General features: G+C 34.6%; 6 protein-coding genes across 16 annotated transcripts; 3 read left to right on the plus strand and 3 right to left on the minus strand.

Annotated features, from left to right (window-relative positions):
- Nucleotides 1–15,215: 15,215 nt before the first annotated feature.
- On the plus strand, nucleotides 15,216–49,787 carry LOC123680372 (myelin transcription factor 1). Of its 6 annotated transcripts, none has more exons than XR_006747507.1 (15): nucleotides 15,216–15,427; nucleotides 18,693–19,816; nucleotides 27,730–27,802; nucleotides 27,890–27,930; nucleotides 31,161–32,028; nucleotides 33,164–33,341; nucleotides 36,933–37,078; nucleotides 39,111–39,361; nucleotides 41,227–41,476; nucleotides 42,225–42,419; nucleotides 42,581–42,643; nucleotides 43,490–43,761; nucleotides 45,592–45,743; nucleotides 47,787–48,790; nucleotides 49,035–49,787. XR_006747507.1 is itself a non-coding variant. In XM_045618242.1 (14 exons), exons 1-14 carry the CDS (start codon nucleotides 15,405–15,407, stop codon nucleotides 48,054–48,056), a joined length of 3,906 nt encoding a protein of 1,301 aa, XP_045474198.1. In that variant the 5' UTR covers nucleotides 15,216–15,404; the 3' UTR covers nucleotides 48,057–49,787. The 6 variants fall into 6 exon arrangements, 4 of the variants coding, with proteins under 4 accessions (XP_045474198.1, XP_045474200.1, XP_045474199.1 ...); XR_006747508.1 differs by having other exon boundaries at nucleotides 47,787–48,137; XM_045618242.1 differs by having other exon boundaries at nucleotides 47,787–49,787.
- Nucleotides 49,788–50,810: 1,023 nt separating this feature from the next.
- Nucleotides 50,811–60,109, minus strand: LOC123680203 (PR domain zinc finger protein 10-like). Its single transcript, XM_045617989.1, has 12 exons — nucleotides 59,748–60,109; nucleotides 59,295–59,697; nucleotides 58,930–59,232; nucleotides 58,606–58,701; nucleotides 58,386–58,550; nucleotides 58,188–58,318; nucleotides 57,631–57,977; nucleotides 56,373–56,640; nucleotides 53,977–54,571; nucleotides 53,279–53,754; nucleotides 51,946–52,117; nucleotides 50,811–51,892 (listed from the first exon to the last, which is right to left on the minus strand). Exons 1-12 carry the CDS (start codon nucleotides 59,877–59,879, stop codon nucleotides 51,873–51,875), a joined length of 3,108 nt encoding a protein of 1,035 aa, XP_045473945.1. The 5' UTR covers nucleotides 59,880–60,109; the 3' UTR covers nucleotides 50,811–51,872.
- Nucleotides 60,110–60,337: 228 nt separating this feature from the next.
- On the plus strand, nucleotides 60,338–68,162 carry LOC123680175 (U4/U6.U5 tri-snRNP-associated protein 1). 2 transcript variants are annotated; one of them, XM_045617950.1, is made up of 10 exons: nucleotides 60,338–60,443; nucleotides 60,504–60,667; nucleotides 60,726–61,159; nucleotides 63,461–63,706; nucleotides 63,826–64,225; nucleotides 64,399–64,605; nucleotides 64,686–64,940; nucleotides 67,387–67,630; nucleotides 67,708–67,789; nucleotides 67,849–68,162. In XM_045617950.1, the coding sequence occupies exons 3-10, from the start codon at nucleotides 60,761–60,763 to the stop codon at nucleotides 67,996–67,998; spliced, it is 1,983 nt and encodes a 660-aa protein (XP_045473906.1). In that variant the 5' UTR covers nucleotides 60,338–60,443; nucleotides 60,504–60,667; nucleotides 60,726–60,760; the 3' UTR covers nucleotides 67,999–68,162. The 2 variants fall into 2 exon arrangements, with proteins under 2 accessions (XP_045473906.1, XP_045473905.1); XM_045617949.1 differs by having other exon boundaries at nucleotides 60,360–60,667.
- A 4,566-nt stretch (nucleotides 68,163–72,728) lies between these two features.
- LOC123681377 (histone-lysine N-methyltransferase set-9-like) lies at nucleotides 72,729–93,745 on the minus strand. Of its 3 annotated transcripts, none has more exons than XM_045619769.1 (21): nucleotides 93,484–93,745; nucleotides 91,826–91,936; nucleotides 91,112–91,746; nucleotides 90,265–91,037; nucleotides 87,990–88,219; nucleotides 87,681–87,930; nucleotides 86,054–86,343; nucleotides 83,777–83,931; nucleotides 83,296–83,715; nucleotides 82,927–83,207; nucleotides 82,385–82,860; nucleotides 82,109–82,307; nucleotides 81,908–82,050; nucleotides 81,642–81,853; nucleotides 80,543–80,756; nucleotides 80,238–80,356; nucleotides 79,834–80,178; nucleotides 79,549–79,771; nucleotides 76,490–76,600; nucleotides 75,632–76,174; nucleotides 72,729–74,453 (listed from the first exon to the last, which is right to left on the minus strand). In XM_045619769.1, exons 2-21 carry the CDS (start codon nucleotides 91,839–91,841, stop codon nucleotides 74,377–74,379), a joined length of 5,712 nt encoding a protein of 1,903 aa, XP_045475725.1. In that variant the 5' UTR covers nucleotides 91,842–91,936; nucleotides 93,484–93,745; the 3' UTR covers nucleotides 72,729–74,376. The 3 variants fall into 3 exon arrangements, with proteins under 3 accessions (XP_045475725.1, XP_045475722.1, XP_045475723.1); XM_045619766.1 differs by having other exon boundaries at nucleotides 81,908–82,053; XM_045619767.1 differs by lacking the exon at nucleotides 93,484–93,745 and adding an exon at nucleotides 92,324–92,474 and having other exon boundaries at nucleotides 81,908–82,053.
- Nucleotides 93,746–94,099: 354 nt separating this feature from the next.
- Nucleotides 94,100–98,205, plus strand: LOC123680173 (coiled-coil domain-containing protein 191). Of its 2 annotated transcripts, XM_045617946.1 has the most exons (3): nucleotides 94,100–94,241; nucleotides 95,116–96,283; nucleotides 97,843–98,205. In XM_045617946.1, exons 2-3 carry the CDS (start codon nucleotides 95,264–95,266, stop codon nucleotides 98,137–98,139), a joined length of 1,317 nt encoding a protein of 438 aa, XP_045473902.1. In that variant the 5' UTR covers nucleotides 94,100–94,241; nucleotides 95,116–95,263; the 3' UTR covers nucleotides 98,140–98,205. The 2 variants fall into 2 exon arrangements, with proteins under 2 accessions (XP_045473902.1, XP_045473901.1); XM_045617945.1 differs by lacking the exon at nucleotides 94,100–94,241 and having other exon boundaries at nucleotides 94,826–96,283.
- Nucleotides 98,178–101,438, minus strand: LOC123680172 (guanine nucleotide-binding protein-like 3 homolog). Of its 2 annotated transcripts, none has more exons than XM_045617944.1 (8): nucleotides 101,286–101,438; nucleotides 100,157–100,443; nucleotides 99,842–100,097; nucleotides 99,354–99,681; nucleotides 99,058–99,274; nucleotides 98,905–99,005; nucleotides 98,522–98,741; nucleotides 98,178–98,464 (listed from the first exon to the last, which is right to left on the minus strand). In XM_045617944.1, exons 2-8 carry the CDS (start codon nucleotides 100,412–100,414, stop codon nucleotides 98,228–98,230), a joined length of 1,617 nt encoding a protein of 538 aa, XP_045473900.1. In that variant the 5' UTR covers nucleotides 100,415–100,443; nucleotides 101,286–101,438; the 3' UTR covers nucleotides 98,178–98,227. The 2 variants fall into 2 exon arrangements, with proteins under 2 accessions (XP_045473900.1, XP_045473899.1); XM_045617943.1 differs by lacking the exon at nucleotides 101,286–101,438 and adding an exon at nucleotides 100,568–100,726.
- Nucleotides 101,439–144,179: the final 42,741 nt, after the last annotated feature.

A 144,179-nucleotide genomic window follows, 5' to 3' on the forward strand; every position in this document is an offset into this window, starting at 1 on the left:
TTTCGAGACATTCTGAGGAAAATGTCTTGGCACCCCATTGTCACGTTATCGAGATTTGTGAGAAACAAATCACATATCATATGTAAATGACTTCAATAGTGATCCCAATTGTTATCCCTGAGGATATATGATTATGATTTTCCCATTTTCCCCCATTACAGCTCGCGATGCCTGGTTATGAACATTTCGGCTAAGATATTTGATATTATTGGACATCAGATATATGAGGATTCAGTTATTATGGTCTCTCTTAAAAAAATCTCACAATATGTCGTTTCTCGGTCATGTGAATTATTCTGGCGTCATCTTGTAGCATGAAAAGATGTATGGAAGATCTTGGATTTTGTATCTCATTTCATAGCCAATGTGGAGCAGTGTATAAAAAATTATCGATGACGGTGCCTAATATAACCAAGGATGATCATTTCTCAGTCGGGTTCTGGCCGCCGAACATCCAAATTCCATCAAAACCAGAAATGAGAGCTCCCCGATTGATGAGCAAAAACCCCGAAAATTGCAAAAAATCCATTTTCAAAGCTCTATATCTCGAAAACTGTCCATTTTTGAGCTTTGTGGCTAAGGACTTTTCTGATCAGTTCATCAAGTACTACAACATATCAAAAATTCAGCCAAATTCACGGAAAGCCATTTCCCATACTAAACGTGCGGGGTCCTTTGATGGAACTTCTGTTTTTGTTGAGAAAATCCTATCATTACATTTGAAATTTCGAAGTAAAATGAACAAAACAATGAACTTCTGACTTAGCGCCCCCTATCGAAAGCAGCAAAAACAAATTTATCATGAGTATATTTTGTCCTCAATCAACAAGATATTATCTCTCAGACGAGATCTAATTTGCTCAAAGATGTTGAGCCAAACTAAAGGTACAGGCATTTCAATGAGTCAGATTTCTCCCTTTCCCTTACCCTTATTTGATGTCGTAAAATCGAAAGTGACTATTCAAAAAGATAGTGAATTTTCCAAGGATTTTACAGTGATGATATTCTTTCTTCAACTTCATAAGAAACATTTTCGAGTAAAATTCATTTTTCTACTCGACGATAGCTATTACGCCCCCTAGCGGTAGATGTATGAACTTCAAAACAATTTCCAGTGTATTTTCGTGTACACTTTAGTAGAAAAAAATTTTTACCGCAAGTCTCTACGATGAGTGGATCCTGAGATATAGCCGCTTACCTCGCTTATTTGCCCACCCTGTACATTGAACATAGCTGGTAGAAATACATAATTGATAGATGGATATCTAACTTTACCGCTGAGTTGATAGATCAAGGACGTATATATAATTCATCGAAAAATCAAAATATGAAATCATACCCCTTCATAAAAAAGTTTCATTGAAAATAGTAAAATTATTTTTAAATAAAATAATTTGAAGCCGAATCAGTCAAACGAAAGTATTCAAATAATCATTTTCCACGAGAACACAATTGGAAAACTGCTGCGTGAAACCAGAGTGAAAAATGATGTTTAAACGGTCCTTAATTAGCGCTTAAGCTCCGTTCTTTTTAAAAAGATTAAATCGTGTGTTTGTGAAGCACCCTAATGCCGAATGACTGACATAACGTCGTTGCGGGTAAATGTGCCCCCTGGAATAAGGGTGAAATGAAAATGCAAACTTATTAACCCTATACGGATACCTTTTTACTGTGTCACGTACTCAAATTAAATCTCGTGGTTGGAAGTGTCGAGTTTTTCGGTTTAACGTTCTTCAATCTTTGGAAAAGGCATGAAAAGACCAATGTCAGAGAAAAAGACATGAAAAGACTCATTTCAGAATACGGTTTGGGTTTTTTCTGTAGTTCGGTTTCTTTTTCGGATTATACACAATATGTTTCAGCAGAAACCATCACTTTGCAGTCATTTTTCCGAATTTATTCCATGTATAGAAGAAATTCTATATCTCTTTATGGGAAAAAAATTAATAACATGAATTCATTTGATGATTTTCAACAACAGAATTCCAAATTCAGAGTTCAGTACTTGGATAATTTGGAATCAAAATGTGAATTGGTACAATTCGGTAGATGGTTCAGGATTTTGTTTTTTTTTACGATTGACAAAATTCAGAGATTTGAAAAAAAAATGAAATTTCGATATTTCAGAATCTATAAATGTCAGATATCACTACAATGTTGAGTGCGGGTATACAGGGCAGGGCCGGCGTTAGGGGTGAAACAGTGAACCCTTTCAGGCACCTCTATTCGAGAGGCGACAATTCGGCCCAGTTTGGTGGTCACTTTTTTATATTTCATCCTTGATTCTTAGAAACAACATAAGGTTGTTTCTAAAGTCCAAATTTGATAAAATTTTTGTGAGGGACGTGGTGGGACTGTAGACTAGAAACTCTTATTACCATATACAAGAGCTACATAAGATCTTTCATAGAATATGGTATACTGGCTTACTTACCTAGATCTAAAAAATTATTACGAAAATTAGAACAGTAGCAGATTCATTCTTTCCGAATATCAATGAGTTATCGAATGAGTTTAGAAGAATCTAAACTACCTCCCCTTCAAGTACGAACCAAATTTTTGTGCAACCCATTCCTAACAAGAGCACCCTGAATGAGTAGCACACCATCGAGTCAGAATATACATAATATTATGAAGAATCTATTATGAGGTTCCGAGAATCAAAATGTAGATTCGAAAAAACATAAATTGAATAATGCCCAAAAAATTTGTATGAGTTAACCACTAAAAAAATTGATATCAGAAGCAAATATAATCTATACATCGTAAATTCGAATATTTATTCACTAAAACTCCAATTTGCACTGAAATTGGTAAAATGGACAAAAATTGCAGCAACACCAACTCTGTCATGACTAATTTGATAGCAAGATAACTTCGTAAATATATTTTCTCTAATTCTGTGGTTATTCCGTTCATTCTTCCACATCTTGTAGAACAAAATCGTGCGAGAATATATCAGAAACGCACAGTTTTCATGGTTATATTTTATTATTCTATGTTGGCACTCCGAACTTTCCGCTACGGCTTTATCTGTCAATTCATCAAATTGCCTTAAAGAAATCAGTTCTGCCAACCAACATTTTTCAATGCAAAAATCACTAAATTATGTTTATGGAAATATTTCATTAATTTCAATGAAAATGCAATGAATTGGAGAAAATAATGTATAATACTCGTACAGAAGGCTCATTCTACCACTCGTTCATTCCAAAACTCGCCACTTCGTGGCTCGTTTTTGAATTTTAAACTCGTGGAAGAAGATCAATGCCTTCTGCACTTGTATTATAAATAACTATACTGACGGAAGCAAATATCCCAACTCCAGATCAGTTGGAAGTGCAGTAGTCTCCGAAGAGCTGAAAATAGATCTTTCCAATAGCTTGTCTAAAGAATCTGTTTATGAGGTAATCAAAATAACGCTATCCAACCCAAATAAGAACTACAGAATTTTCTCCGATTCCCTCAGCGTATTACAATGTTTGGCCGACATCAAGATAGATATAAAAATCAACCCATATATTCTATTCGCAAAAGAAAAATACTTACTGTTTCTAGAAAGTTCGAATAACACAAGAAAAATTGAGTTTTATTGGATACCGTCTCAAATCAATATAGAGGGTAACGAAAAAGTTGATAAATCTGCTAAAAACGCAGCTTGGGAAGAAAGCGAAAATAAAATAAAAATACCTAACACTGACTATAGACAACAATATAAACAGAAAATGTATATTGATACAGAAAGGAGATAATAAGTGATGGAATGTACGAAGGAAAACTATATTTTCATAATTTCATTTCAATCAAACCTTGGTTTTGGAAAGAAAATCTACCTAGAAAACATGTGGTTAGCATCAACCGCAGCAGAAGTAACCACTACAATTCAGCTTCGTCTTCAGCAAGGGTTGGAATTATAGAAGGCCCATCTTGTTCTTGTGGTTATGAAGAACAAAACCTAGATCACATATTATCGCAATGTCCATTGCAATCAAAGATCTGTACTTCACGAAAATTTAGCAAGGTACAAACAGTTCCCACCCATCATCTTCAATTCATTTTTATCAGAATTGAAAATTAGTCATATAACTTTGATTATTAAGTATTTCCAAGATTTTTAGACATACTTCAAAATTTTCAATTGATAAATCGAATCTGGAATTATCATTATTCAGCTGTAAAGTCCCATCGGGACTTTGGTAAGCTTAATTGAAAAACAATGAATAAGGTTGTTTATGAACATTTCCTGCAATAAAAATCTCCAAACCGTCTTTACTAAACCGAGTGACTAAAATAGTATATTGTGCAACAAGTGGGGAAAGTCCAACTTTTCTCGCGAGTGTGGAAGTTTGTGGCACGAGCCTGAAAGGCGAGTGCCGCAAACACACGAGAGAGAAAAGGACTTTCTCCACATGTTGCACACTATACTTTTCCTACAACTGCACAAATTTCAATAATTCAAGTAATGGTCTTGATTCAAATCAAAATGGCCTTCGTTGACAGTATGTGCTAATTTATTGCGTTTCTATAGAAACGACTCAAATGCCCAATTTCATTGGTCTACCAAGCGAGGTGTGGGCAAAGTGCCGTGGGGAATAATATTTCCCACAGTATGGGCAATACATGTAGGCTTGGTTAATCGATCGTCTAGAGGTATGATTCGATTACCTGGCCTTTCGTCTTTTTCTCCGTGACTTTGTTGGATTTGTAATAATTAAACTCTTTTGAATTATTTACATCTATTCACAAAGCCACGATTATACAGTACAAACTCAGTATTAAGAAGATCCTAATTACGTCTTAATTACAAGTTTCTCACTACGGTACTGAATTTCGTCTTTAACTCTAGTTTAATTACTCGAAACGTCTTTGTTTATCACGTCTTCGTCCTACTTCAAGTTTTCGATCGTCTCGTCTTTGATTTGTTCGCGACTCGTCTTAATCTAGTCCGCGAACCGTCTTTACGTCGTACGTCTTAAGTTGACCGACCGAACTTGTTCTGTCTCCCGTCTTAGACTTAAGTTGAACTGTCTGTACCCGTCTTCGGTTTAAGTTGAACTCTGCTCTCTGCCGATTGGAACTACCCTCTCTCGAATATAGACCTCTCTCGGTTTGACCTCACCCTTAGGGAAGGTACCATCCCCCTAGTCCAATAAGGGCTTTTGCCGTACCGCCCCCAAAGATCTTCGCGGATTCCTGGAAACCGAATATTCTAGAAGGACTAGAACCTGAGAAAACAGATGTAACCATCCGGCACGACCGTGTTGTCTTTGAACCTTATCAACCCCCCAATAAATATCTTCAAGATTTACAACTCTTGACATATCTTCGACACCTCGAAGAATAACACATCCTTTTTGCATTATGTACAATAACAATTCGTTCCCTGTAAATCAATTGAAACTGTCATGCCCTCGACACTAAAAGAAACTAATAGGTCTCTAAGCATCCGGTTGACCATCGCCATTATTTACAGGGAAACAATAACTAACTGGATCCTACATACATAGTTTTGGAATTGAGTAATCTGTGGAGAATACGCTACTTTTCATAGCAGTTGTAGGAAAAATAACTTATGTCAGCCTAACCAATATAAACTGAATCATGATGGTAATTGTATGTGATGTCACTTTGCAGGTTAATTGAGTAATTGTATTCTATTTCATCGTAATGAATTTCGTGAAATAATTAGATGAATACGAATTCAAACTCGCAATAACTCCACACTTCACTTTTTTTTTCGACGTTTGCTGACTGCATACTGAAATGATTTCCCTGTACAGCTTTCGCTCTAGTGCCGGTAGAAGTGTGGGTGAAAAATTAAAATTACGTCTGGAATCGAATCATTAAAAAGTTTTTCCTATTTACAACGGTCCCGTCCTGGTAGAGACCTACCTCACGCTCCTCTCCAAGACCTTCCTCCTACGGGAGAGAAAGAAAGCGCAGATAGAACATGGTCGGAGTTTGTTCCGCTGAAGTTTCTGACTGAGTTAACGGCAGTTTCGAATTGAATCGAAGTTTTCTTGGAGTAGCATGAATTTTGTACAATCAATACTGTTTACAATTGTGAGGAAAAGGCCATTGGATGACGATGTACGGTTCGATTCCAGATGGAATGGAATATTTTCATGATCAATGAAGGTATTTTGGTCAAATCAACGAAAAACTGCTTTCTAGAGTAAGTGTCTCTCTCCTCTGGACAATAATAATCGTTAATATTGTTTTATGGGTAAATAAAAAAAGGTACTGAAAGGGAATCTTCCTTTGTAAAGGGTTTCTACGGAGTTTCTGGATATACTTTGCTTTTACCCAGCTTCCAACAGTTCATCTCAAAAGCCACTATCTAAAATTGGGTCTTGTCGGAAATGATATATTTGTTCTGTGGGACCAAATCCGCCTAGTGGTTTCGGTTTTCAAATCATCTCAATAATCCTAGAAATATCAATTTCGTCGAACTCAATTTGTAGTTAGTTATGAACTACATAAAAGCTTATTCAAATTTTCGTGGTGCATCATAACACTGAATGTTGAAAAAATCCTTTCAAAAATCGAAGGTAAATTAACCAAATACCGGACTGGAAAACGTCTATTACAATAAATAACCAAAACAATAGTGACAAAAACCATTCAATACCCAAAATTGAAATCAATTATGGGTATTGAATGATATTTGTCCCAATTGTGTCAAAATTGAAATCAATTATGGTAGGTACTCCTTTCACAATTTATTCATGAAAAGCCGATTCACAGGGGAACAGCTGTTTTGGTGCCGACGTTTTTTTGAACTGATTTTATATTAATTTAATGTCCTGAATTCAGATATACAATTTTAGAGAAATATAAGTTACATCATTTCAACTCAAATCCGTAAGTGTAGTAAACAAGTAGATACCTACGAAATTTTTATTTCAGTTATATAAAATACAATATTATGTCGTACTTACAAACAAAAAAAAACATTGAAGAAATCAAATAGTCACTCAATACTTCGAAAACTTCATTTCCGCGACATTCTTGAATGTTTTTTGAAACAATCCCTTTTCAAACACCAGCAGTAATCTGCCATCATGTGCAGTTCCCATCTTCCTAGGTAGCGGTCCTCTATAACTTTAATATGTTGGTGAAATCTTTCACCTTGTTCCTCACTCATGTCTCCTAAATTTTCTGGAAAATGGTCTGAGTGTAAATAGTGTATTTTAATACTCATATTGCACCCTAAGGATTTGAAACTATTAAGCATCTTGTTAACCATTTCAACATAGTTTTTAGCTTCATGTTTGGCTAGAAAATTTTTTACAACTGCAACAAATGATGTCCAAGCTTCTCGTTCAACTTGATTCATTGAATTCATAAAAGCAGGATCCTTAATCAATTATCTCATTTGTGAGCCGTCGAATATCCCTGTTTTGAGTTTTCCTGATGCATTTTCACCCTTTTCTATGGAAAACATGACTTTTTTCATCAAGAGCCTTCACAAGTCGCTTCATTAAGCCCAAGTTTATATGTAACGGACAAAGTATGATATTTTCCCTTACTTACCAGTGTTAGGGGATCAAATGGGTCAGTTCAGGTACCTGATAGGCAATGGTTCCACTATTCATAGATTTACCTGGAATTTACTCAATTACAGACTGACAATAAAACCATTGGACCTACATTAATGAATATGGAATAATTTTAGAACTCTCATAAATGAATAAACTGAATGAAACCCACTGTGGTAGATAAGTCGAGGGATAAGTTGATGTATCTGAAAAAGTAGAGCTGATGGAGAAAAACGCATTGCATCTACTGATTAAGAGTCCCAAATATAGTTCAAATCAGCTCTAAAATCTAAGGCACCGAAAAAAAAATTTCTTAGCCTTCTATCATTATGCTTATTTCTCGGTGTTCTATCAACCCTTAAAATATTGCTCAACATCTCCGTCTCATTCCGTATATTTCGTTGATTAATTCAACTCGTTTGTGATCATATACATCTAACGAAAGTACCAGAAAGCAAGATCCAATCATACCCCAAACTGAAAAAAAAATTCTACGTGAATTCCAACGTCCAACCCTAACGATCTCCCCCACCCCCTCCGGAATATCGAAGGAATCCAGACGAGATATACTGGTCCGGGACGCGTCGTATTTTTAATGAAAATTTAATCAAAAGTATGAACTGTCAGTGCATGAAATTTGTGTGTGTGGGTGTGCGAAAGTATTCACGGTTTTCGCTGCCTCCGACAAGGGTTGCTGCTCAAGGGTGGCAACAAGAGAAATCATAACAGACTGGTCGCGTTGGCCGGCCGCAGACAGTTTAAAATTATTGTATGCTTCTTTTCCTGCGGATTTTTGCGCCGCTCTGACGAAAACAGACGTCTTTCATTCGGAGCGTTAAGGGGGTTGGTCGACTAATGGACGTCGGGGGTTGTTGGTGAGTAATATGTTATTCCGGTAAGCAAATGGAAAGAGATTTAGTTAGTTGAATTATGTACTAATTGTTCCCACTTCTGAGTTGGCTAGTGGAGTTTTGTATTGGATAATATCTTACATAAGTATGAAGGTCAAGGGAGTCTCCTGATATAAATATCAAAATTATGATATAATTGTGCCAAAACTTTCATCATCTGATATATCTTTTCGATATATATTTTTTCTTGTCAACAAATACAATTTCAACTGAAGAAATATCAAAACAAACCAAAATAAAAATAAATTATCCAACTGTAAAGAGTCTCCCAAATTCGATGCTCACTGAAATCATCTCGAGGTCTATTTATATGACTCAATAACTGTTTCAGAGACATATAGGCAAATTGATGCCTTTTAAATGGGTTCCCTATATTTTTTTATCCGCAGATTTGTCGAAAAACATCCCGTTACTGATTTTAAATCATTTAAAAAGCACCAACTCTCCTCTATATCCCGAAAAACGATAATTAATTTATATGATCTGTTTTAAGTATGACATCAACCATAAAAACTACTGAAAAAAAGCGTTTTAGAATTTTTCGGATATCTTGAACAGAAACCAAAATATTGCGAAATATTTGAAATAGTGATTTTTCAGAAACACGCTGTTACTCGAAAACGAATCATACCTAATATAAGCTTTCTGATATCCCATTATTTCAAAAAAAAAGATCGGAGGTCTTGAAGATATTTTTTCTGTGAGTTAAGACTTACAGAAAAAAAATCTAAAAAACTATAAGTAGTTCTCGTGATGCTAACAGTGAGCATTGAATTTGGGAAATCCTGTACAACTGAGTAAACTACTGATGAAATGAATAACTAAATAAACATAAAGACAGAAGTACATTTTGTAATTTTTGTATTTTTTATTACACTTTTTTGTCATCAGTGTCTTATACTTTATAAAACTTAATGAATTTTTGTGAATAAGTCTTTCCCGTTTTTTTTCAAATTTTGAGCCTTTATTGTGAAAAAATGGTTACAAATGAATTATTGAAAGTATTGGCCATCGCTAGCTACAACTTTTTCCCATCTTTCTGGCAACATACGAATCCCGTTGCGAAAAAATTCGACCGGTTTGGCCTCTATCCAGTCATCCACCCATTTTTTGGCTTCCTCGTAGGAATGGAAGTGCTGGTCAGCCAGGCCATGCGTCATCGATCTGAAGAGATGGTAATCAGACGGAGCAATGTCTGGACTATACGGCGGGTGGGGTAGGACTTCCCATTTGAGCGTTTCTAAGTATGTTTTCACCGGCTGTGCAACATGTGGGCGAGCATTGTCATGTTGCAAAATAACTTTGTCGTGCCTGTCGGAGTATTGTGGCCGTTTTTCTCGCAGTGCGCGGCTCAAACGCATCAATTGTCGTCGATAGACCTCGCCTGTGATCCTTTCATTCGGTTTCAGAAGCTCATAGTAAACCACACCTAGCTGGTCCCACCATATACAGAGCATGAGCTTGGCGCCATGAATATTTGGCTTGGCCGTCGATGATGATGCATGGCCGGGTAGTCCCCATGATTTTCTTCGCTTCGGATTATCGTAACGGATCCACTTTTCATCGCCAGTCACGATACGATGCAGAAAACCCTTTCTTTTATGTCGCTGAAGCAGCTGTTCGCAAGTGAAAAAACGCCGTTCGACGTCTCTCAGCTTCAGTTCGTACGGCACCCAATTTCCTTGCTTTTGGATCATTCCCATGGCTTTCAAACGCTTGGAAATGGTTGTTCGGTCAACTCCCAATGCTTCAGCAAGTTCTTCTTGCGTTTGACACGAATCTTCATCAAGCAAAGTCGCCAATTCTTGATCTTCAAAGATTTGCGGCCGCCCGGAACGCTCCTTGTCTTCCACGTCGAAATCGCCACTTTTGAAGCGTCGAAACCATCCGCGAACACTTGAATCATCGACACAACCTTCTCCATAAGCTTCCTGAAGCAACCGATGCGCCTCGGCAGCAGATTTCTTCAAATTGAACCAATGAAGTGAAACTTCCCGCAAATGACGTCGACTCGGCTCAAATTTCGACATTTTCACGATTTCAAAAATTTATGATGCGAAAAAATTTCAACTAATATGTTAGTGTGGAATTGTTGACAGATGAATAAGCTTTGATTATGACATATGTAACCATTAAATACTCGCACAGTATTGGTGGCGCCATCTCTTACAAAAAACGGGAAAGACTTTTTCACACACCTTATAACTTTTATATTCATTCCATTAACTTTCATTTGAGAAAATCGTAGGCTAACTGAAGGAAACTTCTTCTTCTCCCAATGCATATCCAGTAATGGATGTATGCGATAACATTTTCCATCGCTCCTCTATTTCTTGCGGTATATATTAAGAATTGTATATCATGTCCACTGTCTGATGTTCCGCAGCCAAGACATTTTCTTCCTTCCGATCCCTCTCTTGAAGAAAACTTACTCTGGTACTATCCATAGATGTAGTAATCTCAACTGGTAAAGACATAGATCTTCGTTCTTTTCTGTGTAATGGATATGCAAACAAACCATCATTCACAATTTAAATGGCAATATTCTAGATTTTAATTTCATCTTTTAATTGATGCGGACTCTTATAAATATATGATCACTTTAAATCAATAAAGATCAAGGAGACATAGATCTTCGTTCTTACTATTCTGTGAAATGAATATACAAATCACCATTTTCCATTCAAATAACAATATTCTAGATTTTTATCTTCAAATCGATGCGGACTCTGATAAATATGTAGGATCCGGCTATTGTTCCCTGTAAATAATTGAGATGGTCAACCGGATGCTTGGAGACCTATTAATTTCTTCAAGTGTCGAGGGCATGACAGTTCCAATGAATTTACAGGGAACGAATTGTTATTGTACATATAATGTAAAAAGGATGTGTTATTCTTCGAGGTGTCGAAGATATGTCATGGAGTTGTAAATCTTGAAGAGATTTACTGGGGGGTTGTGAAAATTCGAAGACAATACGGTCGTACCAGATGTGTCACATCTGTGTATCAGGTTCTAGTCCTTCGAGAATATTCGATTTCCAGGAATCCGCGAAGATCTTTGTGGGCGGTACGGCAAAATTCTTATTGGACTAGGGAATGGTACTTTCCCTAAGGGTGTGGTCAAGCCGAAAGAAGGGAGGTCGATATTCGAGACAGGGTAGTTCCAATCGCCAAAGAGACAGTTCAAATTAAGCCGAAGACGGGTACTGTTCAACTCAAGCCGAAAACGAGTCAAGTTCGGTCGGTCAACTTAAGACCTAAGACGAAAAGACGGTTCACGGACTAAATTAAGACGATTTAGAGACGAGACGACCGAAAATGTCACGGAGAAAAAGACGAAAGGCCAGGTGATCGAATCATACCTCTAGACGATCGATTAACCAAGCCTACAAATATATGATTACTTTAAATTTAAAAAGGTCAAAGGAGTCTATTTGATGAAGGCAAACTGATATAAATATCAAAATTTTGATCTCATTGTAACAAGACCTTCACTATCTGATATATCTTTTTGATATATACTATTTCCGACTAAAAGCAGACATAAATATTATTAGAGGTTCACAACCCTTAGACGAAGCCTAACGATAATCGATTTTTCAAAAATAACTTTCGATAGAAGTAACTGATTTGCATTCACTACTTTGAATCTTCCGATTCACTGATAGTTTTCAAGGGGTTAGTTGCCCTTTTCCGGTGATATTTCAGTCATCATCTTGAAAAATATATATTCAAATAATATTCTCTGCAGTTTTTCCTTGAAGAAATATACCCTTGTTGAATTATCAAAAAATAATTGTCTCCGTGTAATTTGAAAGTTATGGCATTCGTATTTTGGGACATGCATGCTATATATATTGTTCATATACTTTTCATAACGATAACGTTAATGGATTGATTTGAGTGTAAAATTGGGAAAAAGTAAAAAAAAAGTGCAGAAGAAAATATTTCTCTTTCATCAAGACAATGCTCCTTGTCATAAGTTGAGGAAATCATGAGCTTCCAACTACTTGACCACCAAGCTCATCTTCTAGGTCTGGCCCCCAGTAAATACTAGCTTTTTGCAGACCTCCAAGGAAAAAAATTTGCTCTAAAGAATAAGTGATTGCTGTGGTTGAAGCATATTTCGATAAGAAGAAAAAGATATTGAAAAGTTATAGGAGGGTTGGAGTATATGTATCACTTATGAAATTGAATTTGTTTACAAATAAAATGGAATTTCTGAGAAAAAATGTGTTTTCAGAGCTTATGCCCAATTCTTTAACGAAGTGTTATGAACAACCATCGTTACTTCGAAATTCTTAATGATATCGCTATGAAACAAAAACAACATTAAAGTGAAATTTTCCATAGAATTTGAGCGAAAGTTGTTGTATTGTAATACGAAATTTTTCTAATACTATTTTGTTTTCGGTGTCAAAATCGATATCAATCATTCGATGTCCGTGCCAAGTTCAATTATTTGACAACCAAGATCTTCACGGAAAAAAATATTAAAATCAATAAAATGAGATATTTAATTGTCCACAAAATCAAACGCCCTTTAAAAATGTCCAGCGATTAAGCAGGCGTCGACTAAAGTGTCGCCGCGTTTTTGTCTAGAAAGTTTTGTTTTCAGCTAAACAACTTCGGTAATTCGCTCAAAATTTTGGGAATCGCGAAAGTTCTGGATGAACTTCTCTCTATCTCTCTCACTCTGTCTCGCTTTGTTCGAAGTTCGAATAGTTAACTTTTCAAGGTTTATTACTTTCAAACCATGTCCCGAAATCGTTCCAGATAAAAACTCTCACCACTAGCACGAAAGGAAATTAACGAACATCGTATACAAATGAATAAATTATTGGCAAATTACACTTGATTCTTTTTCAAAGATGGATGTACGATCGTTCAATCATCTGAAATGGGAATAGAACAGTTCGATTCAATTTAAGTTTATTGTAAAATCGATAATGACGCAATATACTAACTTGACTTTTGCATCGCTAGTTTTACATGTCTCCAACATGGTTAGATTACGTTGCCGGATTGTGATATATTATATATAACATTATGAATGTATATTTTATTGAATGAAATATATTTATTTGAGTGATTCCCGATTAAATATGCAAATTTGAATATTTGGAATCCGATATTTTTCCTAATTGTCGAATTTATAATGAGCAGAATATTTATTTTTTTTTGTTTCTACCTGCTGAAATCCAAGGTTTTGGCAACTTTTGCTTTCCGAGTGTCATCGGTTGTTTCACTTCGTTTGGCGCGCTTGAAGTTTGTTTTTCGAATTTTTGATATATTTAGGTATTTATTTCAATATATTTTGAGTTAATATGCAACGTTGATTCACTATGGGACATAAGAAGTTCATTCTTTGTGGAGAAACTCGCGAATTGATTGAAATATCAAATATCTGATATGTTTTCATTTCCGCGCGATTCATGTCAAATTTGATACTTCATGTTAAATTTGATACTTCATGTTGGGGACAAAATTTGCTTACTGAAAATGACATATATATGTTTATTACTCTGAGGTCACATCCCATTTATTATTCTTGTTTTATGAACGAAACAGCTTATGAAATCTCAAGATTAAAACACAGTGTGTTTTAAAATTTGCAATGTACAAAAACAAGTCTGACGTTTCATTTCGAGTCAATTCCATTCGATTCAAAGCATTCACTTCCGATATTCTCTTCGATTTTCTGGTATCATTTTCTTTTCAATACTCTTGAATGAAGCAGAAGAAGATAAAAAATAAGTTGATTTTTCAATTTATTATTTGAATTTTTGATTTATTTCGATTTTATTCAATTTAGTTTTCCCGATATTAGTCAAATCACTGATTCGATCTTATCAAAATTTTGAATTTAGATGTAGACAAACAATTTCAAACTTCTTGCAAAATTTCAAATCGATTGCAAGAGAATAAGTGAAAAGAAGAATATCGAAAAAATAATACTTGACAAAATAATACTTCAACAAAACCGATCAAGTTGAGATGTTGCTTTCATATTCAAAAAAGCAATTTCAAACTTAAATTGCGTATTCATCGCATCACAGAACTAGAGATTCACGGTTTGACTTGTTATTCAAGCTTCTTGACTTGAAATCAACTCAAGTTAAGTCAAGTTATAGTTTTTCAATGTCAAGTCAAGCACTTGATAAATAAATACTTGACTTGACATTGAAAAACTTCTTCTTGACTTGAACTTGAGTTGATTTCAAGTCAAGCCCGAGTCAAGTAGCTTGAATATCAAATCAAGCCTTGAATCTCTAATCAGAACTATAAAAATTCAGGCAGAATATAAGAAAATCCTAATATTTCAGCGACACTACATCCGAACGAGTAGAAATTTTGTGTGTAGATTCACACTAATAAGATTCATGTTGATTGCGTCACTAGAACCATAGAAAATTCGAACAGGATACCCAAAATAAAAATGCCCAATATTGCCGTACTAACAATTTTTTGGAAAGAACCAACTCACAAAAAGCACATTTTCCACTCGTCCACCTTGTCAACTCTCTCAACCCCCAAAAACCGAACCATTTTCACCACAAAATAGCCTCGCTCGCGCCATCTATCCGCCGGCCCGGCACTACGCCGAAAAGGAAGGTGGTCCGAGCTTCCGAAACGTCCTCGAAAGACGAGTTTGCATTCTTGAAAAGTGCGCGCGCTCGCTCCGACGGCGGGCGTCTCGACGCGCCGATCCTCCGCGGCTTTTCGGTCAGCGGAGGCAGAAACTGCTCCTGCAGCGATCAGTTGCAGTTTCGTGCGTGTGCCGTTCACGCACCTTTTCGGGAACGGACAAGAGCGCGGTATGCGTGCAACATTGACGATGACGCGCCTGATGACGCTCACGAACTGACACGTTAACGTGATTGGGAACGATATCTCTTGTGACTTTTGGAAGTTTGTTCGCCCTTTTCGCAGTTGTGGTGCTTTTTGAAATGCTCGAGACAGTTGTCAATAGGTATGTGATCGAGAGGTTTGTTTGTGATTGTTGATGGTGGTGGGATTGAGGTTTGTTCGGAGAAGTCGATTTTATTATTTTTGGGTTTTTTTTGGTTGGTTCTGTTTTATTTTGAGTTTATTTGTGTTTTAGAAGATTTATGGAGGTTTAATTTTGCGCTAAGTGATATTCGAAAAATTTGTTGTAAATTTTGTGAATTTCGCCGATACAGAATTCCGAACTATTTCCTTCATTTTTTCGACTTTTATGACGTATGAATATTATAGTTCTGAAATTTTGTAGAGTATTTTATTACAATGTAAAACGAGGAACTATGATGAAAAAAATGAGAAATGTTACAAATTCTAGAAGGTGAAATATCACCTTCCAGAATTTGTAACTATCCAAGTTACGTTTATTAGGCAAATATTAATTCGAAATTGAAATTAACTTTCGTCATATCTCTGTTGATTGAATTTTTATATACATGAACATCAATCTTTTCAATTCATAAAAAATAACTTTGAAAACCGAAATGAATGCAATCATCAACAAAAATGTCATTATTAATTTTTTTGGAAGTTAATTTTGGGTATTTTTACTTGATTCTGGATAAATTCAGAATTTTGTTCGTGTTTTAGAGAATTTATGAAGGTATAATCGCGTGATTTTGTGATAAGAGATATTCATAAATTATTTTTATAGTTCCAAAATATATTTTACTAATGTGCTGACAATATTTAAAACTATTTTCCTTTATTATCTCGGCTTCCATCACGTAAAAATATTATAGCTCTGAAATACGTAATATATTTTATTAAAAAGGAATAGAATTCGAAGAACTATAATGAGAAAATTGAAAGTATTATTGGAGCTCGTAGAATTAGTGACTTTCCAAATTATATTTATTAAGCATATCTATATTAGTTGAAAATTCAACTTGGATTCATTTTTTTCAGTTGAACAAGGGTTGAACTTTTTGACAAGTGAACATTAATTTTCTCAATTTATTAAAAATAACGTTCGGAACTGAAATGAATATTTTCATCAACAAAAATATTATTATCATTAAAAATGAAATATCTCGCTGGCAATTTTTGAGATCAAGATCTAGATGTGGTACAATATTATTTTTTATAAATATAAAATTTAATGAGCTATCTGACTCAAATTTGTGAGATAACAACGAAAATATTGGAAACTTCTTCATATTATCGTCACACGGCAAAATGTTTTTTTTTTATTTCGAATTATAGGTTGAAATAAAAAGTAATATTTCCTTCAATCATAAATTTAACTTTAAATTTTTTTTCAATAAATTTTAGAATTCATGGTTGCATAATAATTCCATTATTATGAATATATCGGATTCTAAGTTTGAAGTTCATAATGTTTTTTTGTCCAGCAAAGTGAATCTTGGCTCAACTTTTTCAATACTCAATTATATATAATTTTCCTTTCCATTAGAAACAGCAATATCTTTTCATCATTACACCACCTAATTTCAATCCTAAATGAGTCTTCTTTCTGATCTCTTACTCCGGGATCATTAATTCATAAGTAGTCCCAAAAAACGAATATTTACCAAATTGGCAATCATTTTCACATAAGAATTATTTTAACGAAATTATATTCGGTTGGAATAAAACATAATGAAAAATTCATTCAAAATATCTGACAACAAATTCAATGAAACGAAAAAATCTTAATTCTAAATAGGCGGAAATGAAGTGTTTTACTTTTTAATCATATTCTAAGGAAAGACCTATAGTTTTATTGGAATCAATCAGGAAAATATATAGTGAATTGTAGAAAAAGTCCAGAGCAAGACTTTCAATGCCTATTCATCGGAATTTCTATAGTATAAATGATCCATTTCTCTAGGAAGTTGGTAATTTTTCATAAACAAACTAAATTTAATCTAGTCAGAAAGAAATTATAAATTTTTGAATAAAAAATGACAGAACAGAATAAGGGACAAACATATAGAAACCCGCACGAAAAAATTATCATAATTTTCAATTTTTATTTATTTATTGTTTTCAATCATTCAATTGATCATAAAACATTTTTTTTCATTCATTCTATCTTTTTGATATAATACCAATTCGCGACATGAAATCATAAAAAAACACAAAATATAACAATTGAAAGAGACTACAACCCAACCCTAACGAAATCTACCTGACCTTATCACCCAAATCTGAAACATTTCAACCAGAAATAAAGGAATCCTTCCCCTCTTTCGCGTAAGGATAAAAACGGGCACGCTCCTCTCGAGATATCAACTTTTCGATATCGAATCCCGCCAGATGAGGGTTGGTTTTAAAGTCTGAAGTATTTGATTTAGACAAGGATCAACCGGTTTATCCCTCTGGTGAACCGTCGAGGGGTACGTACTCCTGCTGGGCTCGCTATCTGCAAAATCCTAGTTGGATCGACTCGGAAATTAATCCGCCCACTGAAGATGGTCAATTCAATCGAGGGAGTTCGAGAAGACTATTTAATTGAATTCGAGATATCTCCCTCCGTCTTCGGCTTAATTGGTGGGTGAAAGCCGTCAAAAATCGGTTATGAAATGTTTTCGTACAAATTATCCTTCGAGGAGAAGTGGATTTTGTCAACAGATGTCTATCATTTCAATCTGATTCAACTCCATTTTTCGTATGAATTTTCGACATTGTGCAGTGTGGAATTATTTGGTCCTCATTTTATTATTTTACAATTCAAGTCTTGTGATTTGCTAGTGATTAAAATTAAATTTCACCTGTAATAACCGAATTACAGGAATCAAACTAATGATATCAAGGATAGATGTTTAAGATACGAAGAGGAGTTTGGCAAACTTCGAAAACTTGACAATCATTTTTGTCAAATTTACTGATTATCTGAAACCTACAGAATTGAACTCCATATTTCCCATTTGAATTGGGACTTGAATACCTTATGGCTTGAGCTGAATATATTCCTTTTTTCCGATCTTCGTTATTTCATTGCAATTTATACCTCTTGTGGTTTCAACTATTCCTTGACATACATTTGTCTTTGTGTTTCGGATATTATCTTTCAACAATTTTCCCCTGAAATACTAAATTTCAAGATCAGTTTACTTCTTCGGCGTTAAATTAGTAATCGATAGAAATAGGTTCATATATTTTATTGGAAACAAATAAGTAACCAAAGATAACCTTAACAGATAATCGCAATCATATAATATCAAAATTAAGTAATATAAAAACAAAACACTGAAATTTTCCACTTTTTCATTCAGGGTAATTTGTTTCAGGTCTAACCGCCAATATCCTTTAGCGCAAGTGAAAAAGAGGAAGGTCGAGCCAGGTAACCCCTTCAGCATGTCCACATCGATAAAATCGCCGCTCAAACAAGACCAAATCGAAGATAAACGTCGGAAAAAAATAGACGAAGAATGTTTGAAACCACTAATTCTTCCACAGAAGAAGAGAGCGTTGCCAAACTCCTCAATGAACAGTCCGGCGAAGAAAATCCAGAAGATCTCTTCACAAAATTCTTCAGCTGACGAGAGCGTAGCCGATGAGAATCTCATCCGTGAAACGGAAGCTGCACTAAAGAATTTATCTGGGAGTTGGCCTGGACCTAGAGGATCGTCGTACGTAAAGCAAGAAGAGCCAGCTTTCGAAAACCTCTTCGACGAGAACAAAGCCAAAGTGAAGATGTCGCCATCCTCATCTTCTAACAGCAGTTCCGAAAACACCTCTTCCCTAAAAGATGTGATAACGTTGAGGGATCAACATGAGGAAGAAGAAAAGTTCTCCGACAAGATTGGGAAGGTCAGACAAGATGATGGTTTCAAAAGGAGGAGTAAAAACGATGGTGACGTTTACAAGCCACCCGATTTCAACGAGCTGGTGGACGACTCCTCCAACGAGCTGGAGATAGACATGTCGGAGTCGGCTGCTGAGATGAACGAGACCAGGACGAAGCCTGATAAGACCGGTGAGGATTTGAAGAAGTTCGAAGGTATGGTCAAAAACACCCAGTCGTCTCCTTTCTCCTCCACGTCAGCGTTTCGACCTCCACACCCTTCCAAAGGTTCTACCCTGGTGAACCTAGGTCCTTTTCCTGCTGAAGCGACTTTTGTGGGTTATCCAGAAGCCATCCCCACGGAGGGTAAGCATCCAGTTCTCAAGCCGGCCGAGATAGGACCGGAGACTACGTCCAACAAGTCACCGGAGGGTGCGAACAAGCAGTATACGATCCTGCAGCCGGCCACGTTGGGATCCAGGACCGCCAGCACGTTGCAGGAATCGAAGGAAGGGGGTGCAAGGGCGAGTGCAGTCGGCGGATCTTCCGCGGGTGCTGCGAGCAACCCCGTAGGGAAAGCTGTGACAGTTGCAGGGGGAGCGTGGTCGCCGAACAGTATAGGAAGAGGTGAGCGTAATTTATTTTGAGGATGGGGGTTCGAATTAGCGGGGTTGTTTGGGGCGCATTCTGAATTCTCGGTCGGTAGGGGGAATAAGGGATGTTTTGCCTTGATGAATCGACTAAACAAAAAAGTTTGGACGGCTTTTTGACACAGTTTTATTAACGTCATCTCATTCGTAATGCTTGGCGGTTTCAAGACGATGTTTTGATTCCCATTGTGATATGCTTTTGAATTGCCAGTTCAGTTTGTTTCAGAAGCTATATTTCATATTAAATTTTTCTTGAGCAACATTCAAAGGAATCCATTGTTTTCGTGTTTTTGGTGGATTGCAATCGAAATTAGTATTTCTTGAAAACACATCACCACCTTACTGCTAAGGTCGTTTTCGATCATCGTTAGCGAGTGCAAGTGATCCGTTTCTTTTGGCAATTGTTTTAGTCTAGTTCAATTCTAAAGTTATGTTTAAGTCATGTCTGCAGTACGACATTTCTTAGATTTCAAAAACAGATGCAGCAATCCAAATTCTGCAAAATTCACACTCATGTTATCGCAAGGCGTATTTCAGACAAAAAATATTGGTAGGGGATTTGGACCTCAATTCTTCAAAGATTCATAACTACAAAAATATTAAACTTTGCAATACGGAATTCAGGACCAATTCTGGATATTTACCAATATTTCCAACAAATTTTATGTAAATAGCTTTCATAGTTTTTGAATAATCTCTTGACACAAAACTCGTGAAAAATTAAAAGAAATCTTGATTTTGATCTTATCAAAATAGTAAAAGACTTTTGCAATATGCAGATAAAAATTAAAAAATAATCAGCATTCAGTCAATAGTAAATTATTTTGTAATCAGTTTTTTGTATGTAAAAAATTAAGTAAATAATAAGAATTATCTTCATCGAGATGCAAAATTCACCATTATTTCAACATAGATATGCTTAACTGTTTGTAGATTATCAAATTCTTACATATTACTTTGGATTAATATTTTCAAAACCATCTATCTACATTCTCTGTTTGAATATAACAAACTGAAATACATTTTATTTGAGTTTTGATTGAGTATGTTATAAAATTTCTGGACCTCTAACTTTCAAAAAAATTTAGTGAATCTATAAAAATTTTGATTCAATATTTCATAAAGATACCAAATTAATATCGAAAGTGAAAAAGAATAACTGTCATTGGATTTCTATACCTTCCCCCCATCGCTTAAATTGCTCTGTCTTCCAATAGGTGATTAAGAGAGGTTTCAATTCGAATTTTCATGACCTCATTTCATTAGCCTCATAAATATTTTCAGAATAACGCTATTTTGTTCGTAAAATTTTTTTGGTCCTCCGAGTACGGATCTTCCCGAAACCCACGTCAAACCCTTAATTCAATACAACCTCAGATGGGGTGCCCAATAAATTATGAAACCGCAAGAACCATTGGTGCAATAAATTATGAAACACGTAGCTGTCACCTGTTTCGTCGTCACCGCAAGCATCGTCTTCAGCATTACGGCACGGCTTTATTTGTAACAAGTTATAAGCTGTTTTAACGATAACGTGACTTGGTTTCAAACTGCCATCTCAACGCTGCCCTTCGGCGTAGATGCCTGATTTTAAAGCTTCCCCTAGACGCAATGAGTCTCCTATCCTTGACTGCCTATTGGAATGACTTATCGGTAAAATGATGGAACGTGCGAGAAGAAACGATGCATGCAAGGAAATGGTTATCGAAGAAATTTAGTCAGAATAGTAAACACTCGAAAAGTAAAGCCCTAAAATTAATAAATCATAGGTCTGTCAGCTAGATGAATCTGTTGGCTATGTAGATTAACCGACTGTGAAAAACAAAGTAAAGCTGCTACCTCAACTAAATTAAAAAATACAAAAATAATCAATATCAAAACTATACTTATCACAAAAGAAAAATCAGAAATAAATTAAATGAAATGATACAAAACTGTAGAAACAAAGTATTATAAAATTTGGCAATAACAAAAAACAAATATGAAGTGATGTACGTTAATAATTACTCAAATCATATAAAACAACCGACAGTGTAAATCTACCAATAAAATGAAGCTGCTAGCTCAACTAGGGCTTATTCCAAATTGTAGATCAAAATTAAAAAATACCAGAAAATAATAGGTAACTATTACATACTTTACAACTACACTAATCATAAAAGAAAAATCAGAAATAAAAATAAGGAAATGAAATAATACCTAACTGTCGAATACAAGTAATATAAAATTTTGCAATAACAAAAAACAAATATGAAATAACGTAAATTAACATTTACTCAAATTATATAAAAACTTGCTAAACAACACTGAAAAACCAATTTTACTACACAATTTCTTACCAGAGAAACAATATTGATCTGAAGTGTCAACTTTTGTTGCCTGCCGCCAATACACCATAGGTAGATATTACTGAACTGGGGAACTTTGAACTTCGTGTGCAGCAAACTTTTCGAAAATAAGTGGGTTACCTCCATTCATAGTAGGGTGTCTACTATCGAAACAAACCAGACAAACTATTTGAGAAGTCTTAAAAGTTGTGCTGCAACTTGGTCATCGTGCTGTTGAAAAAAGTTACTCCTGGAAGTTCAACTTTTTAATGGGAGTTGTTGATAAAGTGGAGGGGGGCGGAGAAATTTCAGAATGTTGGAACTTGAACTTGATTTCGAAATTGGAATGAGTCCTCTGTCATAGTAAACATTCGATATCTTCGTCATCTAAAAGTTTTCTTGTTGGATGAATTTATAATTTCTTGGTTTTTATTTTTCATTCACCTTTGCTTCAACTCTTTTAATTAAACTTTTTCTCATTCATTATATAATATCAAAAATACATATATTACTGGTCTGAATTCCTTATTTTTTTGGTTAACTTCTCTAACCCATGAAAATTGAAATATTAAAATGTCAATATTTTTGATGAATTATAAAAAGGGGGATGCAAAAATACTACTTCTTCTTCGAAGGTTGACAATCAAATTAGATTCGGATTATATTGATCAGCACTCAATTCTGCATAATAATATTTTAGAGGAATGGTATCTAGAAAACATCACCATTATGGGTCGATTCTATTCGGGGTTAGATACTTAATAATATAAAAAGAATTGTAAACCTCTTCATTCAAAAGCAGTTGGTACAAGCCGTGAATATTTTTAAGTGCTCTAACAGATCTCTGTATCATTTTGTCACAATTTTTTTCATGTCTTCTGTGAACTAAGAAAGGTGGTCTGATGGTAATTTTGAATTTTAGGAAAAAGGTAAACTGAAGCCATATAAGAAAAATATGGTTGTCTGATAAGATCTGTTGGGATTTGAGCAATAAATTTTCCGCAAATTGTGTAACATTTTGAGCCTTTTGGCATATGAAATCATATATGCAATTTAAAATTTGATGAGATATTTTCAACCCTCAAAAAATCGAAAAACTCACTTGAGAGGCACTGGTCATCTGAGTATAAATGACAGCCAACTTATCAGCAAAAAGGATTTGACAAACTCTTTCAAGTTAACCAACCTGGTACATTTTAGTAGACAATATTGAATATTTCATGAGGATAAATGAAAAATTTTTCTGAAATAGGGCGAATATTCTCCGAGATAGTGAAATTATTTGAAAAAATATTCTCTGAAGAATAGGACATTGGTTAAATGAGTTATCCATGTATCCATGGAGCAAGTCTACATTGGAGTAGATAATTTTTTGATCAGTCAAAAGTTTATCTTATAGTTTTGTATAGTAGGCACTTTTTTTATGATTTGCTACCAAAATTTTAATATTTCATTGAAATTTTGGAAGGTTATCAATGCCACGTTAAACATTTCTTCAAGAGAATGGATCAAAATTGCTAATCAACAGATTTGTCCACAATTATTCTGTGAAAACATACAATCAATTTATTGTGTGAATTTTCATTCAAGAGCGAAATGAACGAATTCCTTTATTGCTGAGAATAACAAAATGATTGAATAACAAAAAAAATACTGAAAAGATGATAGAATAATGGGTTGGAATATCGAGACAGATGGGTTGTTGAAGCAAATTATTACATAACGTTAATCTTAACTATAAATATTATGAAAAAGATCCGAAATAACATAAATAATAAAAAATGAGAGAAGATGTTGAATAAGGAAATAGCGTTCCTCATAATATATTTATTGAAATTATATGTAACATCTATTTTAATATTTCAAACCTTGAATCTTTTCATTTCCTGATTTTATGGATCTCACTTTCTATAGTATTGAATTTTTGATTGTATGTTTTGAAATCGAAAAATTGTTTCAACTTTTTTTTTTTATTTTAGTCTGTAACTCTCTATCCTTCAAAGTCATCTTCTTAACTATGCAATAATATTTCCGAGAGGGTCTACATTCTGTATCTACAATTCTTTTGAATATTACGTAAGAATCAAAAATTTTGAATTTTGATTGATCATTTAATGAATTTTCTGGATCTTTTACTTTCAATAAAATTCAATGAAATAATGAATATAATGAAATATTAAGGTGCTAGTAGATACGATTATTAACAAACGTGCAGAACCTCCCAAATTCGTCGCTCGCGCTTTCCACATCTTTCATGGTCCTTCATCCCGGATAGAAAAAATCGTCCAATTGAATCCCGCCCGTTCTGCAACATAAATCCCGTTGTAAAACCGGTATGGCCGTGTGGAAAAGGGCGTATAATTTCGAAAATCCCGTAGGTCGCGACGCCCACCTCTCTCTCTTTCCTCTAGGATGACCGATCGGCGTCGATACGTGGGTTTTTTCCCGGCGCATCGCGACGACGGCGGCGTCCGGCACGTCGGAGCAACCGCCTCCGCAGCGGGCCGGGAGTGGGTGGCCTCCGAAGCCGGCGCCTACTCCGCAGGTGCGGTGACCGCTGGCGCGCACCCGCAGCTCCCTCCACTCACAGATGCGGTTTCTTTTTTGGAAAAAAAATATTTTTCTCCCGAGTCTCCACCCGTTATTGCAGGATAGGCTAATCGACCTGTGCGGGGCGGGGTTTTACGCCGTCGTCGACGTCGGAACTCTCTGGAAAGTTGGCGCGCATCAGCCGGCAACTTTATTTTATCCTTTCGTCTGTCCTTTCTCTGACGAACGACCGGGCGACGTTCGGAAAACGTGAGCTGGAATTCGTCGTCGGACATTTTGGATGTTGGAGGGAAAAAATTTGAGGGGGGTAGCGTATAGGTGTGCCTTCGGAGGACTCTTTGATCACCCGGTGATCCTATTTGCTGTTTTTACAGCCCCCCTCTCCTCCCGAGAATGAAAAAGCTAAACACGTAATTCGAAAAGTTCGAAATAGTTTTTTTTATGGATTTCGATGTGAGGTATTAATATATCAATTTGTTGATGTTTTCATAACCTTCTGTCGCATCGGAATTTTTTTCATTCATTATTGGGTGCATATTTTTATTATTTTTTTTTACTGAGTCAGAAAATTGGTAGAACCGTAGAACTGAATCTCGCCTATTTTGCCATTGACTATTTGACTTTACGATGGATAATAATAATAATATGAGAGTTTATTGGTCAGTTTATCACAAGTATTTAACAACTCTACAACTCTAATCTAAAATCATCATTAATTCAAAAAATATTTCGACAATTTCGATTACAGTTAATCATAAACTTACTAAAAAATTCTCTATTCGGTGACATTCGGAAATTTTCGTCTTCATCAAGGAACGTCAACATCAGGTAGCAATTTGGTTTTTCGTATTTCGGTGGGTGTCATATTCGTTATGGATGTTGACATAAAGAATTTAAATGTTTTTGATTTGGGGTAATATCATATTTTACTCTTTCTCTACTTTACTTCAGATTCAATTTTATAATTAAACTCACTTCAACAGAGTAATACAATAAATTCAGACAAATCAGAATTCCTTTTGGTATACTCTATTGTTTGTCTCCTCATTCCTTCCCGAAAAATATTAGGTTTATGATCTGGAATTCGTCGTTCGACATTTTGGATGTAAGATTAGTAAAAATTCGAAAAGTTCGAAATAGTTTTTTTTATCGATGTCGATGTGAGGTATTAATATATCAATTTGTTGATGTTTTCATAGCTTTCTGTCGCATTTTCGGACTATTCTTTTCTTTTTTTTTAATGAGTCAGACAATTGGTAGAATTGTCTACTGTCAAATCTGCTGAATCTATAAGCGCATAGTGCCATTGAATATTTGATTTTACGATGGATGTTGAAATAAGGAACTTGACATTCATCGATTTGGAGTAATATCATTTTCTACTCTTTCTCTACTTTATTCCAGCTTCAATGTTATATTTAAACTCACCTCAACAGAGTAGGTAATTCAATAAATTCATACAAATGAATATTTTTTTTTGATATATTGGTAGGAATATGATCTGAAAACGTGCACTGGAATTCGTCGTCGGACATTTTGGATGTTGGAGGGAAAAAAATTTGAAGGGGGTAGCATATAGGTGTGCCTTTGGAGGACTCTTTGATCACCCGGTGATCCTATTTGCTGTTTTTACGGCCTCCCCCCTCTTTCGGAGAATATTTTGCTTTCGGAATGAAAAATCTAAACACGTAATTGGAAAAGTTCGAAATAGTTTTTTTTATCAATGTCGATGTGAAGTATTAATATATCAATTTGTTGAAGTTTTCGTAGCCTTCTGTCGCATTGGATTTTTTTTTTCATTATTGGGTGCATATTCTTATTTTTCTTCAGTAAGTCAGAAAATTGACTGTCAAATCTGCCGAATCTCGCCTATTTTATCATTGATTATTTCACTTTACGATGGATGTTGAAATAAAGAACTTATAACGATAATTGATTTGTAGTAATATCATACTCAACTCTTTCTCCACATTTTTACAGCATCAATTTTATAATTAATCTTACTTCAACAGAGCAATTCAATAAATTCAGACAAATGAATATTTCTTTTCGTATATTACATTTTTTTTTCTCCTCATTCCTTCCTTCCTGAAAAATGGTAGGATTATGGTCTGAAAATGTGCACTGGAATTCGTCGTAGGACATTTTGGAAGTTTTGGAAAAAAAAATGGGAGAGGTAGCATATAGGTGTGCCTTTAGAAGACTCTTTGTTCACCCGGTGATCCAATTTGATGTTTTTCTAGTCCCCCTTCCTTCCGAGAATATTTTGCTTTCGGAATGAAGAAGCTAAAATCATTCATTCAAAATAGTTTTTTTATCGATGTCGAAGTGAGGTATTAATAAATCAATTTGTTAAAATTTTTATAGCCTTTATCACTTTGGGATTTTAAATGATATCAGATATAGCTATTCCTCAAATTTATTCCAGCTTTAATGTTACAATTGAATATAGGTACTTCAATCGATTTCTCCTTCCCTTATAATGAATACGTAATTTAAAAAGTTCATAATAGCTTTTTTATGAGTGTCGAGACTTTTCATCAATTGATAGTTGAAGGCTCTTGTTCTTGGATATCTACTCTTAATTTGAATATCTTTGTTTTTCTTCATTATTTCAGCTCTGATTCTTCAGTATTATAGAGTTTATTATTGTAATATTCTGAATAAACTCTCTTATTTTCTTATTATTATTATTATCTATTATCTACACCGTATGTATTGAATTGAACTTTTAACTTTTCCATCATGAGATTCAAACGTCAAGTTACAGAGAAATTCGGAGTATCGAAGATCATTTTAAACGAAATATCTCAAGTTCGCAATTAACAAGGGCACCCTTTATTAATATATCTGTTATAAATTGAAATGACTTTTGTGACACAAATAAAGTTCAGTGGATTAAACTGTTGGTTCCTTCAATATCCTGAACTTACAATCAATTCGGCAAAGATAATTCAGCGTTTTTATATGAAAAAAGATTAAATTATTTCAATTCCTTTATTTTCATTTACAGAAGGAGCAAAATGTCCAACGCCAGGCTGTACAGGACAGGGACACGTAACAGGACTTTACTCCCATCACCGAAGGTAAATATATGCCCAAAATCTTGAAATAACTAATATATTCTTTCTAACTTCATCATGTGCAAGAACTAAAAAATAAAAATTTAACAGTCTTTCCGGATGCCCTAGAAAGGATAAAGTAACCCCAGAAAGTAAGTCTAATTGTAAAATATGTGGAACATGTGAAGCACAATAATAATTTTAAGTTGTGATACATACTAGGTACGACTCATTGTGATTTCGTCATTTTCCAATGACACTGGAGAATATATCATAAAAGTACCACGTCACTCAATAAGTCCCAAGCATCGCTGCCTGTGCCATATCATTTTTTTCTCGTTAGTACCAAGCTTCACAAGATGCGAGTCGAAATTTCAGAATAAAGAGTTGAATTTGGATAAATAACATCCAAAGCAACCAAAATCTCAATCATTAGCTGACAAGGTCATGGCATATGTATTTTGAGTCTTGCTTGGTATACCGGGTCTCCCGAGTTATTGTATACAGGCAATATCTAGCTTATTTGACGGGATAATAAAAAAATTGCTTTGTATAACACCTTCCCACCTTCCCAATGATGAATAAAAAGTTTCGTTAATTTGCCGGCCCTGTGGTAGCTACCCTTCACTTTTCATTTTCAAATGGCACCCCCTGTATATTGTCATAAGTGAAGTTTGTACAAAATGGGTGGAGTCATTTCATTTTTATAAGGATAAATGAATAACGTAAAAGAAGACACAAAATATTAATGTTTTTGTTGTTATTACTGAAAAAATACCAATTATGATGTTATCGTTGTTTTCCAAATAGAATGACGCGCAATTTTCACTGACAATATACAGAGGGTGCCATTTGAAAATAAAAAGTGAGGGGTAGCTACCACAGGGTAGTCGAATGTAATAACCATTTTCATACATCATTGGAAAGGTACTTTAATGTTATTGAAAGCAGTTTTTTATTTTTTTATTAGCTTGTGAAATAAGATAGAAATTGCCTGTTGACTTGGCAAATTTAATCCAACAACAGTGAATATAATATATTCGATCAATTGAGTGCAGAAATTAAGAAAAAAATGCTTGATTACCAAGCTTATTCTCCAGATCTGTCCATCAGTTGGCTTTGTGAAGATCTCAAAAAATGCCGAAGGGAAAGAATTAGGCCTTAACGAAGAAGTGATTCTGCAAGTAAAAACGAATATGTCTAAACGAAATCCATTGAGAAGTTAGTTGCAAGTATCACTCTTGAAGATGACGAATAAAGTCGAATTTTTAAGAAGCAATGTATTTTTATTGGTTAAGTCTAGGACTCATTGAGTGACTGGTTATCATCACGTGAGAAGTACTGTGTATGTAATTCATTTTCCACAATTCGATTTTTTTTAGATCATTGATCATTCATCTTATATATGCCAAGTTCTGCTTTTTATTTTTGCTTTTCACGGGGTAGAGAGCATTAGTTTTTATTTGCTTTGAAATGGCTTGAATTAATCACCAACGCTTATATCACCATAAATTCGTCATACGTAGTTATATTTACGAATCACCTCCACAGTGTAAGTCAGATTGAGTATAATATCCGTTCAAAACACATTCGAACATATTTTTCATACTCTCTACCCTAGGTATTTCCTTAAAGTAAAAAAAACAAAATTTTAAAATAAAAAAATAAACAATTTTAAAATTAAAAATAATTAAAACATACTCAATGTGATGTTCTGTTGATGTGATTCAGTACTGGCAATGCATGAAACGATCCTCAAATGCCCCACACCGGGATGCAATGGCAGGGGTCACGTGAGCACGAACCGGAACACGCACCGGAGCCTTTCCGGTTGCCCGATAGCGGCTGCCCATAAACAAGCAGCTCGTGAGCAAAAATATCAATCCAATTTGTCGGGCAGTTCGAAATCTCCACCGCATTTTGGTGAGTATCTCTAATTGTTTCGAAGTCCCACGTTAATTTGTTTTCTGTTGTCGGTGATGTATTGGTCCCTCGAGCCGGATGAGCCTGAAACCGATACGGGCTTTCGAGAGGACGTCTTGACCTCTCATGGTGTGAGATTGTCTCTCTCGAATGACTCGGATGTTGTTTGTCGGAAACGAAGCGAGATTGAATCGATGAATTCATATAGCTAGCTCGAAAAAAAAGTAATTTTATTATTTTCCTTCATGTTAATTCATTTGTTGTTCAAATTCAATTCTAAATTACGAAATAACAAGATTCCGAATCATAACTTCTAATTTTTTTCCTTATGCAAAGCAACTTTTTTATTGCGATTATAATCCCTTCCTGCTTTGCTATTAGCATCATTAATCTGTAAAACAGACGTCAAACTACATTCTGCCTGCTGACATCGAGAATTTTTAACGCTAGAAGCCCGGGTAGCAAATTTTTTTTCATTCTAACATTAATAAAAGAAAATGTTAGTAATCAATTGGTATGTCCTCCTTCTTCTCTACTTGTGATGGTTTAAAAACTTTTTTACATATGTTCTTTTATTTTCTTATCACCATCAAAATCAACTGTTTGTAAGTATTGGTACAACATATATTTTCTCATACATATTCCCAATTCAATTTTAAAATTCAACCTTCTAATCCAATCCATTCTGATTACTCTCAAGATTATAAATAGAAATTCACGGCTTGGCTTGATATTTGAGCTACTTGGCTTGAGCTTTACTTGAAATTAGCTTAAGTTCAAGTCAAGTAGTAGTCTTTCAATGTCAAGTCTAGTATTGATTTAATAAGTACTCGACTTAACATTGGAAAACTACTACTTGAGTTGATTTCAAGTCAAGTTCAAGATCCTTGGCTTGAGCTTGAGCCAAATACCTTGAATATAATGCCAAACTGGAATCCCTCATTTTAAATACTTTTCTAAATCTTTCTTTATAATGGAATAAACAAAAACAACTTAGACTCTCCGATGGGAGGTTGACAACAGCTTTTGCTGAGTAATAGTGACTGATGGTTCCGATACAAAGAATCTTCTCCGTAGAACTGAAATATTCCAGTGTCAACTATCTAGAAAATCAAGTATTTCGGTTACCCCACTATTTTTTTTTAATCCGAATTAATCGAAACATGGTGATCACAACACAACTCCAGTGTAAATCTTTCCGTAAGATGAATATAATCAAATCCTACACTTGTGATTGAGGAAATATTAATTTGGAACTAGCTTAATTGTCACTCGTTGCTGCCATTTTATAAAAAACGGAATTCAAGTAGATTTACAATCCGTATCGTTTAGCTTAGATATGCTGACAGTTTCCTTCATTTTTTCTGCATTTTGCTATTCATTTCCATTTCTTCAGTCTCAGAATGTCCTGAAACGCCCCTGTTGAAAATTATTGATTCGAAAATCATCCACTTTGCAGACGACTTCTCCTCCACATCCTTCGAACCAAAAAAGAACCAAATGGTAAACAGCGAAGACATCAAACCAGGTTACACAGTTGGATACAATTCAAGCAGCCAAGATTCATCGTCTACAAAACAAACCTACGACCAGTATTACAATTCCGAACTCAACCAGCTCAAACCCGAATTAAAAGTGCCGAAAAGCGAGGTCAATACCAGCAGTTGCTGCGGTATGCAGGGTCAGCCAGAATTGCTGGTTCCAAAGACGGAAAACCCAAGCAGTTGCTGCTCCCCATCTTCGGGTCTACGGATGGGCTACGAACCTTACGTCAATCAAGACTCCAACTCGTCTTCCATATCCAGTATGGAGGCTTCGAACTCCAGGAATAACCCGCACCAATTATCGCACCCTGTGGGTCCCCATCACAACCAGCAGTCGCCGTACAGCATGGATAACCATATGCCTCAGAGGTCGCCGTACCATCATCCTTCTTCGGAAGAGATTTACCATAGAGACAGGGTTTATGCGGACATGAGCGACTCTATGTCGAGCTCAACAGTGGCGAGGCCCATTGTCACATACTCCAACGATATCATGAGACCGTATGACTCTGGGATCATGAATTCAACCAGTCATAGACCTTACGACCCCGGCACTGGAACCCCAACAGCTTTCGAAAGGTACGAACCTAATCAGTGTGTACAGCAACCTTTGCCCCAGAGAATCGCCTCCTCCCAAAATTTGTACAGCTATGGGGGAATGGCGGAGCAGCAGGAACAAAGGTATCAGCAGGAATCTTCGTTGACGCAACAACACATGGCGGCAGTGTCGCAGAGTATGATCAAAACTGAGGCGCAAGAACCTACAGTGCCGATATATCCTAGGTAAGACATTCACTCTTCTTGTACTGATGAATTTTTATCGGTAAATTCCTTCATTATTGCTTCAAATATAATAGTTATGTATTTGTTTCACTAGGCAGCAAAGTAGTAAATTGGCTGCCGCGGCTGACAGAAATTCAGCCAAGGCAGTCAATCTACTTTCTGCAGAGTCGAACATATAATTTTTTCTTCGATTATTATTATTGTTTATAATGATACATATAGGGTTATATATTTCCATATTATGAAAATTCCCACAATCTATTTATTTTCCTGTAGTCAGAAAATGTTGAATGTTTTATTCACATTGAGAATAATCACTTTGCTGCCTAAGCAGGATAGTAGTTACTTTGCTGCTTAGGCAGGAAAAGTAATAATTTGATGATTGATATGTGTCCGCAAAATCAATATTTGCTGTCTATCGGAGAAAAAATAGTTTGGCCAGTTTCACACTAATGTATAAACTTTTGTATTGATAAGATCAGATAGTTCATAAACTAATTCTTCTTAGTCTTATAAAATTTTTGCTCCAATAAAATATATTCGATCTCGCCGTTGAGGATAAGCTCACCTCAGGAAAAAATATAAAGCATTCATTCTTTTTATTCATCTCCTTATATTTCTTAAATAAAGAAGTAAAATTTGGACATCAGAATTCAAATTTATGATAATAACACACAAATAAATAATTAACAAAAAATAAATCGAAATCACTGAACGATTATTTATCGATTGAAATTATCAATTCTGAAGAGTTCAGATAAAGAAACGAAAAAAGAAAAACGAAAGAAAGAAACGAAAAAAAGGAAAATAGTTATATGAAGAGAAAAATAGTTTCCAAATATTTTCGTTTTACTTTTCCTCCTTATCCGTACTTTTATCGATTGAAATTATGATGTGTAAAGAGTTCAGATAACGAAACAAAAAAAAACTAGCGTTCAATATGATTCGATTTAGTTCTTCTCCACAAGTGTATTCATTATCAATTCAAATTTCATTTTGTGAATACATAGTTCAAATAACGTTAAAAATGTTTCGTGAAATCGTCTTCTTCACCAACCCGATGTAATTTTTCATTAGCACCTATGGCCTTTGGCCGAAGCTGAACGAAATGAAATTGAAAAAAATTAATTTGCAGACCGATGTACCAATACGAGCAGGCATCGGGGGGTCCACTTCCTGTGGGATTTTCTGCCATCAACCTTTCGGTGAAATGTGTGACAACCCAGGCACAAATGAAGGGTGCTGGACCCCACACGTCTCCAGGGGGTTCAGTTATCGATCTCTCCACATCGAGCGTAACCACGAGTCCTCAGGTGAGTTACTTTTATATTTCTGTATAGGTAAATATTAGATAATCATACAGTATAAGTTAATATGTAAGATAAAAAGTTTCGTTGTAAAAATGGAGTAGTTTTCAATTTGTTACGATTTTACTAAATGATTCAATATTCTTTCAAAATTTGTTCAGTTTGGTAACTAGTTTCGAATTTTTTTTTTTGGCATTTCGTTCAAATATAGCCTTTTTTTGTCCACGATCTGTTTACAAGACGTCAAGTCTTAGTTGATAAGTTAATCTATCGCACTTGTTTGTTGACGATCGTCATTTAGTCTATCGTTTATTGTGATGCTTTTCTATTAATTAAGAGACAATTATTGTCTCCGATCTTCAAAATATGCTTACTGGTCTTAATACTGAATATACTGCTGTAAAACCCCTTTTCGCCTCATTTCAGATCGATCAGGACCTTTTCGATCGTAACGTATGTCTCAAAAGGTTCTAAAAGAACTGTCATTCAATGATTCGTCATTTTAATGACAATGTATTAGGTGTACAACTTTGCTTCCACCGATTTGCAATAGATAGCTGTAGCGGAAAGTGGTAGTCGAAATGAATAGATCGTAGATGTCATACAATAAGCTTAGATATTTGTAGACATAACGCCATCGAAATATTAGTCGATTTGTGTCTGCATCATAAAGTTATTCTCGATCAAACATGTCAGCTTACGACCATTACTTGATCAAAACTCGTGTCAAACGCAACAAAAATTGGCAGGATCATTGGAAGTAACGCAACAGCACATTTCAAAACTCCTGGAAGTCATGGAAATAATTCGAAAACAAGTAAATTTGGTTCAATATTTGGTTGGGCCAGCTCTGCGTAGTGAATTATGAGTTGTTGAAACCGATTGAAACGATCACAGGTGATCGTTATTGAACGCAATTAATGCGTTTGAGCCGAGCATTGAAAGAAAAACTGCCGCAATACAACGAGAGACAAGATAATAGTTATTTATAATACAAGTGCAGAAGGCATTGATATTCTTCCACGAGTTCAAAATTCAAAAACGAGCCACGAAGTGGCGAGTTTTGGAATGAACGAGTGGTAGAATGAGCCTTCTGTACGAGTATTATACATTATTTTCTCTAATTCATTGCATTTTCATTGAAATTAATGAAATATTTCCATAAATATAATTTAGTGATTTTTGCATTGAAAAATGTTGGTTGGCAGAACTGATTTCTTTAAGGCAATTTGATGAATTGACAGATAAAGCCGTAGCGGAAAGTTCGGAGTGCCAACATAGAATAATAAAATATAACCATGAAAACTGTGCGTTTCTGATATATTCTCGCACGATTTTGTTCTACAAGATGTGGAAGAATGAACGGAATAACCACAGAATTAGAGAAAGTGATTTTATAACATGATAAGTCTTGGCCCCATGTTGCTAAAATGGTCAAGACATACTTGGAAACGTTAAAATGGAAATTCTTACCCCACCCTTCGTAATCTCCAGACGTTGCTCTCTCGGACTTTCACTTGTTTCGATCAGTAGCACATAGGCCTGGATGACAGTACTTCTGCTCTTATGAAAAAGTAAAAAATTGGATCTATTCGTGGATCGCTTCAAAAGATGACCAGTTTTTTCAACGCGGGATTCTTACGCTGCCCGAAAGATAAGAGAAAGTAGTGGCCAGCGATGGACAATACTTTGTATCATACATGTATAACAAGTTTTTTTTAGAATAGAGCCTCGAATATCGGAAAAAAACGACGGAATCAAAGTTGTACGCCTATGTAGTTTGCGAAATCGATTTTTATGGCCGCCTCACTTGTCATTAGTGTATTCACGCGTCACAAGACAAACAAACCATCAACTTTGAATAAAGTACAGGCCAAGTCATGACATCGATGAATACCAAATTAAAGATCCAGTTGAAGGTTTTTACTGAACATATAAAATAGCGCCAGAAGCATTTAAGGAACTTCATCAACTGAACACGAAGTACCCTAACAAAACTATGCCAGAAATGTCCAAGATGCCACCTCACGAATCCCATTACAAGGCTTTTAAGTTGAGTTTGAATGATCAAAAAAAAAAACAAAGTCAATTTTGTAGCCGACGATACTGGCTGAATCCCGCTTTAGAGCAGGGAAACTTGCTGGATAGTTTGCCATTCAAGAATGCTGTTATTATTATTATTTTGCCTTTAACGTTCCAATGAAAATAGCGAACTAATAAACGAAGAATAAGAATAAAACATTGTATGTGTGAAACAACTAAGCAATGGACTAGTTTCCTTTTTTTTGTTGAGGATTAATTCTAAAAATTTAAGTAAAATGAAACAAAAATGTGGAAGAATCATTGAAATATCTCTAGAAATGAAAAAGTTATGGGACTTTGAAGTTGCGCTTGGAAGAATAATTTCATAGTACATGTAAGTGGCGTGACGTCACACACTAGACGACTGGTATTCGCAGAGTGCTTACGAATTCATTGGTGTACAATCACTTGTGCCGTTCGTGTCGTGTTTTGTTCGTTACACGATGGCTGAAATAACTTACTATATACATACATATAAATTACTTTTTTCTCTTTTTACTTTTTACTCCTCACATAAATATGTGTTGCCATTGATAGACTTCAACAACCAGTACTCAACTACAAACTTTTTATGAAACGTTTTTTAAATAAATCATCGTTATAAGTTGAACCATGATGAAGCAAACTCAAAAGTAGATACTTTCTTGAAAAGTTTAACTCCCTTTATTTCAGCACTGACATATATGGATTTGAAGAAAAAAATTCCATCACTGTGAATATATCTATTTTAGGCAAATTGTCACTTTGTCCTTTCACGAAGCCTTCTTCCATTATGGTGACATAAAAACAAAACTCGAGTTAAACCTACACTGTACAACTACAAACGGCGCGAGAGCCTTGGCGCGGCTAAGTATTTAAACGTAATTTATGGTGTAGCGAACACAGGCAAGTGCTGTGACGTCACAGACCAAAGACGTTCCGCGCTAAAATACGTAAATTTAAATAATCTATTTCTCAGTCATTTATTGATGGATTTTCAAAATTTTTTCACTGATTTATCAGTTTTGTTCTATATTTTAATTCTATCGTGTCAAATATAGTATTGTCAACATCACTAAACTAGTCCATTAGTAATATAACCCATAAGTAAAATGTTAGCATAAATACCTTAGCGATGATAATACAGAATAGAACCAGCGTTGACCAGAGTCTTCTGATCGGCTTTTCCTATTGAAACTATGAAGGTCTACAAAAACAATACCGTTAAAAAATAACCGGTAACCATTCTTCGAACATTCAGGTGCCTGGTCCTTTGTGCCAAACCTTTTGAGACATACGTTTACGGTCAAGTACTCGATACCCCATCAAATAAAACTTTTCGAAGCTTAAAATCGAACCTCCGACCGCGCGTCAACCGCTGTTTGGGTTCCACTGAAACCCACCACAATTTTAACACCAAAACGCTATACCCTTTCGCAAACCCCGGGTTTATAACGCGTTAGTTAATACTCCATAACTAGGCCCATAAATAACGTTTGCAGCTCGTTCAGCACACATAATCATCTTTGTCGGCAGGTGGCATATAACTCACCTCATTACGGGGGCCAACGAGTCGGAGGAAGTCCGCAAGCTGCGGCCAGTCCCCATCTATCTGCCAGCCCGCAAGTTCCGAGTCCGCAGGGACAGACGCTGGACCTCAGCATCAGCCGACTGTCCCATAGGTGAGTTGACCCTTTCCTGTTATTTATTGTGGCGACGGTAGCGTTCTAAAGTTCATAACCGCATAAAACGGGAGGCCCGGTTCAATTTGTGTGTATACACTTTGACGGTAGTTTGATAGTTGGCGCACGTAAATATGTGTGTTCTCGGTATTTTGAAAGGGGTGGGAGGATGGGGGTGCAATTGGAGCTTACGAGGGAAGGGGTTGGGTTGGTTTGGGAGGATGAAAAATCGGGTGGTATGTTTTAGTTTCCAAGTTACATGCGTTTGTTCGGTATGGAGCAAGAGAAGTTTAATATCAGCCTTTAGAATAAAGTAGGAATCTCAGTCTAATTTAATATGTACCGTCAAATACTTACATCAATAACACAATCTATCAACTTTCAATAAATATCAAATTTTACAGCTAGCTCAAAGCTCAACCTAATAACCGTTTGTAACTTGTAAACTAATGCGTAACTCATAAAAATATTATGAAGAATGTACATTTCCTCAAAAAATCAATTGAAAAAACGCTCATTTGCAGCTCATCTGAAAAATAAATGAATAGAAAGAGCGAATGATTGAAAAATCCTAATTTGAAAAGAGTAATTCAAACGTTTAAGCGCAAAAATCATTTCCTATTCAATTTATCGAGAAACTTCACAAATGGTTGATGTATATAATAATACTGAAGAGGAGTAAAACAAGAATAAATCAATTTGAAATAGTATAATATGATATAATAATATAAAGCGCACCACACGAAATAAAGAATAACGCTCTAACGGAGAGCGTCGATAGCGACCTAAGGCAGATAAGAAAATAGCACTGGTAGAAATCTAGGTTAAGAGTTGATCACAGAAAAACGTGCTGTAAGTGAAGGTGAGTAGCGATAGACCGGTTCCGCTCTTTTTGAATATCATCAGTATCAGTATCAAAATTCGAAGCTTGTAAAAAGTCATGTTTATTTTTGATATTATATTTTGAACACTGTTTCTTTCTATTGGTTTTTTTTTATTGGTTTTTCAATATTATGTAAAATGGCTTGTCCGTATAAATAAATAAATAAATCACACAGCTCAACATCAATGACATCCAGATGGAAACAGAGGCTATTTTATTGAAAGTTAACAGTAGGATCAGCATATGTATGTTGTCGTTGAACTACCTAAGCTTCTCACCAATAGTTACTTAAAAACTATATATTCTTTTTCTCTTTGACGGTGTATCGCATCAATTCACGTCTAGTTTTAAATGCATCCTTATCAGTGGTTGATGGAAACGCTAGGATTCTGTATTCCCAAGAAATAGTAAAAATAATAAAGAATAACCCAGAGCGACCGTGGATATCCTGTGGTTAAGAGGGATTACCACCACGTGTCTTTCCGCGTATCAGTCAAGCATTAGGTACCTATTAATTTCCCCTCTGGTGCTCCTGCGTTGACCAAACTTAGTACGGTTTACGAAGTTGTACATTCACTATATCTTCTTTCTCTTTACGAAGTATATAATAAGAGGGCAAGCACTGTATATCAATTATTTTGCAAAAACGAAAAGTTAACAACATTTTATTTTTTTCATTGGCAAATTGAAAATATTGTCATTCTACAATTCAGATTATTCTCCAAAGAAACTATGTGAATGCCCATAGAAATCGGTGATTGTAAGAGGAAAAATCTGTAATTTCGTTTTCAACACGCAGTCACGTGATGGTATTCCCACTTAACTCTCAACCTAGATTTTTGCCAATCTGATGTTTTCATAACGAATAAAGGTCAACACCAAGATATCAAGTAGTGCCCCTGTGGTTAACCTTTAGCCAGATTAAAAGGTCGACATACACACCAATCGAAAAAATTGAACTCGACATGTAGATCATTCGAGACCTCTTTTTCTTACCAAAATCGCTTAGTATTAGTCTTGTCCTTGTCTTGTGGGAAATCCTTCTCGGGGGGAACTATAACTTTTTAAATACCATTGAGCCCGTTTCGTCCGCGTTTAGCGAAAAAGGTTTGGCGTCTAAATCAAACACGCAACTGTCCCGAATTGCAGCAACGCAAGTCCCCAGTACCAAACCAGAGAGGGCTCGATGCCGGTGCCCCCCGGCTTCATAGGTACCCCCCGTGATGAACAGACAGAACCGGTCGATTTCTCAACGGCAAACGAACCCGTTAATTTCAGTGGCGTCCGACCGGTGGCTTCGTTCGCTGGACCAATTCTGGCGCCCGGATCTGGATACAGCAGAGAGTCGTCGCCGGAGAGCGGAGGATCCCACTATATGGACGCCTACAGGGACTCTTCAGGTGAGATTTCGTTCCTTTTACTTACTCACTTTCATTTTTTTTTTCTTTTGGACATCTTCAACTTTTTTGTGATGAGACACACTCCTCCTAATTTAACTAAAAGTAAACCCCTTTCAGTCTCAAAAAATGAGGTTAACAGGTCCCAGCTATCTATAAGATGTAGTAAAAAGAAATCCATGATTTTTGCAATATAAACAAGGCTTCAATTACTATAGTTAGTATGATCCGATTTAGGTCAAATATGCACCGTTTTGTTCGATTACTTGTTGCTATTTTAAAGGTAATATCATTATGCCTATCCCATAAAAGCCATCGTCCCTATTGGCAAAAAATTGACACAGTCGATTTGCACAAGCCTCTGTCGAAGCGAATTTTTCACCAGCCAAATTGTTCACCATGGACAGGAACAGATGGTAATCACTTAGCGCCAAGTCCGGACTAAAAGGTGGATGCATAAAAACCTTCCAACCAAGTTCCCAGAGCTTTTGACGAGCCACTTTCGATGTGTGTGGCCTGGCGTTGTCCTGATGGAATACAATTCCTCGCCTATTGACAAGGATTGGGTGATTGCTTTGTTCAGACTGTCCAATTGTTAACAGTACAGTTCCGAGTTAACAGTCGTGCCGTAGTGGAGCAGCTCTTGGTAGATAACTCCCTGCCAATCATACCAAATACACAGCAAAACCTTCCTGGCCGTCAATCCTAGCTTTGCCATCATTTCCGCTGGCTCACCGGTCTTCTATTGGCTAAAGCTGGCCGCTTCTGGATGATTCAGTAGCGATTCGCAGATAGAAATTCAGTCCATGAGATTTTTTTTCGTTAACTCATGTAGTACCTATACATCGAGCTCCTTCTTGAGACCAGGCTTATGCAAATGGTTTTTGTTCAATCTTTAGTTCTTGGGCTATCGAAAAAGTGCTTATATCATGGTTGGACTTGACAATGTCCATGAGAAACCTTAGGTCCTGATCAAAGTCCATGGTTTTATCGACATTTTCGACAATGAGCCTTCCAGAGCGTGGTGCATCTTTGACATCGAAAATAGCGAAACGGAATCGACTGAACCAAAATTGTGTATGATTGGCTGTTACAGTATCTGGACCATAAGCACTATTAACATTTTCAGCAGCCTGGCTTGCATTCTCGCCTTCATCGAAGAAAAACTGTAAAATATAGCGTTCTTTTTTTGCTCGTGTCCATCTTTGACGCGCACTCAAACTATTACTGAGTCAACTTATCACAAAACTGTCAGAAAATTTTTTGTAGCACAAAACCTCATCTTTCTAACGCCTTCTAGTTAACCCGAGATACAGATAAATAAAGCCATCTATTGGAAAAGTAATGGATTTCTTTTTACTGTACCTAATATATACAGGCTGGTTTGCATAATACAACATAATACCACTCGAATGTTTTCAAGAGAGCCGAGACACAACGATTTTAATTTGAAAATTTTAAATTCCTGTTTATGCAATTACCCCCTCAAGCTCAAAGGACAGTAAAGATCGAGTGGAACATAACTTCTAAAGGTTTTGCAATTCTGTTTCGAAATAAGTTTGAGAATTTATGATCAGCTTTCGTTTCGGTATAAAAAACTCTTGAATGTAATAGGGGAAGAGCATACTTTTACCTCATTTAATTAAAAGCGGTTTTTTCGGATCGTTCAATGATTCTCGTCCACCAGATATCAAACAGTTTTTGAAACTGCAAGTAACTATGATGTTATTTGAGCTGCATCATTCGAAATCGATTTCCTATCTTGAAAAAATGTTCAATTGAAATACTTCTCCCTATACACCACCATTTTTTGACTATTCCACTACCCCATCCTCTTATAAATTGAGATTTCAATGGGTAATTTTCAGGATATACGCCTATGAGTCCACATCCAGGCTACGGGATGACCTCAGTGGCCAGCGACTACCCATCCAACCCCTACACAGCGCCCTATCCAGGTCCTGGAGGATACCCTTGTGGTACAGGAGGCTACCCAGGCTCAGTTACCAGCGCTTATCCCGTGCCTCCTGGAGGATATTCCCCCAACCCGTGTTATTCGATGCCACCTCCGCAACATTCTCTGTCCCAACACGAGAAATCGTCGAATAAAGATGGAAGGTAAGATACTAATAATCTCCTCTGAAAAAGTAGAATAAAACCATTTAACTGAACCAAATACTGACTCATCGACTATTGGTAAGAGTGGCAATCTCGGCGACGTGTTGATCGTGAATGATTTTCAGTTAATTCCTTGAGAAATATTGAAATGATAAAGTATATCCGAAGTCACTTGGAGGAAACCAGAATATTTCGATTTTACAAGGGATTTTTACAAGTTACCAGAAATTCCTTTGGGGCCAGTGAATTGATTACCTTACAATACTTTCAAATAAACCCCGGTATTTAGCGCATCGCAGTATCCACTTCAAAGGGACATCTGTCAAAGCCTTTGTATGAACTAGTTCAAGTGACCAGATTTTACCATGCATTTAAGTGAAGAAGTTAGTTATCAGAGAAACATATAACACCTAGAATTAAAAACGAAGCAATTTCTCCAGAGTAAAACATGATGACTTTTTAGTCAATCAAATAAACTGAGCAACACTTGTAACAAAAGGTACAATAAAACAACAAAAGGTAAAATAGGTATAACAATAACAGAGTAAAAAGAAATACAAATATTTTACAGTTCGTTAACTCAATTTTGAATTCATCCTTCAACAACTTGTGGATTGTTGAAATTTCATAGATAGGCTCTGTACATCGATGTTTACCACCTGATGATTAGGTTTCAGAGGTTTTCCTTGAAAATAAAAATTGATAAATAAGGTGTGTAGTGTTTTCAAGTGTGCATTTCTTTTTCCAGCATCGCCGGTTGTCCAAGAACCGACAGGACCCATATACAGGCTCATTCTCAAGAACTCAAATGTCCGACGCCAGGATGCGATGGTTCAGGTCACGTGACGGGAAATTATTCTTCGCACAGAAGTCTTTCTGGTTGTCCTAGAGCGAACAAGCCCAAAAGCAAGCCTAGGGACGGTCAAGATTCTGAGCCTTTAAGGTAAATATCAAATGATTAATATGAGTGTTGCCTTTTTAAATTGCTGGTCTAAGTTATTGAAGCTTTTTCAGTGTTCAATAATATATTTATATTTAACGAATTTAAATGTTAAAAATTTTGTAACTTCTCTTGATGATCTGTAATAATTTTCATGCTATCAGATGTCCTATACCAGGTTGTGATGGATCTGGTCATGCAACAGGAAAATTTTTGTCACATAGAAGGTAATAAAACTGTGTCATCATTGTAACGACAAATGTCATTAGTAAACCTAAAATCTTGATTCTTTTTATCCGAAAATTCGCAGATCGAAATTATTGATGATCTAAAAATATCCATGAAATGTATCTAGTATCAAAAAATATAATCTGAAATAGTCCCTTTAAAAATGAATGACACTCATACGTCGGCTTCTGTAAGTCTGATCAAAATGTTGTTTAACTAAAAAAAACTGTAAATTGGCAACTCTGCCAAATCAGTTTGAATTTTCGAAAAGTTAATCACTGTTCTGTGGAGAAATTGATTCGATTTTGCAGAATGGGTTCGACCTTTTATTGTTAGCGTTAACGATAGATTTAAAACTGGCTACATTATTTTGAAAAATAATTTCTCCCTTGAAATAAACAAAAGTTCTGAAGTAATGATACATCTATTTGGCATTATAACGCTTCAATTTCCATATCCAATACAAACACAGCTACTAACAGCTTTATATTAATTCAACCACCTATTAGTTGAAAGGTTTTGACATTTCTTTAATCTATGATCAAAGCATTAACTAACATTTTAAAAGCACAAAATTGTGTTTGACATACGATTCTATAGTTGGTTTTCCCATCTGTCAATTAAGTCAAACGTCAAATTAAATTGAATAACCACGCTTCAAGTTACTCAGTTGCTACTTGAAATCTGATTAGTTAATTATAGCTTAATCAGCTAGAGAGCAAGATTTGTAAAAAGTATTTCTCCAGATTCTGTACTTTCATATCGATCATCACAACGAAAACTTTGACTTAGTGTTCTTTCTCTCGGTATCGGACAAACCTACTAACACCAAATATTTTCTGCAGCGCTTCTGGTTGTCCGATAGCTAATAGGAACAAGATGAGGGTACTGGAAAGCGGTGGATCGGTGGACCAGCACAAAGCAGCAGTAGCGGCGGCCACAGTCATGAAATTCGAAGGTGTCAACTGTCCGACCCCCGGCTGCGACGGCACTGGACACATCAACGGTTCCTTCTTGACTCACAGGTCCCTGAGTGGATGTCCGGTGGCTGGCCAGGGTGTTAAAAAATCCAAATATCCAGACGATATGTCGTCGTTCTATTCGAAGAATTATTCAGGTAAGATAAAAAGGTGAATTTTAAGCTTGAAAATGAAACAAATTTAAAATGAATCAGTGAATCCCATTTTAATTCATTTCTAGAAAGGAAGGTTTGAACAAGGAATTATATGTTTCGAAATTTGAAAAAAATTTTGTACTCCAAAAAAAAAAGATTGGTCTACCAAAAAACCTCATCAACGTAGCAAATTATATGGATAAATTGTCTTGGGAGTGGAATAAGTTTAAAATGAGAAACCTTAGTAATACGACAGTGTTAGATTTAGTAGCAAATTATATTGGGTGTAGTAAAGAGAAATCCATTATTTTTCCAATAGATGGATCGGGTTTCACTGGATGGCGTTAGAAAGATGAGATTTCGTACTACAAAAACTTTTCTGACAGTTTTGTGATTAGTTCACGCAGTTTAGTTTGAGCGCGCGTCAAAAATGGAGATAGTCAAAGAGAAAATAATATCTCACAGTTTTCCTTCGATAAAGGCGAAAATCCAAGCCAGACGGATGAAAATATGAATAGTGTTTATGGTCCCGATACTGCAACAGCCAATCACGCGCATTTTTGGTTTCGTCGATTCCGTCAATAATTTTTATGTCAAAGATGCACCACGCACTAGACGGCCAATTGTCGAAAATATTGATAAAATCATCGAGTCCGACCGTCATGTAAGCACTATTTCGATTGCCCAAGATTGCACAAAAAACCATTTGGAACTATTTGCATGAGGCTAGTCTCAAGAAGAAGCTCGATGTATGAGTACCACACGAGTTAAGTCAAAAAATCTCATGGACCGAATTTCCATCTGCGAATCGCTGCTGAATCGCAACAAAATCAACCCATTTTTGAAGCGGTTGGTGAAGTAGATGACTCACGACAACGTCAAGCGAAAACGGTCGTGGTCGAAACGCGGTGAGTCGGCGGAAACTGTGGCCAAGCTAGGATTGACTGCCAGGAAGGTTGGGCTATGTGTTTGGTTGAACTATTAACTTGGAACTATACTGTTCACAATTGGACCGCCTGAAGGAAGCAATCGCCCAGAAACGGCCAGCTTTGCGCAATAGGGAGATTCCCGGTTCCTCAGTATTTCGCGTTATAATACTCTAATGTTAATGAAATTCATTATCGGTATTTAGGTCGAGTCATGAGTGATTCCAAATCAATTGCAGTTTTTTCGAATGAAATTATTTGGATCTTAATATCGTGCGTTCTTTTATTTCCATGATATTTTATATGGGTGTTTAGATTAGGACACAAATGATCCTATCAGAATTTTGGCTTATTCGAGTTCTGCCTGTCCAAATCAGATATTCTCTGGAGAAATCAATCAAACCCTAAATAATCATAATAATTCAATTCCTACCAATCTTCTATAAAGCAACCAAAAATCCCCAACTAAATTTAAGATGCAACGTTGAAAATTGTTGTGTCTTTTCACATTGCTCATATTTGTTTCATTTTCTCTCTTATAGCCGTACTGTTAAGATAATAAAAAAGTAGTCATTTTGATTAATTTGTAGAGGAAATGCTGATTGATGATAATTTTAACTACTTCTCAAGATATTATGGAGAGAAAACATATAATTTGACTAAGATGGAGATGATTTGAAGTTGCCCGTAGAAAGAAAAAGAAAATGCAGTTCCCAGTTTAAATTGAGACAAATTTCAATTCGAAATTACCTATGTGTTTTTAATTCTCCACTCTTCTTATTCTTATTGTGGCTGCTGACTTCAAAACGAAATCCGAATCATTTCCTCCGTAAAATAATCATTAACAAAAAAAAAACACCATAAAAGTTGAGAGTGCCTCGGAAACATATGCACATGGAATTTCCAGGCATGGAAAACAATGGGAATACCGAGGATCTCATGACCTTGGAGGCTGAAATATCCGAACTGCAGAGAGAAAATGCAAGGGTTGAATCTCAAATGATCAGGCTGAAATCAGATATTAATGCCATGGAAAGTCAGCTCAACCATGGTGAAAAGGTGAGTTCACGTCCTAACCTCATTTTGTCAACGGAAATACAATATTTTTCGAGATGCGAAGCTCAAAATTCAACTACTTATGGTTCTAAAAGTAGTGGAGATAGTTAAAATACCTACAATAGGAAAAGGTCGATCAGTTTCTGTTATATTTCTTTTTTGGCGATTTCAATCAAAAATTGATGAGCAGCATCAAGGCAGTTCATTTTGGTTACTTTATTTAATATAAACCCATACACCGAAAGGTAACAAATGGGATAAAGATTATATATATATATATATTTAATATAATCGTTCCCTTCCCGAGACTACCAAAGGTAGTGGAAGTATTGTTTTCACTATTAAAGTGGAAACATTTTTTGTCTGTTTTGGTATCTGTTTGACCTTTAAAATCTAAATTACTTTTGTGGGTATGCATTGTGTTTGCATTAAATATAACTTTTAAGCAGATAATACTGTTAAAAGATCAAAAACAACATACTGTAAAAGGCTAATTTTGTGAGTATAGTGTCACAATAATTGGTAGAGTATTTTTGCCTGAAAGCATCTAGCTAAGGTCGTCCAAATAATGTTCCATCTGTTGGGCTATTACCAACATCGTTATTATCAGTAGTAACACTGTTCCATTTGTAACAGTTTCCATCTGTTTTTTTTTTTCGAAATATTTCATCATCGACAATGTAACTTTCGCAAAAATTAAGAAGAGGAGAAGCTCCTGCACGCCCCCCAGCGACGCCTCTGATTTACAGGTATACATATGCCAAGAAGTATCGCTCAAAGATTGAGCATGTGTTTTTCAATGCATAACTAAATTCCTTACCCGATAAAAACTACAATGATTAACTACAGAATTTCATGTTATATTAATCTTGCACTCATTGATAAACCTTTTGAAGATTTGAAAAAGCAACCAACAGATGCCCAACATGTTGGGTACCATTTCAATCAATTTCAATAAAGCATTGAAAAAGTTATATTCCAACTTTCAGAAGTTTTCAAGAGTTATGGAAATTCTGACCTTTCTAAGCGTCGAAGAGACGAAATAAAAAACTTCAAACAATTCCTATGAAATCTGAAAAAAAATTACTTACTGAAAAACAACTAGTGCAACCATTATGAAAGTTGTCAAAAAAGAAAAATAACAGAAATCTTATCTCCATTACTTCTTCATTTGTCGTAATTTCAAAATAAATAATTTCACGGCCACCAAATTTCCGTATATGAATTATTTGATTTGTGAATAACAGAAAGGAAGAACGCAAGGTGTCGATTCAATTGGACATTTATTACAATTCATTTCTGTCGAGAAAAATAGAACATATTTCTTATTATTCAAATCCTATCCTGACGAATCCAAAATTCTAAACGCCACCTATAGACCAAAATGCCAACGTACTGAATGGGTTCTGCATCCAGCTGCGGATATTTTATCCTGATACTTTTATTATATATTCAATTCATATTTGAAAGATTTATTGGTATTGAAAAATAAAGAGTTGAGAATTTATTCAAATCAGTGTCAATCAGTAAAAACACGTATATACCTACGCTTTTCGGTAATACAAATTAAATATCGAAAAAAGTACTGCTTTTCCTCCATGTTTGTTTATACGTAGCAGCGCCCTCAACGATAGTTGGAATCATCAATATTTTCTAAATGAAAGAAGAATCCTGTAATATTATACAGCGGTCTGTTTTTGACACTTTTCCTCTGCTTGGTAGATGACACTGAATTTGCTATTCAAATGATATTTCACATTCATTGCATTTTCAACCTTGAAAACAGGATCCTTCTAGTCTATAAATTTTGAAAAACCAAAAATTTCCATTGAAATTTCAATATCACTCTTTGAGTATACACTCTCTTCCTATACTATTTTCGATAATTCGTTACTTCCCAATGAGAAATACGTTTTTTAAATCTTTGTTGAGGTCCTGCGAACACCTTGCGTCCTGTAGTCAGATCCGCCTAATTAGTTTTGGTATTTACCTCAGCGGTTTCGTAAAAAAAGCAATTGGCCTACATCACTTACCATTTCCCAATAGGAAACCCAGGCGATGGCCCAAAGGAACAACAACCTGAACGAATACTACGAGAGTCTCAGGAACAACGTCATCACCCTTCTCGAGCACGTTCGACTGCCTGGCGGAGGTCCAAACCCGGAGAAAATCGGCCAGGAGAATTTCGATTCTTACCTTACCAAGTTGCAAACCTTGTGTACCCCCGAATCCTACTGTAATGAAGACAGTCGGCCCCTCTATGAAACTGTTAAATGTGCATTACAAGATTTCACAGTGTTACCTACGCCGATTTAAGATGTGTCCTTTTGATTTTTTTTTCTTTTTTAAACATTTCGTTGAGATGTGGAAATTGCTTCAATGACATCAGGTTCGGAGGTAAGTATATCGGAAACCCAGAAATTCAACACAAAACCAATATTTAACAAAATGAATAATTTGGTGGATGCGCAATATTAATGATAAATATTATCAAAAGCGCATCCGCCATGTACTGCAATGTTTGGGCGCATCCGCCAAATATCACAAACCTAAAAATATAACCTACCTGTTCAAAATCAAGTTGAAAATTTGATGAAACGTAAGCTGATATTTCTTCTTCATCACGTTGATGAAATTTAACAATCCATGATCATCATTTTCTAATTAAATTCATCACACTCATAGGCTGATGAGTTTTCACTACTTGTCGTTAGATGTCGCTAAATGCGATTAACAAAATCAGAAGAATCGGCTTTTTTCCATAGACCTATAATAACCAAAGATTAATCTTTGATAATAACATTTTAGGTCTATGCTTTTTTCACTGGAATTTCCCATTTTTTTCACTAATAGTGGTTTATAATAGGTGCGAAAAAGTTTGAGCTATAATTTCTTGTCAAAAATGGATTTTTTTTTTTAATTATTTTTTCTCTAAAGCATTTATTTAAAAAAAAATTACAGAGGATCTAGGCTATTTTTCGACAAAGAATTATGGCTTCTATTTATTCACACCTGAATAGGTATATATAAGAGCATCCACCAATTATCAGGTACAAGAGAAATTCTAATTTCTCTTGTGCGATTATGTTAATTTTGGTCCACAAAGAAATAAAAGATTTCATTCATGAAATTTTCAATGGAAGATGAAATCAGGGCAAAAAATATTTCCTTTCATATCTGATTCTCATTGAAGCAAATTCTCCAATAGCCTTTGTTTGAGCATTAAGAGTAATCTGCAAATGATGATTCAATAAAAGATCTTATGCATTTGTATTTACCCTATATGTGTTTCAGTTAATTTCAACATGAACGTTTGGGTTATTATCTGGAAGCAATGTTCGATGTTAGATTATACTAATTGTTGCAAACGAAAAGTTTCAAAAACAATTTATTCGAATATTCAGTTAGCATATTCGTTAGAATAACTCTTTGTACGTACTCATAAAATGTGATCTTTTGTAAATAGGTATGTACTGAAAAAAGTGTAAAGAAAAATACCAATTCTGTTTTAGAATAATATTGTATATTTATATTGTAAATACTGTTTTTGTTCTGTTATCATTCATGTGTAAGTATTTGAATTGTTTTTATTCAAAACATATAAGATGTCTCTTTGTTGATCAATTTGTACAGAATATGCTGATTAACTCATATTAAATTGTTTAAATTATTCGATTAGTGCAATACAGTCTGTTCATTTTTATCTGCGATAATTATATTTTGCTAGTAACATCATGATTTCAACTAGCGTTTCTGTTTTTCCTCTCACAATTTCATGATGGAATGAACACAGTGTTTGATGACTTCGTGAAATCACTAGTAGTTTAAACCCTTGTGCAATATGACACGTCCGCCAAAATTAGATCTTAATATTTCGAAATTTATTGTTATTAAATTGAAATTTAAGTCCCCAAACTGTGTGTTATACTGAATGAAACTAACATTCGTGTAAATAATGAATGAGACCCATACATCATAATTATTTAAAATCGTTTCCACCAAAATATATGTTATATTAATGTGTTATTATAAATTCATTTAATAAAAGAAACGTGTTTTAATCAGATCCTACATTTTTATGAAACCAATAGGCCATTTTAAAGTATCAAAAACATTGCACAATTTATAGACATCCCCATAGAATACATTTCCACAAACAATATAAACTAATTTGCAAAAAAAAGCTCTAAAAACATGAATAAATCATAGCTTTCTAAGTGTGATTAGAGAAAAAATGGCATGAACGAACTCACAATGACGTCAATTTGATATAAACATTCATGCCATTTGCATTTTCAAATCTTTGTGTTGTGTTCAGTGTTTTGCTTTAAATTTCAAAATTTTCTTCGATAAATTATGCTAGTTATTTTGCAAGTTTGAACAAATTCATTTTCCCTATAGAAGTACAAAAATGTAATGAATCAAAGTAGTTTTTACGATGAAATATTATTAAATAATGAAATTAATTTCACGGCATCCAGACAAATTCTTCAATTCTGGAAAAAGTACCTCCTCGAGCGGAACTCGAACCCGCAACCTCCGAACAACTAGTCCGATGCTCAAACCACTGATCCACCGAGGAAGCTGCAGATTCTCCGCAACGAGGAACCACTAATCCCAGAATCGAATGTTAGCTTACCTTACAAACTATATATACAGATATAATTCGCAAGGGTTGTGAAATGTTGAATACCGTGAAATCAATTTCATATATTAACAACAGACGTTAAAACCATTATTCACGTATTATTGAACAATAATGGATTCATCACTTACATCAAAATGATCTTCACAAAAAAAAGGTTGAATGAAAACAAACGCCTTCCTACCTAGCATTTGCTTGTTTATACTTCCAAGTGACGTTCATTGCGTGAAACTACATTTTGGTTTTTTCTTAGGAAATTTGATATTATGTGAAAAATCAGTCAAATAACCTATTGGGTTCAAATTATGAAAATTAATATTTGGAAAAATGATGGTACAAAAAAATCTATTTCTGAAATTATTCCTTTATTGTATCACCTTTCATTAGGTAAAAGGAAATTCAGAAATCGGCTAATAAGCAACAAATTCATCCAGAATATTTTTATTCATTTTTACTAATCATTAAAAATTACAATCAAATAAATGGGAAATTTTCAAATTTGATTTCAATAAAACCGCCTTTGGCTCAAAATGAATCAATTCAATCATACTTATGATGCCACACTTCCAACATATTTATTTCAGTTGCTAAAGAAATAATTGTTCTTCCTTTCAAATTCACAAACAGTTTTCATTTCAAAGACGCATAAAAATTATCAAGTTGACATCAAGTATAAGAAATTTCAAAAAATAGCAAATTCAAATTCATTTTTTTAGTAAACAAATCAAATATTCATTTGGACAATTTGGAATTCTCATTTTCAAACAACAATAATCAAAAGAACACAATACTTAATTAAAACTTCTCATTTGTCTAATCATGAAAAAATACCATTATTTTTAATTCAGTTCAAATATAAAGACCATTGAATCTCATTTCGAATGGAGCTTGAATATTTTATAATAAATAAATCACTTACTTGGTTCATGAAACTCACAATTGTTGATATTATAAAAAATATCAAAATAGTCCAAGTATCGGAATTTAAAATAACCCAATAGACCAAAATGACCCAATATCGGTCTTAAAAATTCACGATAGCAGTTCTCTATCAATTAAAAAGGGCTACTTATCTGAATTATTACAAGATCAACAACAGGCATAACAAAATATTGCCATCTAATGTCTCTCAAAACTATTTTCGAAAACTATACTGGTATAATATTCTCTCATTCCCAAAAATTTGTAGTATAAGTACATTGACCTATTGATGATTTGAAAACCTTGACAAATCATCATTGCACTAGATATTTCAAGCATATTTAGCAAATTCATGAAGCAGTTCTTGATACTTCTGAGACACTGAATACACCCAGAAGATAGAATACCATGGACATATCTATGTAAGTAATATCCAGAGTGTGAACAATACCTGCCTACCGTTCTTTGGCAAAATATTTCCCAACCAATCCCTTGACTTTTGACAATTTTCACTTTCCTTCAATTAGTGATTGAAATAGTGTCTCATATCTTATTTCATAATTGCCTCAACGTGGTGGTACCATATCTGCATGGAAAATTTTTTTTATATTCATCTTACACTTTTGGCCAACAACTTACTATTTGCATTTGTGAGAAGTCGATATAAATGCGAATTCGGAAGACCAAATGTCTCATTCTGATTGAAAACTTCATTCTCACCAATATTTTCCAAATGTTCAAAATGAATATCCGGTTCTGGATCATCTACAAATTCCTCAGAAATGTTGGTATCGAAGACTTTATCTGTTACCTAGAAAAAAGGAAACTTGATTTAATTCAGAATCAGTACCTATTAGAAAAAACACTCTCTATTCTGCTTGAGTTTTCTATGGTGCTTATGATCTTATGATTGGCCAGCATGTTCTGTGGGTCCTTCTTGAAGGTTATGTTATGATGAGAGACAATTTTCTATTATGATATCGATTTTAATTTCCAAGTTGCTTTGGTATTATGTATTACTTTTTTATTTCTGCTGAACTCTCGCCTAATTTGGAAAGTGAAAATAGAGCAGTTATTCCAAGAAATGAAATATTTTTTATCAAATACAATTCTTCAATATATGGCAAATTTATTCAGAGTAACATTTCAGAATGTTAATAAACGTATACTTTTCAGTTTACATTATTGCTATATTGAAATTTAAATTTCACAACTGTCACTTGTCAGTTGCTCAACATGGTACCAAAAATTAGCATAAAATAAATTCGCTACCAAAGATGGCGACCGCTCTGTAGCGGAAACTGATAGAATGTGTTCAGCAGAAAATTCATAAAATATTGAAAACTGTTCCACAACTGTTGAGTCTGCGTCCATTGTATTTCATATAAACACCGGAAATCTCAAACCCGTTGGTTTTGTGGTCATGGAAATATTGATTATTTTTTTCGATATTCTTCTTGAATTGTCTACAGTTCTAGTTGAGCTATCAACACAAAATTTTCCACTATACTTAGAATAAGTATTCGAAATGTACTGGCAACATTTCATAAGGATTGGATCTGTAATCACGGAAATATTAGTATTTAGTTTTTTTTCCATTAAATTCCATCAATTGATGTTTTTGCTGATTTAAGTGATTAGTTTTTCATGTTTCTGAAAGAGCAAAAATACAATAGAGCAGCTGACATAATTTGGCAGCTCTAAAATAAGTTTTTATCTAATTCTGTGGTTAATCTGTGCATTCTGCCACATCCTGAAGTACAAAATCATGCGAGAATATCACAGATTCGCATAGATTTCATGGTTATATTTCATTATTATAAGTTGGTACTCAGAAATCACCTGTCACAGATTTACCCATTATCTGTCAAATTTGTGATACAGAGAACTGTTCTACCAACCCACATTTTTCAATGCAAAAATCACTAACCATAATCAATAGCTTCGTTACAGTAAAAAGATATTTCCTTACCACATAATCATTCTGCTTATAAATTGGAAATTCTTGTTCGTCATTTTCTCTGATCTCCTCCGAAGTATTGACATCTTTATTTGACTTATCGTCATTGTCCTCTTGCGACTGTTTTAAATTGCCCAAATGTTCTTTCCTCTGATGATGTAACAGTTTTGCCTTACTTGCATACTGCTTATGGCACCATTTACAACTTTGTGGAGATGTAGTTACGCTTCCTACTGTTTGAGAAAAAGACATGTTAGGTAGACCAGCAACTTCTTGATACACTCCTTGCTTTCTATTGCTTATCGGTAAAGCTGCTCCAGGGTGATTTTTTAGAATGTGTAACTTCCGCTTGGAACTGCTTTTGTAGACTTTATCACAATATTGACAATAATAATCTTTGGTAGCCCTCAGTATTGGCAAATTAAGTTCAGGAACTGAATCCAGACTGATGTCAGGATGGCGTTTCGCCAAATGATTGACAAGCATACCTTAAAAAAAAACCGATTTCAAAAATTAGGTTTCAATTTAATTCATTTATGGTTACACCTAAAATGAAGTACTTGATTTATCGATTGAAATTAAGAATTAAGGAGACTATGGAGGAAGTACAACGTTTTGCAGTTATTCTGACAATTCTAGGATTTTCTGCTGGGTCCATTAGTATGTAAAAAAAATTTAAATGGAAGGTAATAGAAAGATAATAAACTCACCTCTTCTCTTGAAACCAATTAAACATGGATGACATTTGTAAATGAATCTATGAAAATCAGTAGGTTCAACTTTAGGGATAAACTTCTTCGATTCATTTTTATCATTCGTTATTGCTTTGGGCTTATTGTTCTCCCTTTCTTCTGAATGTACTCTTTTACAGTGTTCGGTCAGTTTGTCCTTCCTTTTGAATTGTTTGCCGCAGTTCGAACATAAGAACTCCCTGTGGTCTGAGTACTTCAATAAATGTATCTTCAACTTATCCATAGTTGGAAATTCTTTGGAGCAATGTTGACAAATATGCTTCTGTTCACTATGAAAAGCTCGTATATGCTTGCGAATAATACTGTACGCTTTGAATTTTTTATTACACTGGGGGCATGTATACGTATTGTTTACACAATGTTTTTGGACATGTGCTTTCAATTTTGGCACATTATCGAAACGATCCTTGCATATTGGACATTCATAAATATTTTCTCCGGATATGTGAGTTTTCAAATGGCAAATTAATGCCGAATTAGTCATGAATCTTTTTTTGCACTGATGACATTGCAGAGGCTTTGATTCCTCAGGACCATGAATTAGCATATGTCTCTGCAAGAAATCAAAGAAAAGCGTTATCAAAGAGATTCATGTCATACAGTCCATTCAGGAATTATGGACATCCCGGCTGGCTCATTCAGTAACATTTTGAATTGCAGATTTCGGGTTGGCATTGGAAATGTCATTGACAGGAGGTTAGATTTCAGTTTGTGTTATTGGTTTTGATCGAAGAAATTTTGAAGCTTAAAAGTTGTATCAATTTCAAACACACATTGATTAGTTTATTTGAGTATTTCTCACAGTACTGTTTGAAAAGAGAAGAAGGCAAGTCATTACAACCTGGATTATTAGTGGAAGAAAACCTGTGTAATACGATTTCACCTTCAAAGAATCATTGAATGATTTGATTGTTACCAAAAGCAACCAATATATCAGTCTGGATAAAATTTGACCAAAAAGCATCTGGATTTTAATCAATCAACGTCAATATTACATAAACTTAATTGATAACAAATTCAAAACAGTTAATAAAAGGAAAATTCTTATTGATGAACAGAAAAGTTTTTCAAGTATATTCAAGGGTATAAGTGGAAGGATTACTATTTTGAATGCTGGATATTTGGATTTTTACCTGAATGTTTTGTTTTGACAGTAGTGATCATGAGGATTATATAAATCTATGAAGGGAGAATTATTTTATAATTCGGTTGCTAAACAAAGTTTTGGCATTGCATCTATAGTTTATTTATATTCTATATTGAAATTAAGTATTGTTATATCTGTGTTTTGTTCTTCAATGAGTAATCCAAAAATCTAATAAATTCCAATTGCTTTATAGAATTTTTACTGAGTATTTCAACTGAGAGTAACTTCAAGAATTTCTTCACCTCTTACCCACTTGAAGATAATAATAGAATGCGATAAAATTTTAAGATTCAAAATTTAAAAATAATTTCATGCAAAAATGCTTATAGTGAGTGAGTTAAAGCTGTTATGGACAAAATACTTTATGTAATTTAATAGTAACTAGCATTTCAATAAAAACATAAAACTTGAGTACAAATAGTACCTATATTTTTCATACAAGTTTAATCAATCATTCATGTCATGAACAGTTTCAATAAATAGTGACTTTAGAAAGTAATTTACACATCGGCTGATAAATTGGTTCCAATTTTGAAAGTTACAGTACAACTGTGATGTCAACATTTTTCATATACTAAATGGATTTTTTGAATTTTATTTCTGTCTTATTATGATATGGCTCTTCCATTCACTAAGCTACACTATTTAAATTTCTCAACCAGTTTTTTCTGTTTTCTTCACCAGTTTAGACACCACAGTTAAAATGATCCATAAGAGTTATTTGATAAGAATTTAAGTATCCATCAGTAATGCAACAATTTTTGAAGAGCCTTTGGTGGAAAGGAATATGCATATTTTAATAATCTTCAATAGGATCTTTCATGGGCGACTGTTAAATGAATAGATATCTCTTCATTGGATTTCCTTGAAATGAGATAGCATTTCACTATATTTTTACGTTATATAATCTGAATTTCAATTTATGAAATCATGACTGTATGCCTCCCTTCGTAATAATCGTAATTTCGAAAATTCAGGATCTTTCGGATACAAAAATGATGAAAATAATTTAAACTGGTTATTTCTATGATGAACCATAGCAATTTTTAGTGATATTTTTGTAACTGGAAATAATGCCGCGACTAGACGTTCACGGCCTGCTTCGATGTCAATAATTCCTGAATGGACTGTATATGAGAATTAAACTTTCTTTCAATGAATGTGATTTTTTTCAACTGGAAACAATAATATTATCGAAAATACTCACCTGAAGACGTTCCCTCAATGGATATGATGTATAACAAATTGGACATTGGAAGCGTTCGGGAATTATTTTATATTTCGGCAAAGAGTGAGATGATACATGCATAACCAATTGCTTCTTAGTAACAAATTTTCTGTTACATGCTGGACAAACATGACAAGTTTCATTGTCAAATTCGTCGTTGTTCAAATCCACACTGTGTTGAAGGTTATGCACTTTGAAAAGATTCTCAGATTGAAAGACAAGGTAACATTTCTCGCACTTGTAGTTTCTGAAAGGAAATACCATACCCTATGTCACTTAGATATAAAAACAATCAATTGTTGTCATATATGAAAGCAATTGTTTTCATTATTGTTTAACCAATTCATTTTGTGGTGATAATTTTAATGTTAATGTTTATTATTCATTTAAGTACAGTACAACTTCGATAGTTCGGACAGTCGCTAGCCCGGACACTCCAGTATTCCGGACACTGCTGGGATTCGGGCATTTTGAAATTTTTACCTCTGAAATCCGGGCGCGAAAATATTCATTATGCAAAACAATAGCATTTTCCTGTCTATACATGTAAAAAACGGTTTCATACCGGTTGGAAACAGCGCGGCGGCAGCATCTTTCATTCTGCACTTTGTTTTTGAGCGTGCCGGACGCAATGGCTCCAGTCAAATGATCACATAAAACACTTACACTCACAGAAAAGTCTAGCTCTCAGGTGGACTGAGAAGAATAATCTTACCCTTGAAGATTTTTAGCTTTTGAAAAGGCTTAAAGACAAGGCAATTGATATAGATGCATCCAAAAAGGTCCAAATTAAAATTGATATGTATTTTTGAAAAAAGTAGAAGATATTTCATTTTGCATACATACATAATATTTATATGTATACAATATTTTAAATACCTTCATGTACATATTTACATAACGTGTTACATGAACTTAGGAGTTTTGTTCAGTTTTGTTTTATTTTATGAGAAAATAATATTTTTTTTGTGACTTGATTAATAAACCTTATTTTGATAATTTATAAGTTGCTTTATTTCTTAAATTAAAATCACTCCAGTAATCCGGACGCCTCAATAACCCGGGCAGGTACCGGAACGATATCTGCCCGGACTACTGAAGTTATACTGTAATTGTATATTGTTCTTAAAAGTCTAATCTGCAAAAAATGTTCATACTCTCAAATAGCTCTTTGAAATATGCTAGTTTTTCACTTGAAGAGAATTTAAATATAAAACTGTCATGTTTAGTTACTCACCTTATCAATAAAAAGTTTTCTTCAACATTATCATTGCATTCATTATGTTTCTTCAATAAATGTTGTTTAAGCACACTATATTTAGGAGGGTTGAACACTTCCTCACAAATTTTACATTGCCATGCTTCTGTGATAGCAACTTTCAGCAGCTTTTTCTTGCTTTTCCAATTTTTTTTTCTGAATTTTACCGATTCTCCTCTTTCTTCATGAACTGACAAATGTTTTTGAAGATCTTCAGAAGTTGCAAAATATTCGGTACACTCGAAACAAAGCCACTGCTCCTCCACTATTTTTTTTTCCAAAGCAGGTAAGTTATGCTGATTAGCGTATATGAAGCTGTAACCAACCTTTAAAAAGAATAAATTGAATTGAATGAGACTTGAGGAGGGCTTTAGAGTTTGTATAAATCATAATAACATGAATAATAATGAATCACAATAACTTTTTTGATGAAATAAAAATAACTGTCGTTCATTAAAATAAAAACTTCATACTATATTTCTTACTCAAGAAAAAAGAAGGAAATCGTTAATTCCACAGAAAATAATAGCAGTTACCTTAAGTTCCTGTTTCGGCAATATGTTTCTAATTACAGTGAAATAAAGACTATTTTCTTGTTGGCTGACAACTAAATTTTGTTCTTCATATGATTCAGCCCTCCTTATGAAACACATCCAATTTGAATTTTCTGTGAAAAAAGGAACACATCAAACATCGAAAAATTAACTTATAAATTGATTTCCTCAAACACATACCTTCATCAGATATATCTAAACCTAAGGTTCTATCTTCATCATCTTTCAATAAAAGTTCCAACTTCTTATCACCAGACACAATATCTTCCCTGTTTTTCAATATGCCCTGAACTGGTCCAAACTGAGTCCTTTTTCTTATACATTTCTTAGCAAACACAGCCCATTCTGAAAATTATTCATTCAATCAATTAGAAGAACCAACTTATATTCATAAGTATACCTTCTCCCACTTTCATAATCTTCAAGTAAGTTTCAGGAAGCGTTGCTCTAGCTCGTGATGGAATTGGTTTATCGACAATATTAAAAACTCTTGACACTGCAAATTAATTGAATATTATTTTCTTCATTCTGTGAATATAAAATTGACCTATGATAGGTTTCATAAAAATTTGATTGACCGATCAACTCGATTGTGATTTTAAATTTATGGAAGTGTCAAAAATGAACTGAAATTGAGCACAGAAATGATTACATCACGCAAATCACCATGATAAAAGTTTTATGAAGCCCACCATTGAAATTCTGAAAGTAAATATCAACTCACTTAACTTATCCTCACATTCTAATTCATCTGGTACCGTCTTTTTTCTCAATTTATGAAATTCTTCTATGTTATTGTCAAATTTTTCTTTCTCAGCAGAAAAATCGGAGATGAAATTTGAGACGATATTATTATCTTCACCTGTACTAACATCTCCATTGATTAAATCTTGCGGCAAATTATTTTTTAAAGTGCTTTCATCTATCATCAATAATTCAGAATCTAACAAAGGGCCTGGGGATAATGCTTCCAAAAGTTGCTCCTGTTTCACTAATAACTCCTGACTGCAAACACTGTAAGAAATACCTATAACAAAATAGGTATATTTATTATTTTATATTATGATTTGACTTTTCTAATCAACTAACCTGTAGCTTGATCTGTTATAAGTATTTCGACTCCTGATTCTTTACTAGTTTCAGATGAATTTTGACCATTATGTAAACTTGTAGAATTTTCTACCTGTAAATACTGTTCACCGACATTGTCTATACCAGTATCATACAAAACTGTTGGTATAGTTTCAAGAGAAGAATTAGTATCTGGTGCGTTAACAAATGCACTACTTTCTTCAATGGCATCTGAAGAAACCAGGTGATGAATAACAACAGGATTATAATTATTAGGATCATTATAAACTGGACTGTACTCAGCAATCGAATTCATATTTGGATCAAAAGAACCGACATGTTCCTGCAAATTCATAAAGTTTTCACATGATGATATATTTGGATTTGAATCTCCCTTCAATTCATCTTTCACATATTCCACCTGAAAAAATATTTTCAAATTTGGTACTCACTAATGCAAAATCTACTTACCGCAATGTAAAGCAAGGTAGAATTGTTTGAGTTAGGAGAAACAATTTCATTGTGTGGCCAATCTGGCTCAACTCTATCATAGTTATGTGACAAAGTTTGTGGCTGTAAACCACATTTTTCTACGCTTTCCATTTTCAATTGGAAAATTATTATCTACGATGATGATATTATCGTACTAACAATTCATAAAAGTGAGTAGTTTCTACAATATCATTTTGACAAAACTGAAGTCATTATTACAAGTACCCATAAAAATCATGACAAGTATAGTATGATATTATTCATTATATATTTTTTCTGATAAAGATTTAATATTTTATTGTTAATTTCTGAAGCATTTGAGTTATGTGATTGACAAATGAACTTGTCAAAGATAACCACAGATGTTAGATGTCATGGACGAGTATGTTCGGAAGAAGAGCTTCAAACAGAATAATTTAATCAATCAATAATTTTCAATTTATTTATTTGTCATCCGCATACCAGTTATCCAGTTGACTACCAAAAAATTGGAAAGGATTTTACTATTTTGTGACATAACCCTGATAAGAAGAGCATAGGTCATAGAAAGAACAATAAAAAACCGCAGAGTATTCTGCGGTCGTAATCGTTAACTAAACGTTGAATTGACATTTGATATGACGTATCAAAAATAGAAATTATTTATTTACAACCTTTTTGTGAAAAGAATTATAGGTAATAAAATTAAACGCCCTGTGCTTAATTGTTTATTTTACTTAAAATGGGTTCAAGCAGTAAAAAACACAAAGATCGTGAGTCCAGAAAGAAAAGACCAGCTTCAGAATTAGATGAAGTTGATTCACCCCGTGAAAAAAGACATAAACATCATCACAAACATAAGCATCGTAGGGATAAAGAAAGGAAAAAAGAAAAAACGAAATCGAATTATTCTAGTGATGGTAAGGATAACGTTACATGTTGTTATAGAATATATAAAACTTCATGTTCATTTTTCAGATTCGGACGTTGTTGAAGTTCAAGTCGATCAAAATATGGCTAAATCACCACCTGAAAGAGCTGCTTCGAATAATATAGAAGAGAATAATAGTGGTTCGGTCGATAGTCTATCGATTGAAGCAACTAATGAACTAAGGGCTAAATTAGGTTTGAAGCCACTGCAGCAAACATCTGAACCAAGCAAATCTAATCAAAATAATAAGTATAAAGATGATTGGGGAGAATTTAATCATGTACCAGCAGAAAATTGGAAGGATAAAGCACAAACTGAAAAAATGCGTGATAAATTGTCTGTTCAAAAAGAAAAACGACGATTACAAAGTCGATATGCTAATATAAAATCACTAGGGCAAAGTGATAGTGAAGATGACACTAGTTCTTGGATAGATAAGAGTCGAAAGTTGGACCAAGCAAAGAAAGAAGCTGAACAGAGGGTAAGTATTGAATATTGATTTTAAATGTTTAATATTAAATAATGTCTGTGTTGGAATATTCTTGACCTGATCCAAGGAGACTAGTACAGTGCTGGTAAAGTAACATGTGTTCCAAGGCCATTTGCTGAAGGTATGTGAAAACTTGATTTTAAAACTGCTTTCCAAGAGTTTTCTCGAGGTTAATAACATTGAACTAGGTAAATATTTCTATAACAATTCCCTTTTTGATACTTTCAAAATCCTACACCCATTGGGTTGAAAAGGATTTGTTAATTTATGCAGGGTGATTCACCAGGATGGCCTATTAAACGTTTATGGAAAACTAATCATAGTTTTGAGCTGAAAATTCACATATACAACTTCAGGTTATGCCAGAAACAGACTACTACTTCCTTATTTCAAATGGAATATATTATTGCATCATTAGATAGCTTTTTTTGATGACAATTTCGGCAATATGCCATACCTTGGATAAAAACTCAACGGTTCTTGATAATGGGATTCTTATGAATCCCAATTTTTTTCAATATTTCGACAGAAAAAGTATTTTTTGAAAATTTTTTTGTTTTTGATTCTGCAAACATGTAGTATTATAAGACTATTTGCGGTTTGGACCAAAAATGTACAGGCTGTTCATAAGATGATCATGAACTTGGACAACTCAAATTCATGAAAACTCAAGATTTTCAAATTAGAACGTATATTTTTTAATATTTCAGTCGATTCTACATACAAAAATAGTGGGTGTTACTTAAGCAAACTGTATACCTACAATGAATACTTTAAGAGTTATCAAAGAAGAACTTTAAATGACAAAAAACCGCAATTCCTCAGTGTGGAGTAGTCTTTGACTTCCGGAAAAGACTAAAGAAGAAAGAAACTAAAATTCTATGTTTGGATAACTAAATTTGACACTTCATGAATTTTTTTTGGGGTTGTTGATAATTGCATAAACCAATACAATTCTCATTACAATTTGTCAAAATGTCAAATTTAGTTATGGAAACATTGAATTTTAGTTTCTTTCTGTGTTTTCCGGAAGTCAAGGACTACTCCACACTGAGGAATTGCGGTTTTTCCTCATTTAAAGTTCTTCCTCAATAACTCTTGAAGTATTCAATTTAGGTATATGCTTTGCCTAGGTAACCCCCACTATTTTTGTACCTAGAATCGACTAGAATAATAAAAAATATAGGTTCTATTTCCAAAATTTTTAGTTTTGATGAATTTGAGTTGTCCAAGTTCATGATCTTCTTATAAACACCCTATACATTTTTGGTTCGAACCGCAAACAGTCTTATAATACAACGCATTTGCAGAATCAAAAAAGGAAAATAAAATTTCGAAAAAAGCTTAACTTCCCCATTAACTCATGAACTGTTGAGTTTTTACCCAAGGTATGGCATATTGTAGAAATTGTCATCAAAAAAGCTATCTAATGATGCAATAATATACTGGGTGTATCATTTGAAATAAGGAAGTAGTACTCTGTTTCCGGTATAACTGATATAACCGGAAGTTGTAGAGATCTGAAAATATTTCAGGGAGAAAGATCATTGTCTCAAACCCCAATATGCAAATTTTCAGCTCAAAATTATGATTAGTTTTCCATAAACGTCTAATAGGCTATCCCGGTGAATCACTCTGTATATACATATTGGAAAAATTAGGGAAACAGACAAAATCTCAACAGAATTTGTAGTTCAGTTTCTTTTGAACCCTTCTACAGATTTTAGCAATTATTTTTTTGGCATTGTAACTTGGAAATATAACTGTTCAGATGCCGTCCTCTGTTACTTCATTTTTTGTTATACACATCAAAAGTAAGCTTTTATTCAGAACACTTTGCGGAGTTCATTGTTGACAGATGAAAATGTTTACGAACATTCAGATGTTCTTCTTGTTCTTGACATTCTCGTCCGTCAATGATTCACTCCACAGGGTGTTTCAATAAAAGCTATCTTTTCAATCTTTTTGTTGACCCCTGTATATGACTAAAAATTAATTAACTGAGGTCGGCATCTGAACATTTATGTTCCTGATGGATCAAGCTACAATTAAAAAAAATAGATGCTTAAATCGACCAAAGGGTTCAGAGGAAATGAACTACAAACTTGTTGAAATTATATCCACTCTCCTAATTTTGCCGGTGAGCATAGATACATATATAAACAATTGGACATTACTGCAAACTTTTTTCCACAGATACTTTATTCAAATAGTAAACATATCGAAATATAAGTATTAAAACACCTATATAATCCTAAATATTTAGTATACAACTAAGGTTTTTTGTTGAAGGCAAAAGCTCTGGAAGAATTAGATGCCCAATTTGGAATAGATGAAATTATTGAATCGGAGACAAGGAATAGGAGAAGAAACAAATACACAGCTCAAGATCTCAAAGGCCTAAAAGTAGATCATAATATTGATGATATTGAAGAAGAGAGAAATGTTATTCTAACCCTTAAAGATAAAGGTGTGTTGGAGGAGGAGGATGATGTTTTGGTAAATGTGAACATGCTAGATGATGAAAGACATAAAAAAGTAAGTATACTTATTTGGCAGATAATCATTTTTTTTTTATTGTGAACTTTTTTCATTATTTCTCATTTAAATTTATTACATTTAGAAACCAATAAAGTATTGTTGTAATTTATTTTCAGAATCTTGAGAACAGAAAGAACAAAGGCCTATTATACAATCGTTTTGAAGAAGAATTTGATCAGTTTGGAAATCCCATAGAAAAATCTGTTCTATCAAAATACGATGAGGAAATAGACGGTGAAAAGAAGGATACTTTTTTACTTGGCTCCAATATTTCATTTGAATCAAGAAAGCAACAGGCTTTGAGTGAAGCACAGAAAACGAATATGACAAAGAAAAAATTGGAATCTATTGCAGAAAAAGAATTGAAAGTTGCATCAGAATACTATGATGAGAATGAGATGGCGAAATTTAAGAAACCGAAGAAGAAGGTGAGGAAAATCAGGAAAAAAGGTGAACTATCCTCGTCTGATTCTACCGATGTAGATTCAAAACTATTGAAGATCGATGACGTGCCTGGTAAGTTGATAGCTGAAGGGTATAGAAATATTTTGAACCATAATTTGATCTCTTCTGAATGATGTTTTCTTTATGTGTGTTTGAAGAAAAAAATGAATATATTTTTGAACTATTTCACATTCAAATGTTGTTTATCGAAAGAAATATTCAAAATTCATCATAATTTATTTTAGAAACAAAAATCGAACCTGATTTTCACATAGATGAAAAAGATGATGAATTAGAACAAGCCATACATAGAGCTAGAAGGATAAAACAAAAAGAGAATGTAGTTGCAGAACTTCTCCAAAACACTATCATCAAAACTGAAGTTAAAGAGGAACCTATTGACAGTGGAAGCATCGTCTTGAATACTACCGCTGAGTTCTGTAGAACTTTAGGTAAAAAAAATTTCAATTTCTTCATTTCTTGCCACTTCGAAAATATATATTTAACAACACTAGAAATTTTATGTTTTCAGGTGATATTCCAACATACGGTAAAGCAGGTAATAGGGATGAAACTGAAGAGTTGGATATGGACTTTGAAACTAACACCAAAGTAGAAGACTCTGATGAAGATGTAGAAATAATCGAAACAACCGGTTGGAATAGCGTAGATCCGAATGAAGCAGTGAGAGTTACTGAAGATAAGCCTCAAGAGGTCCAAATACTGGACGAAGAGCCAGATGTCAGTAAAGGCATGGGAGCTGCTCTGAAAGTTGCTATGAGCAAAGGTTAGTTAAAGAATATCGAAAAGAACCTTACATATATCCTTAAGAATTCATGTCGGTGCTTTTCTATTTTTTTTCTATGCTAGGTAGGAGGTTGTGTTACCCAGCAAGGGGGTTGTGAAATGTTTCACATTAACACCTCATATCACAGCCAGCTTTGTTGAGCAATATGACATCTCATTATTCTGCAATCTTCATATTGGTTAGTTTAGATCTGACATTCCACAATGTTATGATCGGACTCTTCTCCACTATTGAGCAATTCATAACTTCTTGCGTTCATCATCTGGATGTGTAATGTTTATAATTCATATCACAGCCAGTTTGTTGAACACGAGAGTATATGAACAATTTTCGGATATAAGGAATCACATAGCTATTGTATACTGGGTGAGTTTTGAAATTGTATTTCGAATTTAACTATGTACAGGGTGGGCAAATTTCGATGTTTTAGCACTACAACTTTTGAACCAGAGGAGATAGACAAAATCTGATACCCACTTCTCGATCTCTTTTTCTGGGAAACTAACAAGGGTAGTATTCATTTTTGGCCACCTTCTTTTGTTTTCGAGTTATAAGCGAAAATTGGAAAAATGGCGATATCGAAAAACATTTATATCTCCGCTAATACTGAGGATAGAGCTCTGAAATTAAAACATTATAGAGGCACTTTTTTACGTAGAATCCAGTGGCGTGCTTGTATTTTCAAAAGGGTTTTTAATTACGAAGCTATGACCCAAAGTTATGTTTTTTCAAATGGGAACACTATATTTTTGTGCCTTTTTCTGAAAGCTTAATTTTTCCTGATTTCAAAAATATATAACATCGTATGATTCGTATCAAAATAAGTAACAGAAAATGGCGAAAAACCTTTTTTTACTCAAGAGTCTCAATATTTCTATGGTTTCAACTGTTGATGAGCCTTTCTATAACAAGAGCAGTGTCCTTCCGTCAATCTGATTATTTCTATGCTTTTCACTTATTTCTAAAAAATTCGAATCTATATTTCTTTTATACAAATAGTTTCGAAAAGATAAACGAACTTGGAAAAAGTTTCCTAGGTAGCTTGAACACAGTTTCAAATATTCATCTATTGAAATATCGAGAAGAGGTGTCGACTGTGCATTGTGCAATTGTTATCATTATTAGGTTAAACATTATTTCTTGTTTGTCCCTTCGTAATTAAAATGTTGAGTTCAATCATATATGCATTGTTTCATATGCTGTTTAAAATGGATTGGTACTTGTGCGTATTGATTCTGGAGACCTATTTAAATAATCTCCTGATACATGCATCTCAATACAACTCTTTCGATTTAAAAATTCGATCTTGTGGTTTCTCCGTTATTTCCAAATCAATTTTTAGATGAAAAATTTATAAAACATATCTAGATTCGAATTTTGTAGAAATAAGTGAAAAGCATAAAAATAATCAGATTGACGGAAAGACACTGCTCTTGTTATAGAAAGCTCAATTTTTCTGTGTTCATCAACAGTTGAAACCATAGAAATATTGAGACTCTTAGGTGAAAAAAGGTTTTTGGCCATTTTCTATTATTTCAATTGATCCGAATCATACGATGTTATATATTTTTGAAATCAGGAAAAATCAAGCTTTCAGAAAATGACACAAAAATCTAGTGTTCCCATTTAAAAAACATAACTTTGGGTCATAGCTTCGTAATTAAAAACCCTTTTGGAAATACGAGCACGCCACTGGATTCTACGTAAAAAAGTGCCTGTATGATGTTTTAATTTCAGAGCTCTATCATCAGTATTAGCGGAGATATAAATGTTTTTCGATATCGCCATTTTTCCAATTTTCGCATATAACTCGAAAACAAAAGAAGGTGGCCAAAAATGAATACTACCCTTGTTAGTTTCTCAGGAAAAGAGATCGAGAAGTGGGTATCAGATTTTGTCTATCTCCTCTGGTTCAAAAGTTGTAGTGCTAAAACATCGAAATTTGCCCACCCTGTACAGATTTCGCCCACAAAATAAAACTCTTTTTTCATTTTTACAGATTTGGCTCAGGTAAAAAGTTATAAGCATTTAATGGGCTGTTAGCCCATTAAATGCTTATAACTTATTACCACTTCTGTCCTTTCGATGTTTACGACACATTACTGTGAACATATTATTGATATTTTTTTTTTTTTGGATTAACGCTGCCAAATCTGGAAAATTAGGTTGAGTTGTGTTTTATTTTATAATAATAATAAGAACATTAAACATCAATAATTTACATGTATTTACTGGGTATTAGAGAAATCTATAATTAAATTCAATGTACAATTCGGCCTGAATATTATTTTATCTAGTGAGAAATACCTCCCTCAGAATGAAATCAATGGTACAGTAAAAAATAACCATAACAAGCAAAATTCTATACTATTAAATGGTGTGTATTGTTAGACTTATTATTTACCTTATTTTATCTTCATTTCAGGTTATCTGGAGAAGGAAATCAACAATCGTCCAAGTAATTCAAGGTTGGCCCATTTGCAGGCTCAACATTACTCAATTGAAGATAAAGTATACGGGGAAGATAATGAGAGGGGTGGAGGTAGAAGAGGGGATCGCTATGCTGGGCCAATCCAAGATTTCAAGGAAAAAGATGGATTTAAACCTAATGTTAAATTGGAGTATATTGATGATGATGGAAGAATTTTGAATTCTAAAGAAGCTTTTAGGTAGGAAAAATATTTTGAAAACTATTTTTTTTTATTCAGAGATTTAAGTGCAGTTATAATTTGAAAATATTTTCCAGATATTTGTCCCACAAGTTTCATGGAAAAGGACCTGGTAAAAATAAGGTAGAAAAGCGAATAAAAAAGAATGTTCAAGAACAGGTAAGATTATCTTGTCGTGTCAAATGACTCATTATTAAAATTGTGAATCAATTTTTCAGTTAATGAAGAAGATGAGCTCTACAGATACCCCATTAGGTACACTTCACATGCTACAAGCAAAGCAGAAGGAAAGTCAATCTGCCTTTGTGGTTCTTTCTGGAAATAAGCAGTCTCAAAGCACGATTATCTCTAAAGTTGCAAGGAATTGAGCTTCGAAAAAATATGTTATTATAGAAATAAAGTCTATGTTCATATTGGTTAATCTCCAATAGTTTGGCACACTCACCAAAATATTTCATCGAGACTATAATGTAATAATATTAATAATGATATATTTAATTGTGTAATTATAGAAATGAATTGTTTCTGTTGATTATTGTTTTATTTCAAAAATTTGGCAATTATACCAAAAAATAATGTTGCCTATATAATAAACCACAATATCTCTTAAATTAAAATACTAAATTAATGAATTGTTTTTTCTTTATAACACCATGATTTTATATACATGAATTAGTTACATACAATAAGTAAAGATAATGATATATTTGATTACCTGAATTTAAGGACAATGTACAATATAAAAAACAAGGCAACAGAAAAAAGGATAATATGCAATATGTTACAATTATGAGAACTACGCGATAACCGTAATACACTATTCATTGTTTTTCCAAGAAAACCTCCAGTGCGTTCCAAATCTCCATCAATGTCACTCATTAATTTATCCTGATATCTTACTTCATTACCAATATCTATTGACAAAGATTTCAAGACATTAACTTTTTCTCTCAATTCGTCAGTTAACTTATCATTTTCGTCCTCAATTTCATTGGACCTCTGAGGAAGAGGCTCATAACTATAACCAGCATGATTTCTTCTCATGGCAGGTTTGTATTGGGCCAGAGTGAATTATTTCAATCGACTGTTTCTCAAATACTTTATATTCACTTACGTGGACATAAACAATTGTGATATGACAAAATACTACAATTATAGGTTATTTTCAAGTTCGTCACTTGACAGTAGATCGAATCGACGTTTCCATCTCAACTACCATTAGTTCATATTTTCTATGATATTTTTTTATATCCTGAACTGACAAAAACGAGGTCACGAAGGCTCTGGAACATAATTGTTTAAACAGTGATTATCGTTTAACATAATTGAATATTTCCCTCCTCAGCTATTAAAACGTAAATAAAGTCAAGGACGTCAACTTTTAGCGGCTTGCCGTCTGCCGGCTTAATGCTTTACATTGTCATTGGTGATGAATAATTTAATTTTTATGAGCAGATTTAAACATCCGCACTTATTTTCTTTACATTTTTTAAATTAAATGTTATTTCTAAGGAAATGAATTCTAGTTTTCCATGAACTTTTTAATTACATACATTGTGTGGATAAATTAAGGAAGAAAATTCATAACTGCGTTATTGAAAGCAAAACTCTCAGACAGGTCAATTTTAGTTTTTAATTAATCACCTATAAACAATTTTTTTGAAAGACTACCTCAATTTTTCTTGCTTTTTATCATACGATCTTTAAATTGGAGAATATTTCCTACAATGTATTTTTCTACACTTTTTTGTAAAATCAATAGGTAGTTTTTTGGCGTATAGGAGATCCGTAAAGTATACTTCAATACGCGTTTTGCCTAAAAAACTGTGAAGGCCTAATTCACATGCAATGCCAAATTTCAAAATTTAGCGCAATTTTTTTTTCAATCCAGCCTTTCTGCATCCGTAGGTTTTTTGTCATTTATTGCGTGATATACAATATACCCATAATATAAATATAAAAAAGTAATTGTGTTCAATGAAAAATATCAGAAGAGTGAAGTGTACAACGACATTTCTATTCGATCACTATTTCAGTGTTGCAGAGGAGATCTTCGGGTCATGTTTTCTTTAATCTTCTGATGCTTGGACCTCCCATGTAGAGGTTCATCTGTATTTGGTCATTTGGATGATCCTGTATCCAGGTTGTAGTCCTTGATAGTTGGAGGATAAGGATTTTACGACGTCTGTTACATACGCTATTTAAAGATCTTCGTGTAGACGTTGGTTATGGTTTATAGTGAGATACCATAGTGCATTGGTAATCAATCGCAGAGTTTTTGATTGAAACCTTTGAATTGGTTTCCTTCTGGATGGTTTAGGGTTTAGCGCCACCTCACAGTTGTATATGCCATAGATCCATATGGGTTTGAGGACTGTCTTATAAACTAATAATTTATTTTGCATCGTCAGTTTTGATTTTCTTCCAATAAGCCAATGCATTTGTCGAATCTTTATGTCTAGTTATTTTTCTTTTGTAACGATATATGCTTCTGCCATGCAAGTCGCTGGTCCAGGTGTATGCCAAGGTATTATACGCTTGTCTCCGAGGGAATATTAGCGCTTCAGAATTACTTTGGTGCAGATGTTAAGGCGTGTGGTAAAAACAACTTGTATTGATTTACCCTGGTTCATAAGTTATCTTCCACTTTTTATACCAGTTGCTTAGTTGGTCCATGCGGTGTTTTTGAATTTTTCTAGAGGAAATATAACAGGATCATCATCGGAAGACAGTATTGACGAAGTCATCAGCAAATGCGGCAATTATTTTATCAGGCGCTTCAGGTAGATCAGCTGTGTAGAGTAATTAAAGAAAAGGACCTAACACACTTCCTTGTGGTACACCAGATGTTATGGGGAGGTATTCTGGTAGTTTCTCACTGAACTTAACTGAAAAATTGGAGTGTTTGTTCTGTGGGTTATCCTGTTATTCAACTCCCATTGCTGGACCGCTGCCTTATATTGTTTTTTTTTCCTAGCCCACCGAAAGGCTCAGGTCCAACTGGTGTTAAATTAGATTAGATTTAATTAAGGAGGTTTCGTTTCACTGCGACCTAATGGTCTATTGTGCCCCCATCAGAGCTATTCTCTCCATAAGGTGATCTACAGCTCGCCTTCCAGTTCCAGAGTTCTGATGAACTCCAATATCTGGGATGACTTCAAGGAAGCTAATTCCTCACTTCTACAAGTTTCGTGTCCAAAGCAGGTTTTGAGTTGGCTAGTGATGGCGAGGCATTCCGTCACCAGGTGATTCGGAGTTTCTTCCTCCTCCCCACAGAATCTGCACTCGTCATTTTCTGTTAGACACATTCTCATGAGGTGTTTCCTAAGGCGAAAATAATGCCCTGTGAGGAATCCAGTGAGGAGGTGCAGCATATTCTTACTAAGATCCAGATACTTGTTCGATCTTGTAGAGTCAAAGTTTCGAAAAAACTTTTTGGAGTGATCCAAATCAAGAAGATTCTGTCAGAGTTTTTCTCTTTCGGCTACCACCTTTTCTTGAAACTCTTTCTTGTAGGTACATTTGTCTACACCACAGAAAGGTTCCGGGCCGATGAAAGAAGTTTGTGCTCCTTTTCTGGCAAGTGTGTTGGCCTCTTCATTCCCTCTAATTCCCAAGTGGCCGGGAAACTAGATTAAAAAGACCTTGTTATTCTTACCTATTTCATTAAGTTTTCTTCGGCACTCTCTAATACTATCTTAGAATCGATGATATGTGAGCCTAGTGCTTTAATTGCAGCCTGACTATCGGAATGTATCGCTATGTCACATTTCCGATAGTTTCTTGCTATGTTAATTTCTACACATCTTTCTATTGCAAGTATCTCTGCTTGAAAGACACTTAGACAGTGGCCTAGCGATATTGAGCATTTGGTACATCAGTTTACGTAAACTGAGGCTCTCCGGAAGTGAGCCCTCTATTCAACAGACCGAGATACTGGCTGTTTACGTATGCGCTCAGGATTGTCTTTATATGAACCTCAAGGAGGCGCATGTCTACATCACGTCCATATACCCCAATGCCAGTACCTCTCTCTGATTTTGATCCATCGGAGAGACATATGGATGACTTTTTGTCCAAACGATTTACAAAACTAATTGCATTAGAACGGTCAATTATGACCGTTTCAAAATTGAAGCTGGTTGGCATATTACATCCAATGGTTTTGCCAAGAGGTTTGAATCTAGATGATTCAATATCCTCATATATCCAACCCAGTTTCCAGATAGGAGCTTTCCATTGAGGGAAATTCTTATTGCTTTCAGCAGGCTATATTTCCTCACATGTAGATGTAAGGGAGGCAAGTCAAGTGTATGACCTCCAACGCTGCTGTAGGAGCTGTGCGCATAGTTGCAAGCCAGCCATTGCAGTTTCTACAACCGGCTGCGTGTGGAGGGCTATTCGATTTTTGTCCACCATGATAGGGACGCATAGGTGACAATATTACGACTTTCGCTGTGTATAACCACATCTGCTCGTGGAAAGAAAGGGAATGTTTGATAATGACAGCTGAACCGTAGGTTTTCTGATATCTCTCTTACATTTACAAAAAATGAGTTTCAAAGGTTTCTGGAGCTGGGGGCTCGAGCGTTGTAACAGGATTTAACCCATTTTTGTTCTATCTTTCATCCTCATCGTTCTGAATTTTGTTCATTCCCAAACTACTGCTGAACCTGGTGCTGGTTCTGTTTTAACTGCATTTCCAGGAATTGACTTTTGCAAATTCTCTATTGCCTTCTTTTAGCCGAAAAATCGATATTTGAATAAAGGAAAACTAATATTTCATTTTTTGGCTTGAAATAAGTCACAAATCCAAAAGGTTTCTTTCTGCAAGTCGGTTTTATTTTATATTGGAACATAAAATTTTATTTGAAATAAAAAAAGTTTCATTATTCAATATTTTTACTGGTTTTGAAAAATACTCTCAATGTGAATAATTGAAAGAAGACAGTTTCGTGCGAGTGTAGGAAACAGTTTTGACAACTAAATGGCAAAAAAAATTTTGACGAAAGCTTTCAAATGACCTTTTTTTCATGCCATTACTTTTCGATAGAAAATCTATCATTTTCATCAGGGGGGTGGGTGAATGAGACAAAACTTTCAAATTATTTCAATTTATTATTAATTGTACGAAAATTCGTACCAACATCAAAGTATGTATTATATACAGCTGTATTATATATATTAAAATATTCTATTTCTTAATTGAATCGTTGAATGACACTTGATAATTTGAACGAATTGCGTCAATATTGCTTTTATCATTGTCACATTTTTTAATATTTATAAACAATACTGAGTAGAATTACTGTCAAAAAGGGTCATTAATCAATCATGTGCATTGAGATGATAAAATGAATATTCGACGCATCTTCAGATTATTTGAGTTCTACCATTCACTTCCGAAGCAAAATAAAATTTTTACAGCTCATTAGATGGTTACTCTAAACATAGAAAATTGCTTGGAGTGGAAGTAAAATAGTTAATGAATTATATACAAGCTTAGTGATCCTCCTCCTCAATTATCAAGGAATAATAAATAAATTAATACAAACGAAAAAACACTGGATCTTCTTGAGTTAGTTTTCAAGTTTATAGTACGATTGAATTTACAATTTCATATATAAATATATTATATATTTACAATTATTATATACAGACTGGGATCAACGACTTCCGTAAAATTTTGTGATGTTCAGACAATTCCTTATCACTTATAAATAATTGAAACAAAATTCAAGGTACTGGAACGATTGGAAGTATTTTATAGATAATTCTAAATAGCCAACAGTAACTATAGAAACAATTATGGAACGATTCATGAACTTCATTTTTGAGGAAGCTCCGAATTCAAACTACCACAATTTTTTTCTAGATTTCATCTAGAAACAAACAACTTTTAGAAAGAGATCACGACTGAAAAGATAGGAAAATGAAAAGAGGATTCTCACACAGAAAAAAGGTTTACTGAATAGAAATATTGAACTTCATTGTCAACCAAATATTTCATTGAAACAAAAATGAGAAAAAAAGAAATAAAATGTAATTCTCCTCATTGAAACACCTGAAATAATTCCCATCTTTAATGTAGTCGTGTTACCACCTGTTTCACAACAATATAAATAATTATTTTGTAACTCTATAATTATAGAAAAAATAAAAAAGCTTCTACTCTTAGGAGACGAGATCAACTCTTAAACCAATTTTGTACTTCAAATTTATAACATGTATAAACAGTTATATACATGTCCACAAATGGCAAGAAGATTTTTTTAAAATTTATGTACATCAATCAGGTGAATGGCCATGTATCACTGGTTAATTTCTCCAAAAATTAATAAATATGTATGCATCATATACATGTTAACATTAATTTTGAATTAAATAAATAATAACATCAACAAAATAATAAATATTTCATGCCATTTGTGAAAGGTTGTACCAAAATGAAATTAAATCTTAAATTTTCCTTACAGATAAAAATTATTTACAAAGTTTACATTTCTTACATTAATCTACAAAAATAAAGCAACTCGATAAAAAATCAAACGAACCATAATTACATTCTCTTCATAGTCAGACCATTATTAATTCTTTTTGCAATTCTCTGCACTTAATAATATTTAAAAATAAATCTCCGAAAATAAAACAACTATATACAATGTTCCTAAATGTTTCATGATTTTCTATTTGGAACATCTTGATTGCACATATACTCCCTTTTACATGAATATTCGGGATATTTTTTAAGATTCCATATCTTCCGGATCCAAATGGGAGGGAGGGGGCGAAGGATTTCGACCCTCATAACGACCTTCTTCATCTACAGAGAAAAATTTATGATTAGATACAGTTATGTACATATTTGATGGAATTAGAAGTGTTACACCCTGATGATATATAGAACTACCTTCTGCAGACAGTGAACTATTTGACGCATAGTGGCCAAACCGTCTCGTAAAGCTAGTTGTAAAAAGCATCTATAATAATATTCTATGGGATGCCTCCTTCAACTCGTGTTATCTTAGTTTTCCATACAATATTGAAGTGGAATTGACAGGACACCAATATTTTGATATGCAACAAAAGACTATTCAAGGGCCAATTGCACCATTCAAAAAAATGAACATTGTTTCCATTATCAATGTTTAGTATTAACCGATGTTTATAATTTCTACTGATTGCACCGTTTAATAATTATCGATGTTTAGCTAAACGGAAGATATGTTTGGCAACATTGCAAAAGCTGGACAGTGATCATAGAGAAATCAGGAATTTCAATTTTCTAGTATAATGTTCTCTGCTCTTGTGACGACAAAGTTAACATAAATTATAAATTGTCATTAAATGATATTTCCCAATCTGAATCCATATTTCAATTTTGAAATTCCTCACAAAACCAAACACAGAAACACAATGTGACACTATCAGGTTATGTCCATAGTGAAATAATGTTTATGGTTATGTAATAAGCCATACCTTTCGACATTTTGAGTTGCGCAGAACCATAGACCTAATATCAAATTGATATTAGGACTATGCGCAGAACCCTGTTTAAAACTAATCGGGAAGATAAATGTCCAAATTTTCCTGTTAAGTATAATCGGTAGTTAGACTACATTAAAAGTCATTTAAAAGATGGTGCAAGAGGAATAATAATAATAATCATAGAGTAATCAATGTTTAGGCAAACGGTTCAACTAACCATAACAATCAGCCCCTCTTAAATCATTCAGTGACATTTATTTACCAGCACATGAAAAGTGGATTCCTTCAATTTGAATAATAATGTTTTAAACTGTCAGATAGCCGATTCTACCCCTGTCAATCGAGTAATATTATATGATCTAGAAACCTTTGAAGATGCCTACCTCAGTTGTAGATGAAATGTTAAAGTTTTGTTACAGCATTATAACAGTTAATATGTTTTAAATATAATTATTCTTTTTCAATGTAACACTTCTAATGTCAAAGAATTTTTAAGCAATTACGAGTACTCACCAATCAGGGATGTATAATTGATACTTGGATATATTGGATTGTTAAAGGGTGGAACGTAATTGATACTCTCAACTTCAGGGAACTCCGTCTCCTCAATCTCTTCCTCTTCATCGGGGGTATAGAACATATGGGGTTTGATCTCTTCACTTGCCATTTTTTCCTCATCGTCCGGTGTTGTTTCGAACTCCATGTATTCCTCGGGTTTTGGCGTTTCACTCTCGTCGTTCAGAACTTCTTTTTCAGACGATTGTGGCATGACAACAACACTTTCAGGTTGCTCTTCTTGAACATGGGGGGACATAGCTTGAGGTGCGACGTTTTCCGCAGTAGCTTCTTTTTCTTGCTCCGCTATATTCGGTGACAAATTAGAATATTCGGTTTGTGTTAGAATGGCGTGAAGTCTAGGGGAATTCAATGACGATTTGATGTCCGAGTTCTCACAGCTTACTGGAGTTAAGTTGATCGGACTGTCTTGAGCAGTAAAAGATTTGATGATTGGTGGAGTAGCTAATTCACTTTTGAAAATTGAATCGCTGGTTATGACTGAAAATAAATATTAGACATCATTCTAAGGACATGAACCATGTGCATATTACAAACTGCCATGGAAAATATTACAAAAAAAGGTAATAGGCCATTTGACAAATTTATCAAATTCTATCTAATTTGTTTCAAACTCTTTAAATAACTAGCATATTTTATTGTAAAAGATGACGAAAATCTCAGTAAAACACTGAACGTAAATGACACAAGAGTTATTTAAAATTGACGTCATCATAAGAACTGCCTGAAGATAAGATCTTTTTTATTATGTCAAATAGTCTATTATTTAAAATTGAAGGAAACCAGAATATTTACCTGATTTTTTAGGTTCAACATCTATTGATAATCCAAATGCCTTTTTGAGCCTTAAAGTTTGCATTTCTCTCTGCCTTTCCAATTCAGTTGGTTCTGAATTGAATGCTGGAACTAATAGATAAAACATAATTATCATATTAATCCCAAAAAATTATGTCTTGTTTTGATTGCTAGAAGCCTTGATTTCCAAAGAAAATTTATTATCAAGTGGTATTGCAAGGATGATTTATAAAGAAGAGTCAAACTTTGCCTTCACTTTTACATAAATAACTTCATATTCAGTCTGATTCTTGCTAACTTTTCTTTGGATAATTATTTTCAAATTTCAAATAATAATGATAATAATAAATCGTTTTTATTCTTTACGAAGTTATTAATCAAATATTTACAATTGAAGAAAAGTACCGTACTTTAATGTGGCGAAATCTAGCTAAGTTATTTGAACTCAACCACATCAGAGCAGAAAAAAGAAAAAAAAAAAGGTACCACACTGATATAAAGGACTTTTAAATTCAGACACAAAAATAAATTCAGTCTGTTTTAAAAATATTTCTTGAGGATATAATTAAGATGCAAAAAATCACTGGTGTGTGTACTGATTCAATTTTGTTTCAGTCTTTTTGAGATATCCACCTGTTGCTTGGTGTTTTGCTTCACCAGAGTTCTGTAAGGTGGCGCACTTCAGAAAATTTCGAATTTCCGCTATCTGTCTGGCGCCGTTTAATAATGAAATACTGATTTTAGACTTTACAAATTTTCACAATAAATTACAATTCAGTTCCTATCGAATTTTTAATGAAATGAATGGAATATAATGACAGAGTATGGAAGATCGTTACGAGCATAGAATAAAAAATGTTATTGTTCTATACTCAAAGGTCACGAGAGCCGAGAATCGAGAGAAATGTCAAATATAAACGATGTCTGCGCCATCTAAAACAGACGCGATCCCTCGAAATCAAGCAGGTATAAATCTGAAAAATATCCCTTTTTGTTTGAAAGTTTTACAGGTATAAGTAGACACCATGTTTTCTATGCATCTCATTTATAATATATTCTTTCCATGCCATTTAAATTTTTACATTAACGAGTTCTGCTATTTTAGAGAAGTCCTTTAGCATTTTTTCTCTTGTCATTAATAGCCCATATTCTGTATTAACGTCACATCATTTTTAATGAAATTTTTTAGATTGTAGAATTGTTATTTTTTGTGATAATTTACAGGTAAAAGTGAAAAAGAAAGTAAAGATGAAAGCACAGCTTCTACCTAATGAAGACGTAATATTGTTATACAGGGTGAGTCTTTGACTTGTACATATATTTTAACCGAAGATTCCTGAGGTCAAGAGAAACACTTTTATCCTTTATAGTTTTTTCCGATTCGGCCCGGTTACTAAGATACAGGCTGTTGAAAATCGATAAAAAAAATGTGATTTTCGGCTATATCTCGTAAATGGTTCTATTGAAGGAAATGATTTTTGGAATATAGCTTTTCCTTGATGTGATACATCTTCTCCGAACACAAGATTCCCTACACATCTTTCAGTTTCTTCATTATTGAACATTTGACACAGCTCAGATAATAAGATACTTCATTAAAATCAACATTCTATTTTGAAAAGTCCAGATTTACCATAAAGCCCATGTTTAAAAAAGTTTTCACAAAATAGTCCCATTTTAATGACAACAATCAATATCACACTAAAGACTGCCATCGAACAATACTGTATTCTTCTTGTGGTCATTCAAACTCACATCGAAACATACCACTAAGTACATACTAGACAAATTTTCATGTGATTGAGATTAAATACTTTTATTCTTTTGCTACTCCATAAATTCATCCTAAAGCATATGATTGACATACTTCCAAGAGTGCCATAATTGTTTTAATATGAAAATAAATAGGTGAGTTGAAAGAAACAGGATATTCAATTGTGGATATTTATATTAATTACTTCTCATTTATTTTCAATGGCGAAATCAAGATGAATCAAGTAGAGTTGGTTATAATGCAGGTACATATTATAGAACAAATTTCATAACAAGTGGAGTCTAACATTTTCCATTGATTACAGAGCCATAAAACTTCATTTCCATATTTTCACACTAATGGCTTCAAAAATATCGATGCAGATCATTATTTTTATGAGATAGTTGGCACAAATCAAATGCTTCATTTCATAAAGGAATTACTCTCTATCAGAATGCATACTTATTTATTTTGTATCCACACCATTATTTTGGAAATTGTTTTTAAATTTCTTGAAAATATGTATGGAACTTCAATATTCTGTTGGGTTTCTTCAAATCTTCGATGATTTTCATTTTATGCAAATATAATATCAAATATCATAAGACAATAACAGCGTAAACTTTAAATGAATATTTTAGATTATAGGTTAGAAGTTAGAACATAGATTATTCGAACTGTTGTGTTTAAATTTGCAACACTCGAAATTTGAGGTTCAAACTTAAAACCACAGACTAGTAGTCTGTGTTAGAACTGTCACAGATGAATATTATTTATTTGAGAATGTAAGGTTAAATTGCAATTCTAGTACGAAATCAAATAAACAACGATATATTATAAATGCGATATAATAAATGAATGGATATGAATTATGAATATCAGAGCTAAGCTAATATGGGTGGTAGCGAGCTCAATTCGTTATGATTATCGAAAATGAAATAGAAAATCAAGAGAAAAATATTTAATCTTTATCGTCAGTGAAATTGGGATAACTCATTTATTGTATTAAAAATACTACTTTGTTCAACAAATGGAATGTTAAAAGTGAGTTTATGATGGGTTTTTTCAATTTAATAGCTTATTTCCAAGGTTCAAATTGTATATCTTATACTTGCGAAAACTTCAGTGTTCCGGTTACCAGGGGTGAATTAGCTCATTATGAAAATTTAAAATGGCTATATCTTTTTAACAGGGCCGAATCGGAAAAAATGGTAAATGAAAAAAGTGTTTCTTTTGACCCCAAGAATCTTCGGTTAAAATATATGTACAAGTCAAAGACTCACCCTGTATATCAGGGTAAACTTACCTTTGGCAGGCAATTCAGTTATCACACATGTTTCATCATCGGAAGATGAGCTGGATGAACTACTTGGACTATTCAACCTTGGGCGAGTAGCTGTCATTTGAAATGATTCTGAAGAATTATTTTCTTCATTGACACAGTCTTCAGAAATGGCAGATTCCTCTAACTTGTCATTTATTTCATTGTTGTTGAGCTTCTTTCTTTGTCGGTATTCTGTTATTGATAACTGAAAACAAAGATTATAGGTTAAGAAACAAATTTCAATAAATTGCCAGTTAATCCACAAACCTTTCGTCTTATTGGCGGAACAACTTCAGGTTTTCGTTCTTCAAATCCCAGTATACTGAGAGTTTTTTCAACGGTTCCAACTAGATGTTCGCTATTGGTAAAATTGTGATTTCTTAATCTAGGATCCATCAAACACCCGAATGATAGTGTATCCGGTCTTTGATTGATTTCGGATGTTGCAGATTGTGCATAGGTTTTGCCAAATTCCTGCTTCATTTCAGCCGCTCTCTCCTTTAAAATGAGTTCGGATTCCAAAGTTTCCTTTTGACCATCATTACAATCATCGTACACCAACTGGAACGGACGCATTTCAATTGAAGAAGTACCACCATCAATTTCCATCCTCTAAAAACGGAAAAAAAGTTAGCTATTGAAATGTACCAGGAATTCAATCAATCACCTACATTTTCTGGGGGCACCAAACTCGTCGGTGTGGAAGGTGGAGTTATATCGCTGGAAATCGATTCTCTTGGCAATCTTCTTTTTTTCGGCGGTGCTACCATGTCATTGATCGGTGGAGATTCTATATAAACCAATTTTTAATTATTTAAAAAGTACATCATAAAAATTTTAGATTTTTCTCTTAAGGGTGTATCAATAAAATTGTAAGAAATAAATAAAATAAAAACTCATGAGTGGCACAATATGCTTCAAAAGTTGAGCTACCATTGATACATCTTTATATAAAACAATTCAAATCGAAACGAACCTTGGGGACTATCACATTTGTCTTCGCTGATGGCCTGCCGGAGCCACCTCTTTTTAGCACTTCCTTTCGGACCAGATTCGTGGGCGAGGTTCTTTAACGGAGCACTGAAACTGGAATTCGTTTCCACTTCTGTGCTGTTGATATGTAGAGATAAAGGACTGGAGGATATTTGAACAGCATCTGGAGTTTTGTTGAGCCATTCATTCATCAAACCCTGAAAGAAACAAAGAAGTGAGTCTCGAAATTTTCATCAATTCATTCTCTTTACAAGAAAATCACGGGATATTTCAAGCGAAGTTTGACGCACATTTCAACAACCAAGTTTTCATCATCAGAAAATAAAAGTTACTATTTTTTTTTTCTTTCTATTTTATTTGTGCTCAGCAGTCATGCTATGTACACATAATCACGTAGTATATAGTAATGCATTGTCCACCACCAGACATGTACAACATCCATGACCTAGCCGGGATTCGAACCCGGTACCTTCGGCAAGTTACTATTTAAATTGTAAAAACAAAAACCATAGCAGTCTTGCTAACTAATTAGCTCACATAGTATAATGTATAGGATTATCTAATAGGAATGATATAATTTGAAATGGTTATAATGGCAACAATGTATTATTTTTTGACATTTCTTATGTCGTTTGTGTTTGGAAGATTCATCATAGATCATAGAAAGATATATGCATAAACAACGTTTAGAAATTGTTAAATTGTTTCGTCAGAACCAGTACGCATTTTTGGATACTGAGACATTTAAGAAGGATTCATGGACGACATTTATTTCTGGTTACAAAATATCACTCAAAATTGCTGTGTTGTTATACCATAGAAATAAGATATATGAATATAACCTAGAAACACAAACAGAATATCATTAATGGAAGATGCATATGTCTTCTATTAATGATATTTCCAATGCCAGCTAAATAAAAATATTACTGAATGAACCATTAACAACTTAATTCCGATTTTTCCCACCTCATCGAAATGTCAATGATTCCTGAACAGACTATAAGTTGATGAAACATATCATTGTGTCAAACGCAGATCGAAAAATCCTGTAGATAAGGGCGTTTTATTAGTTCACATACCTTTTTAGTTTTGGGAAATTTGAATCCTGACTCCAAAGGCTCAACGGCAGCTTGAACTAACGAGCAAGCTAAAGATAACGGTGTTTCTGGTGAAGAATGTGTTGAGTTTGAATTGGAGTCGTTTTCCCTTACTGGAGACTTGTCTCTTTTATTTTCCTCATTACCAGAGAAAGTTAATAGAAAACCATCATGTTTTCCAGATGTACTATCATCTGAAATAAGTGGAGAGGTTTGATTTGACTTAAATCTTTTTACCTTCCTCTTACCGGTCGTTTCATCGCCTTTCTTGGGATGTATACCGTCATTCGGGGAAAGCATATTCTCATCACCAGAAGTGAAATATGAATCACCAGAATTTAACCTGTCTCGCCTTGTACTGTGTGTACTTGTCGTCCTAGCTCTCCCTTTTCTTCTGAAAAAATACTATTTTAATTCCATAGCCAATATTGGGAAGAAGAAAACTTTACCTTTTACGTTTTTGTTTCAAGTCCATAGTTTTTTCTTCATCTTTACTGTATGGTGACGGCTCTGATTCTCTTCTTTGTACATGTTTTGTTTGCTTGTGTTCTTGCTTTCTTTGATTGGCCTTTTCCATTTGTTCAATTGCTCTCAGAATAGCCTCTAATTTTCTCTCTTCTCGACTTAATTTCTTGTTCTTGCTTTTTTCTGGAAAATAAATATATAAAAAAATAACAGAAATCGGTTCTGAATATTCACTATTTTATTGTCACTTGTGTTAATACCTTGCTTAACTGATACAGGTTTTTCATCCTCTTTGTCTTTTTCCCCCTTGTGCTGAGAAGATCTTCTAGTAGAAACAGAAACAGGACTCTTCTTACATTCGTTTTCCTTTTCTTCTTTTTTGACATCTTTTTCTTCATTTTCAGAAGTCTCAGTAACAACAGGCACATCATCCTCTTCAACAGGAGTAGATGGTCTTTCTTCTTTTACAGGTACCAACTCCGTCTTTACTTCAGGTACTTCTAAAATTTCTTCTTTTATAATAACTTCTTCCATTTTTATTTCTTGCTTCACTTCAACTTCCACTTTTTCAGGTTTAATTTTAATTGGACTTGGAGAAAGAAGAGTAGTAATTTGAGGCAACACTGGGGGCAATGGTTCAGAAACTGAAACCTCCTCTTTCACTGGGACTTGAGGTGTTTCAGGTTCCGATGGTGTTGATATTGATGCCGTTCTCCTTCCCCTTTTCTTTCTGTACCTGTAAACAGTATAATACGAATTTAGAACACCGACTGAAATACCACTTCAGCACCCTAATACTTACATCTCTGTAACACTATCACCGTTTCTTTTTAAACTGGATTTATTAACTTTACATTCAGCGGGGTTTCCACAAAAACAAGAAATTTGGGTGGTCCCGATAGCGGCCAAGTCATGAGATTCATGTTTCATTGTGATTTCTGACCATCTCTCAATGTGCGAGATAGCAACAAGATACAAATGAAGAACACCCTTCTCAATACAATGTCTCAACTCTGCATTGGGTTTACAAGAACGCCTAACAAATCTTGCAACATTTCCGTACGTTCTTGTATCGACACATACCTAGAAAAAAAAACGACAGTGTAGTTAAACTTTTCGAATCGCATCACCTTTCAATCATTGAAAGTATATATTGAAGTATAAAACTCACCTCAGTGTTGTCTTTGTTCAGACGGTAAAAAAATAAAAATGGCCCAGGTCGTTGAGCGTGCTGCCGAGTGTTCAAATTGCCCCCGGGGTTTCTATGTTGAATACTCAACATGTATTTTCCCCTCAATTCTATGATGGCAGAGTCGGGAGAAATTTCCTCCGTGGCTATTAGATATCTTAGATCGGTTAAAGGCAGCGAGTGAGCCCTGCACTTATTAACTGTAGGATCAAAGGACACCGAAGTATCAATATTCTGTGAACCATTGACTCTTATATTAGATATTCGAGCCCGAAGTTCGGGAGAATAATGATTAGTTACTGCCTCCTCGTAACTTTCTATCCACTGTCTCAAATGAGGCATATTCGGCGTTGCCAATGTTTCACGATTTTCGTCATCTTCTTTCTTCGTTTGTACCTTACTCTGTGAATATAACAATACGGTTACTTTCAATACTCAAAGGATGAAAAATAGGTTCAATCACCTTTCTTCTAATTAGTTTTCTTTCTCTTTTCTTGAAACTCTTTCTCTGCATATTTGCTTCTTTCAGTTCCTTTTTCTGCTTAGTCATTTGTTTGTCAGATTTTTTCCTCTGGGCCAACGGTGTTCTTCCTTTGGGGATAACGGTATTATTATTTCCTGAAAAGATTAAGAATGCTGAAATTTTGAAATGCATATCTTGGATGACATTTTTGTATCTGAACAAATATTATAAAAAGCTCATCAATCTATAATGAAATTGAATACATAAAAAAAATCACCTGAAAAGGCACTAAGAAAAAAGGAACTCATTATATTAGTCCTATACTACCAACTAACAGCTCTTTCAATAAGGATACACAAAACATTTTTTATTGCGACCATGTTGGTTAAGCTATGGATGTTTGAAAATCACAAAGATGATCATAAAGAGAATCAGTATAAAAATTTGAATTCAATAAATAAAAATCATTTAACTTCAATATAAAATCAAATAGATTCAAATATTGTAATGAATCTAGCAACTGCAAATAAATCGCCCTTAAAAAAAATTATTGAAGTGCTGAAAGGGAACATTTCAAATAAATAAAGAAAGAGAGAAAACTTGTGAAAACAAATTTGGGATTCATCATTTCATTTTTGTTTAGTAAATAAAGCATGTGTTTTCTTCAAGACATTCAGTTGCAAACAAAAACGAACAATTTAATGCAAATTAGGCATAATTCTGGTAGAAATTTTAATACTCAATGAAGACAACTAAGAACTATTGCTTCAAAGTATTGTTTCTTTGAAATCTACTTCTTACAAATTGAAGACAATAGATGAGTGACATCATAACTGTAGTGAAATATGAACACTAAATGCAGCAGATGAGGCCGGTTATTTTACCTCCACTTGAGACATACCTTTCTTATTCATATTTATATTAGGTGCGACTGTATCTCCTATTTTACATAATTGCATATACCTGGGACACCTTTTGTGTTAAAATTTATCTAAATGTCCAAAAAAAAATCTTCCCATGGTTTGCCATGCAACAACACCTAAAATTGCTGAAACTTTATGGATGCTGCAAATTTGTTGTACATTAAAATGACAACAATGTTCCAGTACTACTTTTTTTTTTTCATAACACAAAAGAAGCGAAACAGTAGGCTAATCTGTCTAGTAGTAATCTTTCATAATCCTCAGTTAAATTGATGTGATTATTTCAGGTTGGAGCTTGAGTTTTACTCTTGTCCAGTGATAGATGAAACTGACATTCTCCAGTTATTCTCTAATATTAGAATAAGTAGTTCTAGTTTAGAGAATCAAACAAAATACTTTACAGTTCATGGATGACTGATCATAATACATACTACGAGTTAAGATCAGGAGTGCAATTCCTATGAAAACTACTGCTCCAACCTCAATCAAATAAAAACCTTGTAGAAAGCACAAGGAAGGATCCTTTCAAAAATAATCAGAAATATTTCAATTTTCCTTCCAGATTGATTAAAATCAAAATAGATAGAAGATAATTTCGAAATTGATTGACTGACTTTCAAGGCAAGTAGGAAAAATTGAAATTTTCAGGTTCAATAGCTAACAATCAATTACAAAGATTCATAAATAAATTTGCCAATCTTCTCATATAGACACAACTGGGTCCAGTATTCCATCTTGTGATGTTTTATACCTTTGTTCAATTCCATTATGAAACCATCTTCTGCCTTCTCTCTGAACAACAAATTTTTCATTTAAAAATTTCTTTAAAGGTCCCTATAGCATTTTTGGAGTATTTTCTAGACAGGCACTTCGATGCCTAAAATATTAGAGGTATATTTCAAATACTAATTTCGAATACCATTATACCTTCCCTGCTTTTAGATTTCAACAAATTGTGCCACCTATGAATGCAAGAGTTATTTAGTTGCCTTCGGGGTATTTGGGCGAGCACCTTTGCTCTGAGATCACAAAATCCAGGTATGATAGCCAGTGGAAAAACTTGGGAGTTTGCTAATGCCCCTAAGATTCATTTTATTTTTATTTTTAATTCTATAGAAGTTATTATGGTTACAATACCAGACTGAATGAAAATGTTACCTGATAAAGCTAATGAAATAAAAAGGAAAATATTAGGAAAAAAAAATTGAAATTGACAAATCCCATTCATACAAAATATATCTCAAGTAAATGATAACTTGTCCTTCTTAGAAGTTAATTTGTATAATTTTTATGATATAAGATGAAAAAAACTTCAATCATGGAGCAAAAAAGAAAATTTATTATTCAAACTCACTTGGATTTTCTGCATCCGATGAATCACTATCTGTTGGTATATCCTTTAATTTAGGATTTTCCTTCATTTTGATTTCTTTTTTGAATGTTTTCATCTCAGGCAATTGTCTCTCTCTGAGCCACTGCTGTTGTATCATCCTGGCCTTCTGAGGATCGACTGGTTTCGAAGGATTACACTTTTCACAAAGATACTCATCTGGCACCTGCTTATTTTTTACTACACACTGAACATGTTGCCAAACTTTACATTGATCACATTCCACCATATATCCATCATCATGTATAAAACCACTAAAACAGAAACCTCTATCACAAAAGTTCTTTTTAAACCGATTCTCCTCAATCAAAACATGTCCCCTTTTACTTTTGATGAATTTTACATGACGCCTGCCACTGTGGAAAATATTTCACCTATTAATGAAAATGAGGGAAGCATATTGATTAATTATTGTACCCCTTGCCAAAACCTTCTAGATTGTTAATAAAAGATTTTCTAATAGGAATGATACCATTCAGGTCCTGTTTTTTCACATGCCAATAAATAAATTTATTCCTCTTGTGCAGGTTTTATTCGTAGATAAAACTTGCACTGTTGTAATAAATTTCTTTATTTGTATGTGAAAAAACCAGCCCTTAAAAATGTTATAGATGACAAGTTTGTGTATTATTTTTTGACATAATTTATGTCATTTGTATTCGGTAGGTTATGCCATTTAATCATGGAAAGATACATGCGTCAACAACATTTATAAATGAATTAATCAAAATCAATGTTCATTTGAGAACACATGAAAAAATTTAAAAATTCATAGATATTATTCGACTCACTATTCGTTATATTAGAGGCAATTTTGAAAATGGTACAGTACTTAGTACTTGTACTATTGTATCATTTAAATAAAACTCACTTTCAATTTTGTCTACAATACACCAAATAGTGTTGATTAACTAAATAATGTCGTCCATGAATTCTTACATTTTTCTCAGTATTCACACACCAACTTTGATAAATTAACATAACCTACTGAACACAAATGACAAAAGAAAAAAATAATATACTATGTTGTCATTATAATAAATTTAAATTGAATAATTTCTATTGGAAAACACCATGTAATGGATAAATTATTATATTTTATATGTAAATACGGCCTGTACCTTGATAATTGTAGTGAAAGGGAAACCTCTGAATGAAGAAATTTTAAGCATTGGAAGTGGAAATTTTGGGTACTTGTTTCAAGTTCAAGTTTTTTTAGATTTTCATTAAGACTTATCACACAAAAATAAAAGTATATTATAGATGAAAAAATTCCAAATCCTTGAAACTATCAAGATACATCAAAACTACGACATATATTTGTAAATTTATTTATCTACAAGGGCTCAAGCTTTTTATTAAGAATTAGATTGCAATCGACCAATAATTTCACTTGGTTAGAATTTCGAAACAAACAATGTATGATTAATCAAGAACTTGATTTGATTGTTTCAATTACCATAATAAGTTTTGTCAGTTGTTATAAAATACAAAAAAAAACTACACTTAAAGAATTTGTTTTAACACTACTTCCATTAGATATTTGATTAGTAGTGGTACAAACTAAATAAAACATAGAAATCAAACTTACCATATACATCTCGTAACATAATCACCGTAATGATCATAAAGTTCTTCATTATTAACAGCTTCAGCTTCTGGAGCAGTATCTGTTTCTTCTCCTTCAGTATCATGTTTCCTATCAGAACAATCGCTGATATCAGATGCTGCATCATCATCTTGGAGGTTAACTAAAGAAGTACTGTTACTAGGTAGTGAAGACGAGATGTTCGACATACTAGAGCTAGTGGAGACAGGGTTTGAGCAAGACGGTGTTCTTTCTACAAAAATATTATGGTGTTATGTCGTATTCGAACAATAATGGAATAATTCATCTTACTTCTCTCTGTTGGATATTTGCTTTTAGAGCTGGATCCAGGCGAATAAATCATCATAGAATTTCCTGACATACCATTAGCCTGTAAAGGATTGCTAGAAAGAGGTACAATTCTTGTTGGAGAATCTGGTGGTAGAGTAGCGTTGTAATTGTGGTCCAGTAAAACTGCCTGACAAATTAACGATAAAGCATCTAGACCTGACTTGGATTTATCCTCATACTTGACAGGCTCCCTAAAAGGTAGAACAGAGTTTCTCCTGAACATATTCAAAATATCAAGCAGTCACAAAACTTCAAACTATATTTCTGTTTGTAATCTATGGTGTAATAAAAATGAAGTAAAAAATTGATCACAGAAATAATTTGATCCTGATCAAGATGCATACAATTGATATTGTATTCGACTGGCTGCACCAGTTCGAATTAATTCGAGCTAATTATGTCATTTAGCTTTACAAAAATTTGAATTAATTCGCACTGGTGCAGCCAGTCAAATACGCTATAAGATACCTAGAAACCCTGGTGTGTGCACCGATTCGTTTTGTTTCAGACTTTCTGAGATAGTCCACCTGTTGCTTCAGCTAGAACTTACCGGTTCTGTAAGGTGGCGCTCTTCAGAATTGTTAGAATTTTCCGCGATCAGTCTGGCTCCGTTTAAAAATCAAATAATGATTTAAGAAACTGCAAACCTACACAAGAAATAACAATTTGGCCTATTTCAAATTTATAATGAAATAACTGGAATATAATAATAAACGGCTATTGATCATTGGAGTATAAAAGATTGTCACAAGCATATAATAACGAGCGTTCATTCAAATTCATGGTCAAGAGGGCTGTGGAGAACTTCAAGTTGCTTTTCTGTGACAACGAGTAGTGCTTAGCTTGTATTATATCACTAACATTTGTTGACATACTTCGAATCTGGGAAGAATATGGTACAATCTAAACGCTACTCACAATCACAGAACATCAACTCTAATTTCTCCACAGCACTATTGAACACGAATTTTAATGAACGTTCGTTATAAAATAACAGTATTCTATACTCAAAGGTCACAAGTAAGATGTCTAAAAACATGGTGTTTGCACTCGTCAATTTCTGAATGCGACATTTGACCAAATTGAGTATATTAGTTTTATTTTGTGGCGGCGCCGCAATGTCATACTGTCATTTCGATCTTGTTTCCGTTGATTTTGATATTAATTAAAACTCGATCCTGGCCAATCAAAAGCAATTTGTAACCGAGTATGATCGTGCAAAGTTTGGAAACAAAACGCAAAACGTTTACTAGAATGAATTCAAAAATATTTGAAATAGAGAGAGTTTATTGGGGTTCTTACAATTTCAAGAATTGCTTACCCAGGTCATAACTATAATGAAAGATACATAGGTACAAAATGGCACAAAACTCATAAATAATAAATAACAAGAATCTATCTTAATTTCTTGATAGCGCTACCTACAGTTGACTTAACGAAGCTCAACCAATATTCTCAAAATTGACAAAACAAAATCTAATCAGTCCATATACCAGGTTTTTAGACATCTAAGTCACGAGAGTCGAAAATCGCGAGAAATGTCAAAAATAAACGATGTATGCGCCATCTGAAACTTTAGTGATCTCTCAAAATCAAGAAATACATGCCAAATACATGTGGTCTCCAAAAGCGCAATGAGTGAACGTCCGCTCAAAAGCTTCCGATTTCATGTCAGTGCTTTTCTATCTTTTTAATTTTTTAACAGCTAATTGAGTTAATGTGTATGCAGAATCCAACCAATTCCTCTCAATTATGAAGGTGAATAATTATTGTTTTCAAGATTTCAAAGTCAATTATTCCAAACTTTCAATTTTTTACTTGAATTAATTTCATTTGACGAATACCGGGTCATAATTAAGTCAATGCAATTAATATTATCATTCAAAATTTTTTTTACATGTTCCTATTTCAGAATCATTTTCACTTATCAGAAATGACAAATATAAATATGCGTTAAAATGTGAAATAAACATAAAACCCCTGTTTTGAAGGAACATTTTGATGAGTATCAATGAAAAAGTTTCGACACCATAATCTCCCCGCATCTTGATCATGAAGAAAATTGCAGCAATAAAAGTTTTGATAAACCTAACCTAACCAAGTCATTTATTACAATGTGAAATAAAAACGAAACCCATGCTTTAAAGGAAAAAATCGTCACAATAAAAGTACTAGTACTGCTTTTTTGTTTTTAAATCATTGAAAATAATTTTAATTAAATGGAAAGGCTACTTACGGTTGTTGTTCTTCAGGATACATAGGTGCTGCATATCTATTAGGCAATATTTCGTAACTTTTATTTTGATAACTTGTAGTGGGTCCACTTTTGTTGTTACCCAAAGTTTCCAAAATTTCAGCTGTTAACGCTTGATTGAAAGCCAACTGTTTATTGGCATGAGATGGAGGAACACAATTATTATAAAATGGTCCCCCTTGTTTGAGAGGTTTATTGAAACGATTCTGTCCATGTTTGATTTTTTGCGCTTGAACTGCATGTTTACCAATGTAGTTCAATTTATTGGGAAGTTTAGGTGGTCTTTGTGGAGGAATTGTTCTCAAGCCAGAACCTGTTCTTTGAACTTGACCAGGAATACTCTTCGACTGTTGAGAATTCAATGTTTTCATATTTGGTGGCTTAGGCATGTAATTATTCACTGGTGGCAAAGTTTTAATTTGGCTCTTATGCGTTGGATATATAACCTTAGCTTGTTGTTGCACTTTCTCTGTATTTTGTTTCAAAGGACACATAGACTTTTGCTGAGTAGTATTTTGTAACTTATTTATGTATTTAGGTTGGCTTGTATTTGGACCCAAAACTTTCTGTCTTGAGATAATTCTTTGTTGTTGTTGTTGTGGTTGAGAATTTGTTTTTGACATAATTTGGCTTGCCGTTTGTTGGTTATTTGAAGTATTTGCCATGGATGGTATAACCATATTACCTAATATTTTCAATTTACCTCTCTGATTATTTACTGGCTTTCCACTTGTTGTAGGAATACTTGTCAACACCTAAAAAATAATTATAGTGAGTTCTTAAAAATATTAGATGAAATGAAAATATCGATAAAATAACCACCACTTACATTAGTTTGAGAAAAGTTATTCGAGGTTAAGAATTTATGACATTGCGTCACGTCAGATACAGATGAATCAGAGCATGTGTTTTTTACAAAAACATTGTGTGCTCGATTTTCAATTATTGTAGATACATTCTGTGCACTCACTGGACAATTAGCATTTTCCACAGGTTTATTATCAATATTTTGAGATTGAGGAGGAGTCATTTTAACAACTGTAACTGGGGTATTGAGTAAAGTTATGGTCGGTGTCTTTCCAACTGCATTTGTAACAGTTAACGACTGATTGTTCACTAAAGAAAAATGAGGGGCACTAGATACCCCCGACGTCACACAAATTGTCTTCAATACTGTCAAGGGACCACCAGCTGAATTCAGAACAGTTATTACTGGGGGATTTGATATTTTTTGTAACACAGGAGTAACATTTCCAATGACCGATGATTGATGATTCGATACTAATAGTTTGGTAACAGTTTTTTTGTGCAGAAGTTGTTGCTGCTGTGTATCATTTAGTTCAATAGGACTAGATATAGGAGTAGAAGATGTTGTTAATATAGCAGCATTTTCATTCTGGGATTTCTCAGATATTTGTAATGCGGATGCTGTGCTCACCTGATTGGCGAGCACATTATTACTATCTGAAATAAAAAGGCTAGTTAGGTAAAATAATTCAGCTTATTTAAGGAAAATATAAATCAAATGCTCATATATACAAACCTAGGCAAAGACTCATGTCTTTAACATTTTGTGGACAATACAATATTTTGGTGGGGTATCCACCAATTCTTTGTTTTATTTCCAATTGTGATGCCAGTTCACTAATATTTACTGAAAAAAAAAATTGTTTAGAGAGGTAAAGTTCATAAATTCTGAAAGTATTTTCTTTATACCACTTGCAATGATATTCATCATCAGAGAGAGGATTTATTCAAGAAAACATATCGTAATCGTTCGAGATGCACAATACATTAATTGCGTTTTTTATATCAATAATGGAGTAGATTTTTTACCTTTATCGTAAAGATGCATAACTGATTATTTGATAATATTCTCAATAAACTACAGTAACACATAACAACTAATATACTTTCAAATATGAGAATCCACTATAAATAAAAGAACACTGTGAAAATAAGTCGAAAATTTACAAAATATTTTAGGTTATATCCACCATCATAGAACTGTTCTAACGATTAAAAAAGAATAAGGATTTACCTATAAGGAATATCTGATGTAACTGATGAAAAACTGCATAATAATTTGTGTGAACATAATAAATTCACTTCGTTTGATAAAATTCAACATTAAAAACGGCGGAAATTCAGCAAGCTACAACCAATTTACTTTGTTTATTAAACGACTGCGCGAAATTCCGCAGTCGCGCACGCGTGTTACTAACATATATATAGGAGGCCCATGAAAGGAGAACAAGCATATTAGCTGCAATGCATCGTATCTTTAGGGCAATAGTGACATTACGAAGTATCGATTGTTCCCTGTTCTTGTGGGCGTTCACGAAAAGAATTTCAAAATAAAGAGTGAAACGAAAAATCTACTGCCCTACAAGAAATTATGATGCCAAATAAACAAAAATCTATGAATGAACCAATTCGTCAAGAATGACATGGAAATAAGCATCCTCATTATATAACATTATAAACAAATAGGTAATTTGAAGTACCAATTTGAAACGACTTTCTCGAAAACATACAAATTCAACAATAACACAATATTCTGTTATTTTTTATTATGAATGAGGAGTGAAACGAAAGAAATTACTCAGAGTAAAAAAATATTTACAATTTCTGTTTCTCAGATGAATTAATTGGAATATTGAGTTCTCAATTCGTATCTTTACATTCCATTAAAACCGGGTTTATATTAGAAATATACGTGTGATCAGATAAAAATAGATCAGAAGATCATATAATTTTGCTACATGTTAATGTTATAATTATCCATTCGTCCATTGCAACGATTTCCATATGGCTTTTATTGGAAATAGACTATTTACCAATTAGGTATAGTAGTGCAAATTAAATGCTGAACAAGGAAATCTGATTAGATTTTGATAGAAAAAACCGAGAAGAAAATTTCCGATAACCCCCTACAAATTGATATGGAATTGAATTTATTTTATTTAGAATTGAAATAAATCACCATTAATGAAAACTTAATTCGAAAAACTGAATAGAGGAAGCAATAATTTTCATTTTTATATAAAAATTATATGATAGTACGTATTACCCGATTGGGATATTCATGATATATTCATGGATTTATTTTTAAGTGATAAGTGAACAATATAAAAAAAAATGTTTTCGACTTTTACCCGTAAATTTCAATGAAAATATTGAATAAATTCAAGAATTTACCTTAAATTGACATCGACTGAAGGAAAGTTTTCAATCACCGATGTAAACAGTAACATTTCTCATCAAAGTACGTGAAGGCAACAATAATTGTAGTGTCCATAATGTAGAATCGAATAATTCGTATTATTCTCACTCAACTCACGTCTTTAAATGATTTTTATCACATGAATTCTTCACTCATCACTTTTTCTTATTTGAAAACAGACATCTAAACTAAATATGGCAGCCATATTCAATGCAAAACAAAGGAAACGTAGCTAAGAATCTGGTTCGATAATCTCGAACCCATATCCGTTTTCCGGTTTTGAGCTTCTGTTAGTATTAAAAGATGTCGCGGCTTCATTTGTATTCTTCTTCTGTATTAAAATTTCTGAAAATTTACAATCTAATCTTATATATCGAATAATTCAATTTGAATTGAAAACATTTTCTAATTTAGACAATAAAACTTTTCATAAAAATCAATAAAATAATTTAATCTTGAATCTAATTAGATTTTTCTATGGCGTAGAATGAATCGCGGTAAAGAGTACAATATACCTACCCCAAAATTTATTCCTTTTCAGATCTATTTCTGTAGGATTTTGACATAATATATGAATTGAATTCAATTTCCTAACGAATCTTTTTTGTAATCTTTGGTTAGGATAGGTAGAGAATTATGAACATATTATCCTTGGTCTTAAATTCTCCTTTTCACATTTTTTACCTTCATGTTTATTTTCGGACCTTAGAAAGAAGAATGAAGAAAAAATCAGGTGGGTTTTATTTTTTTCTTTCTTGATCATTCGAATCATCACGTCGAAGTAGAGTGAATGGAGCTATCCATTCAAGTATAGAAATCAAAATTTCAATAAGATTTTTCATTAAAATGTAATGAAAATTGTAGTGGCGATAGTAGGTAACTCACGATAATTTCGTCCAAACTGCACTACAATTTTGATATTTTATACTCTTGTAATTTTCATTTGAGAATAATGTTTTAAATTTAAGCCAAGATTTTTCAACTCAACTACGGTAAAGTTATACTCACCTAGAACCGAGAAGAATAAATTTAAAGTTTTTCAATATCACAAATTATAAATTCAATTGTCTGTATTGCATATCACAAGCCTAATAAATTGTTTTAATCTGTGTTCCTGAGCATAAATTAGACGAATTATTTACTATTCTTTAAATTAAAATGTCTGTGTTTCTATCTATTTCTATTCTTCTATATATTTCTGTTCTGTGGTTTCAATTGTAACAATCACAGAATAATTATATTTCGTTCTTCTTCATGGCAGTTGTAAATATGTTAGTTATGTTGTACTACCACAGACTAACTAGTAATCTGTGGTACTACATCCAAACCTTAGACAATAAAAGTCTGATATATAGTCTAAGATCAAAACCATTCTCTCAGATGCCTCAGCAAAGAAATTCGTCGATGAATATATCGAAAAATTTGGAGGTTTTCATGGATTATTCTAATCCTTGCTGACCATTGCTCTTTAGAAGATTTTTTTTTTGTATTCAATAAATATTTTTTTTTGAAAATCTAATATTTATTTTGAATAGGATCTGTTTCACAAATTTTGAATGATTCAGATTTTTCGTTTTATAATTTTACCCTGAATATGAAATTTCCAGATTTTCTGTATTGATAAGTATCATTCTATAAGGCTATACCAAAGTTAGCGTTGCCAAGGAATGATTTGTTGACAGTGTCGAAAATAATAACATAAATAATCATTGCGAAGGTACAAAAGTGGCGATCGATGAGAATATTCAAGAAAAAATGCTTTATATTTCTGGAAAAAATTCACTCACAAGTGACATTAAGACAGATTCCAATGATTCTCGAAATTATTTGGTAGATAGTCAATTAATTGACAAGAATATCCCCTTAAATAATGAGAAGGCATCTGTTTCCAACACCATGAGCAATAAGGAACGAGTACAAAGATTTATTGATTGCATGAAAATGAAACAAGAAATAAAGAAGAAACATGAGGTTTCTAAAATTAACATGGAGGAGAACACTCAAGTTTCGATCAATCCCTATAAAAATGTTGGAGCATCATTTCAAAATCGCTTTTTAGCCCAAAAAAATATAATTGATATGCAAAAGTCTAGATTGTTAGAACAGGAGAGAATTATAAATGATTTGAAGATGGGTATAATGTCAAAAGAAGATATCCAAAGAACTGATAAATATGATCTTGCAGAATTATTTCAAGATTGCAAAATGAAATTATTAGGCAGAGTCCCTTTAGACTATATTCCAAAAAATCAAGGGCTTCTTGTTAAACCACAAACTGCTCCTAAAATAATTCAGGAATTAGAAAAAAGAGCCTTGGAAAGAATGAAGTATAGGGAGATGATTAAAGAAAGGAAAAAATTATTGGAAGAAACCAAAAAAAAAATTCAGGAAGAGAACTTGAGAAGAAAACATCAAATGGAGGAGGAAGAAAGGTTGAAACACTTAGAAATGTTGAATGAAAGACACAGACAAGAACAGGAAAGAATGAAAATTAGAAAAATCAATAAGGAGATATTTCAGAGAAATTTAAATAAGGCTATTGCATTTAATGAGAAAAATGTTTTAAGAAGAGCATTTCATCAGTTGAAATGTGAATATTTTAATTCCAAAGATAAAGAGAAGATGAGTGAAGAACACAATAAAAAAAAAATTTTAGAAAAGAGTTTTAAAATATTACTTGAAATTATACATTACAAATATTCACTGAAATGTGAAATTGCAGATGGTTTTCGAAGGAAAGTAGTACTGAAAATGAGTTGGCGAGGATTTAAAGAGGTAAATTCAATTTGATATTAATAAGAAAGATATGAAAACTTAAACTCAGTTCATATTTTTATTCTTCATACTGTGGTATGTGAGACAGTTTTGATCATTATATCGAATGTTCATTGAAATCATCATTCATGACAATTTTTGTCTTCCGACCAGTGGCGACGCTAAAGGGAAGGGCGGGCCCCCCAAATTTAACATACTAAGGCTAAAATAATTTCAAAAACAGCAGAACTATAATTTCCGCGTATTATTTTGATTTACTTTGGCCCCTCATTTTGAAAGCTGACGTCGCCATTGCTCCCGACTCCCTCTTGTGGATCTTAATTTTGGTATGTTCTTTGCTCTCATCTTCGTAGTGTAAATAAATTGTTATTTCTTTTAGGATGCTACTGAGGGTAATCATTTTTTTTTCTGTCGTGTTCCAATCATAATCTTTATATTAACATTGTATAAAGAATAAAATATTTTTTATACAAGAGTATTAATGAATTTCAATAATCTTTCATTTACTGATTTTAGGTAGACCAAATTTTAAAAACAATCAGTTCAAATTCGAAATAGTGAGAAAATGATCAGTTCAAAGACGAGTACATTTGTAAATTCGTTCACTTGAAAAAAGACAACTATTAAAATATACACTTATAATTAATCGAAATTAATAAAGGGGTTTTGGAATTTTTTTTTTCATTAATATTTTTTTATTGAATGGACTTTTTCTAGCTTGCTAAAAACAATGATGGATTTTAGTAAAACATTCAAATACTTCCAAGACTTTATTTCAAATCAATCAATATCAATAATATTAATTTACGGCTCTCTTAAATACTTGTAAGGACAGATTGTGTTCCTGGTACCACTTTGCTGTTTCCTAACACCACCACCCATAATGAATATAAACGAAAACTCATACACATTTGCGCTCATCAAAGCTGGCTGTGATATGCCTCTACTACATTTCACATCCAGATGATAAGCCCAAAGATGTACAAAACAAGAATGTGAGCAACGCTAGCCTCGATATTGTTGCAATAATCCGAGTAATACTCACCAAAGCTGGCTGTGATATGATGCCAAAAAATGCATTTCACAACCAGTTTGATGAGCGCTACACGAACATGTTTGTCGCGAATAAAATCAGTAAAGCATATATAGATGTTGAATGATTATATGAAAAACAGTGAGGCTTCATTTGTTGAATAACCACAAATTATTGAACATGCAATAATTAAAATACAAAGACCTTTGAGATAATACACAGTCCTAAAAAATAGTTGTTACTACCAATCCATAAGTCGTAATTTTATACACACGTGCGCTCATCAAAGCTGGCTGTGATATGTTGTAATTACATTCCACATCCAGATGATGAGCCCAAGGATGTACATACTGTATGTATATATCTTTCTGCAGAAATATGAAATCGAAACTCTCATCAAAGCTGGCTGTGATATGATATAGATAAGCACATTTCACAACCCCTTAATGAGTGCCTCAATTCACAAAACCTGAAAATCAAATGTTTAAACTGTAAGTTTTCACTGACTGAATTGTTCACCTTGCAGAACCATCTAGATGGAATAAGGTCATGGCAAGTGGCCGAAGATTTTAATGATTTTCGAATAGAGAGGAACTTTTTGATAGCGTTATCGAGCTTCACTTCCAAGGAAAAAATTCTGAGGGACATTAAGACTCAACAAGCTTGTTATCATTACCAGAGAAAACTAATATTTTACTCCTTTTTTCACTGGAAGTCCCTGCCGTTAGTTTTGAAGATGGAGAAAGTGAAAGAAGAACGAAAACAGAAGTGGAGAAAAAAAGTTCTTGAAATTTTACCTGATTTCAATCCTTCTGAAACTTAATAAATATTTATTGTTATTTTAAATTTTGTACACCCATATTTTCGAATATAACAAACTTTATTTATATTGATTTGAATGAATAACAAATTTATAAAGCAACATAATCGTTAAAAGAGTAATCTTCATCACTATTGTCTGTAATTTCTTGTTTTCCTATACTTTTCAATTTAGCCGCGCGTTTTTTGTTTTTCTTTTCTTGTTTGAATTTTAATTTAACCAGTTTGTTCAGTTTTTGATTCCCGTCCAGTTCCATTTCTTCATCTTTTTTTACTTTTTCTGAAACCTGTTTTTTCTTACTTTTCTTTTGAATAACTTTATCGTTGACCTGAAAATGAGAAGTTAGTAAGATTTGACTATTTGCTAAAAGGAATAATTAACTTACAGGAATTTCATCTTCCTCCATCTTTTCTAATTCCTGCGAATATGAAACCATACTCTCTGCAAGGAAACTTTTTGCGGTATCACCTGGTTGAGAGAAGTTTGTTTCCATCATTTCCAAATTATCTATATCGAATTCTTCCGCTTCTTTTGATAATACTGCAGCACTGATGTGAACATCTCGAGACTCCTCTGGAGGTAATGTGTAGTACTTTATTTTTCCACTAAAGAATTAAAGATTGTTAATCAAGGACATTCAAATAGATGATAACAGTAGGTGAAGTATAAAATGATTATTTTTTAAAGTAAATGTTAATGTGAAAAAAAAGGCAAAATTGCTGAAAATATTAGGTGGATTGATAAAAGCGAAAACATATAACAACAAACCTGTTCCAATCAGTCAATAGCCCCCTTGCTGAAACCTCAGAATCTGGAACGCCTCCTTTCCTGAATTTTCCATATCGTATAGCTTTCAAGTTCAAAAATTCCTAGAAGCACATATGAATGAGGAATGAATTTTTTTTTTTGCATATATCTTACCTCAGGTGTATTGTATTCTTGAATATCATATAGTTCCATCATAACATTCTTAGGAAATTTCTGCAATATCATCTTGGCAGGGGTAATGGGATCCTCCAAAGACGATATTTTTATAGCATTTTTCAGTGTAGCTGTAGTGTCTGTATTTGAAGCAAAAACAATACCAGGGCAGTCGAGAAGAACTATTTTCGAGTCCAATTGTACTTCTTGAATTGTTCTGAAAAATCAATTGCAAATTAATTTAATAATTCTTCCAAGCATGTAGATATAATAGTTGAATAATCGATCATACTTACTTTGTTACTCCAGGCACAGCCCCAACATTACATGCTTTTGATCTCTTCATACTGTTGATAACTGAACTTTTTCCTACATTAGGAAGACCAACAACTCCAACCCTAATGGAAGTTTTAATATTTTTATTTCGACAATAATTTGCCAAGCAATGCATTAATAATTCCGCACCTATACAAGCAGATCCTTGGGTTCCTTTCTGATTTTTCGACATTTTTCTATGTCCTAACCTTTTACTTTGATTTTGTGTAGACGCTTTGAATGGCACAACAGCAAATCTTTTTTTGAGATAGTTGACCCATTTTTCCAATATATCTCTAGGAACTAAATCTAAAAAAAAAATCAATAATATGTTATTATTGTGAAGATCAAGTATTAAAATTTCTTCAAATTAATATAATCAGAAAAAACAATTTTTTTGAAATTATTATCCAGTAAACAATATAACAATCCAATAACCGAGAGCCATCTCATTTGTAATCAAACTTACCTGCTTTATTTAGCACAAGGAGCAATTTTTTATCGCTTTTGGCATTGCGAACTGCTTCTTCTACGTGTGAATTTTTTGTTCCTAATGGATCACGAGCATCAAGAACTTCTAGGATAACATCAGCTGATTCGATTATCTTGGAGAACTCCTTGTGATATTGTTTGAATGAATTATCAATTTTTTGATTTTTCTCTCCTTGGTTTACGAACATGCTAGAATTTTCATGCAATTTCGCTTTCATCTCAGCTTTATCCATCTAAGAAGAATAAAATTGATTAAAATAATCAGGCAGCAAGTTAAACTTTAAACACTTACCAAACTTTCTAGAGTTTCAGCAGGCTTCGGTGCATTTTTAGCTTCCTCTTTCTGCTTCAAAGCTTCTGCCCTTCGTTTTTCAAGTTCTTCAGCTTTATGTTTTTTCATTTCTTCAACTTCTTTTAATATATCCTCTTTGAATGGACATATATTTGGTATTTCAATCAATCTTTTTTTACCTTTATTTGAATTTTTCTTCGCTTCTTTCTTAATTTTTCTATTATGATCTCTTACTTTTTTTTCTATTTTGTATCTCATACGCGCTGGTTGCCTTTTGGAAGGTTTTTCTAAAATTTAATTTCACATGTTAAAACTACGCACAGTTAACCCAAGTGTGAGGAAATGCAGAGCATTCCTTCACACCAACACCTTAAAAGAGTTAAAAATATACCAAAGTGAGAATATACTTACTCAATTTGAACTTAGCCATTTTAATTTACAATTTCAACACATTCAATATCTAAAAATTGTTTAAAAACTATCTACACGTGAAAACTATCATGCAGTGCTCGCATCAACATAACCTTAGTACATTCCAAAATGGAGTCTACCGCGTCCTTTTCATCGACCCCTATTACGGCGTTGCCGGATAATAGCAAAATTTCTTTATGCTAAAGAAAAAAATTTTCTTTTTCTTTCATCGATATCTACATAAGAAAAATGCAGACATTATACAATTCCAATTATTATTTTATAGGATACAATACTGAAAAGTTTCTAAGAGTTTAATCTTTCGATTGGAAATAATTAAAGTGGTGGTTAATGTTTATATAATCATAAGCGATTTCATTCAGGTATAGGTAACATAAAATACCTACAGTAAGATTGTTTGCAATATTGATATGCAAATATAACATGATCTACTACGATTCATAACACTAGTACTGATCTGAATTCAGTGATACCTCATATATATGTACAAATTACGAATAGCGATAAAATTTGTTGTTAAATTCGTATTATAAAAGGACATTATAGAGTTTTAAGTCTGATTTAATTAGTTCCTATCATGTTCCGAAGTTCGAAAGGACTTGTTCAATTTTTATTATAAAATGAATAGACAAACTTCGAAAAATTTCGAGAAATTATTAGGATTATCTGTTACGATAGACAAGAATTGGCAACGTACCTCATTTCAATACACATGCGTTTTATCAAGTTGAGGGTAGGATGTTTGAGATTCCTTGTGGTGGGAGAAAACTGCGTAGTTTCATTGTAAAGAATAGAATTTCATTCATTATTTCCATTGTTCATTTTTGGAAAATACCTCCAACAACTTCGTTTGACTTTATTTATTTTTTTCGTTACCTTCCAAGGAAAATTGACAACTAAAATCAATGACTAATCAAACAATATTGTGCAATTTTATAGATTTCCGCCTATACCTATTTCTTTCCATCCTCACACATGCCCGAAGGACATTGACCTATGACGACTCGAACATTTCATTTTCAAGTAAAACGGAAATACCAAAATAAAAGATGATTGTTGACATCCGAATTTCTGGTGTCAAATATCAATGATAGCAAGAAAGCTTATTTGTTCTATACTCATTGAAAATATGTAATTGGATTGAATTGTAATTGTTTATAATGTGTACCTTTTTTTAGTTAAAATTAGATATCGATTACATATCCAAGAGAACAGTTAAAATATCTCTTGAACCTTCATGTATAAAAATTGGCTGTTCTCCAAATTATTCAGAGGGAAATAATTCCCATCTCTAAATAACGGAATGTATGTTAGGTACCTATTTGAAAAAAAAAAAATTACTATATGAAATATCAGATTTCTCAACTTTTTTCATAGCTTCTTTAGTCCACCGTTCGTGACATAGACATATAATAATGTATCTGATCACAATTGCTTCCTTAATCTTAAATTGAATGAGAGGATTGTCGGATGAAGACATTGATTGTCCTCATCCGACAATCCCTTCATATAATAATGTTTTTATAATTGTAAGGTGAGTAATCAGTAAAATGTTATTATAGGTCTATGCATAGAGAAATGATTATTTGCATTGAACTAATAATACTAATACTAATAATAATATGGTTTTATCAATTCTATGATTATTTGTCTATGGGTCTATGGTTCGTGGTGAGGTCACGAAGTGAACAGAAGTGTACAGTTGGGGGCATGCATAATAGATGTCGCTATCACAGCACTGGCGCCAGCTATCGTGTATGGTCTCAACTATACCAAAACAAGAAATCTGTTTCTTAACTCATGGAAGTCTCATGAAAGTTGAATGAAGTTGGTTGCACTGAAGATATTAAAGAATTCCTTACAAAGGATGTCCATTATCGACATTAGTATTCTTTCATGAAATCAGACATATTAAAGATTTCATAGTGTCCTCACAGATGGCCATCGTTAATAGTGCACTTTCATCTACACCTGGGAATTATGATGTGTTCAATCCCAATTACCTGATAAAATGCGCCAATTGCACACTATTATTTCGATCCTGATTTTATATCAGTTCTTTCCTAATTTTTGTTTCTCTACTATACAACTTGAATTTTCTATGGTTTTGCGATATGAACACGAATTCGTCATCAGTGAGCCAAACTTGATCGTTTGAGACCATTTCCGGCAAAAAATTAAAAAATCACAAACATTGTGACAAAATGATAGACTTATCTTTGCGGAGAACGGGCGCCCAAATACTATAACTTCACAACGGACGTTGTCTTGGCGAAAATTTGGTTTTCGATTTGATTATCTAATATCAACGAATATATCAACCTTATCTCCCCCTGGATACGCCACTGCAGATGGACGTAACATGTCCAATAGGCTATGAGTATGCTTTATGTGTTGTTTTGTTAGTTGTTGCATGTACCCCTAGCGCTAGCAGTTGATCAGACAAAAAAAAGTTCTACCCTATTGTAATCTCAAGAAAAACAGAAGAAAAATGTCAAACTGACGTTAACCTATATTCTGCAGTTTGACATCTAACCTATATGTACCAAAGTCAACTGTCAGTCAGATCCATAGATCTGGTTTATGGCCATAGACCTACTATCACATTGATATTAGGTCTATGTTTATGGCCTAGGTCTATGGTCAGCTCATATATGAGGTGACTCGTGGTCGTGGCCATGTTGATCATAGATAAGTAGATGTTGATAATAAATTATGAGGTTTCTAGAAATGTCATAATTTCTGGATAAACTACCTCTACGGTCTCACTTACTTTTTCAGCTTTTCCAAAATCACAGCGGAATATCTGTCTCATTGTGAATGTAAATCAATGCATCTATAAACTCACTAGAACATGTACAAAAAATCATTATAATTGGTTTATTGTGTCCTTTTTCACATAGAATTTCAGTAAAGACGATTCGCCCTATGCCACTGAATTTCTCGTGATTCTTTTTCCATAAAAGTGTTTTGGTGCCACAGTTTGGTCTTGTCAGTGTTTCCAATTCTTCACTTCCATTTTATTGCGAAAGTTGCAGGAATTTAGCGCAGGACCCGGCAGGATTACCCCTGTGGAAATTGCTTCTAATTTGAACATCTGTAAACGCGAGCAACGTTGACGGTTCCCGATGTGCCAGTGGATGAATGGAGGAAATTTCGGGCGTCTGAAAACTTCTCAAGTCGCGAGCTGCTTGATAAAGTACGAAATTGGACGTTACGATGGGGAAATACAATTTTTTTGAACTTCAATTGGATCCGAAATTATATTCTTCGTTCTTACAGGGTGGTTATTATCTTTTCCAATTTGGAAATTTTTCGTGAAGAGGAAACTAGAACTTTTTTTAGAGATCATTTATTGCTATATTTAATGAAATATCTAATGAAGGACGAATTTTGTATGTTGTAGAACTCGTGGTGCATCACTGCCTTAAAATCAACTGTTTATATTATATACTACTAATTATAACTTTTACAAAATTTCCAATGAGCATTGTGAAGAAACTTTTTCGAATATACAGGGTGAGAATCCATCGAATGTTTATACAGCTGCTGAATGAAGTACACTATAGAGAAAAAATGATTCCTATACGCACAGAAGATGGTGAGTCTAAATATATCAAGTTCTTCAGTGATTTCCAAAAAAATTAGCGGTGGAATTTCATTCATTTCAGGATAACCTAACTGACGAAGAAACTGCAACACCGAAAAAAAGCTGTCTAAATGTTGACTTTTTTTTGGTAAAATAATAGCAAGGAATTAGGTACTGATAGAATTTGGAGAAAAAAATCGTGAAAGTTTTTTCATGTGAACAATTTTTGTTACTTGAATATTGTAGTCGTTTTTGGCAAGTTTTTTAAATTTTTCAACAAACCAGCTGTTCGAGGAAATCCAAAGTCGATGTTAAGTTGTTGTTGAAACGCCTAGAGCACGTGTACACAGAGTTTATTGCCCGCTAAGTGAATTTGAAAGAGGTTGAATTATTGATCTCCAGGAGGCGGGGTTGTCATCTCGATAAATTGCTAATAGTATGAATAGAAATCCAACTACTGTTATGAGATGTTGTCAAGCGTGGTTTGATAATGCCCAAAATCGAAGAAAAGTAGGTACCGGACGTCGAAGGGTCACAAATGAAGTTCAAGATTGACGTCTAAGACTTATGGCCATTAGAAACCGATTTGCGACTACTCGATCTTTGTTAGGAGAACAAGGCCATGCTGTAACTGATCGAACGGTTTACCGCCGGATAAGGTCTTTTGGACTGCAGCATTATTGACCCCATATTGTGACGGTTGAGCATCGCCGGGAAAGATTACATGTGGAATGGCATCAGTTAGTCTTTTCTGATGAATACCGATTCTCCTTGGGTCCACATGATGACCGAAGAAGGGTTAGACAACGTCGGGGAGAAAGACGTGAACCTCAGTTTGATGTTGAGCGTCATGTATACCGGACAGTAGGCGTTATGGTATGGGGTGCTATTGCACATGCAAGTACATTCACATTTACTCTTTATTCGAGGTAACATGACAGCGCTGCGTTAGCTTCAAGAAATAGTGGAGCCAAATGTTTTCCTTTACCTTAACCGAATCTAATACTCAGCAAGATAATGTCCGACCTCATGTTGCCAGAGTTAGTTCAAACTTTTTCGAAACGACCCATGTGAATCTTTTGTCATGGCCGCCCAGATTCCCTGATCTTCCGTCCATGGAGCATCTTTGGGACATCATGGGTAGAATGCTTGGAAATTTATCCCAGCCCCCACGGACTTTGGCTGCTCTGAGGCATGAAGTACTGGTAGCTGATAGTATCCCTCAAGAAGAAATAGACCATCTCATTGCATCAATGCCGAAACGTGTTGGGGAGTGTATAGATAATCGCGGTGGACAAACACATTATCAACAAATTTATGAAAACAATTTTGAACCCTTCGTTTTTTCTCCAAATTTCAATCATTTACTCCTTGAAATCAGTTAAAAAAGTATTATATTTGAATAAATAATGTTTAAAAGAATAACATACCCTAGTGAGCCACTATTCCAAACATCCAAAATACTCAACATCAGGAAATTATTTATTCCAAAAATGACAGTAAGTGTATTCAAGGGAAAGATACCATTAAATAACGTAGATTATGAATACGAAACAAGAAATAAAGATAGAACCTACTATACGTCGAAATGTTTTAAGAGAACAGGGCAAAGATCAGCTCAATTCCTTGTTTCTAAAGTGTATACAGCGATCCCAATTCAATTGAAGAAAATTAAAAACTATAAAGCATTCAAGAGCAAAACTAGAGATTGGCTTGTTCAGTTTACGACGAAAGAAGCAAATGATTTGATCAATAAATTCATCGAATGAATCAGACTTAGGTGTAGAAGTTAGGGAGCGGAAGCAATTGATGCAGATGAGTATACATCAGAATATTCAATTATAATGCCAAAATACTCACCGATTAGGACAAAATATACTCACCAATTAGGACAAAATATACTCACCGATTAAGACAGGATAATTTCACCAATTTGATCAACGTGAAACCCGGTTTGAACTTTTGACTCGGCTCATAAAATGTAGAGCAAAGAGTGCCTCCACAGTGAAGTGAATGATTTTTTTTTTCAAGTTAGGAAAGATTTATTTAAGTTTGAAATTATATATTGTAGAATTAAACTGAGTTGCCCTGAATAGTTACACACATATTATACTTCACCTGCTATGATCTCTGTAACATAAACCATGTTTATTTCTCTTTGAAATGAATAAACATTATTATTATCATTATTAAAAAATTCCACGTTTTATTAATTTTTATACGCGAGGCCCGGCCTCAGTTGCTTCATACTACAATCCGCCACTGATTAAATTGTCGCCCTTATTACGAGAAAACTAGTACTTGTCGAGGAATGCAGGCAATTACGTAAATGTAGACATTCAGAATACTCGATGACGCCACAAGCCTCTCACATATGCCCATCTCGTATTAACCAAAAACACCACGGAAACCAAACTGTGGTAACTGCAGCTGTGAGCGGGTCGAAGAAGGTTCCTGTGTCATTCATAATTCAAGTAGGATTCTTTCCCGATTACATTGCCTCAAACATTCTAGCCAGTTCGGTTCGACCCAGTTTTACCACGGTAAAGTTTATAGTTTTTATTATTTATTCAACGGTCCTGGACTGCTGTAAATAGTCCTTGCGTTGGCTGAGAGGAATGGCCATTATATATCATGTCGCCAAATAGCACCAGTTACAGCTTCATGGAACTTTTCAATGCGTTTATTTTATTCAAGGGAACGATTTTTTTCCGACGTTACGTTTTTGCAATGTCTTTCGATTGTAAGAGGAAGAAATATGGGGTTTATATTGTTTATTTTGAGCTCGTTTTCTCTTGAGTACGGTTGTGGCAACACATTATGAATATTAACGTGCGAACAGGTCAATTGTCTCCCTGGTCTACCATAGTAAAACACATTTTTTTGGCAAAATTCGATTTTGTTATTTAACACAGTTGCCTTCGAGGGCGATACAGCGATTATAGCGATGTTCCAACTTTTTGATACAATTTTTGTAGAACGATTTGTCTTTCGCTTCATAATAGGCCTCAGTTTCGGCGATTACTTCTTCATTGGCGCTGAATTTCTTTCCAGCGCTCATTCTTTCGAGGTCTGAGAACAGGAAAAAGTCGCTGGGGGCCAGATCTGGCGAATACGGTGAACGCAGAAGCAATTCGAAGCCCAATTCATGCAATTTTGCCATTGTTTTCATTGATTTGTGACACGGCATTGATGAAACAGCACCTTTTTTCTTCAAATGGGTATTTTTTTTGACGATTTCATTCTTTGAACGTTCCAATAACGCTATATAATAATCACTGTTAATGGTTTGGCCTTTTTGGAGGTAATCAATGAATATTATATCTTGCACATCCTAGAATAACCTTGCCAGCTGACTGTTGTGTTTTTCTTCGCTTTGGATTCGTTTCATCGTGTGCAGTCCACTCAGCTGACTGTCTATTGGACTGCGGGGTGAAACGATAGAGCCATGTTTCATCCATTGTCATATATCAACTCAAAAATTCAGGTTTATTGCACTTGAACAGCTTCAAACACTGCTCAGAATCATTAACATGTTTTTGCTTTTGATCGATTGTGAGCTCGCGCGGCACCTATTTTGCACACAGCTTTCTCATGTACAAATATTCTGGAATGATATGATGTACACGTTGAGATGATATCTTCACAATGTCTGCTATCTCGATCAACTTCACTTTACGGTCATTCAAAATTATTTGTGAACTTTTTTGATTTTTTCGTCGGTGACAGCCTCTTTTGGGCGTCCATTGCGTTCGCCATCTTCGGTGCTCATTTCACCACGTTTGAACTTAGCATACCAATCAATAATGGTTGATTATCCTGGAGCAGACCCCGGAAACTCTTCATCAAGCCAAGATTTTGCTTCAACTGTATTTTTTCTCTTCAAAAAGCAATATTTTATCAGCACACGAAATAATTTTTTTCCATCTTTTTTCAAATAACAAAAGTAGCTACACTTAGAACACAATATCTCACAAAATAATGGTCGGACTGCTGTGAAATTTTGACACGTGTCGTTTGAAGGTTGGTACTAACTAGAAATCATATGAATTTAAGACTAGCAGCGCCATCTGTTCATCAGACCGGGGACTTTTCAATTGGCCTAGTATGTGCCATACAAGCAACGAAACAATGGCAAATTTGCAAAAAAAGTTTTTTGGCCGTGTTGTTTCTTGAAGAGGTGATCCCAATTGGCCACCGAAATCTTATGATTTAACACCTTTACACTTTTTTTGGGTCCACGTGACAGATAAGGTTTTGCCAATGCTCCACAAACGATTCAACACCTAAAAAATAGAATTCGTGAAGTTATTGAGGACACAGAGCTGGCAGGCATTTGGCTGATATCGTTTTCCATTGGCATACCTTCCTTTCTACAATCAAATAAACATCCATTGATTCCTCTTAATATGTACCCAAAATAATAATAAAATATTAATAATGTATAATAATAAAAATGAAAGCTCTTATTGGAAAATTCTTTACTTATTCATCTAGGCTGTTCGACCGAAAAACCATCCTGATAACAGAATTCTCTGATTGGAAACCTTCATAAAGATTTCTTTAGGTCCCAACCCTAACAACTCAACAACGTTTTCTCTGAACCATTGAGTCCACGACTGGAAATTCTCTATTCACAAAAGGCTCGAACAGTTATTGCCCTGTATTGTAATTAATCTCTAAGATAAATCCAAGGAATTTTGAAATGAGAACATCAAAAATGATTGATGCTCATCTAACCGAACAAGTTCGTTTAGAATTCTATCCTATGAGAATCTAGATCCCAAATAAACTTCACAAAAGCGCTGTTTATCGTCAGATAAATTCCCAGATACCCTGCATATTAACGAGCATGGCTGAAATTTGAAAATTAAATTCCAGGAGGTCTTGCTTCTTCAATAATTCTTGTGTACGAACAATTCGAAGACCACAATTCTCTATGAATGTCGAATATCACAACAGGGAATTTGTTGAGAAGTTTGGCAAACTCAGAGGGAGGTTACTTCCCAAAGGAAAGAATTTTTGACACTTAGTCTTTGTAATGAACATATTTGAAACAATATATTTGATGAAATACAGGGTGTTTTGAATAAGGTGACCTCGTCTCGAGGATAGGTACAAAAGTGAAAAATAATTGGGGGTTGATTAATACAAAATTTTCCGTAAAGCCATCCATTTTCGAGATAAAGAGCATTGAAGAAGACAGAATATATTAGCCTATTGAAAAGTTCCCGGTCTGATGCACAGAAAAATCCATAAGATTCTTAGTTAGTACCAACCCTCAAACGATACGTGTCAAAATTTGACAGCAGTCCGACCATTAGTTTGTGAGATATTGCGTTGTGAGTATAGCTACTTCTGTTATTTGAAAAAAGATGGGAAAAAAGAATTTCGTGAGCTGATAAAATATTGTTTTTTGAAGAAAAAAAAATACAGTTGAAGCAAAATCTTGGATTGATGAAGAGTTTCCGGGGTTTGCACCAGGAAAATCAACCATCATTGATTGGTATGCTAAGTTCAAACGTGGTGAAATGAGCACCGAAGATGGCGAACGCAATGGACGCCCAAAAGAGGCTGTCACCGACGAAAAAATCAAAAAAATTCACAAATAATTTTGAATGACCGTAAAGTGAGTGAAGTTAATCGAGATAGCAGACATTGTGAAGATATAATCTGAACGTGTACATCATATCATTCCAGAATATTTGTACATGAGAAAGCTGTTTGTAAAATGGGTGCCGCGCGAGCTCACAATCGATCAAAAGCAAAAACATGTCAATGATTCTGAGCAGTGTTTGAAGCTGTTCAAGTGCAATAAACCTGAATTCTTGAGTTGATATGTGACAATGGATGAAACATGGCTTCATCATTCCACTCCGCAGTCCAATAGATAGTCAGCTGAGTGGACTGCACACGATGAAACGAATCCAAAACGAAGAAAAACACAACAGTCAGCTGGCAAGGTTATGGCATCAGTATTCTGGGATGTGCAAGGTATAATATTCATTGATTAACTCCAAAAGGCCAAACCATCAAAAGTAATTATTATATAGCGTTATTAGCACGTTTAAAGAATAAAATCGTTAAAAAAGGCCACATTTGAAGAAAAAAAGGTGCTGTTTCATCGAGACAATGCACCGTGTCACAAATCAATTAAAACAATGGCAAAATTGCATGAATTGGGCTTCGAATTGCTTCTGCATCCACCGTATTCGCCAGATCTGGCCCACAGCGACTTTTTCCTGTTGTCAGACCTCAAAAGAATGCTCGTTGGAAAAAATTTAGCACCAATGAAGAAGTAATCGCCGAAACTGAGGCCTATTTTGTAGCGAAAGAGAAATCGTACTAAAAAAATGGTATCGAAAAGTTGGAAGATCGCCATAATCGCTGTATCGCCCTCGAAGGCAATTATGTTGAATAATAAAATCAAATTTTGCCAAATAAATGTGTTTTACTATGCTAGACTGCGGACTTCTCAATTAGTCTGTTATAACCCTTTTATTAAGCTAACTTTTTTGCAAAACTTTTCAGAAAAAAGAAGGAACATCTTTTAGTTTTTCGCATTTGAATACAACAGCTGACACTTCGATAGGTGAAAATTAATCTCAAGAAGTGTACGTAATTTAAAAAGACATTGGAAACGAATAACCATTTTTTTTCGTTTATAACTCTTTATCCCACCCTATATCTGGATATGCCACTGACCCGATACACACAGTGGTATCAGATTTGCAACACCGGAGTCCCATAATCAATACATAAATACGAAACTCTTGACTCCCCTCATTAATACGCAACGAACAGAAACCATCTCGAAGACATTACGTTAATCCTAGAACTGTAACAGCCATAATTTACATAATGCCTTTTCCTCCCACATTTCTCCAACAGATCCAAAACGATCCTACCTCGATTGAGACTTCGAACCCACGTTCTGGTATTCTCAAACTTCCTTCGTCATCGCCAGTTTCTGAAATTAAAAAGTTGCATTCGCACTGGCTGAAGCGCGCACTATGCAAAGACCTCCAGATCTCACTTGATACCGGAGAGATTATAACTTCATTACCTTGACAAAACCGTTATATTGAATTTAATTAAAGTTCCACCAGTAGGCGGGTGCACCTTCTTATGGTGTCTCAGCATCCTTCCTTGAATTCCGGTACGGAAGTTTGATAATGGAAAATTGCATCAATCCGGAAGAGATTCAGGAGGATCGTATGAGATTATATTCTAGGAAAAGAAGGATGGGAGTTTTGTAGCTTGTCTTCCTAAATGTGTGACAGTTTTTAAAGAACTGTTTGGTGCTCGATACATTGTGGTAGGTGAGATTTTGATAGCAAAGTTTTGAGTAGCATTTTTTTTCGCTTGGAGAATCGGTCCTCTTCCCGATTTCGAAGCAGATTTGGTATTATTTAATTGCATATTGAAGGGATTTCTAAGTACGAGAGTGATTGGTTGACATTGGTGATAGGCAGTAGTGATCCTTCTTCAAGAAACCCGCAAGGCAACTGAATAACAAGAACAGGCTTCATAAAAAAATCTAGTACGGAAAACGCGATTTTAGATCTTACTGAAAAAATCATTAAAGCCCTCGATATTTCTGAGAAGTGCTTGTCCGTTTTCCTGGATTTGGCGAAGGCTTTTGACACTGTATCTCATGACATCTTTTTAGCTAAATTGTTCAAATGCGGCATTCGAGGACATGCTTTGAAACTTATGCGAAGTTACCTGTGTGACAGAACTCAAAGGGTGAAAGTTGGTCGGTATCGAAGTGCTGCTTCGGTGGTGGACATTGGAGTACCCCAGGGGACTATCTTAGGTCCCATCTTATTTCTGGTGTATTTAAACGATATAGCTAGAATAAGAAATTTAAAGGGAAGTATTGTGTGTTTTGCTGATGACACAGTACTTTGTGTCACGGGAAGGGACTGGCAGAGTGTTTACCGCGCTGCTGAAGATGATCTTCGAAAGCTGCATATTTGGTTGAGCAATAATCTTTTGAGTTTGAATGTGGATAAGACTTGCATTTTCTCTCGTATCAAGTGATCAGTCTGTAGGTACTTCAATAATACATGAATCCACCAGCACTCACAATTCATTGTGTCATTGGGCCTGATAATTGACCAGCATTTGAGATGGGACAGCCAGGCGGAGTTTGTTTTGAAGAGGATAAGACACTTAATGTATAGGTTTTATACTCTCAGAGATATCCTTTCTCGCGATAATTTACTTCTGGTATATAAGTCGCTAGCAGAATCTATAATTAGATATTGCATTATCGTATGGGGGGGCGCTTTTCGTAACAGCTTGTTTCACAAGTGGCCCAAAACACCTTGATCAGGATTGTTTCAAGAAGGGATAGGCGATTTCCGACTCTTCAGTTGTACTCGGAAACCGGGCTGTTTAGTTTGAGATGTTTGTATACGTATCATTGTCTTGTGTGGATGTTTTCAAATAAAAAAAATTATATCACAGCTCCTCCAACAGTAAAAACTAGATTTGCTGAAAGTTCACAGCTTATATTACCGCTTTTTCATAAAAGCCATACGCAAAGGTATGTGTTTTTCCATGGGCCAAAATTATATAATCTACTCCCATCTCAATTCGATCGAAAAATTCAAGAGAGAAATTAAGGAATATACAGGGTGGCCATTTGAAAACGAAACAGACGAGATTACAGACGAAATAAAGTTTTTCGATAGAAATGCTCGGACAGGTCGATTTCTGTTTCGAGGGGGACAACTTAAGATGTAGGTTACGGACGCATAGCGCTTCAACCCTTGCTAATACAACCCTCACCCCCAAATTTTGAATAGGGAAGATGGGGTGAGTGATACCTCATTTGAAAGGTATTTTTATACTGATTTCAGCACATTAATTGTTTTTTCATTTTATGCATTAGTTCTCGAAATATTCTTTTGTATTTGAAAATGAAGTGGTGTTTTCATGGCACTTTTAGTGTTTTGTGAAAAATCGACATTTTGAGCTTCAAAACAACCATGACTGTGGCTTCCTTCCTAACTAACTAACGCATGAATATTTCGAGAACTAATGCATAAAATGAAAAAACAATTACTGTGCTGAAATCAGTATAAAAATACCTTTAAATTGAGGTATCACTCACCCCATCTTCTCTATTCAAAAATTGGGGTTGTAGCAGCAAGGGTTGAAGCGCTATGCGTCCGTAACCTACATCTTAAGTTGTCCCCCTCGAAACAGAAATCGACCTGTCCGAGCATTTCTATCGAAAAACTTTATTTCGTCTGTAATCTCGTCTGTTTCGTTTTCAAATGGCCACCCTGTATAAGCGAGTATGGTTCTGATTTTGATATCTACTAGATGAAGTCGTGGTGTGTATGCATTTGCCGTTGAACATGTTATTTTCACCTTCCAATTTGAATCTTTGTTTTTTTTTTATTGTTGTAATTGTTGTTCGTCTCCTCCTCATCGCTGATCATGATCTCGTTTACTATGTTTTTAGGTGCACTAAGGAGTACTATATGTTTTTGCACAGGTCTGTACTTTTATTTTCACTCCATTACAGACGGGCGAGAAGGACACAAAACATGCATTGCCTAGGTAATTCTCGCCTGTCCATGGAAATTTTAATCTAATTAAGTTTATTATAATTATAAAATTTTGTACAGACTATTGGTTGAAATATTTGATTTAATTTGATGTTAAATCTATGGGAGATGATTTCCCTATATAAGGGGCCTTTAGTGACTCCTGAGGATTCGAAAAATCATCCTCCATTTGGAGAATCGGTCCTGGTTGCGAAACCCTCCCGATTTTGGAGCAGATTTGCTATTATTTACTTGAATATTGAAGGGTTTTCTATGGTCAGGAGTGATTTACTTTGTCGAGAATGGTCATAGATAGTGACGCGGTGGTGATCCTTCTTCAAGAAACCCGCAAGGCAACTGAAGAATAACTCCGCGAAAAAGGATTTTTAGCAGGTTATGTATTGATAAATTGCCTATTGAGTTCTGTTTGTAGTCTGGCTCATTATGTTGAAAAATCATTAGTTAGTGTTGTTGAATTGGTCCGGAAAGGTGAAGTTGAAAGTATATTTTTTATTTTTTTCTTTCGTTGAAGGCATCGACTGCTACGGTCATTAGCCTCTTACCTAATCATCACCAGACATGTACAATATCCATGAGCTAGCCAAGATTCGAACCAGGCACCACAGTCGATTTTTCAGTCCACTGCACTACCGAGGCAGTCAGTATTTTTTATTACTTTGAAATTTTGTAATATTTTTGTCATCAATATGTACAACTCCCCTAATAATTTTTAGGTCTATAAATTTCGATTTGATCCTGCCTCATCTTTCAATTTACTTATTGTGGTGATTTCAATTGTCATCATTTAATGTGGTATATAATGGAAACTATAGCATTTATTACTCCTTTCTGATTCTCTTCTATTTTGTTTTCAGATTTAATTATCATATATGCGTCGTCAACTTCTTGTGGAAAGGAAGGATGAAATGATTTTGTTTGGATGAAGAAATAACCCTCCAATATAAATATGTCAGCTTATTTTGTGTGGAGCTATTCTGTGTAAAATACAAAAACTAGGTTTCGTCAACGTTCACTATTAAGGAGTTCTGTCTACACCAATCGGCAAAAACCTCCAGAAATACCATCATCAAGAAGTCTTTGAGGTCACCGTAGCATTGTGCCAAGACCACTATCGATATGTCATCTGTAAACATCGTCAAACTTATACTTCTGGGTAGGTCATTGAGTAGGATCAAATTGAGGTATTGCAACACCCCTCATCCCTATTCAAAATCAAGGGATTGTACTCACCCACGTTAGGCGGTTGCAGTTACGGGGATGCGAAGAGCGGAAAAGTTGTTCTCCCTCGAATCAGAAATTGACTGGTCCAAGCGATTTTCCACATTTTAATTTTTAATCGAGGCGTCAAGTTTTCGTTGGATCACACTGTATAATAATGAAGGATCCAGTCATTGTTCCCTGTAAATAATTGACATGGTCAACAGGATGCTTGGAGATCTATTAGTTTCTTCAAGTGTCGAGAGCATGACAGTTTCAATTAATTTACAGGGAACGAATGGTTATTGTATATAACATAGAAAGGAAGTGTTCATTCTTCGAGGTGTCGAAGATGTGTCATGTCGGTTGTAAATCTTAAGAGATTTACTGGGGGTTGGGTATCGGATGTCACATCTGTGTATCCAGGGCTGGTCCTTCGAGAATATTCGATTTCCAGAAATCCGCGAAGAGCTGTGTGGGCGGAACGGCAAAACTCTTATTAGACTAGGGGTGGTACTTGGTACTTTCCCCCGATATCGGAGTGGCGCTAAGGGTGTGGCCAAGCCGGAAGAAGGGAGGTCGATAGCCAGGGAAGGTCAGTAAGTTCCAGTCGAGAGACAGTTCAAGTTTGAAGGAAATCAAGTCTAAGACGAGTTTAGAGCAAGTTCGGTCGGTCAACTTAGATGTACGACGTAAAGACGGTTCGCGGACTAGATTAAGACGAGTCGCGAACGAGTTAAAGACGAGACGACCGAAACTAGAATTAAAGACGAAGATGTGATATTCGAAGACGTTTCGTAATCAACACTCAATAAGACGAAATTCAATACCGTATAAACTGTGTTTGTACTGTAATTGTGGTTTTGTAAATATATGTAAATAATCAAAGGAGTTTAATTATAACAAACCTGAACAAAGTCACGGAGAAGAAGAGGAAAGGCCAGGTAATCGAATCATACCTCTAGATGATCGAATAACCAAGCCTACAATAAAATGTATATACAATTCTCCAAAATCAAAATTGGCAAATGAATGAACTGACTCAACGGCATTGCTTTCCTCATTTTTTTTTCACCTCGTCAACCCAAGGCTATCCAGACCAACATCGAAAAAAATATCCCGGAATCATTCTATACGTCCGCAACACGTCCACCAAAGATTTGTTCTCCTGTTCATCCGTCACTCTTTCCTCTAATGAAAATCCTTCTGACAAGTTTATTATCTCGTGTGTACTCCGTTCAGGGCAGCCAGTATCTACTCAGTGCGAATTTCTAGTAATTACGAGAGAACATGACAGCTGCTGACACGGGATTACGTGTACAAACATTGCTCTTCCTGCTGAAATTGGAAAAAAGATTTTTCTCCCCCATTCTAGCAATCACATATTTCATAATAAGATTGCTTGAGGATAAGCCGTGTCTCGGCTTGTTAAATGCCCGGAAAATCCTCTCATCATACAGGACAATCTGAAGGATTATTGAGCAAGAAAAAAGTGTTGTTAGAGTGACATCTAGGCATGACATAAATTAGTTTCACAACGTATGAAAAATGAGAGTTTTTAATGGTAGAAAGTAAGTAGGAGGAAATGAAAAAGTAGAAAACTGTTAACGGTGAAGATTAGGAACAGTTGAATTTTAAAAAATTCCAGAAAAGGGTACTGGCATCGCTTCAGTAGCTTTTGCGCGCTTGTTAGGTAACGTTTGAAGAGGAGTGTGCTGATTATACCTACTAAAAAACTTCAATGTTGAGATTTTTTCTTCTTGTTAGCATGGTTTTCGTGAAGATCGTGCACTGCTAACAGCTACAGCTGGAATGCTCAACTATGTCTATGGGGCATTCGATGAGGGCAAGCATGTCGTAGGTTAGTTCTTCGACCTCTCTAGAGATTTTGACTGTCTTGTGGTATTTTTCTCAACTGGAGAATAAGCTTTTCGATTTATGAGTGTATTATCGGATACGCACGAAGTTGACATTGAAGTTCCTCAGGGATCGGTGTTGGGACCGCTGAAATTTGGCTTCAAAATTTCCATTGATAACGAAATGACAGGTAAAATAGTGCAGGAGTACTTACTTTTGTGATTAGTTTATTAAATGCTGAAACCACCATTCACTTCCATGCAGTAATGTAAGTTTTGCTGAAAACGTTCATGTAGGTTACTCAAGATTCCTGGTGTAATTTGACGTCATTCATTAATGATCGCAAACTTTCCAGTGACCCCATAGAAAAAAGTACAGAAGAGCCATATCAGATGATCTGGGTGGCTACTCAATATGTCCCCTTTTTCCAATCTAGGAGTGAGGAACATTATCAACCAAGAACTGACGCACCGGCTGAACGAAATGAGGTGGTGCTCTATTTTGTTGGAAAATGATCGTTTGATGGTTCTTTAATACTTGAAAGATGGCTGGATAAATAGCGTTTTCCAATAGATATAACTGAATTTGGCCAGTGAGATAACCTGGTATAAAAAAAAATGAAATATTATGTGATTTCCATAAACCGCCCAAACATTTAATTTTTGGGGACGCTGAGTATGCACCTCACGAAGTAATATTGGATTTTCATCTGACCAAATCCGACAGTTATGTCGTTAGGGTAAAATAAACAGTCGTCTGAAAAACATATATTGAACATGTAGTTTTGGTTACCGTTAATTATTTCACTGACTACTTAAAAGAACTGGAGTCGGCGATTGGGATCATCCTCATTCAGTTCCCGAACCAATAGTATCTTATAAGGATGGAATTTATGTTGTTTCAGGATTTTCATGAGTGCTGTGCGTGAAACACCAGATACATCGTACAATTTTCTAGTTCTTAAGGTCGGATACATTGCTAAATGATCTAAAACAGCCACGTCCCTCGCTTTGTCTCTTTCATGCATCATCTTTTGGTTTCCGACTGAACCAGTAGCATCAATTTTGGCAACCAGTTGCACAATGCGAATACATTTTTGCCAGGATGTCATTCGTTAAAGAAAGCTGTTATTCGCGCAGAGTCATTATTTCTAAACAATAATTTTATCATTTTCACCTTTTCTTCTATAGAAAACACCATTTATTTCATTATCGATGGATATTTTGAAGTGAAATTTTAGGGTCAGATAGTACTATACTATCTTCAAAATTAGTTATCGCAACACCCCTCATCTCTATTAAAAATCAAGGGGTTGTGCTCACCCCCGTTAGGGGGTTGAGGTTAAAATCGGAAAAGTTGTTCCCCCTCGAATCAGAAATTGACTGGTCCGAGCGATTTTCCACATTTTCATGTCAAAGTTGAAAAATCGAGGAGTTAAATTTCTTTGGTCCACCCTGTATATATGATCTCCAAGGTTGTAATTGGCGTTCGATATTTTGCTCAAATTTTATAAGATTTTGACGCTGCTATCAACATGATGTACACGAAGCACGAAACTTGGAATTGATATTCATCGGTGTGAAAACAGCTTAATTTAACCTTAAATTATTCGTACGCCACTGTACAATTGGGCGAATCACGACGCAAACAGAATAGAAGAGTAGCGTCAAAGAAATTGAATGTGAAAATTCTAATGAATATCAAGAAAATATGGAAATAATATTTTTTTAGGAAGAATACACAAGTCACAACAATCATCATTGTATAATTATATTCAACTTACATAGACAGCGTCTCTTGAAATCTGTCCTGAGTATTTTTAATTTGGTTCCCCCACGTCCTAGAAGCTCTAAGCTTCTAAGAGGTGCTACAGAGGTCTAGAAGAGTCGGGATGAAAAAACATTCAAGTATGTGATTGATGAATTGTTTCAGTAAATTTAGACTAGATTAGGGCAAATGTGGAAATCGATTGTCTAGAAGGCAGTCATTCAAAACTGTAAATATTTTGTCCATTTATTCAATACCCTACTTGACAATTTTCAAGATCATCTACCATATCGATCAACTTGACAACGTTAATGAATCTCTTGGCTATCAGTTAGTGAGGATTTAGGAATGCATTTTCCAGGTGTTAATTTGTTTCCATATGCGATTTGCAGAGTTTGCGAATTTCATTTGACATACCCATGCGATCCAGATGGTAATTATACCAATATTATCCAATCGACAGTCCCTACAATAATACACTAAGCTTGTGGCAGCTGCATGAACTTATTTGTGTAGGACAGAGGAAATCCCACTGATATTTTCGGTTGGGCAAGTCCTTGTGAAGGGTGTTTTTTTTAGAGATATAGAACTTTAAATTGCAATGAAAAAACGATGGATTATTCGATTGACATGAATTTTATTTATCCGCAAGATAATCTTGTGGCATTACATTTTAAATATGATTTCTGGCATATGACCGCCACGGCTGGCTCGGATGTAGTCCAATCTGGACGTCCAATTTTCGATGACTTTTTCCAATATTTGTGGCCGTATATCGGCAATAACACGGCGAATGTCGTGTTCTAAATAGTCAAGGATTTATGGCTTATCCGCATAGACCAATGACTTTACATAGCCCCACAGAAAGTAGTCTAGCGGTGTTAAATCACAAGATCTTGGAGGCCAATTCACAGGTCCAAAACGTGAAATTAGGCGGTCACCAATCGTGTTTTTCAATAAATCGATTGCGGCACGAGCTGTGTGACATGTTGAGCCGTCTTGTTGGAACCACAGCTCCTGGACACCATGGTTGTTCAATTCAGGAATGAAAAAGTTAGTAATCATGGCTCTATACCGATCACCATTGACTGTAACGTTCTGGCCATCATCGTTTTTGAAGAAGTACGGACCAATGATTCCACCAGCCCATAAAGCGCTCCAAACAGTCAGTTTTTCTGGATGTAACGGTGTTTTGACATACACTTGAGGATTGGCTTCACCCCAAATGTGGCAGTTTTGTTTGTTGACGTAGCCATTCAACCAGAATTGCGCTTCATCGCTAATGGACGTAGTGCGCAATACGTATTCCGCACAGAACCATTATTTTCGAAATGAAATTGCACTATTTTCAAGCGTTGTTCAGGCATGAGTCTATTCATGATGAATTGCCAAACCAAACTGAGAATGAAACACTTAACAGCTGTTGAATCGGTCGCTATCTGGAACAGTCATGCCAACTTAAAGTTATATACCGCGAAAAAAAAACACCCTATACTTGTAGTAATTAATTACTACAAACATATTATTTCAAAATGTCCAAGCCCTGTCGGTTCAACTAGGTGGTGAGCTTGACCTCCAAATTCCCCAAAATGAAAAGTGGCAAACTCCTAGACAAACAAATCGTTATATTACACATAAGTATTTTACTTAACAGTTTGTATAGTATATCCAAAGTCTCTTGAACTAGTCCTAAAAAACTCTTGGCCAGATGTCCCTTTGAAGTGGATATCGCGATCTGCTAAATACCGGGATTTATAACTCAGTATTGTTAGAAAATGAATTCACTGATCCCACAGGAATTTCTGGAAACTTGGACAACCCTCGTAAAATCGAAATATTCTGGCTTCCTCCAAGTGACTTTGGATAAACTATATACGTATATTCAGGGGAAATCAATTTACATTGGCAGTCATTTGGCATCATTAATGACATATCTTCCTCTTCACAATGTAATAAACATCCGTTGATTTCTCTTGAAATATATTCGTTTTTTTCGGTATCATCTAAATGAAATCTTTCATTGGAAAACCCTTTTGAATTTACCTGAATGTTGATTGCTGTTTTTCTATAGTAAAAATTAATGACGTATTTCCAAGAGTAGAAATATAGAAGCAATTATAGCCTTTACTCTGAGCCTGGAAACTTGACTTGTGTATTTTATAACCTACATAAATCTTGACAGGACAGCTCCATGTAGTGCGAAATCTCTTCAATATTCAGTTAGTGTTTAGGCAAAGGGCGTAGATCCTGGAAGGGTAATAAAGCCCATTGTTCCATTTCTGTGTCCTAATATAGGTGTAACTGTATAACGTACGGATGCCATGTTCCTGACATTAACAGACTCGGAGTATATTCACATCATTCACATTCAAATCATGCAATTGCGTTATTGTGCAATATTGCTCCGTTATTAGGTAGGATTGGATTCCAAGTTCAAAGGGTGTAGGTAATATGATAATAGGGGTGGATTAATGAGGTTCAGTCTTCGCATCTGAGTTATCTCTTCGTGAGCACATCCGTTTCTTGTTGTTTCAGGTTTGAATTGTTACATATCCACTATAATAATGTTTTCTCTAATTCTGTGGTTATTCCGTTCATTCTTCCACATCTTGTAGAACAAAATCGTGCGAGAATATAGCAGAAACACACAGTTTTCATGGTTATATTTTTTTATTATATGTTGGTACTCCGAACTTTCCGCCACGGCTATCTGTCAATTCATTATTTTGCCTTGAAGAAATCAGTTCTGCCAACCAACATTTTTCAATGCAAAAATCACTAAATGATATTTATTGAAATATTCCATTAATTTCAATAAGAATGCAATGAATAAGGGGAAAATAATGTATAATACTAGTACAGAAGGCTCATTCTACCACTCGTTCATTAAAAAAATCGCCACTTCGTGGCTCGTTTTTGAATTTTGAACTCGTGGAGGAATATGAATGCCTTCTGCACTTGTATTATAAATAACTATTCTTACTATCCAAATAGTAGGTACCTGTATTTGTTTGAAGAAGTTTTCCCGTAAACATCCAAAAATGCTGACTTCATTTACGTAATATTGAAGTATTATTTTATAGAGACTTTTTCGTTCGCCCATAAGCCTACAAACAAGTACTTTTTGCAACTTACTGATGACGAATTTCAGGTAAGGTTAGGCTAGCATCTATTCCGAGATCAGCACCATGCCGCGGTGGGAAGGCTCGTAATAACTGCCTGCTGTAAAGTAGATAGTGAAACTTAGAATGACTAGAAAATGTGTTGTAGCTAATCCCAGCCTGCTACATTTCCCGTACCTCAACAATCTCATGTTACCTCAAACAACACAGTTCACATTCTTGCCAATACCTCCGCACTCCTAAAAACATCTTCAAATATCCACCACTCCAAATCCAAGTGACAGGTTCCAGCAGAACGAGATACAAAAGGCTGAGAAGGAAGCAAGAATATGCCAACATTTGGCTGTGAGTACGTGGTAGAAGAGGTGCTACTTATGTTTCCGCAGGTGCCAGTTTAGGACCTCAAGTGTAATTCTCGGTACACTACTTGAGGAGTAACTATGACTTTTACGCCCTCGAATCTTAGTAAACGAGTATAACAAAATAGTATGTCAGCTCTCTGCTCAACGCCACTGCTCAAGATCAAAAACCCTTTTAAAAAACTCCCTTCTTATAACTTCCCGTCACGACCTAGGGAGAATCCTGTGCTGTGAGGACTTAGGATTTGCTTTAATCGAGCTAGTTCACAAAGGTCGCAAGAACCTTGGGTCGAGACCAAGGTCCAGGAGCGTCTCCTTTCTCTGTGATTGAGTTCTAGGGAAGTAGGCTTGCTGATCAAGTCTCTGCGTGGAACAACCTCAAGCTTGAGTTTCGTAATAATAATAAATCTCTATCATACCCAACAGGAGAGTTCTCAATTAGGGGGTACAAATAAATAAGCATTTCAAAAATGAGAAAAAGACATCCCAGAAGTCAAAACTCAAAATTTTATACAACTATAAAAATTAACTACAATACTATAACTATAAAAACACATCAAAACTTAGCTTATTAGCACTCTCACAAAACCGATAAACAGGGGCTCGTCGAAGTATGTTGGTCCAAGGGGTAGGCAGGCCAAACGCCAGCGGATGTCTGGTTACCACTCTTGGCACCAGGATGTTGACTCGAGAAAGCGGGAAAGTGCAGTCTATTCTTCCGCTAAGGAGCTTCTGAGCGAATCTTGCGCACTGTAGGGTCTGACGTGTAAGGAAAGTTGAAATTCCCATTTCCTCCATGATACCCGAAAGATCAGGATACCTCCCCATCCTGCTGAACATGATATACTTGGGTAGATGCCTTACGATTTTTAGGATACCTACTGGATGGCTCTATCCCATACTCCATTAGGGGCAGAACAGCGTACCACAAATCTGGACTTTCCGCCTTGAAATATCAAACCCTTGGTAAGCCGATTGACACTAAGGCTGAGCACGTAGGGAAACGTTGCCATCTTCCTTGATCTCTAGAGCCGGGATTCGGAGTGATAGCAATGAAAGCTGCTTCTTTAAGTTTCCTCCGTTTTGATCTTTCTTCCTTCGATATTATGGAAGCTTTATCCCATTTGATCCTACGGCCTTCATCCCAAGCATGTTGAACTAGCCTGGATTTATCTGTTTCTTCCAGTCGAGCTTGTTTTTGATGCTCTTTGACACTTGTGTTCATGGGGAGCTTGGTTTATTTTTGCCGCACTCGCATGGTATTTCGTATACGCAATTGTTGGTTCTTTGAGTTTTGTTTTAACGTTTCACCTTGGTTAGGTTAGCCCAGACAATGTTTTTTGTTTGGAATGCTATTCTCACACCGTATATGTCAGTGTTACCAATTCTTCTCAGTTTTTTTGAAAACCCTTTTACATATGGGATGACTGTGGTAATAATTTCTATTGATTCGGTTTGTGTCCCTGGTCAGGGCTCCGTGTTATCCCTTGGTGTCCTGGCGATTTCTAATATCTTCTTGGGGTAGGCGTTCTTCTCGAGAATTTCTGTGATCTTGACGAATTCCTCTTTCTCATCGTTCAGACTAGAGCATACTTGAATTGCTCTGTCATGGGGGCATCTGACTACTCCCAATTTGGTGTTAAGATTATGGTTAGACCCGAAGTGAAGATACTAACCTGTGTTCGTTGGCTTCCTGTAAATCGTGGCTTGAGGAATTCCCTCCTGTTTGTGTACGAGTATATCCAGGAATGGAAGTTGATTATTTCCTCCATTTCTATCGTGAATTTTATGGATTCATTTATGTTATTGAGGTGTTCTAGGAATCCAGTAATGGTCTCTTTTTCATGAGGCCAGATCACGAATGTGTCATCCACGTATCTTCGCCATAACTTCCATGAAGACGGCAGGCGAAAGTTTGCCGAAACGTGGGAAACAGTCAACCACACAGATAATGGGAACAGCCCAGTAAACTATCCAAACCCTGTAATTCAAACTTCAACACAAATACTTCTAATACCAGAATTTTATTTCGGAACTTTCCATCACTTGCTACATTATCAACAAAATTGAAGTTCGAAAACATATTTCTCCCATATCTGAGATACGCGGCCCACAATCGCCCACATTCCAGGAGTTCCTTCATTCATCTCCGCTTCGAAAATTTCCACCTTGGCGACACAAAGCTCGACCTTTGCGCCAAACCATTCAGAACACAAATTGGCCGATCCCCCCTTGAAGGAACCATTTTACACGAAATATTATCGTTTATACGAACTTCATTCGTCCGGGACCTCAGAAACATGACCATCATCTTTCATTTACAGCCGCGGGAAATAGGCCAGAGCCCTGAAAATAGCTTCATAGCCGTACGCGGTAATTTCTCCATAATCTCGATTAATTACAACACTCGACAAGTCCGGGCGTGGGGCCTAACCCTTATCGGGTCCCGTTTGGCACAGATTAACGAATCGAAAGTACGGGCTTATGTGATTTTGTCGGTTGTTTTGCATTCCCGGTTTTAGCTACGCCCGCAGTTCTCTGGGAATTCCCGATTTTTTAAGGCGTATTTATGTGCTGGATATAAGAGGGACACAATGGGATGAGTTCAAGGTTACATTTGAGGTTCTGTACTCATTATAATAGTAATAAGAGGACATAAATTTGGTATTCGGTCTCTGTCCTTTAGAGCGCTAGTTTTTTTTTTCAGAATTAGGCTGATAATAAGATAGTTTCTTCAAGAATTACTTTTCACATTGAACAAACTGCCAGATACTATAGGGTTAAATCAATATTACCTGTGCACAGTAATAATATAAAAAATTCATTCTGAAATCACTAAATCACATTTGGGGCTGTCTGTCCTAGAATTCCATCTTTGAGGTGTTGTTATGGAGCATTGGAATAGATATTATCTTTCACGTGGACCCAAAGAAAGAGTCTAAAGATTTAAATCACAAGATCTCAGTGACCAATTATTGTGATAACCTCTTCGAGAAATTACATGCCCAGGAAACTTTTCTTACAAAACTATTTTCTCGAAATTTTTTGTATAGAACTACGGTATCGTCTGCTAAACTTATAATTTGACCTGCATCTCTAGAAGGTTATTTATGTAAATGAGGAAGTAAAGTGGTTCAAGAACTGTACCCTGTGGAATTCCACAGGTGATCAACTTCTTTTCGCTCTGTTTATCCTTTATTATTATTATTAGCTTTCAGTTGGCATTTGATCAGGTCAAACATTTTCCGCGAAATCCATAATTGAAAAAATTTTTTCTAGTAATTTAGAAGCTAAAAGAAATAAATCCTTCAATTTGGTTTTTTAGGAGATTTGAAGTCTTACATCAACTGTTCTGCGCTCGTTCAGTCATGTGTTATTTGAACACTCGGAGACCACATTTAGATAGTTAAAAACGGAAAGAATCGAATTTGAGGACGAATCGTCATCAGCTAGTCGAGCCTTATCATTTGAGACCATTCTCGGCTGAAAATTAGAAAATGACAGACATTATGACAAAATAATAGAGCGATATGTTCGGAGAATGACCCAGGTCACCTGATCATTCTCCCCTCGATTTTTTATGAAAACACATGAAATCTATCAGCTAGAAGCCATAATAAGAGATAATTATTGATCAGCTAAAAAATATGACCGAAAAAACTGATGAGAAACTCAATTATGTGTGGGAAGAAATTGAGAAGAGAGTCAGTATTATTATTTAGAACAAATTGGCAATAATTTTGAACAAAGTTTATAAAAGTTACTATTTTTAAAAATCGACAACTTAATTTTTATTGAAATAGATTTCAAGAAGGACATAGATCTTTACTTGCTTTGTCTTTTATCATTTCAAAGTATTTTTATGAGCTCCAAAATGTTATATCATAAGTAGGTGGTTGCCATCGAATTTCTTGTTTAGAGGTGGCTAGAACACAAGGGGTTGGTCGGGATAAATGCTCAAAGATGCCATCAATATTTTTCCAATATAGAATGACAAGTTCTCAAAAACCCACCCTGTTTGTGCACAAATTCTTCTCTTGAAGGTTCAAGAGGGATCACCACGCCGTGGCATTTTCCTAATTTGTCAATATTTTTCCGGAGGAGGAGGAGGGACAAAAATAATGTGTGGTGTTGCCAGAACGATAGAATGATCAGTAAAAAGTAGGAACATGACAATAATTTCAACACAAAATTAGAGGTTTCTGTCGTTTGTAATGATTTTTTTGTAGGATTTTTTCATGAATATTTTTGAAAACATCAGCTCTATTATATTATTATTATATTTTTAATATGGGATATGTATGTATCGTATCTAACAATAAAACTGAGGGGAATTCTGTGTAAATTTAGGTACATAAGAAAAAGTATAAACTTTCAAAAGCACATGCATACACTATACAACGCACTGGTTCAGTCGCAACTTACGTATGGTTTATTGGATGGGGAGGTATTTTGGATGTTCACAAGAGAAGCTTAGATACTCTACAAAAATGTATATTGAAGTGATGCATGGAAAAAGAATAACATTTTCGAGTTCTCGAATATATAAAATTTACAAGGTATTGATATAAGACAAAATTATTCCCAAAAAATTATTTTAAATGTCTACCAGAACAAAATACCCATCAGATTGAAAAAGCACGAACACAATACTAGGAAAAAACAAAATAATTATGAAAGAAAAAAAGGGGAAAAAAGAATTGGCCCACGTTGTTGTACGTATATAGCTTCAAGAATTTACCCAATTGTACCGTAGAAAATCAAGGAACTGAGAAGTGTGAATCAATTCAAAAAAGAAATAAAAACATGGCTTTTAACAGAGGATAGATACACGTTCCATAGAGTGATCAATTCTATTTGAGATTTAACTGGGCAAATCTAGACTGGAATCACCCGAATGCAGAAAACACTGGCTGAACATGTACCTACCACCGATGAAGACGATACACACCCTAAAATGAGAGAAAAAAATATACCGATGATGACAAAGAAAATGTTGATTTGAATAAGAAATGAAAAGGGATAGATGGTGAAATTGTTCATTTTGGTTTTGTTTTTGAGTGAATTTAATTTTGATTTAAAATAGCTGTACACAATTGTCATTGAATAACTCCACAGTATTTTCCAAGTTTATTTGTAGTTTTCGAACCAATAAACTCATTATTATTATTATTATTTAATTATCAATTCTCTTGAGCAAAAAAAGTTACCAAAATCAATATTTTTTTTCATTAGCGAAAAAAAAATTGAAATAATACAATAAAGATCATTTTTCGAAGAAGTTATGTTGAAACCCTATAAAAATCGGTGATTTGTAAAAAGATATATTCCTAATTTCGTTTTGAACTGAGCAGTCACTTGGTGGTGTTCCATGTAAAGGGGTGGATATTTTGAGTACTAATCTAATTGTTGCGCAATCCATAAACATGTGTATGAACTTTGTACCATTCGCTTAATGTTGGGAATGCTCAGAAAAACAAAATCATTTGTTACATAATAATAGCACTTATTGCTCGAAATCCCTCATCACTCAAAAACTTATGGACTCGAATATGCATATTAAAAACCAGAGTGGAACATAACCTCCGTGCACTAACTGTTTACCCCATTAGATTTGAAGCTCGAGATCGTAAAGATAAGTTAAATCTCCCTGGTGGAAAATAATTGAAACATAGCACGGGGTTTTATGCCGGGCAATTCCAGGAAATTCTGGATGAAACAGAATTTGGTATGTAATCGCTCTACAAGAGGAATACGGCAGAGCATTCCATTGGCGAACGAGGAAACCTGTTCGTAATCACTTTTACACCTGCTTCTTTTATGGAATAATTGCTTGTGACACTGGTGGATGGTCGACGTTACCTAGATATAAAATTTGATTCGGATTGAGATATTTTCTCCATGACTGTTAGAAAATAGCTCTTCATATTTCGCATTTGATGACAACAGCTTAGTACTCCATTCAAGGACGCAGATCTTTTTTTTCTTGGTGGGGGGTAATCGAAAAGAAAATTTTTTTACGACAACGTTTATTCATATCTGTAATGTGAGAAATAGAGGTTTGATATCGAAGTTTGAACCAAATTACTCGAAATAACTTTTTTTATTACAAATTCGATAGTTCTTACCTTATACTCAGTGGTCCTAAATTGGAGTTACGAAGGAAAATGAGAGATTCCTTGGATAATTTTAAGAATAAAACTTCCATAAACATGAGCCCGCAAATGCTTTGTTTTCGAGGTAAAGGGTGTTCGCAATAGATTGTCCCTTAGATCCCTTGAAATGAGACGACATCATTTTGGTGTAATGCTTGTATACATATAAGATTTTGCACAATTACATCGACTGTTCTTATCTTTTACAAAAATTAAATTTGAATGTACCCCAAAAAAATCTCAGAAATTGGGAACAATTCAACATAAAATTTGGCAGAATCTACTACTCGATGAATAATCCTCTCGATAGAGCATTGCGAGCTGTGGTTCGGTGGAGATAGATCTTTTTCAATTGAAAAGATATTTTGAGGTGTTTTGATATATCTACTGTTTTTTTCTTCCTTTCGTTTTTTATATTTCTTCTTTTCAGAAATGTTGTTGATTATTATATGTCAATATGTAAAATGGCTTATCCGTAAATAATTAAATTAATAAATAAATGATTATATCAGTTTATCGAATCTTTATTAATCTGTGCTACAGAGAGGGTAAATAAGTTCCAAAACTAATAATTAATCTATTCATCACAGCGTACTTACTGGATCTTTATAATAATTTGAGTTTTCCTGAATATTACTTGAGAGTTGTTTGATTTTTTTCTCGAAATCGATAGTAGATACGAGCGAACTACAAAAAACCAAAAATTGTAGTGCTGGACAAGAATTTCTCTTTACATTCTTTTTAATTACCAGTGCTTCAACAAAAATAGTACTGAAGAAAAGAAACGGGCACTCTTTCAGAAAAAATATAACCCTGTAAATTTGAATTCAAAATTAGCATGTCACATGATGAAAACTTAAATTGGAATATCTATGCCAATTCAAGTTGAATATCTTGTGAAGGGAAGGTGCTATGACAAAAAACTTAACCTGAATTTTCAAAATCAAAGCTTTTGCGGACTCATGTTAAAGAACTTTTTGCTGAAAATGATCCGAGAAATCCGTCATTTTCATTTATACCTCCAATTTAGGAACACCATGTAGGTATAGTAAATTCGAAACTGATATCTTCACAAATGAATTGCAATTTAAATGAAACTCAATAAATTGTACAACACAGCCCAGACAATTTTTCGATGCGAATTACTCAGTTTCAGTTTAGTTCTTTGATAACTACATTATTGACGGTTGAGCATCACCTGCATCGATTACAGTGGTGCAGAGAACGTCAACATTGGAATGCGGAATGGCCTCAGGTCGTCTTTTTAGATGAATCTCGATTATCCTTGGGTGCACATGATGGCCTAAAAGGGTTAGACGACATCGGCGACAAAGACGTGAACCTCAGTTTGATGGTGAGCGTCATATACACCGGACAGTAGGCGTTATGGTATGGGGTGCTATTGCACATGTGAGTAGGTCACATTTAGTCTTCATTCGAGGTAACATAAAAGCGCTGCGTTCTATAGTGAAGCCATATTATATTCTCCCTTACCTTAACCGGCTCGAGAATCCAATATTTCAGCAAGATAATGCCCGACCTCATGTTGCCACAGTTGGTTTAAACTTTTTCGGAGCGACCCATGTGAATCTTTTGCCATGGCCGCCCAGATCCCCCGATCTTTCGCCCATAGAGCATGTTTGGGACATCATGGGTTGAAGGCTTGGAAATTTACCCCAGCTCCCACGGAATTTGGCGGCTCTGAGATATGAAGTACAGGTAGCATGGGATAGTATCCCTCAAGAAGAAATAGACCATCTTATTGCATCAATGCCGGGAAGTTTTGGGGAGTGTAATCACAGTGAACAAACAAATTCATCGAAAAAATTGTGAATCCTTCGTTTTTTTCTCCAAATTTCAATCATCCACTACAAGCTATACTATTTATGTTTCACCAAAAAAAAAAATTCAAATTTAAACAGCTCCTGCAACGGATGCAGTTTCTTTGTCAGTTAGTATATTATCCAATTTCACTAATAAACTTCCTCCTGTAGAATACAAAACTAATCATCAATAAAATTATTATTGATTTTAACAACATTCTCCAACAGGGTGAAACTTTTCGTATCATATCGCGGTTACCATATCAACTCGCAATTTTGAATTATTTTACATTTTGGTGTCGATTTCGATGGATTCTTCAACGCTTCATTGGGCTTGAAATTTTGTGGATATTAATCATTGAAAATATAATATTTCCGCATGGAAATATGTGACATTTATTTACTTTTCCCATTTTACAGCAATTAGGTCAATAGCTTTCGCCATCAGTTAGATTAAATCAACATTAATAATGTACATTTTGTAGAGGAGGTACATAGGGTTAGTGGAATGCTGAAGGCTGTTCAACTGAATTAGACTAGACCTATTTTCCAAACAATTTTTTGGAAATTAATTGGTTGCTTGTTTTTTGAATATCTGAAATTTTTTAATTTTGTGCCGGGAATGGTCACAAACGATAAGGTTTTCGATTATGTCTATCTGACGAGCAGTATAAATCATTAATTTTAAACGGGAGGATTTGGAAACTTGAAATTTTCATGATAGGTTCGATTCTCCGTTCGAAATATTCTTGATATGAAAACTGCATATTCGATCAACATGAAAATTTGAATATGGATGAAAAATGACAATTTAAAGCCTCGTGCTAAATTTCATGATGATTGATAGCCAGAACTAAAGAAAATCAAGGAGGAATATCAAAAAATTATCCAATACTTGCGGAACTTGAAAGATTAACACCCATCTGCAGGAACATTCATTAAAATTTAAGGTCACCATTAAAATTTTAATCCTCCAATAGGAGGAAAATTGTTTCGTTCTATTTTAAACCGAAAAATTTTAGGTCCATCCTAGAATCTACTGAAATAATAAAAAATATAGGTTCTAATTTGAAAATCTTGAGTTTTGATGAATTTGAGTTGTCCAAGTTCATGATCTTCTTATGAACACCCTGTACATATTTGGTCCAAACCGCAAACAGTCTTATAATACTACATATTTGCAGAATCGAAAAAGGAAACAATTTTTCGAAAAAGGCTATTTCTGTCGAAAAATTCAAAAAAGTCCTCATCACCACCATTTTTTTCATAAGAATCCCATTAACTCATGAACCATTGACTTTCAACCCAAGGTATGGCATATTGACGAAATTTTTATCAAAGAAGCTATCTAATGATGCAATAATATACTGGGTGTGTCATTTGAAATAAGGATGTAGTAATCTGTTTCCGGTATAATCGGAAGTTGTAGAGATCTGAAAATATTTTAGGGAGGAAGATCATTGTCTCAAACCTCAATATATAAAATTTCAGCTCAAAACTATGATTAGTTTTCCATAAACGTCTAATAGGTCAAACTCGAGAATACTCTTGGAAAGCAGTTTTAAAATCAAGTTTTCACATACCTTCAGCAAATGGCCTTGGAACACATGTTACTTTATCAGCACTGTACTAGACTCCTTGGATCAGGTCAAGAATATTCCAACACAGACATTATTGTATATTAAACATTTAAAATCAATATTCAATACTCACCCTTTGTTCAGCTTCTTTCTTTGCTTGGTCCAATTTTCGACTCTTATCTATCCAAGAACTAGTGTCATCTTCACTATCACTTTGCCCTAGTGATTTTATATTAGCATATCGACTTTGTAGTCGTCGTTTTTCTTTTTGAACAGACAATTCATCATGCATTTTTTCAGTTTGTGCTTTATCCTTCCAATTTTCTGCTGGTACATGATTAAATTCTCCCCAATTATCTATATACTTATTATTTAGATTAGATTTTCTTGGTTCAGATGTTTGCTGCAGTGGCTTCAAAACCTAATTTAGCCCTTAGTTCATTGGTTGCTTCAAATGATAAACTATCAACCGAACCACTATTTCTCTTAACTGGAAGTTGCAGAGATCTGAAAATATTTTAGGGAGAAAGATCATTGTCTCAAACCCCAATACCCAAATTTTCACTTCAAAATTATGATTAGTTTTCCATGAACGTCTAATAGGCCATCCCAGTTTATTACTCTGTATAAATGAATAGTAAATAAATAAGTAAATCAATACAGTTTGTGAAAACCTAAATCAATTAACGGCGAAAAGAGTGTCACAAAATGGCGAAAGCGCCGGGACTGTTATGAACAGAGGTTTACATTTTTTTGGCGTTATCCTGGAACATCCTGTATAGGTGCAAAAAAAATCCCTGTTTTGGTCGGTATGAATTACAAACATGATATTTCCACCGCCCCGATTCAAAAATACTGATCATTCCCTTGAATCTTCGCTCGTAAAAAATTCATCCTGGGATAGGTTCTAACAAAAACTGGCAAAATTATCCCCATAAACCCCAATGAAAAAAACAATTTCTTTTTTCGCCTTCGCGAATTTTCAGCGGAACGTGAACTAATTTATATTCATGGCGAAAAAGAAGCTTAGGCGGAATAATCTGAAAGAAGGGGACAAATAATTTACGGAGTCAATTGTTGTGATAAGTTTTGTTGACGATTCGCGTTTCCGTCCAGAAAGTTACGTTTCGGGAATAAAAATAATCAAGGGGGACTTGCCTCGACCCCGTCCGCCTTGTTTCTCATTTTCGTTCACATCCGAAATTAGCAGGTTAAACTTTCCCGTCCTCATTTGCATCGAGAGCATCTACAGATAGCAATTGTGTGTTTTCGTGGGAAACATCGGATCTTGGTGTTTGAACGACTATTTCTTGTTCTTGTAAAATAGACCAATTAGGAGCTATAGTCATGTTAGGATTATCGATAATCCAAACTTGGCTGTTGGTTCGGATTGTTTTGCAATAGCTGTAGCGGTCAGTGCTAGTCGAAGTAAATAGATCATAGATTTCATAAAATAAGCTTAGGAATTTGTAAACAAAACGCCATCGAAATGTTAGTCGATTTGTGTCTGCAACATAAAGTTATTCTCGATTGAACATGTCAGATTACGAGGTTTTGATTTTCTGCTTCAATATGAAGAAATTTGCGGCTGAGCCTCATCGAAAGCTCCCAAATTCCTATGGTAAGGCCGCTATTAGTGGAAGAACGTGCCTAGAGTAGTTTCAACGCTTCAAGAACGGTGATTTTGACGTCGAAGACCAGAACGGCGGTGGAAGAGAGAATTGGAGGCATTACTTGATCAAGACTCGTGTCAAACGCAACAATAATTGGTAGGATCATTGGGAGTGACGCAATAAGCCATTTCAAAACGCCTGAATATCATGGGAATGATTCATAAACAAGAAAATTGGGTGCCGTACGGGTTGAAGCCAAGATATGTTGAACGGCGTTCGTTTGCTTGTGAGCAGCTGCTTGCAAGGCAAAGACGAAAGGGATTTCTGCATCGCATTGTGACTGGAGACGCAGAAAATCATGGAGATGTCCCGGTCATGCTTTCACGTCGACGGCCAAACCAAATATTCACGGTTCCAAGATCATGCTTAGTATTTGGTGGAACCAGCTCAGCGTAGTGTATTATGAGTTGTTAAAACCGACTGAAACAATCACAAGCGATCGTTACCAAACGCAACCAATGCGTTTGAACCGAACATTGAGAGACAAACGGTCGCAATACAACGAGAGACATGATAAAGTGATTTTACAGCATGACAATACTCGACCTCATGTTGCGAAATTTGTCAAGACATACTTGGAAACGATGAAATGGGAAGTCCTATCCCACCCTCCGTATTCTCCAGACGTTGCTTCCTCGGACGATCACTTGTTTCGATCAATGACAGCCTTGCTGACCAGCACTTATTATGAAGAAGGGAAAAATTGGATCGAGTCGTGGATCACTTCAAAAGATGACCAGTTTTTTCAACGCGGGATTCGGACGCTGCCCAAAAGATGGAAGAAAGTAGTGGCCAGCGATGGACAATAGTTTGGATCATAAATGTATAATAAAGCTCCGAATTTCGGAAAAAAACGGCTGAAACAGAGTTGTACGCCTAAGTACATTTGGCAAAAGAAGGAATATAGAGAAATCCTCTTAGCATCTCGTCCAGACAATAACTCAATGCTGTTGTATATCGGGTTGAATGTTTTATTTGCATATATTGGGCTCATGTGTTACTTTCACGAGTGTCATGAGAGATTGCCGCTGTATGGCCAGTCAGTCGAAGTTAGACTACAGATGTAAAGGGTGTTTTTTTTAGAGCTATAGAACTTTAAATTGCAATAAAACAACGATGGATTATTCGATTGACATAAATTTTATTTATCCGCAAGATAATCTTGTGGCATTACATTTTAAATATGATTTCTGGCATATGACCGCCACGGCTGGCTCGGATGTAGTCCAATCTGGACGTCCAATATTCGATGACTTTTTCCAACATTTGTGGCTCTATATCGGCAATAACACGGCGAATGTCGTCTTCCAAATGGTAAAGGGTTTGTGGCTTATCCGCATAGACCAATGACTTTACATAGCCCCACAGAAAGTAGTCTAGCGGTGTTAAATCACAAGATCTTGGAGGCCAATTCACAGGTCCAAAACGTGTCTTTCAATAAATCGATTGTGGTACGAGCTGTGTGACATGTTGCGCCGTCTTGTTAGAACCACAGCTCCTGGACATCATGGTTGTTCAATTCGGTAATGAAAAAGTTAGTAATCATGGCTCTTTACCGATCACCATTAACTGTAACGTTCTGGCCATCATCGTTTTTGAAGAAGTACTGATCAATGATTCCACCAGCCCATAAAGCGCACCAAACAGTCAGTTTTTCGGGATGTAACGGTGTTTCGACATACATTCGAGGATTAGCTTCACTCCAAATGCGGCAGTTTTGTTTGTTGATGTAGCCATTCAACCAGAAGTGCGCTTCATCGCTAATGGACATAGTGCGCGATACGTATTCCGCACAGAACCATTATTTTTGAAATGAAATTGCACTATTTGCAAGCGTTGTTTAGGCGTCAGTCTATTCATATTGAATTGCCAAACCAAACTGAGAATAAATCACTCAACAGCTGTCAAATCGGTCGCTATCTTGAACAGGAATGCCAACTTAAAGTTATATACCCCGAAAAAAAACACCCGTTATGTCAATCGTTTCGAAGAACCGGCGCATTCACCAATTTGTATATGTTGAAAAGCTTATCTTCATCCCGAATTTAATTACCTAAACTGTAACAATTCATGTACTTTTCATTATTAATTTGTCAAATCGTTTTCAGTCATTTACTACAAGTGAATATTGATGAAAGTTGTCCAAACTCAGCTACATAAATTGTTGACAAGAGAACTTTTTGTCCAAACCAATGACAATAATAATGATGAAATATATCAACAACTCATCATAAAAAGAGGAACAGATAGATGAACAAAATTGCTATTTTGATCAACCCAATAAAATTCCAATTGAACAACGATTGATAAATCTAAATCTACAGTAAACTCCCAAAATTGAAACAGGTAGAATAAAACAAACGTAAACGGATTCAGCAAATAAAACTAACAATTGAAAAATCAATATCCCCAAAATAGCCCGTAATTTATCATTCTCCAAAGAAACTCCCCCTTGGAGGAAACACCCTATACATTACACCCTTCGTGAAAAAAAAGGGAAAAACATCAGCCCCAACGGAAAAATCGTTCCGAGCCTGATGTCCAGAATTTTTCTCCTTGCCATCGAGCGAACAAACTGCAGCACGATGACATTCATTTGTTAGAACATACATCTGCAGAAGGGCGCTTTTGCCGGCTGGCACCCCAACTAAAAGTTAACGGATGAATCCTCAGCCATTCGATCGATTCAGCCTTCCCAGGCCTAGAGGGTCTCACGCCAAACTGGCTCAATTTATTTTAACGGCGTTAATTTCATTGACTGTAGGTCTGTATTAAGTGGTATCTCTGACGGGAAAGTGATGTGGGCGGCAACACATCCAGAGCGGTTTTGGTTCGTTATTTTCAAACTTTGTTAACGTTCAAGGAAAAGAATTTCGATACCTCTTAAGAATTTTCGCAGTTTACGTTAATGAGTCGAAACATTCTTTCAGCCCTGATTTTTTTATTTCGAAGAAAAAAATATTTTGGATCAATTTGGACGTTTATTGTTGTTTACTAGGATAAACAGGGTGGTTGAGATTGTAGTTCAATAGCTTTGGAGTTGGATAGAACAGCTCTTTTAATAAAAAAAAATGTTCACATGAACATATTTTCTAACAAGCTTTGTTTTCGAGTACCAGGGTGTTAAATTTGAAACACCGTTTTTTTACATATAATTCTAATATTATTACATTCATTGTTTTAATTTTCAGGTATTGAATTCTAGAAAATGTTATCTTTCGAATAAGGTAAGTGTGTCTCCTGCCAAAATTATCTAGTGGCGTAGATATAAGGGTGCGATGATCCTTTTTATACTGAAAATCTACACCCCTTTTTTGTCGAGATATATCGCCCAACCGCTTCATCCTCGTTGCCAGCGATCAAAATACATTTCATAATATTAATTTGTTGTTCACGTGGATTCATTCCTCCCTAATATTATTTCTAATTGGAAATTCACTCTTTATGGAAGGAAATTAATTAATTTGATATAAAAAATGAAAAATATTATTGTAGGATCCAGTTATTGTTCCCTGTAAATAATTGCGATGGTCAACCGGATGCTTGGAGACCTATTAGTTTCTTCTAGTTTCGAGGGGATGACAGTTTTAATGAATTTACAAGGAACGAATAGTTATTGTACATATAATGTAAAAAGGATGTGTTATTCTTCGAGGTGTCGAAGATATGTCATGGAGTTGTAAATCTTGAAGAGATTTATTGGGGGGTTGAGAAAGTTCGAAGACAACACGGTCATACCAGATGTGTCACATCTGTGTATCAGGTTCTAGTCCCTCGAGAATATTCGATTTCCAGGAATCCGCGAAGATCTTTGTGGGCGGTACAGCAAAATTCTTATTGGACTAGGGGATGGTACTTTTCCTAAGGGTGTGGTCAAGCCGAAAGAAGGGAGGTCGATATTCGAGACAGGGTGAGTTCCAATCGGCAGAGAGCACAGTTCAAATTAAGCCGAAGACGGGTACAGTTCAACTTAAGCCGAAGACGAGTCAAGTTCGGTCGGTCAACTTAAGACGTAAGACGAAATGACGGTTCGCGGACTAAATCAAGACGAGTTAGAGACGAGACGACCGAAAACTTGAAGTACGACGAAGACGTTTCGAGTAATCAACAAACGAGTTAAAGACGAAATTCAGTACCGTAGTGAGAAACTTGTAATTGAGATCTTCTCAATACTGAGTTTGTACTGTATAATTGTGGCTTTGTAAATAGATGTAAATAATTCAAAAGAGTTTTATTATTACAAATCCAACAAAGTCACGGAGAAAAAGACGAAAGGCCAGGTAAACGAATCATACCTCTAGACGATCGATTAACCAAGCCTACATTATGATATAATGGAATGTGGTATGAAATAATGAAAATTCTTATATTTCTTAAGAAGGATAAGTTGGAAATGGTGAAATGGAATCGTTTCTTCTATATTTTGCATTCCATTCTGATAAATCAACATTCTGATCCAAGAATTGAAAAGTAAAATAATCCGGAAGCCGTCAAGTGGCAATAAAACGCGGAAACGTTTAGCAAATCGAATGCCGCAATTCTGATGAGTTCATGTTTTTTTAGATTTAATAACTCGTAAACAGTACTGTGAGGGGGAAACCATCGTGCACACATTATTGTATATTAAGCTAGTGTAACTTTGATGAGGTGGATTACTTAGCAACAGAACTTCATACCATGATTTTTGTTGAATTTGAGAATGGATTCTTCATCACTGAGTCTATTCTGAAACACAGATAACATGCCAGATTGCTGAGAGTAAGTGAATCCTCATTTCACGAAATCCAATTCATTAGTAGATCTTCTGTTGTATATCCCCAGTTGAAACATTTCCCCTCAAAAACAACGTCAGAGCTAGTTGATTGCAGTGAAGATTCAAGCATCTATTCCCTCCTTGACAGAGCCATAATTCAATGCCGACAAATGAAATTCGAAGAGAGAAAAATAAACGAATCGACATAAGAAGGGACCCTGTGTAAAGTCATTAATACCTGACACTTGCATGTCCGTGGTTTTATCAATGATCAAACGAATTAGGAGATGAAAAATTGCGGAAGAATGCTAATGTGGATTGTTTAGATGTCGAGAACGTCGGAGATATATCTGCTGAAAACACTGTCTGCTCGGAGTTGGAGCTGGTTTAGAAGTCATCCGATCTCGATCGTGAAAGATGAGGTGTCTGAGATGTAATTTGCTTTTGAGTATGATGAATACCTTTCGGGTTTTTCAGGTTCATTATTTCCGATAATGAACCATCGGAATTGTTGGGAAAAAACTTGAAGCCTGATTTTTTTTATGTTTGTATGAATCTTCGGATTTAATATGGTTATAGCAGTAATATTTGTTTCGGGAATATTGCTCTGATTAATTAATTTAGAAATAACAGCTCACCAGTGTAGGTTTTATTCTTACTTGGGTCTTTTTGTTGAAAAAGACCGAAAGATTTCAATTGCACGACGAATTATCTTCATTATACAGGGTGACTCATTCAAAAGTGTCCACCCTCAATAACTCAACAACGAATCAGAATTTGTGAAAATACTCAGACAGGTCGATTTTTGATGACAGGGGGGACATTGTCTGGGATACAAAGCACGTTTCTACTAGCATTCACCTGGAGAGGGTTGCAACCCTATCAGGAATTTGAAGAGGGAAAGTGAGTAGTTTTGTAGCACAAATGTATGCATGAATTCAAATTTGTTTGAGCCTGCAGTTTGTGTTTTATGAAGTGAATATTAACAAAATTACAGGGTGTTTTTTATGGAATTATGGTACCGATAAAACTAAATGAAACAGAGATGTTTTAATTGATCGTATAATTTCTATTGAAATAACCCTAGCGCAGTCATTGTTCTGGAAATGATTTTCAACATTTCCTTTCTCTCCTCCAACGTGTAAACCATTTTGTAATTTTTATTAAGAACTGATAAAACGTACCTCTAATAATTCTGCAATACAGAATATTGAAACGAAATTTTCTGAAAGCAATAATCTCTCTGCATATTTATATAAAGGGTCAGTTCTGGGACCTCTCCTCTTTTTAATTTTTATCAATGATCTTCCATCTTATCTTAACGCCTTCAAGGTCACACTATTTGCAGACGACATTATCGGATCATGATTATTCTACGCGAAGAAGACATCAATTTGAAACTGAAAGATGTGGCTCAAGTAAAACTCTAAGTGGTGCTTCCTATGTGGGTTTAAAGCTTCTTAATAGGATCCCTTCGGCTATTCAGGACCCGCTCAAAAAAATTGATAAATAAGATTCAACCCAAAAAAATTGTCTGTATTTCAAAATTCCGGATATTCGACTTTCTGAACTTCGGTATACAATTTTAATACTCCTTAAATCTAGTCAAACCTGAATATTCAGAACACAGTAACCATTTCAAAAAAATTACATTTCATTCATTGAAACTTTGAGTCTTTTTTAACTTTTTTTATTGAATAATCATTGAAATATCCTATAAAATTTTCAAGAATTTGTTTAGGAATATGTGAATTCCAACAATTGAATATCACAATACAATATTCTTTTGAACTCCAACTCAAGGAATCAAGTTTGAAAATGTCTCTCATAGTTTTCCGTCAGCAGATTTGTTGGAACTAGAGCAAACCGAGTAGACGCCTACGTATTCATAACTTCATAATTTAAATCTTTCCCGATAACGACAATTCTCTAATGCAAACACTCACGAAATTTCCCCAGAAACAACTTTTCGTATCCTCCTTATCGCAGAGTATTTACACACACTGAAATTGTGTTTCATGTTCCAGCGCTTCAAAAATCGAGCATCAGCATCCGCGACTACCCAGGGAAATTCCACTTTTTTTTTTCGTTGAAGAAATAACATAGTGTAAAGTTTTCCCATGATTTATTATATCTCACGTGCTGCCAGTAAATTTTGAAACGGAAATACTTGGATAACCAAAGAAATTGCGACTAGGAGTGTAATGTGAAAAGAAAAATAACTAAGGTAATACGAGTTCACATCATATTGGGACGTGTTCATAAATTGGGAACATGATCTTGTCTGCTTCCACTGGAATATATGTGGAATTTCTATTTTGACGAATATGGTAACTTTGCTTTTATAAATATTCTACATAAATCTAGATTTATATTACATTGTAGCTTGAACGTAGGACAACACCATTTGTTATTGAAAAAAAAAATTTTTTTGAGCTCTCTGAGGTGAAGTCTTACTTGACTACGTACTCTTCATATGCTCAAATTTTTTTGTATCTTTTTTTTTTTTGAGAAAATTCAATGAAGGAAGAGGGCCCAATTGCGTGCTTCTAGATTTGTCATAATGATGATGATTATGTCATAACAGATCTTCAAGTGATGAATTGATGCTTTTGTGTTTGATTCAATAACAAATTGAGAGGAACACTCAGGGCCCCCGCAACCGCGCGTGCAACGCGTGCACCGCACGCGGGCGCCACTCTAAGAGGGCGTCAAAACCTCTTATAGACCGCATGAAGAAACGATGGACTAAAGGTTTTCGGAAAAGATTCGTTCAGATTTTTTTAACAATTTTTTTTTCCAAACTTTATACAAGTTTCCGAACGTCGCAATCGGTATGAAATAGCCAGATTTTGGTTTACAAAAACGCATACTCGATGCTAATCCTAGGGCATTTTTGGCTCCATGTGCGGCACACAGCTTAAATTCAACTGAAAATGATGCTGCTAAGGTTTCAAATGAAACAGTGGACTCTTTTGATATTGTACAAGAACTTTATATATATATTTCTCTTCATCCACAAAAAGATTGGAATGTTATGAAAAAGCATGATCCTCATCAGTTAATTACATCTAAAACCCCTAAGTGATACTAGATGGTCAAGTAGAATTGATGCTGAAGTTTCATTTTATTCAAATATGTGATAGCCTTTTAGAAATAGCAGAAAATGATACTTTTAACATAGAAACTAGACATAAAGCAAGTTCTCTTTTATTAAATATTCATTCTTTTAAATTTATTTGAAGTATAATAATTTCTTATGATGTTTCATTCCAGATTAATATTGTAAGCAAAATGATGCAAAGTGTAGCGATTGACATTAAAGTGTGCCAAAACTATTTGAAGAATTTAGTAGATCATTTCAAACATTATAGGGATGATAATGTTCTCGAGGAAAAACTTGCGGAAGCTGGAAAACTAGCGGCTGCTCTTGAGATAGATCAAGGTTTTTCTCTATTATATACTGTAAGACGAAAGTATAAACCAAAATTGTTCGATTATGAACTGACGGATGAGGCACCTCAAGATCCAAAAATCGCCTTTAAAATAAATTTCTTTTTGAAAATAATTGATCAAACACTAAGTTCTTTAAATAGAAGGTTTGATATGCTATCTGATTAATATAACGTTTTTTGTTTTATTTGTAATATTCTTAAATACAGCTTAAGTTTTGAAACACATTTAAAATGTATTATGTTACAACTAACACCATAAAGTTCTTAAGGCAATGAAGGTTGCTGATAGATTTTCAACCATTCTTCACTAAATTCTTAACAAAACAAAAAAAAATTCCGATTATCAAGCAGTGCTTTTCTCCACCTCCCCCCTTAAAGGGGCGCCAAAATATGTTCCGCACGCGGGCGTTGATGTCCCTTGCGGGGGCCCTGGGAACACTGATGCACAGATGCCTAGTCAGGAGCATTGAATACGTATCCCTGTGATTTTTCACGAGGTCAGAATCTCAATTAACCTTCATATCACTTCACTCAAGCAGACTTACCATTTTTCTTGAAAATTCGACTTTATTTGTCAATATAGTCACCTTCAAGAGTAATAAATTCACTTCAAAGTTCCTCTAACTCTTCAATACCTTTTCTGTAGAAAGATTCGTATTTGCTTTCCAAAAAGGCTTCAATTTCGGCAATCAGTTCTTTATCATAGCAGTAATTTAATTACAGTGTGTCAAATTTCGTCCAATTTGACCATGGTTTTCTTCAATCCGACTAGGACCATTGCCTTGGTGAAAGAAAATTTTTTTTTGTATTTGAGGTCTTCTTTTTAAACGTCATCACTCATTATGTTATTATGTTGATGGTTTTACCTTTGTCAAGATAGTCAATGAACAAAATATCATCCACGTCCATATAGATCCCATAACTTCGGTAACTGATGTTTGAAATTTTGGTCGCTTTGGATGGCTTTCACCATTTGTTTTCAACTTCAGTTGACGCTTTCTTTCAACTTAGGAGTATAGGGATGAATTCTTGCTCCATTGGACGATGCGTTTTTGCTTTTGATCAGTGGTGACTAAAGATACATTCTCCAGGATGAATATTCCTGCAATATGGAGAATATACTGCCTTCTGATATCTTCAACTGCACAGCTATCTCACGCAATTTCAGTTTCTGAACTCTGAATTCAAGTGACCAGAACGTTCAGGATCTTTGATGATTCTTCGACTTCGTTTAAAGTCAACATTCCACCTTCCAACCGTTGTCGTCGATACAGAAGAGTCTAGATAACACTTATCAGGCAATTGATTTGCTTTCACAGTACTTTTTCTTATAAAAAATATTTTACAGTTGTATCTTACAGTATCATTGTCCTGTGACATAATCTAAACTAAATTGCAACCATCTAATAATACACACTGAAGACTCTTTATATTCTTCAGAAAAAGTGAAGACACATTTCAGCGGTGAGGTATTCACTTCCTTTCTGAGAGAAATGAATCAAGTTTGTAGATTGGCTATCTTAACGATGGTGGAGATATATTAGATCTACAGGAGCTGGACAGATGGGAGTCAAGCAAGGTTGCCAGAGGATAATTGGTGAAAAATCTGACGAAAAAATTGCAATTGCGCGGAAGATCCAGATGGAAGACGTTTTTTAATGAATTTGTGTGTTAATCAGATCAGTTTCAGCCTTCATATAATATGCAGAATCTCGTGGAGATTGCAAGTGGCAACTTTGAATACTGTCAAAGCAGAGGTTTTGAAGGTTAGGTATTTTTTAACTTCTGTGATCACTTCAGGATCTTTGAGCGTTCAGGGATACGATTTGAAACTTCTTTCCTCCCTGAACGCAGCCAATGAAGCAAAAGAATACTTTTGGATGAATAACAAGGATAATTATATCTGATTCGAAATAATCCTTAGTCTCAGTATGCAGTCGATGGTCCCTGCTTGACTCCCATTGACCAGTATAATGATCCGGGCATTGCAGTGTCCTGTGATTTGAGCTGGTCTCACCACGTGGCGGCTGTGACAGCAAAGGCTAGATAGATGACCTACATGCTTCAGAGATCGTTAAGGGGTTGCGGAGATCAACTTCTCCTCGAGTCTGTATAGCGTTGGAACCCAAGGATTCCCTTTGGGAGGATAAGACCTGACTATCTCGCTCGTCTGAGATTATTGAATCTGCAAACCTTTGGGGATCAGCGAGATAGAGGTGATCTTATTGCTACGTATCGGGCTCTATATGGTTTTTTTGGTGTGAGTCTGGATCACCTCTACATGAGAAGCAGCACCCAACTACGCGGTCATACATTCAAACTGGCAAAGGAGAATTTCTGGACTACACAACGTCAAACTTTTTTTCCATCAGAGTTTTTGGTGGGTGAAATGGGTTGCCAAATAGTTTTGTTGGTTCAAATTCGGTGAATTCTTTCAAGAACTAACTCAACCAGTTCATTCGAGAGCAAAATCTCCTCTAACTTAATTGAGTAACTGTGATTGTTTTCGGGTTTCTTTATTATTTTTGGAAGTATTTATTTCGTAAGTTTGATTTTACTTAGTTAAGTGACTTTGAATATGTGCAGGATTCTTTAGTATTCTAGTAGTTTATGAATTTTATTTTTTTTGTAACTTTGAGTTTATAGGTGGAAACTGGAAACACCTACTCTATTC

Source organism: Harmonia axyridis, chromosome 5 (genome assembly GCF_914767665.1).
Source record: "Harmonia axyridis chromosome 5, icHarAxyr1.1, whole genome shotgun sequence".
Lineage (NCBI taxonomy): Eukaryota > Metazoa > Arthropoda > Insecta > Coleoptera > Coccinellidae > Harmonia > Harmonia axyridis.

Coding starts and splice junctions, on each gene's coding strand:
- LOC123680203 (XM_045617989.1), bottom strand. CDS start 59,879: ATGGAAAGCGTAGAAAAATGTGGTTTACAGCCACAAACTTTGTCACAT. Junction 57,978..58,187: donor TGCCGAAACAGGAACTTAAG/GTAACTGCTATT, acceptor TTCTTTTTAAAG/GTTGGTTACAGCTTCATATA. Junction 53,755..53,976: donor AATTGGTTTCAAGAGAAGAG/GTGAGTTTATTA, acceptor TTTTTTTTTAAG/GTATGCTTGTCAATCATTTG.
- LOC123680175 (XM_045617949.1), top strand. CDS start 60,490: ATGGGTTCAAGCAGTAAAAAACACAAAGATCGTGAGTCCAGAAAGAAA. Junction 63,707..63,825: donor ATGATGAAAGACATAAAAAA/GTAAGTATACTT, acceptor ATTTATTTTCAG/AATCTTGAGAACAGAAAGAA. Junction 67,790..67,848: donor AAAAGAATGTTCAAGAACAG/GTAAGATTATCT, acceptor TCAATTTTTCAG/TTAATGAAGAAGATGAGCTC.
- LOC123681377 (XM_045619766.1), bottom strand. Junction 88,220..90,264: donor TATCCTGAAGAACAACAACC/GTAAGTAGCCTT, acceptor TCTACCTTTTAG/GGAGCCTGTCAAGTATGAGG. Junction 82,861..82,926: donor GGTGATAGTGTTACAGAGAT/GTAAGTATTAGG, acceptor TACTGTTTACAG/GTACAGAAAGAAAAGGGGAA.
- LOC123680173 (XM_045617946.1), top strand. CDS start 95,264: ATGCTTTATATTTCTGGAAAAAATTCACTCACAAGTGACATTAAGACA. Junction 96,284..97,842: donor GTTGGCGAGGATTTAAAGAG/GTAAATTCAATT, acceptor TTCACCTTGCAG/AACCATCTAGATGGAATAAG.
- LOC123680172 (XM_045617943.1), bottom strand. Junction 99,682..99,841: donor CCTTGTGCTAAATAAAGCAG/GTAAGTTTGATT, acceptor TTTTTTTTTTAG/ATTTAGTTCCTAGAGATATA. Junction 99,275..99,353: donor GCTGTGCCTGGAGTAACAAA/GTAAGTATGATC, acceptor TTGATTTTTCAG/AACAATTCAAGAAGTACAAT.
- LOC123680372 (XM_045618242.1), top strand. CDS start 15,405: ATGCTCGAGACAGTTGTCAATAG. Junction 15,428..18,692: donor CTCGAGACAGTTGTCAATAG/GTATGTGATCGA, acceptor AATTTGTTTCAG/GTCTAACCGCCAATATCCTT. Junction 45,744..47,786: donor AGCTCAACCATGGTGAAAAG/GTGAGTTCACGT, acceptor ATTTCCCAATAG/GAAACCCAGGCGATGGCCCA.